The 105,686-nt window shown below is 52.9% G+C and overlaps 2 protein-coding genes across 4 annotated transcripts; both read left to right on the forward strand.

Annotated features, from left to right (window-relative positions):
* The first annotated feature begins 4,879 nt into the window (after window positions 1-4,879).
* On the forward strand, window positions 4,880-26,661 carry LOC116951369 (uncharacterized). Its single transcript, XM_032969900.2, has 7 exons — window positions 4,880-4,991; window positions 9,403-9,564; window positions 11,938-12,193; window positions 13,590-13,653; window positions 15,135-15,345; window positions 16,447-16,605; window positions 17,872-26,661. Exons 2-7 carry the CDS (start codon window positions 9,418-9,420, stop codon window positions 19,201-19,203), a joined length of 2,169 nt encoding a protein of 722 aa, XP_032825791.1. The 5' UTR covers window positions 4,880-4,991; window positions 9,403-9,417; the 3' UTR covers window positions 19,204-26,661.
* A 3,293-nt stretch (window positions 26,662-29,954) lies between these two features.
* ADA (adenosine deaminase) lies at window positions 29,955-85,545 on the forward strand. 3 transcript variants are annotated; one of them, XM_032969906.2, is made up of 11 exons: window positions 29,955-30,717; window positions 67,741-67,802; window positions 68,955-69,077; window positions 70,204-70,347; window positions 71,110-71,225; window positions 74,562-74,686; window positions 79,147-79,218; window positions 80,836-80,937; window positions 82,375-82,457; window positions 83,523-83,652; window positions 85,268-85,545. In XM_032969906.2, the coding sequence occupies exons 1-11, from the start codon at window positions 30,670-30,672 to the stop codon at window positions 85,370-85,372; spliced, it is 1,110 nt and encodes a 369-aa protein (XP_032825797.1). In that variant the 5' UTR covers window positions 29,955-30,669; the 3' UTR covers window positions 85,373-85,545. The 3 variants fall into 3 exon arrangements, with proteins under 3 accessions (XP_032825797.1, XP_075929940.1, XP_075929939.1); XM_076073825.1 differs by lacking the exon at window positions 29,955-30,717 and adding an exon at window positions 34,048-34,066; XM_076073824.1 differs by lacking the exons at window positions 29,955-30,717; window positions 67,741-67,802; window positions 68,955-69,077; window positions 70,204-70,347 and having other exon boundaries at window positions 70,354-71,225.
* The last annotated feature ends 20,141 nt before the right edge of the window (window positions 85,546-105,686 follow it).

Genomic DNA, 105,686 nt, shown 5'->3' on the forward strand with positions numbered 1-105,686 from the left:
GTGGGCACGGGGTCAGAACGCTACAATAACAATACACACAAACACGACAGGAGCGCAAAGTATAGGAAAGGTGACAACACAAAATCACTTAAAAATACAAATAAAACGAAACTATTTTTAAACTTACCAGGTCTAGCCCACTGAGGTATTAAATTATTTTTCAAAGGGACGGGAATGGGGAGGGGTGCGATGGTGATGTCATCGTGGTGGATGTGGTGATGGTGACGTCATTGTTGGTGGTGGTGATGTTGACGGCGTTATTGTTAATAAACCCCATTCGCCAACCTGGTGTCCGTGGGGAGGGGTGGGTGACGGGGAGTGGTGGTGCAGCGGTTAGCGCGCTGCCCTACGGACACGCCGATCCGAGTTCGATTTCCGTTCACAGCCACAAACACCGGTGGCGATTATCTGAACCGACCATGGGCCTCTGCGAGATCTACTCAGCCTCAAATGAGTACCCGGTACGATCTGTAAAACATCGCCACAGGGGAGACAAAGGCGGTCGGGCGTGGCGCTGGCCACCAACCCCCTCGTGTGCCGTGCCGGCCTTCATCGGTGCTACTCGCTAACGGCACTTGTCTCAACAGCCTGTTTAAGCCTATACGGGGGATCTTTGTCTTTGGGTTGGTGACGGTGGTGGTGGCTATGATGATGTTGTAGATGGTGCTGATGGGGACAAGACCTGACCGGTGACATCATCCACTCAGACTCGGGTGGAGGATGGTGGCGCGCTCGCGGCTTGCTGCAAGAGGCTCCCTGTTCGAATTCCGGCGGTCGCCCTGGCAAATGCTGCGGCGTGATCATCCATACAAATGGACGTATTGGCGGTACCACACCGGTGCGTGCAGCGTGACAAACACAGCGGGCTCCTCATTGAATCAGCGGCCTCACGATGATCGCCGTGAGCCGCTGGAACTCTCCATCGCAAGGTGCGCTCAGATTCAGGCGGCCGCTTCGCCGCTGGAACGTGCGACTCGTGGTGACGCCACCACGGGTCGCCGCGATCTTTTGATGCCACCGGGAAAAGTGAAAAAAAAAACCACGAATCGAGGAAGAGTCCCGATCGCGTCTGGGGCTCCCGTCGCCCTTGGGACCACGGGAGCCGAGCCCCATCGTAGTCAGGCCGGGGCGCTGCCGCTCCACGGCAACAGACCGCGGAAGTTTCCCGTGGTCAGCCGCTCGGGTTAAACTTCTCCGTATTGCGACCGCTTCGAGCATCACCGACGAACTGATTTTGACGCGCCACCACTACCACCACCACACCCATCAAACCCGTGAGATGTTGTGACCGCGGCTTTGCGAATCGCGGGGAGGTAAATGATGAATGTCGGGAAGTTCGATCTTAACGCGTTCATTTAGAATATACCGCTCAACACCAATACGTTCAAATGCTTACGACAAGCCCGTCGGTTCAGAGTCGACGATTCGCTTTGGGGCCGTCCATAAATGACGTCACGCACCTGCTGTGGGGGGGGGGACATATGTGACGATGTGTGACGAGGGTGGGTGGGGGGGGTTACAAATGTGACGTCACATCAAAATGCGCAACTTAAAATAAATATAGACAAACACGTTCTACTTAACTAAATAGACTTTTTGATAAATGTTTTCTCTTACAACATCAGAGTCCAGCGCCACATTAAATACGCGATACAATGACGATAGTTTAAAGCGATTTGAAGCATGGTTTATTTTTTTGGGGGGGGGGGGCAGAGCTTTGTGACGTCACATTTGAGGGGGGGTCTGACTTTTTGTGACGCCGCGTGACGAGGGGGGGGGTAAAAAATCGTCCAAAATCGCGTGACGTCATTTATGGACGGCCCCTTCACGTATCCTGGTAAACGTTGACTCTATCCTCTTTGGTTCTGTCGTCCCGACAGTTCTGTTCCTTCACCTGAAGAAGGCCACTTGCGTTGTGGCCGAAACGTCGTGAGAATATTATTGTGTTATTTTATTTTATCAATTTATTATTGTATTCTCATTCTACGTGACTTTACCGAAAGAACCAAAGAAGATGAATCCTTGCAAGTCACGAAAGCTTTAAGTCGTGATTTTTGTTGTTTTATTTTTTTACCTACGTGACTTTACCGAATAGAACCAAAGAGTATATGGATCCTTGCAGTCACGTAAAGCTTCAAATCTAGAAGTCGTTGACTCTCTCGAGTGGTTTGGACGGCAGAGGCAATATGCCTGATCCTCTGCTGCCCTCTATGGCTGTAGCGGCGCATGAAATCGCGTCGCCATCAGTGCAGACACGGAGAACCGCGTGCATTCACTGGCCGTTTCAGAACCACCGGGGACAGGGGCGAAAAATGCAGATTGCAAACGCGGGAGAAGCGTGGACGGACGCGTGCGTGTGAGTGACACGTGGATTAGAGAACACACGCGGATGAATCGCATGGATCTCCATCCAGCAGTGGATAGACCGTGATGATGATGATGAAAGCATAGTGGGGTGCTTGGAATTGCGCTGAGAGGCAGGGAGAGAGGAGCGCGTGGTTTAGAGAACACACGCAGCTTCGAGACATCACCACCACATTGATCTTCATCCAGCAGTGGAGAGACCGTGGTGATGATGATGATGAAAGCATAGTGGGGTGCTTGGAATTGCGCTGAGAGGCAGGGAGAGAGGAGCGCGCGGATTAGAGAAGACACGCAGCTTCGAGACATCACCACCACATTGATCTTCATCCAGCAGTGGAGAGACCGTGATGATGATGATGAAAGCATAGTGGAGTGCTTGGAATTGCGCTGAGAGGCAGGGAGAGAGGAGGGCGTGGTTTAGAGAACACACGCGCGGGTTGGAGACACCAATCCGTACCGTTCGGACTCAGAATCTCTTATCTCTCGACTGGAGAAATCCGAGAATCTACAAAGCTCCTTTTCTTTGCACAGGTGTCCGGCTGTGAAGGGGAGTGAGTGTGGCTCGGGCTGAAACGCGCCACGGCCACCATGGGCGATGGCGTCACGTGGTCGAGACTAGTAACGGATTGGCAGCCACGAGGTGCGGGTCCCACAGGATGTCCATCTAAGAACTAAGCAATAGACCACACGAGATTTGAAGCTTTCGTGACTGCAAGAATCCACACTCTTTGGTGCACGCGATTTTGGACGATTTTTGAGCCCCCCCCCCCCTTCGTCAAACGACGTCACAAAAAGTCAGACCCCTCCCCCCCCCCCCCCCGCAAATATGACGTCATGAAGCTCTGCCGCCCTCCCCCCCAAAAATATATAGAAACATGCTTTAAATCGCTTTAAACTATTGTCATTGTGGTGCGTATTTAACGTGGCGCTGCACTCTGATGTTGTAGGAGAAAACATTTATAAAAAAAAAGTATATTTAATTAAGTAGAACGTGTTGTCTATATTTATTTAAAGTTGCGCATTTTGATGTGACGTCATATTTCTCAAACCCCCCCTCCCCTTCCTCGTCACACATCGTCACAAATGTCTGACCCCCACCCACCCCCCCCCCCCACAGGTGCGTGACGTCATTTATGGACGGCCCCAAAGTCACGTAGGTAGAAAAACAATAGATCACGTGACGTTTCGATCGCAACACAAGCAATCGTCATCAGGTGGGACAACCACAGCAGGAAAAAAAACTGCTGAAGTGGGCGAAAGATCTGCCGTGGCACGAGGTTTTATAGTAGGCCTCGGTAGAGGGGAGAGGGGGCATAAAGAACCAACCAGCGTGGATTCCTGCAGTAACAAAAGCTTCAAATAAAAACTATACACTATTTTATTCGTTCTGGTAAGGCCCACTCCGACCTACACTGTTGTAGCTCGTTTTTTTATTTTTAAATAATGAAGCTACCCGGCTCGCACTAAACGATAGCTCAACGAAGTGGCACGTCATCATCATCATCACGTAAGGAATTTATCGTCAGCCCAAATGCTTTGAAGGCGTGATGCTGATTCGAAATGTGGAGGACCCCGAGGAAAAAAAAATCCCTAAACCACGGGGAGGGAGGGATGGAGTGAGTGAGAGGCACGCAGACTGAAAATATACAGCAGCAGCAGCAGGTGTCAGGGTCGGGATCGAACCCACGACCACCTGCACACCGGGCGAGGTAGTTAACATCTCACCACGTGGAGACGGAGCGGGGAAATCAGTCCGCGTGCAGCAGCGATCGTAAAAGGTGGCGATCACCGCTTGGGGAGGGAGGACTTCATCCTGTAGTGGATTGACCGTGGCCGGTGATTGGATGATGACGGCGGCTGGACTCGATTTATTAACCGCTGGCACGTCGACTTTCCACGAAGTAGTACTGCTCGTCACTGTATCGACCCTGGCTGACGACGATGATGATGATGGTAACATTTAGTATTCACGCTATACTTTCACGGGGATGCTGTGTGATGGCCCCGAAGACAGAGATCCCCCGTGTAGCCTTAACAAACTGTTTGGGGCAAGTGCTGTTAGCGAGCAGCACCTACGAAGGCTGGCACTGTGGCACACGGGGAGGGAGTTTGCCAGCACCACGCCTCGGACGCCTTTGTCTCCCTCGTGGCGATGTTTACTACACACCGCACCGGGTACTCAGTTGAGGCTGAGTCAGCCTAGGGGAGGTCAAGGATCGGTTCAGATAATCCTCACTGGTTTTGGTTGGCGTGAGCGGGAATCAAGGTAACGCAGAGCGCGCTAACCACAGCGCCACCGCTCCCCTTATGTTATGGCCCCTCCTCACACGCAGACCACTCACACCGAAGCCCCGCCCCCTCACACACAGACCCCTCCCCCCGCACACAGGCCCGCCCCATCCTCACACAAGGCCCTGCCCCCTAACACACAGGCCCCTCCCCCCCACAGCCACCTCAGACGCAAGCTCCCCCCCCTTACATACAGGCCCGCCCCCTCACACAAGCTCCTCCCCCCCCGCCACCTTCCCGGCAAGCTCCTCCCCCGTCTCCACCACCTCCGCGGTTCCACGTGGGCCCAGCTGAAGGGGCAGTGGAGTTAAGCTCGCGGTGAGGCAGCTCCTCACCAGGTGAGTGGCGTGTGGCCGAGCTGTGGGTGGGTGAGTGAGTGTGGGCGAGTGAGGGTGAGCGGTGGCGCAGCGGTTAGCGCGCTGCGCTACGTACCCGGCGACCCGGGTTCGAGTCCCGCTCAGTGGTAGTTGAAGTTGTAGTTGTAGTGTCGGTGATGGTTGTTGGAGTGGTTGTTGATGCTGGTTGTTGTAGTGGCAGTAGTTATTATTGGTGATGGTAGTTGTAGTGGTAGTTGAAGTGTTGGTGATGGTTGTTGTAGTGGTTGTTGTAGTGTCGTTGATGATGGTTGTAGTGGCAGTAGTTATTATTGGTGATGGTAGTTGTAGTGGTAGTTGTCGTGGTAGTTGAAGTGTTGGTGATGGTTGTTGTATTGTCGTTGATGATGGTTGTAGTGGCAGTAGTTATTATTGGTGATGGTAGTTGTAGTGGTAGTTGTAGTGGTAGTTGTAGTGGTAGTTGAAGTGTTGGTGATGGTTGTTGTATTGTCGTTGATGCTGGTTGTTGTAGTGGTAGTAGTTATTATTGGTGATGGTAGTTGTAGTGGTAGTTGAAGTGTTGGTGATGGTTGTTGTAGTGGTTGTTGTAGTGTCGTTGATGCTGGTTGTTGTATTGGTAGTAGTTATTATTGGTGATGGTTGTTGTTGTGGTGATTGTTACTGGTAGTACAGTATTCGTGATGGTTGCTGTAGTGGTAAATATTATTTGGTTGTTGATGGTTGTCGTGTGAGTGATGGTCAGTATTAGTTGACAGCATACCACTCAGCACGCACGATTAACACCGCAACTAATTAACAATAAGGACAATTATTATGTCACAATTACCACCATCGCCAACGTAACCGATATTTTTGCCAGTCACGTACCGACTTTAATGACTGACTCTGTTATTTAATACACATTTTGTGAGGGAAATAAACTATTAAATCGATAAAAAATGTAACTAAAATCGCAAGGGTAAAAAAAAATAATTGTTAAAAAAAATAAACGGTTTGCTTGAGGTAAAGTCGAGTTCCCTCCAAAACGAATGATCCGCTGATGCCACTACCACTGCTGCATTTGGGAGTGTCGCACAAACCACATCACGTGAATAAGGACCATTGACCTGAAACGTCGTCTACTTTATATTTGTGCTATGAAGGAGGTCCGTTGCCTGAAACGTTGCCTACAGCGCAAACACACATGTATATGGGACCTTTTTGCCAGTATCAAAGTATGAAAAAAATATGAATGAGGGTTTTTTACCCCTTCTGTCAATAAAAACAGGAGGAGGTGTTAAGATATTCAAACACCAAACATAAACCTTTTGCAAGGGATCAAGTGCTGTAATGAACAACGCATACTCGTGTTGAACATGCAAACAAATATTCTCTGATATCAGTTCACTACAAATACTTTGTGTGTGGTTATTGGAGACTTGATACCTTGCGAAAGGCTTCTGTTTTTGGTGTTCGAACATCTCAACACCTAAATTTTGATTTAAAGCTTTCGTGACTGCAGTAATTCATATTCTTAGTTTTTTCGGTAAAGTCACGTGACTTTACCGAAAAAACTAAGAATATATCTCAACACCTGTTTTATTGCCAGAAGGGGTAGAGAACCCTAATTCTTATTTTTTCATACTTTGATCCTGGCCAAAAAAAGGTCCCGTTTTGTAGCTGCTTACCCCGAGCTCAAAGTGTCCCCGATACGTGTGGTGGCATTGTCCTTGTACTGTTCGCCTGTTTCGATTTAAAGCTTTCGTGACTGCAGGGATTCATCTTCTTGGTTCTTTCGGTAAAGTCACCACGTAGAAGGGAAACAATTAAACAATAAAACTAAAACATAAAATAAAATTCTCACGACGTTTCGGCTGCTTGTGTTGTGGCCGAAACGTCGCGAGATATTCATTTTATTATGTTGGTTCTTTCGGTAAAGTCACGTAGAAGGGAAACAATAAAACAATAAAACTAAAACATAAAATAAAATTCTCACGACGTTTCGGCTGCTTGTGTTGTGGCCGAAACGTCGCGAGATATTTATTTTATTATGTTGGTTCTTTCGGTAAAGTCACGTAGAAGGGAAACAACAAAATAATAAAACTGTAAAACAATAAAATTCTCACGACGTTTCGACAGCAACACAAGCAATCATCATCAGGTGTGAAACCACAGCAAGAAAAATATTGTTTTATATTTTTAACATTTTATTGTTTCCCTTCTACATGACTTTACCGAAAGGAACCAAGAATATGAATTCCTGCAGTCACGAAAGCTTTAAATCAAAACCAAGAAGATGTTCGCCTGTTGTTGCGTTCTCTGCTCTCTCACACTGGCGGTGAGACTGGGCCATGACCAGGGCAGCTGGGTCTGGTGTAGACCAATCATTTTCAAAGACAATGCCATCTATTATCACCAGAGCATGTTTGTTTGCATGTTCAACGCAAGTACTGTGTGTGTGTGTGGTTAATGGAGTACTTGATTCCTCGCAAAATGTTTCTGTTGGGTGTTTGGACATCTTAAACACCTCCTGTTTTATTGCCAGAAAGGGTAAAACCCACATTCTTATTTTTTTCGTACATATATTTTGACCGGTCTGCTCTGTACTCTACCCGTACATTTGCAATCCGCTGGCGAATGAAGTTGGCTAACTTATGCGGTTGTGGTTCGTCAATTGCACAGCCGTCAACCCAGACGGTTTACCCCGTCTTCTTGTACAGGGAAATTGAGTTTGCAGGTCCATACGGCGTACGGCCGTTACCAATACGGGCAACAAAACAAGTTTATTTTTTGCGTCTATTTGTGTTTCTCCCTTGTTATTGGACTTTGTAGGATGGACGTTGAGATTGGTAAGGGGCACAGGTTGACCAATAAGGTCTGAATTGGTCTGTATTAAGGTAGGGGGCACTGTTAAGGGATTGACAGGTGTGTCAATGTTCAACCCGAAGCTGGGGTCAACCCTCAACCTTGAACCTGATTTGACCTCTTCCCACGCAGAAGTTGAAATCCGTGGAGGCTGCCATTTCCCCCCCCCCCCCATTCGCTGGGACCTCTGTACGGTTAATAAGAACAATAATTAAAATGTATAAAGCACCCGTGAAGAAATCGTTCTCAGTGGCGCTGTGCGTGGCAAGGCGGAAAATAGTTTTAACAACAACCAAGTAAAGAAGAAAGGAGAAATGCGGTTTTAAAATAACTAAAGAGAGAAAGCAGCTAGCCCGTTACCCCATCTTTCTATATCTCCTGCTTTTCATAACCGGTTCGGCTTATGTTGACAGTGCGTGCGTCACAGCATGATGATGTATCGGGGCCCGCACATTGCCTAAAAAAAAAAATCCATGGAAGCGCTCACAGTTTCTCGGTCATCACTGGGTCTATCAACACACGATACCGGTTACCAGACCTGGGTAACCGGGCAATTCCTGCCACCTGGCAAACCGATGCCAATTCCCGGACAGGTTCCAAGCCTAATGGGTGGGTGAGTGGCTGAGTCGGAGGATGGGTGAGTGGCTGAGTCGGAGAGTGGCTGAGTGAGTGACCGAGTGAGTGAGTGGCTGGGTGAATAACTTGAGTGAGTGTCTGAGTGAGTGGCTGGGTGAGTGAGTGGCTCGGTGAGTGAGTGACTCAATGAGTGACTCGGCAAATGAAGGAATTGATGAATAAGTGAGTGAATGAATGGGTATGGTTGCCACCATATTCCATAGACCAAACCCACTACAGATCCCAATCCTCTGGGACTGTCCTGGTCTGACCTGCACAGATGGCAACTATAGCCCCCCCCCCACCAATTTGCTCTAATAATAACACTGAGGAGTTGTTGTGCGTAACAGTCAGTGACTTATTTAGTACAAGCGAGCCAGCTCTGCTGACATTGAAATTATGCAGTCCCAGAAGAGGGCCCTTTGGGCTGATGGGATGTGTAAAATGACACTTTGTTTATGTGGAGGGACCGCCATGTGAAGGAGGCACGTCTATTTGGTTATTTTAATTCACAACGATGTGAATTATTGTTTTAGGTCGAATGTAACCTAACCCTCACCCCCCGTCTCCACTCACCCCCGTGTGGCCCCACGTCTCCACTTACACCCACGTGATCCCACGTGGCCTCACGTCTCCCCTCACCCCCACGTGACCCCACGTCTCCACTCATCCCCACGTGACCCCACGTCTCCACTCACCCCCACGTGACCCCACGTCTCCACTCACCCCCACGTGACCCCACGTCTCCACTCACGCCCACGTGGCCCCACGTCTCCACTCACCCCCACGTGACCCCACGTCTCCACTCACCACCCGTGTCTCCACTCACCCCCACGTGTCCCCGTGTCTCCACTCGCCCCCACGTGACCCCGTGTCTCCACTCACCCCCACGTGTCCCCGTGTCTCCACTCACCCCCACGTGTCCCCGTGTCTCCACTCGTGCCCCCCGCTGCAGGTGTATAGTGAGGCCATGCCGTGGCGCGCCCTCCTGCTGTGGCCGGCCGTGCTGCTGCTGTCCCTGCTGCTGCGGCTCCTGCGGGGGCCCCTCCCCCCGGGGCTGGAGTCCCCCCGCCGGCTCCGTCTCCTGGAGGCGGCAAACCTGCTGCTCGCCAGCCTGGTGTGGCCTGCTGCCTCCCCTGCTGTCTCTCTCTCTCTCTCCCCTGCTGCCTCCCCTGCTGTCTCTCTCTCCCCTGCTGTCTCCCCTGCTGTCTCCCTCTCTCTCTCTCCTGCTGTCTCCTGCTGCTGTCCCCCACCCCTGCTGTCCCCCCTGCTGCCCCCCACCCCTGCTGTCCCCCACCCCTGCTGTCCCCCACCCCTGCTGTCCCCCACCCCTGCTGTCCCCCACCCCTGCTATCTCCCCCTTGCTGTCGCCCCCTGCTGCCCCCCCCATGCTGTCTCCCCCTGCCCCCCCCCGCTGCCCCCCTTGCTGTCCCCCACCCCTGCTATCTCCCCCTTGCTGCCTCCCCCTGCTCTCTCCCCCATGCTGTCTCTCCTGCTGTCTCCCCCTGACCCCCCCCCCGCTGTCCCCCTTGCTGTCCCCCACCCCTGCTCTCTCCCCCATGCTTGTCCTCCTGCTATCTCCCACCCCTGCTATCCTCCCCTGCTGTCCCCCCCTGATGCCCCCCCTGCTATCCCCCTCCTGCTGTCCCCCCTGTTGTCCCCCCCTGCTGTTTGCCCTGCTATCTACCCCCCTGCTGTCCCCCACCCCTGCTGTCCCCCCCCCCATGCTGTCTCCCCCTGCCCCCCCCCCCCCAGCTGTCCCCCTTCTGTCTCCCACCCCTGCTCTCTCCCTCATGCTTGTCCTCCTGCTGTCTCCCCCTGCCCCTCCTGCTGTCTCCCACCCCTGCTATCCTCCCCTGCTGTCCCTCCTGCTGTCCCCCCCCCCCCCCCGCTGTCTCCCATGGTCCTTTTGCGATTGAGTGGCGACTGCTCACGATGATCTTTCTCGGAGCATTCCATCTGCGGCTTAACAAGACAAACAAACCACGCAACACGCTCCATTTCAGTAACCACACCGCGTGGTCTTAATACTAGAAATACAACAGGCGACGTTTCGGGCAGCGACCCTTCTTCACAAGCAGGGGAACGTCGCGAACACAACCCACGGCTGACGGGGCATTGATGACGGCGTGATTCGCATTCGCACGCTCCCTCTTCTAGAAGTTTCATTGTCGCGGTCGCGGTCACACTCGGCTTTGCTCACGGCATTTTATTCCCTCCCACCCTCCCCCCCACCTCCCTCTCTCCCACCGTGACCCACCGTGACCCACCGTGACCCACCGTGACCCACCGTGACACGGCGATCGGAGTTTGCGCCCGATGGGCGCCGCGGCGTCTCACGGACTTGGGCCCCGTCCGGCGTAACGACGGACATCGCGTTCCGTCACCTTCGCCCTGACCCTCTGCACCCCACACCCACCCCACCCCCACCCCACCCCCACCCCACCCACACCCACACCCACCCACCCCCACCCCACCCACCCCCACCCCACCCACCCCCACACTCTCGCGCAGCGCTATCAGGAATAACAGATTATAACTCGACGCATTCCTTGCCGAGAACTGTGTGGCCTTAGAGAAAAAAGCATAGAATAGGCGACGTTTCTGGGGAAGCGTCACTTAATCATGGCACATCAAAGACTGTCGCCGGGCTGCCGTACAAAATCAAAACTGTGCTCACTCACTCACACTCGCTCACTCACACTCACTCACACTCACTCATCCATACAACGTCCTCACTGCCCCACTCACACTCGCTCACACTCACACTCACTCATCCATACAACGTCCTCACTGCCCCACTCGCTCACACTCGCTCACACTCACACTCACTCATCCATACAACGTCCTCACTGCCCCACTCACTCACACTCACTCACACTCACTCACACTCATCCATACAACGTCCTCACTGCCCCACTCACTCACTCACTCACACTCACTCACACTCGCTCACACTCACTCACTCACACTCACTCACACTCACTCACACTCACTCATCCATACAACGTCCTCACTGCCCCACTCACTTACTCACTCACTCACACTCGCTCACACTCACTCATCCATACAACGTCCTCACTGCCCCACTCACTCACTCAATCACACGCACTCACTCACACTCACTCACTCACCCAAACAAAGACCCCCCCGGTTCAGCCTTCAACAGACTGTAAGAGCAAGTGCTGTTAGCGAGTAGCACCTATGAAGGCCAGCACAGCACGGCACATGAGGGGGTGGGTGGCCACCACCACGCCTGGCCGCCTTTGTCTCCCGAGGGGCCATGTTTACGCACCTCACTAGGTACCCTATTTGAGGCTGAGTCGACCTCGGGGAGGCCCAGGACCGGTTCAGATAACCGTCACTGTTGTTGGCCGTGAGCGGGAATCTAACCCGGGGTCGCCGGGTTCGTAGCGCAGCGTAGCGGTTAACCACTGCGCCACCGCTCCCACACACACACACGCACACACGCACACGCGCTCGCACGCAGGCATGGCTGGGCTCCAGGCTGGGCTTGGGGAGCCAGGTGCTGCTCATGCGGCGTCTGCGGGAATCCGTGCTCCGCCCGTCGCACGCACGCCCAGACGACCCCGCGGTGGCCGTGCGCAACACGCGCATCGACGGGGTCCCCGTGCGCATCTACACCCCCCGGCGAGTGGCGGGGGGGGAGACGGCGGCAGGGACGCACCGACCGCGACCCACCATCATCTTCTTCCACGGCGGCGGATGGATGTTCGGCAGCGTGGGTGCGTGCACGCGGGCAGGGAGCTGCAGTGTAGCGGTTAGCGCGCTGCACTGCGAATCCGGCGAGCCGAGTTCGATCGCCGCTCACAGCCACCAACACCACGGTGGCGATTATCTGAACCGGGCCTTGGGTCTCCCCTAGATCGACTCGGCCTAAGATGAGTACCCGGTGCGATGTGTAAAACATCGCCTCTGGGGATGCAAAGGTGGTCGGGTGTGGTGTTGGCCACCACCAACCAGCTCGTGTGCCGTGCCGGCCTTTATAGGTGCTCGCTCACAGCGCTTGCCCCAACGGTCTCTTAAAGGCTATACGGGGGATCCTTGTGTGCTGTGTGTGTCTGGCTAAACACCCTTCACCTCTCCCCACTGGTGTCAGACTGCGTTGTGGTGAGTGACACCGTTGTGTGTTTTGAGCAATGCCATGGGGGGGGGGCAGGCTGTAGGCCGTTGGCAATCGGTCGATAACCCTCATGGTGCTCGCAGCCACCACAGCTGTTAACGGGGATCCGGGGAGGGGAGGTGGTGGGGGCTGGATGGCTGCAAGGGGTTGGTAACCCCCTCCACTAGGAATGTATTCAACAGACCCACAAAGAAAGAATGTGCCAGAGGCACCCGGGGGAGAGACCGGGGTCTGTAACATCTCCTCGCCACATTGTGTTTGGTGGAGCCAGGAGACTCGGAATCTTAATTTAGAATGGAGGAATCCGATGAGCTATTAAGCTCTTTTTCACAGATGTGCAGTATGAACCCCCCATCCCTCCTCGGGGTTCTTACAGAAACAACAACAGCAAATCACTGTTTGTGGCCGTATGGAACGTCCCAACTTTGTTGATGGAGGGGATGAGAGGCTGCCATCCCTCTGTCGGGAGCTGGACTGGTGACGCCTGGACCTTTGTGGACTACCGGAGATCCAGTAGATTGGTTCTGGCTCTAGCCACGGAGGATGAGCAGTTTGTACTTATCCAAAATAGAGATTTTTGTTTTGGTTAGATCGCGTAAATATAAATGTGTCGTGTAACCTGCCACCATCTGATACAGCCAATTAGTAATGTGACAAACTTTAACAATTAGCTGTGTCAGGTGGTGGCGGGTTTAACAATACATTTATATTTACGCGATCTAACCCATAAAAAAACAATTTTATGGAAAATATTGGTCTCGAAAGCCCAGTTTGTATTACGTTCTCAATTCAATCCTCTACTCGGAACAGTAGAACTTCAAACAACAGCGAGTAGCTCTTCTGAATAAAATAAACGAAGGGGGCGTGGGAGCCTGGTGGCAAGGTGTGGGAATCTGCGAGTCCCAGTCTGCTGTGGCCTAGCATGCCTCTTTAGTGGGGTCGACGATGATGATTATAATGATGATGGTGATGATAACATGAGCTTGTATGAATTGCAGACAGCTACGACCACGTGACAAAGTTTCTGGTGAAGCGCACAGGAGCTGAGCTGATATCCGTGGAGTGAGTACCTACAAAGACAAAGACACAGATCCCCAGTGTAGCCTTTGTGCGTGTGCAGTCATCGGCGGCTGGGCTGACATCACCGACACTGGCTACACTCAGTAACTCGGTTTAATCGAAACAAAGATCCCCCGTATAGCCTTTTCAGACCTTTTGGGGCAAGTGCTGTTAGCGAGCAGCACTCTGTGAAGGACGGCATGCCACACCGATAAAGAGGTGGGTGGCCAGGACCACGCCTGGCCGCCTTTGCTTCCCAAGTGCCGATGTTTTACACATCAAGCACTCATTTGAGGTTGAGTCGACCTAGGGGAGGCTCAGGACCGGTTCATATATTTGTCACTGGTGGTGACCGTGAGCGGGAATCAAACTCGGGCCGCCGGTTTGTTGCGCAGCGTGTTAACTGCTACACTCATACACGCGCACGCATGTACGTGCGTTCAGATGTATACGCACACATTAGCGTTCGGACACGCAGACACGCACGCACAAAGCACACGCATCATCACGTGTCTCCGTGCAAGACTCCACTTCTGACCTGTACTTTGTTTCTTCGTGCAGTCTCATATCGATGATGATGATAATGATGATAGCGATGATGGTGATTCCGTGTTATCTAAGCTAATCGATAATCCCAGTCTCACTTGTCTCACTTGCTCTGCTCTGGCCTCTCATCACTTCCTGTTTCATCTCATCCGGTATCGATTAAACACCAAAATGCTGAATATATGACCTGACAATCACTCAGTAGGGATCGCGCTCAGCAACAACACCGCCCTCCTACCGTGAACACTTGGCAGGACCCTCCTGCAAAAAGAGTCCTGAGACTCAGTGAGGCTTTTCCTGGGTAAACTAGCATGACAATAATATAATATGGTTCAACCTGGTCTCGTATTGTCCCAGACTTATCTGGTCTACTCTGGTCTCATCTTGTCCGGTGCCCATCTGGATTATTCATGTCATATGTGGTGGCGTAATGTGGTCCATCTGGTTTAAACTTCTCTTAGATTAATCTAATATGGTCTGATCTGGTGAAAGCTGGTGACATCTGGTCCCAGACTGATCTAATCTGGTCTCATCTGGTCCCGGACTTATCTTATCTGGTCTCATCTGGTCCTGGACTGATCTAATCTGGTCTCATCTGGTCCTGGACGTATATCTAATCCGATCTAATCTGCTCCCAGACTTACTTAATCTATCCCAGTCTGATCTAATCTGGCATCATCTGGTTCCCGGACTTATCTGACCTGGTCTCATCTGGTCCCGGACTGATCTAATCTGGTCTCATCTGGTCCTGGACGTATATCTAATCCGATCTAATCTGCTCCCAGACTTACTTAATCTGTCCCAGTCTGATCTAATCTGGCATCATCTGGTTCCCGGACTTATCTCATCTGGTCTCATCTGGTCCCGGACTTATCTGACCTGGTCCCATACTGATGTAATCCGGTTTCCTTCGGTCTCTTGCGATCCCCCTCTGGCAGGTACCGGCTGGCCCCGGAGCACCCGTTCCCGGTGCCGCTGGGCGACTGCGTGCGCGTGGCGCGCTCTGTACTGGGTGGCGGAACCGTGGGGGCGGCAGCGGCGGCTGGGCCGGTGGCGCTGTGCGGAGACAGCGCGGGGGGAAACCTCGCCACCGCCGTGGCGCTCACACTCGCCAGGGACGCCCGCACGGGACGGCGGGGCTTAGTGAAGGTGAAAGATGGCGTGAGTGCGAGGGTGAGAGGTTAGTGTGATTGAGCAATGGTGAGAGGGTGAGTGAGAGATGGTGTGAGTGAGACAGAAAATGATGATGATGATGTAAATGTAACGACACCGATGAGTTTTAAACAACACGCGCACAGACACGGCGGAGAAAAAGCACTCGGCCCTTTGCGGATTGTGCAAAACCATCGGCAGTTCCTGAAGAACTGCATAGTTGACCTTGTTGTCTTCGGCAATGATGAAAATAAACTTGAGCGACTGTGACCGAGCGAGACAGAGATAGACAACCATAGAACGGGGGTTTCCTCGTCATCAGGACTCATGAGCACAGGAGCAGTGAGTCACCAGAATCTGAATATATATACTGTAGGAATCCGATGAGCTATAAAGCTCGTTTTCACAGATGTCCAGTAAGGGCAGGTCAGAAAGTTACAAAAACAACAAACAACAATACAATAGCACGACATAGGAAAGGTAAGCAAGTCACAGAGAAAAAAAAAAGATATACATCTATGTTTAATTTTACCAGGTTAAAAACCCACTGAGCTATTAGCTTATTTTTCAGAGGACACCTGGCCATCACAAATGATAGCTCCAACGAATTGGCTTATCATCACGTGGACATATACAGCAGCGCTCACTGCTGCAGAGTACGCTTCTGGGAGGCGTCGTACGCTGTGGAGTCACCAGGCCCAAACCGTGGGGCCGACACTTGGCTCATGCCAACAATCATCGCGTCCAACTATACGCACTCCCAGGGGGTGTTAAACCAGTTCAACACCTAGTGTAGTGGGCTTTCACGGCCAATGTTATCCATCGTAGAGGGGTTTTTTTTTTTGGGTTAGATGGAGCAAATATGAATGTGTTATTAAACTAAAAACGTGTCAATTTAGTTACGCGTTCAGCACTAGCCGGTTGCGTGTTGGAGAGTAAACCCACCACGACGGTTTATGGTCCGAGCACCGTGGCGTTTCGCCGTTAATCGCAACAACAACAACAACAACAACCGGGCGCATCCGGCGATTAGCCAGAATTGTGGAGCCGTTTACTCGCTCGCTTGTCTCCTCTCTCTCGCCCCTCCCCCCACCGCAGCCCCTCCCCTCGGCCCAGCCGGTGGCGCTGGCGCTGCTCTACCCGTCGCTGCAGATGATCGACCTGAACCTGGTGTCGCACGCCCAGAGCGACTCGGTGCCGGTGCTGTCGCGCGCACGCACCGCTGCCTTCTGCCTCGCCTACATAGGGGCACCGCAGGTGCGGGGGGCGTTGGTGGGTGGTGGGAGGGGGAGGGGCGTCGCCGGTGTAGGGAGGGGGGCGCCGCAGGAGCGGGGGGCAGTAGGTGCGGGGGCGGGGGGGGGGCGCCGTGGGGTGGGGGGCGGGGGCCGTGGCGGGGGGCCGTGGCGGGGGCAATGGAGGTGGTGGGAGGCGGTGCCGATGTGAGTAGGGGCGGTGGAGGTGGTGATGGCGGTGGTGGTGGTGGAGGTGGTGTTGATGGTGGTGGTCGTGGTGGTGGCGGTGGTGGTGGAGGTGGTGTTGATGGTGGTGGTCGTGGTGGTGGCGATGGTGGTGGAGGTGGTGATGGCGGTGTGGTGGTGGAGGTGGTGTTGATGGTGGTGGTGGAGGTGGTGATGGCGGTGGTGGTGGAGGAGTCGGCGTTTCCCTTGGTACCACACACATCGTCGCACGCACCAGATCTGGCGATGGCCTTTGCGACGACCAAGATGGTGGTCGCACTGCTAGCCACCACATCCCTGATGATAACACAAACGGTGCTGCTGATGAATCAACTGGTGATGACGCTGCTGCTGCCGACGCTGCTGCCGCCGACGTTGCTGCTGATGACGCTGCTGCTGATGACGCTGCTGGTGATGACGCTGCTTCTGCTGGTGACGCTGCTGCTGGTGACACTGCTTCTGCTGGTGACACTGCTGCTGGTGACACTGCTGCTGTTGATGACACTGCTGCTGCTGGTGACACTGCTGCTGGTGATGACGCTGCTGCCGCTGTTGATGACGCTGCTGCTGGTGACACTGCTGCTGGTGATGACGCTGCTGGTGATGACGCTGCTGCTGGTGATGACGCTGCTGTTGATGACGCTGCTGCCGCTGTTGGTGACGCTGCTGCTGGTGATGATGCTGCTGTTGATGACGCTGCTGCCGCTGTTGGTGACGCTGCTGCTGGTGACACTGCTGCTGGTGATGACGCTGCTGCTGGTGACACTGCTGCTGGTGATGATGCTGCTGGTGATGACGCTGCTGCTGGTGACACTGCTGCTGCTGATGACGCTGCTTCTGCTGGTGACACTGCTGCTGGTGATGACGCTGCTGCCGCTGTTGATGACGCTGCTGCTGGTGACACTGCTGCTGGTGATGACGCTGCTGCTGGTGACACTGATGCTGGTGACACTGCTGCTGGTAACGAGGGCTGAGCGGCACTCACCGTTGCGCCCCTCCCCGGTAACCGCTCCTCGTCACGTGCCACCTAGCCCAGTCTTAACAGCGCCTCCCGCTGCTCCCGCAGGAGCTCGTGCCGGCCGTGCTGAAGGGGCTCCACAGCTCCCCGCGTCACCGCGCCGGCCTCCGGGCCCTCGTGCAGGAGGAGGAGGAGGAGGCGGCGGTGGCGGCGCAAGAGGGTGGAGAGGAGGGAGCGGCCCACGGGTTCACAGCCTCCACGCGCGAGGATCCCAGCGTGGGAAGGATGAGGAGGAGGATGAGGAAGATGAGAAGGTCTCAGCCGGGAGGCGTCACGCCGTGTCGGGTGCCCGGCGCCACCCACGGCGCCGTGGGTGACGCTGGCGGGAAGGCGTCGGAATATTACGCTGATGGAGGAGGTGTCGGTGGAGGAGGTGTCGGTGGAGGAGGTGTCGGTGGAGGAGGTACCGAGCGTGGCTTTGCCGGCTTCGCTAGTGGCATCGGCGAAGGCGGCTACGGTGTGTACGACACCCGTGATGATGATCGTGGTGTCGGTGGCGGCGGCGGCGGCAACACCACCAGTCTCGCCGCGGCCGACAGCGGCGCGGAGCGGCGGCCTCCCCCGGGCCTCTCCTCGGTGGCGCGCGCCTGCTTGGACCCCCTGCTGTGCCCGCTGGCGGTGGGCGACGGGTGGTTGCGCCGCCTCCCGCGCCGCCTCTTGGTGCTGAGCTGCGAGCACGACGTGCTGCGCGACGAGGCCCGGGCCCTGGCGGCACGCGCCCGCCGCTGCGGCCTGCACGTGACGCGGCACCACGCGGCCCACGGCTTCCACGGCGTCCTCAACTTCTACGGGAGGGACGAGCGGGGCGTGGCCGCGGGGTGGCCCGGCGGCGATGGCGGCGATGGCGGCGGAGTTGATGGAGGTCCCGTTCGTGACGGCGGCGATGGCGGCGGAGTTGATGGAGGTCCCGTTCGTGGCGGCGGCGATGGCGGAGCCGATGGCCGTGTTCGGGGTGGCGGAGTCGGTGCGGTTGATGTTCACGGCGACGACGACGATGGCAGCGGTGGCGGCGGACGCACTCGCACCCGTCACGTCGCTGCCACCAATGACAACAACCCTGCTGCTGCTGCTGCTGATGATGATGATGCCGACGACGACGACGATGACGATGAATCCTCCGACCGTGCTGCTGATGACGACGATGACAGTGACGACGACGACGACGACGACGACGGAGGAGGTGGCGGCGGCGACGGTGCCGAGCGGCCTCCGAGCAGCGGGCCGTGCTGGCTGTGCGCGTGGTTTTGGCCAAGTCCCGTGTGCTGGCTCTGCTCGCGGCCCATCATCGCCTTCCGCTGCGGCGAGGAGGCCCTGGAGGCCACGGCCGCGTTCTTGCGACGCAGCCTGGCGGCCGCGGTCAGGCACAAAAAGACAAAGTGAACGGTGGCGGCAGCGGGGAGGAGTGGGGGGGTTGGGGGGGCCACGATCGACCTCGACCCTTGCATCGATCCCGGACGACGCCGGTGCTGACGGCGGTGGAACAGTTGCGACGCACGGGCCGTCTGGCAGGGTCATCATGATGATGATGATGATTCAAGCACCGCTACCAACGATCACAACACCCTCGTTGATCTCCGACTCAAGTTGGTTTGATGGACACAAAGTGAACGGAATGTGTTCTGCTCCTGCGCACGGCGGCGTTCGGCAGCATCGGCAGCATCGGCGTTGGTGTGGTTCAGGAGCTCCACGGCCAATCTCGAGGCCTGCTGCTGCTGCTGCTGCTGGTCAACGACGAGAGAGCTTCAAGCAGAGAGAGAGTTTGCGTCGTTTCGCCGTTTCCACTCCTCCTCCTCCTCCTCCTCCGTCTTTGAAGGAGTGCAGACCCACGGTGCTGGGTGCTGTTGCTGCACGGGCTGTGGCTTTCATTTTTTGCCTTCTTGAAGGAGGCGTGGAGCAGCATCGGCCTGCTGCGCCGGGCGAACGAATCAAATTTCCAGCGATTGCAACACTGGTGCCTTGCCTTGACTGTGACGTCATTGCATTTATTTTGACGTCGTTGCCTTGATGTTGACGTCGACACTTTGCGACGTCGTCGTCTTAATTGTGACGTTGCATTGTCACGTCGTCGCGTTGGTTGTGACGTCATCACCTTGATTGTGATGTCGCCTTGATCTTGACGTCGCGTTCATTTTGCCGTCGTCGCGTTGATTGTGACGTCATCGCCTTGATTGTGATGTCGCCTTGATCTTGACGTCGCGTTCATTTTGCCGTCGTCGCGTTGATTGTGACGTCATCGCCTTGATTGTGACATCACTTTGATTGTGACGTCATTGGATTCATCGTGACATCGCGCTGATCTTGACGTCGCCTCGTCGATCTTGACGTCGTCTCGTTGATTGTGACGTCATTGGCTTCATCGTGACATCGCGCTGATCTTGACGTCGCCTCGTCGATCTTGACGTCGTCTCGTTGATTGTGACGTCATTGGCTTCATCGTGACATCGCGCTGATCTTGACGTCGCCTCGTTGATCTTGACGTCGTCTTCGTCGATTGTGACGTCGTCTCGTACGTTGAACTTCTTTGGCACCGTACGTTGGCCAATCACGCTCATGAGATTGTGACGTGGGCGTGGCCCGGCGGCGGTGACCCCGTCGATGTGGGGTTCGCGATTCCACGATGCCACGATGCAAGCACCACGATGACCGCATCGTCAATCGGCCGCGTAGAATATTCGCGACCGTTATAAATGAATTTGTATTCCCGGACGGCATACGCGGTACGCAGAAACTTAATCGAATGATCGAGACTTACGAATCGACGTCCCCCGCCCCCCCCCCCCCCCCCCGATTCACCTTCACATTATGTGACCTCGTACTGTATAGTAAAGTCACGTAGATAGTTACATTTCGATTTAAAGCTTTCGTGACTGCAGGGATTCATCTTCTGGGTTCTTTCGGTAAGGTCACGTAGAATGGAGATAAAATAATAATAAAAAAATAATAACAATAAAATTCTCACACAAGTCCTGTTTCTTCACCTGAGGAAGGCTACTTGTGTTGTGGCCGAAACGTCGTGAGACTTTTATTCTGTTATTATTATTTTTTTAAATTTTATCTCCATTCTACGTGACTTTATAGAAAGAACCCAGAAGGTTATTTTTTTGTTATTTTCTTTGAACCTATCTACGTGACTTTACCGAAAGAGCCAAACAATCTGAATTCCTGCAGTCACGAAAGCTTTAAGTCGAGATTTAAACACCCCCAGATTACGCGAATTTGCGTTTACGCGGGTGGAGGGGGGGGGGGTACACGGAACCTAACCCCCACCACGTACTCCGAGACCTCACCGTGATCTACGCCGATATCGCGATAATCGTCACGCCGGGCGTTTGACGCGTGTTGTGAACAGAAATTACATCCACCATAGTTACCGCACGTCCGTGATTCCGGGGCCTGTGGGTTCATCATCATCATCATCAGCAGCAGCAGCCATGATCAATCCACTGCTGAATGAAGGCCTTTCTTTCCCTACAGTCACCGTCGCCTCTCACCTTCCTGGGCTGTTACGGTCTGCCCAGTAGATGCGTTTAGTCTCGTTTGTGTGTTGCTTAAACGTTTGTTATTATTGTTGTTATTGTTGTTTTTATTTGTTAGTCAAATCTGTAAAATTGGGGGGGGTGGGGTGGTTGGAAAGAATCCCCGTCACAACAGAAACGTGTGTGTGGTGTGTTGCTTTAGTTGCTATTGTGTTCATATTCTTGGTTCTTTCGGCAAAGCCACGTACATAGAAAACAAAAAAATAAAGGCAAAAAATCCACGACGTTTCGATCGCAACACAAAGCGGTCTTCATCGCCTGATGAAGACTGCTTTGTGTTGCCATCGAAACGTCGTGGGTTTTTTGCCTTTATTTTTTGTTTTCTATGTACGTGGCTTTTACCGAAAGAACCAAGAATATGATTTCCTGCATGCACGAAAGTTTTAAGTCTAAAAATGTTATTGCGTTGTTATTGTGTCGTTCACACCCCCCATTTAGACTGAAAGCCGAGGGGGCCGGGTGGTGGCGCAGAGGTCAGGGACGCGGAGCCGGCTCCGCTGGGATCCTGGGTTACAGTCCGGGTTTCCGCCCCAACCACAGCGATCACACGGGGTATCTCAAGTGCAGTGACTTGATGGTCTCAGCCCGGTCGCCAATGACTTTCACAGAGACCCATAGACTCGCATAGAGAACCATAGACGCACATAGCGAGCCATAGACCTGTACAATCACATAGACTCGCATAGAGACCCATAGACTTACACAGAGACCCATCGACTCGCATAGAGACCCATATACTTACACAAAGACCCATCGACTCGCATAGAGACCCATCGACTCCCATAGAGACCCATAGATTCACAAAGAGACCAATAGACTTGTACAGAGACCCACAGACTAGCATAGAGACCCATAGACTCGCATAGAGACCCATAGACTCCCAAAGAGACCCATAGACTCGCATATAGACCCATAGAGTTGTATAGAGACCCATAGACTCGCATAGAGACACATCGACGTGAGTTGTGATTAAACCGGGTTCTCAAGAGTTGTATAGAGACCCATAGACTGAGACCCGTAGACTTGCATAGAGACCCATAGACTCGCATCGAGACACATAGACGTGAGTTGTGATTAAAACGGGTTCTCAAGTACAGTGAGTTTATCGTCTCGGCCTGGTAACCAATGACTGCACACACAAAAATATACATCTCGGAAGAGGTTGGAGCTACCCACACTTTACCCTACAGCACGCGACACGGGGGGGTGGTGGGCTGATTCAAGAGGCTCGCCCCAGTGTTTCGGCTACCGCGACGGGAGGAGAGGATAGGAATCGTCCCCCTAACCATTATCTAGCCGGCCGTTTGTAACCTCCACGCCTCACCCTCGGTTACAAATGGGGGGGGGGGGGGGGGTAGAAATGCCCCTTTGAATCCTCCCTAACACTAGCAGCAGCAGCCTGGATGTCTTATTTAGCCGTTGGAGGTTTTATTTACGATTATTTACCCGGGGAAAACCTCGCCGAGTCTCAAGACTCCTTTTTTTTATCGGGAGGATCCTGTCAAGTTTTCGCAGCGGGGAGGGGGGTGGGGGCGGCGGACGGGATATTGGCCATGTGTAATCCCAATCGGGTAATTTGCCAACAAAAACTAAATTGGAAAAATTAAGAGCCGGTGGCGATGCCGTCGCACCGCGGCCCGACTCTTGGGAGCGTCGTCGCGGGCTCTCCAATCGTCCACGGTTTGTCAGTACCGCAGTATTAATCCAGGGCGGCCCCTGGATTCCAACCGCGAACCTCTGCGATAAACGAGAGTGGGGGCGAGCGAGCGAGCGAGCGCTCTCCGGCTGGGTCAGTAGAGGGCAGCAACTTCTGAACCAAGCCGCCGCTGACTCGAGTGAGAAGAGTTGGCACGCGAGAATTTCAGCTTTAACACCGATTAAGCAGTAGGCTTTCGCGAACAATATTATCCGCAATAGAGGGTTGTTTTTTTTTGGTTAGATGGCGTGAATTTACAATGTGTCGAGTTGTAAATGTTGTGGTGTGTTTACTCTACAACCCACAACCGGCTGTTTGCTGTGCTCGTGACGAATTGGCACCTTTTTGTTTACGTGACAAACCTTAACAAATTGGCTGTATCGGGTGGTGGCGGGCTTAACGACACATTGCATATTTACGCGATTTAACCGATCCATCGTCTTGTCCTCCTCGTGCGGAGGGGAAATTGGTGCGGTTCAGGACTGAGGCGAATGCCGCTGCTATGGCCTTGCCCGGTATCCGGGGCGAATGTCAATTTAACACCAGTGCTCTGTTCATAATAAAGGCGTTACGGGTTAGATCTCACGTGAATATAAATGTGTCGTTAACCCGCCACCACCACCACCACCCAGCACGGCCAATTAGTCGGAATTGTCGCGTAAACAAATTGTGCCAATGAGTTACGACTCCAACACACCGGCTGTGTGTTGGAGAGTAAACACGCCACAACATTTACTATGTGAGTACAACGTCTACATAATTACATTCTGGCAAATCGCCTGATGAAGCTGGTTGTAATCACCAGCGAGTATTCAATTCTGGAAAATCGCCTGATGAAGTTGGTTGTAATCACCAGCAATTATTCCATTATGGAAAATCGCCTTATGAAGCTGGTTGTAATCGCCACCGAATATTCAATTATGGAAAATCGCCTGATGAAGCTGGTTGTAATTACCAGGGATTATTCAATTCTGGAAAATCGCCTGATGAAGTTGGTTGTAATCACCAGCGAGTATTCAATGATGGGAAATCGCCTGATGAAGCTGGTTGTAATCACCAGCGAATATTCAATTCTGGGAAATCGCCTGATGTAGCTGGTTGTAATCACCAGCGAAACGTCGTACTCAAATTATAAATGTGAGGTTTACTCTCTTTTTAACACACTGGTGTGCTGAAGTAGCAACTAATTGGCACGTTTTGTTTACGTGACAAACCCTACTAATTTGCTCTGTCGGGTAGTAGTGTGTTAACGACACAGTTATACTTCCACGCTCTAACCCAACAAGAAAAACTTTATTATGAACGGGGCAGAACTGCCCAGAAACCCTGGCTGACGGGAAGGAGGCGTTCAAGGCGAGGTGAGAGAAAGCGGCAGTACCACTCTTCACCGTTTACAACATCCCACGTCCGAGACTAATGGGGCCCCGAAGTGACGAGATGTTAACCCCCCTCTCGACCTGGCATGTCGGAGTGCGGTGGGTTCTACCCCAACGCCTGTATAGTTGGAGTTTGCATGCTTTCTCTCCGTGGTCGCGTGGATTTTTCTCCGGGTCCTTCCGGTTTTTTTCCCCCCCTCCGCATTTAGAATCAACATCACGCGTTTAGAGTAATTGGCTACTATGCATCTCCACGTGATGACGAGCCACTTTGTTGAGGCTATCATTTGTGATAGCCAGGTCACTTCTGCCATAGAGCTACGTAGCTCAGTGGGCCTTACCTAGTAAAATGAAATAAAGTAAAAGTTTAGTTCACAATAGTACCGGAATGTCAACAGGTAAACACCACTGCTTGCGCCGCATGGCATCGCTGTCGTAGAGAGACAGAGCAGACGACTCAGAGGCTCCAGGAGGAGGTGGATGAACCACAGACGAGAGAGAGAGACAGAGTAGACAACTCAGAGGCGCCAGGAAGAACCACGGACGAGCAAGGAAGGCAGCAGCGGCAGCAGCCACGCGTTGAGCTGGTGCCAACAGTTGCTTAAGCTCTGCGGTCCCCTCTATATACGAAGGTATTGCGGGCCAATTGCTGAGTGTGTATTATACACGTGGGAGGAAACCTGAGTGTCCGGAGACACGTGTTCGAGCGAGGGGGAAACGCTGTATCCCACACACGGAAGAGGTGGGAAGCCCGCGTCGTTGCTCTGCCGTCTTCGCATGGCGAGTCGGGGTACGGCTCCTCGACTTCCTCGGTGCTCACGGGAAGAAGGGAGCTTAGCACCATCGGTGCGGTGATCCACCAACCCCTCGTTGCTCATGCCTCCACGCGGTGCAGGACTACAGGCAGCCACGTGCATCACACAGCCATCACCACCGCCCGAACTTTTTTCCAAGGGTTCGGGAACCGTGAGGCGTGGCATGGGTGAGTGGTGGTGTCGTGTTTTAACACCCAGTCGTCGGATTTCACGACCAATATTCATAATGAATGGATCGTTTTGGGGTTGGATCGCGTTAACATATACAATGTGTCGTGAACCCGCCACCACCCGACAGTCAATATGTAAGGTTTGTCACGTGAACAAAACGTGCCAATGAGTTACAACTTCAGCACACTTGGTTGTGCTGCAGAGTAAACCCACAACACGCCTCGACACGACGCTCGCCAGCGCATTTGTCAGTGACATGTGTGTGACCTTAAAAAGAACAACAATATAATAGGCGACGTTTCGGGTAACGGCCCAATTGCGATGAATAAGGGTAATTTACTCTCGTACACATCAACAGTTTTCTCCCACACCCAGTTCTATCCGACTCAAAAAGGACCATTGCCTGAAACGTCGCCCGACTATATCGTTTTCCTTAATGAAGGCCGCTCACGCACCACACGCACGCACGCGCGCTTTGCCTGTTAATTGGGCGCGCGCACCACCGCCCAACGCTGCATCGCCCCATAATAATGTGTTTACATAAAGAGAGTCGCGGTTTGGACTCCTGCCTGGATGTTGAAACCTGCTTCACGCAGCAGTAGGGGGCAGCCCTCTCCCAGCTGCCCCGCCCCCTAGTTAGTAGTCCACTCCCAGCTGCCCCGCCCCCTAGTTAGCAGCCCTCCCAGCTGCCCTGCCCCCTAATTAGTAGTCCCCTCCCAGCTGCCCCGCCCCCTAATTAGCAGCCCTCCCAGCTGCCCCGCCCCCTCCCCCCGTTACTCCGCGCTCGAGCCGGGATATATTTTTGTTTGTAATTCTCATGGCTGGAATTTGGCTTCCTTCCGTCGCGGAATCGAACTCGAGCCACGGGCCTCATCGTGCGCCCGCAGTCATCGGTGGCTGTGCTGACATCAGCGACACTCGGTTAGCCCGGTTCAATCTGAACCGAATATCCCCCGTGTAGCCGTGAGCGAGCATCACCTGTGGGAGGTGGGTTTGGGTGGCCACAGCACCACGCCCAACCCTCGTGGCGATGTTCACACGCCGCACCAGGTTACTCATTTGAAGATAATCGTCACCTGACGTTGACCGTGAGCGGTGAATCGAACTCGGGTCTCTGTCGGATTCGTGGTGCAGGGCAGCGCGCTAACCGCTGCGCCACCGCTCCCCGCGGCCAGGGTGACGTCACCAGTGCTGTTAGCGAGCACCTATTAAGGCCAAATAATAAATTACTATTTAAAAATGAAGCTCAACGCATTCGTCAGTAACAGTGTGTGTGTGGCCTGAAACGGAATAAATATAAAATAGGTGACGTTTCGGGCAATGGTCCTTTTTCATGGCACAACAAGAAGCTGTTGGTAGCACCTGATGAGAATTACATTGTAAATGTTTCTTTGATGTACAGATATTAATTTAAGGCCGACACGGCACACAAATGGAGCGGGGGTGGCCAGCACCACGCCGAGCCGCCTTTGTCTCCCCCGTGCCGATGCTGTTTACACATCAGCACCGGGTACGCATTCATTTCTGGCCGAGTCGACCTTGGCGAGGGCCCAGGGCCGGTTAAGATACTCGTCGCCGATGTTGGCCGTGAGCCTGAATCGAACTCGGATCGTCGGGATGGAGGCCCAGTGTGCTCACCACTGCGCCACCGCTAACCCGGCTTCACGGTGCCAGGCTAGGTACACTTTGAGGCCGTCAAGGGAAGCGTGGAAGTCTCGCCGCTGGCAAGGAGGTCAAGGGGCAGACCCAGGTGCCACGGGTCGACTGACTGAGACGACTGGCTGATGCGAATCTCCTGTGTGCCCCCTACTGTGCCAACTTGCTGTGCTGTGCTTTAGCCACCCGGCGCTCCACAGAGACGCACACACACACACGGACACCCTCACAGATGTACAGCGACACAGGAAGACAACAACACAGAGAGACACAACAGCGTGTGCCGTGGAAGGCTCCCTGCTGGCAGGAGGTCACGGGACACACCCGGGTGAACTTACTGAGATGCCTAGCAAATGTCACGCCTCTATCACATCCCCCCCGCCCCCCACTGAGCCAACTCGCTGTGTGTCTTAGCCACTCTCACGCAGTTAGACAGACACAATGCTCCCAACCCACCGTGCAGCCTTAACAAGACTGTCGGGGCAAGTTGCTGTTAGCGAGCAGCACCGATGAAGGCCGGCACGGCACGCGAGGGGGTGGGTGGCCAGCAAACCACGCCCGGCCGCCTTTGTCGCGATGTTTTCACACCGCACCAGGTGCTCATTTGAGGCTGAGTGGACCTAGGGGGAGGCCCAGAAGCGGATGAAATAATCGTCACCGGTGTTGGCCGTGAGCAGGGAATCGAACTCGGGTCGCCGGGTTCGTAGCGCAGCAGTAGCGCTAACCGCTACACTACCGCTCCCCTCTCACACACACACACATCATGTACACACCCACAACCAACCCTCTCCTGCACACACACACACACAGCACGTATACATATTATTGGTTCTTTCGGTAAAGTCACGTAGAAGGGAAACAATAAAATAATAAATAAAAATATAAAATATTATTGTTTTATAATTTTATTACCGAAAGAACCAAGAATATGAATCCCTGCAGTCACGAAAGCTTGAAACCAATATTTAGCACGTATACAGTTACACAGAGAGAGAGGGGTGGTGGTGGTGGTGGGGGGGTGCTCGACACTCATCTACAACAGAGCTCTACGGAGAGCCCTCTGTCACACACACAAATAGCCCTCCCTCTCTCGCACAAAGACAACTATCTCTCTCCCCACCTCCTCCTCCCCAACGCCGTACAGCCCTTCAACAGAATGTTGAGCCCGAAAGTGCTGTTAGCGAGCACCTATGTGGGTCCGGCAACGCAACGCGATTGCCGGGGTTGTGTGGAGCAAGGCACATTTGCCGTTTTACACACTCGGCTATTGAGGCTGAGTCGACCTAGAGGAGGTTCGGAAAACCTCTTCAGAGATATATATATTTTACGCACAGCTCCCCCTCCTCCTCCTCCCCGCTCTCCATCTCTCACGCACGCGCAGCCACAGGTTTGCCTCGCTTTATGCGGTAGTAGATGCGTTACAAAAACACAGGGGCGCACAAAGCGAAACCGCGTGGCGTGCGGCTCGGACCACCGTCACCCGACCCGCACTTGGCGACCACCGCACGAGGTTGACTGTTGTCGTGCAGTTTGCCCAAGTTGAACTTCTTTAGCGCCGTACTAAGCCAACCGTGCTAGTCGGAGGTGCGGTACACACGCTGCGCACACACAGATCCCCCCGTGTAGCCTTAACAGACTGTAGGGGCAAGTGCTGTTGCTGGCCACCCACCCCTTCGGCACACGAAGGGGTGGGTGGCCAGCAACACGAACGACCGCCTTTGTCTCCCCAGTGGAGATGTTTACACACCGCACCAGGTACTCGTTTGAGGCTGAGTCGACCTAGGGGAGGCCCAGGACCGGTTCAGATAATCGTCACCGGTGTTTGTGACCGTGAGCGGGAATCGAACTCGGGAATCCGGGTTCGTATCTCAGCGCGCTGACTGCTACACCACCGTTCCCCACACAAACACAGACATCTCTCTCACACACACAGAGACATCTCACACACAGACATCACACACACACAGACATCTCACACACACAGACATCTCTCACACACACACACAGACATCTCTCACACACAGAGACATCTCTCACACACAGACATCTCACACACACACAGAGACATCACACACACAGACATCTCACACACACAGACATCACACACACACATCTCTCACACACATAGATACATCTCTCACACACATACATCTCTCACACACACAGAAACATCACACACACAGACATCTCACACACACACAGACATCACACACACACAGACATCTCTCACACACATAGAGACATCTCTCACACACAGAGACATCACACACACAGACATCTCACACACACACACAGACATCTCACACACACAAACATCTCACACACACACAGACATCTCACACACACAGACATCTCTCACACACACAGACATCACACACACACAGATATCTCACACACAGACATCTCACACACAGACATCTCACACACACACAGACATCTCACACACACAAACATCTCACACACACACAGACATCTCACACACACACAGACATCTCACACACACAGACATCTCTCACACACAGACATCACACACACAGACATCTCACACACACAGACATCTCTCACACACACAGACATCTCACACACACACACAGACATCTCACACACACAGACATCACACACACACACAGACATCTCACACACACGCAGAGACATCTCTCACACACACATCTCTCTCACACACACACACGCCTCTCTCACACACACACGCCTCTCTCACACACACACTCAGCTATCTCTCTCACACACACACACGCCTCTCTCACACACACACACGCCTCTCTCACACACACACGCCTCTCTCACACACACTCAGCTATCTCTCTCACACACACACACGCCTCTCTCACACGCACACACGCGCACAGCAAGCCCACTCTCACACACACACTCAGCTCTCCACCGTACACACACACAGCTCTCTCACACATTCAGAGCTCACACAGCTCTCTCTTGCAGCAACAGCTCCCTCACACACAACTTTCTCGCTCTCACACACAGCACTCACACATTCAGTACTCACACAGCTCACACAGCTCTCTCTTGCAGCAACAGCTCTCTCACAGCGCTCTCACAACTTTCTCACACACACACACAGCTCTCACACACACACACAGCTCTCTCACACACACACACAGCACTCACTCACACACAGCTCTCACTCACACACACCTCTCACACACACACAGCACTCACACACACACAGCTCTCACTCACACACACCTCTCACACACACACAGCTCTCACACACACACACAGCTCTCACACACACACCTCTCACACACACACACACAGCTCTCACACACACACAGCTCTCACACACACACAGCTCTCACACACACACACCTCTGACACACACACAGCACTCCCTCACACACACAGCACTCTGACACACACACAGCACTCACTCACACACACAGCACTCTCTCACACACACAGCACTCCCTCACACACACAGCACTCTCTCACACACACAGCACTCACTCACACACGCAGCACACACACACACACACCTCTGACACACACAGCACACACACACAGCACTCACCCCCCACGCCCCGCTCCACTCTGCGTGTTGCCGCTCCAGAGTCGGGCCCATGGCCTCCAAGTTCGTGAACGGAGTCAGCGACTTCGCGAAATCCCGGGTGAGGCGGCCGCACTCACCACCCACTCACCACCCACTCACCACTCACTCACCACCCACTCACTCACTCACCACTCACTCACTCACCACCCACTCACCACTCACTCACTCACCCACCCACTCACTCACCACCCACTCACCACCCACTCACTCACTCACCCACTCACTCACTCACCACCCACTCACCACTCACCACCCACTCACTCACCACCCACTCACTCACCACCCACACACTCACTCACCACCCACTCACTCACCACCCACTCACTCACTCACTCACCCACTCACTCACCACCCACTCACTCACTCACCACTCACTCACCACCCACTCACTCACCACCCACTCACTCACCACCCACTCACTCACCACCCACACACTCACTCACCACCCACTCACTCACTCACCACCCACTCACCACCCACTCACTCACTCCCCACCCACTCACCACCCACTCACTCACCACCCAATCACTCACCACCCACTCACTCACCACCCACTCACTCACCACTCACTACCCACTGGTGTATTGGTGGTGTAGTAGTAGTGGTGATGGTGTATTGGTGGCGGTGTAGTAGTAGTAGTGGTGATGGTGTATTGGTGGTGGCGGTGTAGTAGTAGTGATGGTGTATTGGTGGTGGCGGTGTAGTAGTAGTGGTGATGGTGTATTGGTGGTGGTGTAGTAGTAGTGGTGATGGTGTGTGTGTGTGAGATGTCTGTGTGTGTGTGATGTGTGAGAAGTCTGTGTGTGTGTAAGATGTCTGTGTGTGTGAGATGTCTGTGTGTGTGAGATGTCTGTGTGTGTGTGAGATGTCTGGTGGTGGTGATGTTTGTGATGCATTGGTGTACTGTAGTGGTGTACTGTAGTGGTGTACTGTATTGGTGGTGGTGGTGATAAGTGGGTTGGGAGCGGTAATGTAGCGGTTATCGCGCGGCACTATCCAAGCACACACACAGATGTCTGTGTGTGATGTCTGTGTGTGTGATGTCTGTGTGTGATGTCTGTGTGTGTGATGTCTGTGTGTGATGTCTGTGTGTGATGTCTGTGTGTGTGTGAGATGTGTGTGTGTGTGATGTGTGTGTGTGATGTCTGTGTGTGTGTGATGTGTGTGTTATGTCTGTGTGTGTGTGATGTCTGTGTGTGTGATGTCTGTGTGTGATGTCTGTGTGTGTGTGATGTGTGTGTGTGTGATGTCTGTGTGTGTGATGTCTGTGTGTGTGTGTGATGTCTGTGTGTGTGATTGTGTGTGTGATGTCTGTGTGTGTGTGATGTCTGTGTGTGTGATGTCTGTGTGTGTGATGTCTGTGTGTGTGTGATGTCTGTGTGTGTGTGATGTCTGTGTGTGTGTGATGTGTGTGTGTGATGTCTGTGTGTGTGTGTGATGTCTGTGTGTGTGATGTCTGTGTGTGTGTGATTGTGTGTGATGTCTGTGTGTGTGATGTCTGTGTGTGTGTGATGTCTGTGTGTGTGATGTCTGTGTGTGTGTGATGTCTGTGTGTGTGTGATGTCTGTGTGTGATGTCTGTGTGTGTGTGATGTCTGTGTGTGTGATGTATATGTGTGATGTGTGTGTGTGATGTCTGTGTGATGTGTGTGTGTGATGTGTGTGTGTGATGTCTGTGTGTGTGTGAGATGTCTGTGTGTGTGTGATGTCTGTGTGTGTGATGTCTGTGTGTGATGTCTGTGTGTGTGTGTGATGTTTGTCTGTGTGTGTGTGATGTCTGTGTGTGTGTGATGTCTGTGTGTGTGTGATGTGTGTGTGTGATGTGTGTGTGTGATGTGTGTGTGAGATGTCTGTGTGTGTGATGTCTGTGTGTGTGAGATGTCTGTGTGTGTGTGAGATGTCTGTGTGAGATGTCTGTGTGTATGAGATGTCTGTGTGTGTGAGATATCTATGTGTGTGAGATGTCTCTGTGAGATGTCTGTGTGAGATGTCTGTGTGAGATGTCTGTGTGTGTGTGAGATGTCTGTGTGTGTGTGAGATGTCTGTGTGTGTGTGAGATGTCTGTGTGTGAGATATCTGTGTGTGTGATGTCTGTGTGTGTGTGAGATGTCTGTGTGAGATGTGTGTGTGTGAGATGTCTGTGTGTGTGTGAGATGTCTGTGTGTGTGTGAGATGTCTGTGTGAGATGTCTGTGTGAGATGTCTGTGTGTGTGTGAGATGTCTGTGTGTGTATGAGATGTCTGTGTGTGTGTGAGATGTCTGTGTCTGTGTGAGATGTCTGTGTGAGATGTCTGTGTGAGATGTCTGTGTGTGTGTGAGATGTCTGTGTGTGTGTGAGATGTCTGTGTGTGTGTGAGATGTCTGTGTGTGTGTGAGATGTCTGTGTGTGTGAGATATCTGTGTGTGTGATGTCTGTGTGTGTGAGAGATGTCTGTGTGAGATGTGTGTGTGTGAGATGTCTGTGTGTGTGTGAGATGTCTGTGTGAGATGTCTGTGTGTGTGAGATGTCTGTGTGTGTGAGATGTCTGTGTGTGTATGAGATGTCTGTGTGTGTGAGATGTCTGTGTCTGTGTGAGATGTCTGTGTGTGTGAGATGTCTGTGTGTGTGTGAGATGTCTGTGTGTGTGAGATGTCTGTGTGTGAGATGTCTGTGTGTGTGAGATGTCTGTGTGTGTGTGAGATGTCTGTGTGTGTGATGTCTGTGTGTGTGTGAGATGTCTGTGTGAGATGTGTGTGTGTGAGATGTCTGTGTGTGTGTGAGATGTCTGTGTGTGTGTGAGATGTCTGTGTGTGTGAGATGTCTGTGTGTGTGTGAGATGTCTGTGTGTGTGTGTGAGATGTTTGTGTGTGTGAGATGTCTGTGTGTGTGTGATAGATATCTGTGTGTGAGATATCTCTGTGTGTGAGATGTCTGTGTGTGTGTGAGATGTCTGTGTGAGATGTCTGTGTGAGATGTCTGTGTGAGATGTCTGTGTGTGTGTGTGAGATGTCTGTGTGTGTGTGAGATGTCTGTGTGTGTGAGATGTCTGTGTGTGTGATGTCTGTGTGTGTGTGAGATGTCTGTGTGTGAGATGTGTGTGTGTGAGATGTCTGTGTGTGTGAGATGTCTGTGTGAGATGTCTGTGTGAGATGTCTGTGTGTGTGAGATGTCTGTGTGTGAGATGTCTGTGTGAGATGTCTGTGTGAGATGTCTGTGTGTGTGAGATGTCTGTGTGTGTGATAGATATCTGTGTGTGAGATATCTCTGTGTGTGAGATGTCTGTGTGTGTATGGGGACCGGTGGTGTAGCGGTTAGCGCGCTGAGATTCGAACCCGGATACCCGATTTCGAATCCCGCTCACGGCCACCAACATCTGCGACGATGATCTAAATCGGCACTGGGCCTCTCCTAGGTAGACTCAGCCTCAAGTGAGTACCGGTTGCGCTGCGTTAAACTTCGTTCCAGGGAGACAAAGACGGGTCCGGTCGTGGTTTGCTGGCCACCCACCCCCCTCGTGTGCCACAGTGCCGGCAGCCTTCACAGGCGCTGCTGCTGCCTGTTCATCTTGCCCCAACAAGGCTGCACGTGGAATATTTTGTCTTGGCGTGTAGTGGTGGTGGAAGTGATGATGTGTTGATGAACGTGGCGTTGGGGTAGTGCGGTGGTGGTGCAATGGTGGTGCTCGTTGTAAGGCACTCGGACGCCCTTGTATCTCCTCGCGGAGCCGGACAAAAACCGCTCTCGTGCATGCAGATTGCAAAAGTTTATACTCCGTGTACACTGCCGATGCACTTATGCGCATTGCAAAATCAAATGGAGTTGGGCGCGCGTCACAAGGCGTTTGCATTTCGCAGTGCAGTAGAAATATGGGCAGAATTGTGGTGAGTAGTGAGTGGTGTCTGGTGAGTGGTGGTGAGTACCTGGTGATGGTGTATCAGGTGCAGAGTAGTGGCAGGTGGTGAGTGGTGGTGAGTATCTGGTGATGGTGTATCAGGTGGTGAGTAGTGGCAGGTGGTGAGTGGTAAGTATCTGGTGATGGTGTATCAGATGGTGAGTAGTCGCAGGTGGTGAGTGGTGAGTATCTGGTGATGGTGTATCAGGTGGTGAGTAGTGGCAGGTGGTGAGTGGTGACTGGTGAGTATCTGATGATGGTGTATCAGGTGGTGAGTAGTGGCAGGTGGTGAGTGGTGAGTATCTGGTGATGGTGTATCAGGTGGTGAGTAGTGGCAGGTGGTGAGTGGTGAGTGGTGAGTATCTGGTGATGGTGTATCAGGTGGTGAGTAGTCGCAGGTGGTGAGTGGTGAGTATCTAGAGATGGTGTATCAGGTGGTGAGTAGTGGCAGGTGGTGAGTGGTGAGTATCTGGTAATGGTGTATCAGGTGGTGAGTAGTGGCAGGTGGTGAGTGGTGAGTATCTGGTGATGGTGTATCAGGTGGTGAGTAGTGGCAGGTGGTGAGTAGTGGCAGGTGGTGAGTGGTGGTGAGTATCTGGTGATGGTGTATCAGGTGGTGACTAGTGGCAGGTGGTGAGTGGTGAGTATCTGGTGATGGTGTATCAGGTGGTGAGTAGTGGCAGGTGGTGAGTGGTGAGTGGTATCTGGTGATGGTGTATCAGGTGGTGAGTAGTGGCAGGTGGTGAGTAGTGGCAGGTGGTGAGTGGTGGTGAGTATCTGGTGATGGTGTATCAGGTGGTGAGTAGTGGCAGGTGGTGAGTGGTGAGTATCTGGTGATGGTGTATCAGGTGGTGAGTAGTGGCAGGTGGTGAGTGGTGAGTATCTGGTGATGGTGTATCAGGTGGTGAGTAGTGGCAGGTGGTGAGTGGTGAGTGGTGAGTAACTGGTGATGGTGTATCAGGTGGTGAGTAGTGGCAGGTGGTGAGTGGTGGTGAGTATCTGGTGATGGTGTATCAGGTGGTGAGTAGTGGCAGGTGGTGAGTGGTGAGTGGTGAGTATCTGGTGATGGTGTATCAGGTGGTGAGTAGTGGCAGGTGGTGAGTGGTGAGTGGTGAGTATCTGGTGATGGTGTATCAGGTGGTGAGTAGTGGCAGGTGGTGAGTGGTGGTGAGTATCTGGTGATGGTGTATCAGGTGGTGAGTAGTGGCAGGTGGTGAGTGGTGAGTATCTGGTGATGGTGTATCAGGTGGTGAGTAGTGGCAGGTGGTGAGTGGTGGTGAGTATCTGGTGATGGTGTATCAGGTGGTGAGTAGTGGCAGGTGGTGAGTGGTGAGTATCTGGTGATGGTGTATCAGGTGGTGAGTAGTGGCAGGTGGTGAGTGGTGAGTATCTGGTGATGGTGTATCAGGTGGTGAGTAGTGGCAGGTGGTGAGTGGTGAGTGGTGAGTATCTGGTGATGGTGTATCAGGTGGTGAGTAGTGGCAGGTGGTGAGTGGTGGTGAGTATCTGGTGATGGTGTATCAGGTGGTGACTAGTGGCAGGTGGTGAGTGGTGAGTATCTGGTGATGGTGTATCAGGTGGTGAGTAGTGGCAGGTGGTGAGTGGTGAGTGGTATCTGGTGATGGTGTATCAGGTGGTGAGTAGTGGCAGGTGGTGAGTAGTGAGTGGTGAGTGGTATCTGGTGATGGTGTATCAGGTGGTGAGTAGTGGCAGGTGGTGAGTGGTGAGTATCTGGTGATGGTGTATCAGGTGGTGAGTAGTGGCAGGTGGTGAGTGGTGGTGAGTATCTGGTGATGGTGTATCAGGTGGTGAGTAGTGGCAGGTGGTGAGTGGTGGTGAGTATCTGGTGATGGTGTATCAGGTGGTGAGTAGTGGCAGGTGGTGAGTGGTGAGTATCTGGTGATGGTGTATCAGGTGGTGAGTAGTGGCAGGTGGTGAGTGGTGGTGAGTATCTGGTGATGGTGTATCAGGTGGTGAGTAGTGGCAGGTGGTGAGTGGTGAGTATCTGGTGATGGTGTATCAGGTGGTGAGTAGTGGCAGGTGGTGAGTATCTGGTGATGGTGTATCAGGTGGTGAGTAGTGGCAGGTGGTGAGTGGTGAGTATCTGGTGATGGTGTATCAGGTGGTGAGTAGTGGCAGGTGGTGAGTGGTGAGTATCTGGTGATGGTGTATCAGGTGGTGAGTAGTGGCAGGTGGTGAGTGGTGAGTATCTGGTGATGGTGTATCAGGTGGTGAGTAGTGGCAGGTGGTGAGTGGTGGGTATCTGGTGATGGTGTATCAGGTGGTGAGTAGTGGCAGGTGGTGAGTGGTGAGTATCTGGTGATGGTGTATCAGGTGGTGAGTAGTGGCAGGTGGTGAGTGGTGAGTATCTGGTGATGGTGTATCAGGTGGTGAGTAGTGGCAGGTGGTGAGTGGTGGTGAGTATCTGGTGATGGTGTATCAGGTGGTGAGTAGTGGCAGGTGGTGAGTGGTGAGTATCTGGTGATGGTGTATCAGGTGGTGAGTAGTGGCAGGTGGTGAGTGGTGGTGAGTATCTGGTGATGGTGTATCAGGTGGTGAGTAGTGGCAGGTGGTGAGTGGTGAGTATCTGGTGATGGTGTATCAGGTGGTGAGTAGTGGCAGGTGGTGAGTGGTGGGTATCTGGTGATGGTGTATCAGGTGGTGAGTAGTGGCAGGTGGTGAGTGGTGAGTATCTGGTGATGGTGTATCAGGTGGTGAGTAGTGGCAGGTGGTGAGTGGTGAGTATCTGGTGATGGTGTATCAGGTGGTGAGTAGTGGCAGGTGGTGAGTGGTGAGTATCTGGTGATGGTGTATCAGGTGGTGAGTAGTGGCAGGTGGTGAGTGGTGAGTGGTGAGTATCTGGTGATGGTGTATCAGGTGGTGAGTAGTGGCAGGTGGTGAGTGGTGGTGAGTATCTGGTGATGGTGTATCAGGTGGTGACTAGTGGCAGGTGGTGAGTGGTGAGTATCTGGTGATGGTGTATCAGGTGGTGAGTAGTGGCAGGTGGTGAGTGGTGAGTGGTATCTGGTGATGGTGTATCAGGTGGTGAGTAGTGGCAGGTGGTGAGTAGTGAGTGGTGAGTGGTATCTGGTGATGGTGTATCAGGTGGTGAGTAGTGGCAGGTGGTGAGTGGTGAGTATCTGGTGATGGTGTATCAGGTGGTGAGTAGTGGCAGGTGGTGAGTAGTGAGTGGTGAGTATCTGGTGATGGTGTATCAGGTGGTGAGTAGTGGCAGGTGGTGAGTGGTGGTGAGTATCTGGTGATGGTGTATCAGGTGGTGACTAGTGGCAGGTGGTGAGTGGTGAGTATCTGGTGATGGTGTATCAGGTGGTGAGTAGTGGCAGGTGGTGAGTGGTGAGTGGTATCTGGTGATGGTGTATCAGGTGGTGAGTAGTGGCAGGTGGTGAGTAGTGAGTGGTGAGTGGTATCTGGTGATGGTGTATCAGGTGGTGAGTAGTGGCAGGTGGTGAGTGGTGAGTATCTGGTGATGGTGTATCAGGTGGTGAGTAGTGGCAGGTGGTGAGTATCTGGTGATGGTGTATCAGGTGGTGAGTAGTGGCAGGTGGTGAGTGGTGGTGAGTATCTGGTGATGGTGTATCAGGTGGTGAGTAGTGGCAGGTGGTGAGTGGTGAGTATCTGGTGATGGTGTATCAGGTGGTGAGTAGTGGCAGGTGGTGAGTGGTGGTGAGTATCTGGTGATGGTGTATCAGGTGGTGAGTAGTGGCAGGTGGTGAGTGGTGAGTATCTGGTGATGGTGTATCAGGTGGTGAGTAGTGGCAGGTGGTGAGTATCTGGTGATGGTGTATCAGGTGGTGAGTAGTGGCAGGTGGTGAGTGGTGAGTATCTGGTGATGGTGTATCAGGTGGTGAGTAGTGGCAGGTGGTGAGTGGTGAGTATCTGGTGATGGTGTATCAGGTGGTGAGTAGTGGCAGGTGGTGAGTGGTGAGTATCTGGTGATGGTGTATCAGGTGGTGAGTAGTGGCAGGTGGTGAGTGGTGGGTATCTGGTGATGGTGTATCAGGTGGTGAGTAGTGGCAGGTGGTGAGTGGTGAGTATCTGGTGATGGTGTATCAGGTGGTGAGTAGTGGCAGGTGGTGAGTGGTGAGTATCTGGTGATGGTGTATCAGGTGGTGAGTAGTGGCAGGTGGTGAGTGGTGGTGAGTATCTGGTGATGGTGTATCAGGTGGTGAGTAGTGGCAGGTGGTGAGTGGTGAGTATCTGGTGATGGTGTATCAGGTGGTGAGTAGTGGCAGGTGGTGAGTGGTGAGTATCTGGTGATGGTGTATCAGGTGGTGAGTAGTGGCAGGTGGTGAGTGGTGGGTATCTGGTGATGGTGTATCAGGTGGTGAGTAGTGGCAGGTGGTGAGTGGTGAGTATCTGGTGATGGTGTATCAGGTGGTGAGTAGTGGCAGGTGGTGAGTGGTGAGTATCTGGTGATGGTGTATCAGGTGGTGAGTAGTGGCAGGTGGTGAGTGGTGAGTATCTGGTGATGGTGTATCAGGTGGTGAGTAGTGGCAGGTGGTGAGTGGTGAGTATCTGGTGATGGTGTATCAGGTGGTGAGTAGTGGCAGGTGGTGAGTGGTGAGTATCTGGTGATGGTGTATCAGGTGGTGAGTAGTCGCAGGTGGTGAGTGGTGAGTGGTGAGTATCTGGTGATGGTGTATCAGGTGGTGAGTAGTGGCAGGTGGTGAGTGGTGAGTGGTGAGTATCTGGTGATGGTGTATCAGGTAGTGAGTAATGGCAGGTGGTGAGTGGTGAGTATCTGGTGATGGTGTATCAGGTGGTGAGTAGTGGCAGGTGGTGAGTGGTGAGTATCTGGTGATGGTGTATCAGGTGGTGAGTAGTGGCAGGTGGTGAGTGGTGAGTATCTGGTGATGGTGTGTCAGGTGGTGAGTAGTGGCAGGTGGTGAGTGGTGAGTATCTGGTGATGGTGTATCAGGTGGTGAGTAGTCACAACCAGCGACTCCTCCACCTGCGCGTTCCTTCAACGGCCCCCTGCGACCCGCCGATGTCAGAATCCTCCTCCTCAAACTTGATTTGGAGCTTTCGCGACTGCAGGAATTACTCTTTGCGTATTTCGGTAAAGTCACGTAGAATGAGAAAAGAATACATTAAATAATATAATACGACGTTTCGATTGCAACACAAGCAATCATCATCAGGTACAAATGAATGAGAAAACAGTCCTTGTAAACTTAGAAATATAAGATTGATTTGAAGCTTTCGTGATTACAGGAATCCATGCTCTTTCGGTAAAGTCACGTAGGTATAAAATAAAATAGTGATTTATATTATTTTATACCTACGTGACTTTACCGTTAGAAATGTAATGCAATACAACACAGAGAGGCGGCTAACACAACAGTCAAAACCCTACCTGGTTGATTGCGTTCTTCCAAAGATTGCTAAATTTGAGAGAGGGAGAGACAAAACACAGACACGGGGACACGCAGACGGACACACAAGCAGAGAGAGAGAGACAACACAGAGACACCCAGACAGACACACAAGCAGAGAGAGAGAGAGAGAGACAACACAGAGACACCCAGACAGACACACAAGCAGAGAGAGACAACACAGAGACACCCAGACAGACACACAAGCAGAGAGAGAGAGAGACAACACAGAGACACCCAGACGGACACACAAGCAGAGAGAGAGACAACACAGAGACACCCAGACAGACACACAAGCAGAGAGAGAGACAACACAGAGACACCCAGACAGACACACAAGCAGAGAGAGACAACACAGAGACACCCAGACAGACACACAAGCAGAGAGAGAGAGAGACAACACAGAGACACCCAGACGGACACACAAGCAGAGAGAGAGAGACAACACAAGGACACGCAGACGGACACACAGGCAGAGAGAGACAACACAGAGACACCCAGACGGACACACAAGCAGAGAGAGAGAGAGACAACACAGAGACACCCAGACGGACACACAAGCAGAGAGAGAGACAACACAGAGACACCCAGACAGACACACAAGCAGAGAGAGACAACACAGAGACACCCAGACGGACACACAAGCAGAGAGAGAGACAACACAGAGACACCCAGACAGACACACAAGCAGAGAGAGAGAGACAACACAGAGACACCCAGACAGACACACAAGCAGAGAGAGAGAGAGAGACAACACAGAGACACCCAGACGGACACACAAGCAGAGAGAGAAACAACACAGAGACACCCAGACGGACACACAAGCAGAGAGAGAGACAACACAGAGACACCCAGACAGACACACAGGCAGAGAGAGAGAGACTCACACAGACATTCTCCTCCACGTGCTCGCAGAGGTCGACTTTCCTGCGCCGAGACCACGGGGTTCGCCCTTCCCACCGGTGTTCTGAGACAGGCCGTGGTATCGCGTCGAACCGAAGGACCATGCCACCAAAGGGGCTGGGCATGGTCCTTCGCGTGAACAAAACGTGCCAATTTAGTCGACTCGTTCGAGCGCACGCCGGTTGTGTGGTGTGGGCGGAGAGTTCAAGCCACCGCCGCTACGTTGGCAGTATCCGAGTGGCGATTGTACGACAGCCATCCTCGTCAGGCGACGGGCTAGAATTGTGGAGAAATCCTTCCTTTCTCGGTCCTCTCTAAAGACTCGCCCCTCTTTGCCTGCAGGCCTACACTTCACACGTGTGACCCAGTGGAGTTCTGGAGGACTTTGCAGTATTCATAAATATACACACACACACCCTAACCTCGTGCATGGATTGCACTGCGATCACCTGGCATGATACATTGTAAATGATTATTATTTTTTTATTCTGAGTGGCGGGTGTCTTGGCGAGCGGTGAGAGTGGCCAACAGATTTTTGGGGGGGAGGTCAAGAACCTGGGGCAGGGGAGAACGCCTCAGAGGAGAGGGGAGGAGGAGTGAGGCCCACCGAGAAGATGAATCGCCGTCTGTAGGAGGGGCTGCTCTCTTGTCCAGTTCTCTTGGCCCATTTCACTCCACGGCAGCGCGCTCACTCTCCAGCTCGCTCCAGCTTCGGTGCCGCGCAGAACTGAACACTCACTGCGGGCCCCGGCTGGCTGGGTGGGGCGACTGGCTGGGTTGGGTGGCCGAATTGGGTGAGGTGGCTGGCTGGGTGAGGTGGCTGGCTGGGTTGGGTGGATGGCTTGGTGAGTGGGTGGATGGATGGATGGCTGACTGGCTGAGTGGCTGGCTGGGTGGGTGTGGGGTGGCCGGGTAGGTGGGTGGGGTGGCTGACGGGGTGGGTGGCTGGCTGGCTGGGTGGATGGATGGCTGACTGGCTGAGTGGCTGGCTGGGTAGGTGTGGTGGTGTGGGGTAGCCGGGTGGGTGGCTTGGGGTGGCTGGCGGGGTGGGTGGGTGGCTGGCTGGCTGAGAGGCTGGCTGGGTGGGTATGGTGGTGTGGGGTGGCCAGGTAGGTGAGTGGGGTGGCCAGGTAGGTGAGTGGGGTGGCTGGCGGGGTGGGTGGGTGGCTGGCTGGCTGAGTGACTGGCTGGGTGGGTGTGGTGGTGTGGGGTGGCCGGGTAGGTGAGTGGGGTGGCTGGCGGGGTGGGTGGGTGGCTGTCTGGCTGAGTGACTGGCTGGGTGGGTGTGGTGGTGTGGGGTGGCCGGGTAGGTGAGTGGGGTGGCTGGCGGGGTGGGTGGCTGGCTGGCTGGGTGTAGTGGGTGACTTGATGGCTTCTGGTGGCTGGGTGGGTGGGGTGGCTGGTTGGGAATGCGTTGTAGCTGAGTGAGATTTCCCCCCGTCGGTTATGATCTCATCAATCAGTGGCGCTGGCAACATTCACGACAAAAATTTGCCCAACTGCGTGTCTCCGTGTCTGCGTGTCCCCGTGTCTCTGCGCGAGTGTCTCCGTGTCCGCGTGTCCCTCCGTGTCCCTCCGTGTCTGCTTGGCCCGCCTGCACACGCACGACCGAGGGAGTTGAGAGGGCTGGAGGTGGTGGCTGGCGTACCTGGCAATACGCGACCAAAGGGAGAGGGCGAGCGGGGGCCCGGTGGGTGGGGGCCCGGGTGGGGGGGGGGCCGGGCGGGGTCGGTGGAGGTGCCGGGTGGGGGGGGGGCAGGTTGGGGGGCCGGGTGGAGGGGCTGGGTGGGGGGGCGTGAGTTTCTTTGCTGTAGTTCCGACAGCCCCCGCCGCTACAGGACACCTCGCGAGGAGTCCGCGAGGCGGTGCACGGGTCGCCCCATCGCTGCTGCAGGGCAGTGATTCGCCACCCAGGTGTGGGCACGCGGCCCCCCGGGGGTTGCCGCGTGCCAATGTCCCATGGGAAGTTACATCGCACGTGAGAGTCGTCGGTGAGAAGTCATCACGTGCTTACCCGTCAACCCCTTGTCAGTGCCCTACCTTATTACAGACCAATTGAGACCTTGTTATTAATCTCAGCGTTCATCCTACAAAGTCCCATCACGAAGGGGAGAAAGACAAACACAATTGTTTTGAATCAAGCTTACTCTTGGGTTCTTTCGGTAAAGTCACGTAGGTAGAAATTAAATAAAATAAATCACGACGTTTCGATCACAACACAAGCGATCGAAACGTCGTGATTTATTTGATTTTATTTCTAACTACGTGACTTTACCGAAAAAACGAATCGTTTTTGCCCGTATTGAAACGGCTGTACTCCGTACGAACCTGAAAACTCAATTCCCCTTGACAGGAATGCGGGGTAAACCGTGTGGGGTGACAGGTAGGAACGTGTGAATGTGCCAATGTAAAATCACTACGATACCAATGTAAACGTATACGGTAGCCGAGAACGATTTAAGAGACCTTTATTAAACTCACCGATCGTAAACAATGCGGGTTTCCAAAAGTCGCCAGCGAGCGCATCACTCGCAGACAGTGCCGGATGATCCTAGTAGCACGAGTAGCTGCTACACGTATGTGTAGCTACTACTACTACACGCGTGTAGTAGCTACACGCGTGTAGTAGCTACGTGTGTAGTAGCTACGTGTGTAGTAGCTACTACACACGTAGTAGCTACTACACGTGTAGCTACACGTATGTAGTAGCTACTACTACTACACGTGTGTAGTACCTACGTGTTTAGTAGCTACTACACACGTGTAGTAGCTACTACTACTACTACACGAGTATAGTAGCTACTACACGTGTAGTAGTAGTAGTAGTGTAGTAGCTACTACACGTGTAGTAGCTAAGCGTGTAGTAGCTACACATGTAGTAGTAGCTACTACACGTGTAGTAGCTACGGGCCCCGCACTTTCAAGGGCCCCGAACGCTAAATGCTTTCAAGCTGTCAATTCCGGTTCAGTGATTCTGCACTTGCTCTATTACTATAGTACTATACCGCCTTCAACTTTTCATGAACTACTGGGTGTTTAAGGTTAGCGATTTTTCGTATTATCTGGCTATATAGCAAATGAAAAAAATACATTTACTTTACCGTGCAAGTAAAAAAGTGTACGTGTTTTAATATTTATCTTTTATTTAGAGCCCCTTTATAACAACTACACCAGTGGTTCTTAACCTGGGTTCGATTGAACCCCAGGGGTTCGGTGAGTCGATCTCAGGGGTTCGGCAGAGCCCCCGCCACGGAGGTCCGGACACACTTGAATTATTGTGTAAATTTGTGATGACACACACGGCCCGCTTGGCCATCACTGGCTGCAGATGATCATGCTACACTGCTTGGCCAATCAGCGCTGCGGGGAATTTAGTGCGTACTCAGTAGTCAACGTGTGACTGTTGTTGTCGTACGTCGTGTGATTTCTTTAATATTTTATCCATACTAACTATGTCGGGCAAAAGAAGAAAGTGGTCGGACGAATATGTACAACATGGATTCTCATGTATCACGGAACGTGATGGGAGTGAGCGTCCTATCTGCATGATTTGCAACGCCAAGTTGAGCAACTCTAGTCTTGCACCGGCAAAACTAAAGGAACACTTCTTGAAGCTGCATGGAGACGGGGAATACAAGAACACAACACTTGCTGAATTCAGGGTGAAGAGAGCCAGATTCGATGAAAGGGCCACTCTGCCTGCTCTTGGATTTGTACCTGTTAACAAACCGATCCTGACAGCATCGTACGAAGTTGCTTACCTGATCGCAAAGCAGGGCAAGCCACACACCATTGGTGAAACACTTGTGAAACCAGCTGCATTAAAGATGGCGAATCTGATACTCGGAACAGCGGCCGAAGGTAAATTATCCCAAATTCCCCTTTCAAATGACACCGTCAGTGACAGAATAGAAGACATGAGTAAAGACATCTTGGCTCAAGTAGTCGCGGATCTGATTTCAAGCCCAGCAAAATTCAGCCTTCAACTCGACGAAACCACAGACGTTTCTGATCTAAGCCAGCTTGCTGTTTTTGTACGCTATGTGAAAGACGACATGATAAAAGAAGAGTTTTTATTTTGTAAGCCTCTTACAACAACGAAGGCAGCCGATGTGAAGAAGCTTGTGGATGACTTCTTCAGAGACAACAATCTTTCATGGGATATGGTTTCTGCAGTTTGTACGGACGGAGCTCCAGTCATGCTGGGAAGAAAGTCTGGTTTTGGTGCGCTAGTAAAGGCCGATGCACCACACATCATTGTGACGCATTGTATTCTGCACAGGCATGCGTTGGCAACAAAAACCTTACCTCCAAAAATGGCAGAAGTATTAAAAACTGTGGTGGAATGTGTGAACTATGTGTGAAAAAGTGCTCTGAGGCACCGCATCTTCAGTGAGCTGTGTAAAGAAATGGGCTCTGAATTTGAGGTACTTCTGCTCCATTCTAATATTCGGTGGTTATCCCGGGGACAGGTGCTGAATCGTGTTTTTGCCATGCGTGTGGAATTAGCCCTGTTTTTGCAAGAGCACCAACACTGACATACAGATTGCTTCAAAAACCCTGAGTTCATTCTCATTTTAGCATACATGGCTGATATATTCGCAGCTCTCAATCATCTCAATCAGCAGATGCAGGGTGGTGGAGTCAATATCATGGAAGCGGAAGAACACCTGAAGGCTTTTCAAAAAAGCTACCGTTATGGAAACGACGAACAGAGAACAATAACTTCGCAAACTTCCCGCTTCTGGACGACTGTGCAAGTAAGATCGAAGATGTGTCTGGAATCGGAGATATTTCTGCATCCACGGAACTGAAGCAAACAATTGCCACGCACTTAGATGAGCTTGCAAAGTCTCTCGACAGATATTTCCCTACAAGAGAGTCATATCCAGCATGGGTGAGACAGCCGTTCACGTTTGCTGTTGAAACAGCAGATGTCAATGATGAATTCCTCGACGAAATCATTGAAATTTAGCAGAGCCAGGTTCAACAGCAACTCTTCAGAACAACAACGCTCTCAACGTTTTGGTGTCGACAAATGAACAAGTATCCAGTTATTGCTAAGAAAGCCCTGGATTTTTTTATACCATTTGTTACAACATATCTTTGTGAGCAATCCTTTTCGAGGATGCTGGACATAAAAACGAAGAAAAGGAACAGACTTTGCTGTGAAAATGACATGAGAGTGGCACTTGCCAAGGTGAAGCCACGCATATCTGAACTGATCTCTCAAAGGCAACAGCAGAAGTCACATTGATTTCCAGGTATGTAATTTGTTGTGAGTTTATGCATTGTGTTGGTTTTATTCTTTGAACAAGGTAATGTTCATGCATGGCTCATTTTGTGTACCAGTAAAAAACATATCTATGTCTTGAATTTGAAAAAAATCACATTTTATTTTTCACTAAAGAGGGGTTCGGTGAATGCGCATATGAAACTGGTGGGGTTCGGTACCTCCAACAAGGTTAAGAACCACTGAACTACACGCTTACAGGCCCCGCACTAGCTTAGTCAGCCACTGATTGCAGAGCGTCCGTTGAAGTTTGATTTATATTCGCAGTTACTTCGCTAAGTTAGGGATGAACCTCACAAAATGTGCAATTTGTTCAAATGTTGATGATCATTATTCATGCATTGCTCAGAATAATGGTTGGTACTCGGTTGAAACTAAAGTCAACAGCGTGGCAGGGTGTGTGTGGGGGTCATAGCCATCAAAAAGTTTTAAAAAACAGGTCCCTGCAGGGTGGGCTGGTAGAAGTTCGCAAATGAGATAATGTGACTTCCAAATGTTGGGTGCAATAAGGCATATCAAGTCTCTGCGCTGTCTATTGCTGATTTTACACCCCGACAGCACGAGATTTCACTTCGTTAAAAAGTATTGAAAGGGGACGGACGAACGGACACATTAATCTATTGCAGGCTGGTACACTCAGTTTACAATCTTCGTTCCTACCAGTATAACCGCTGTCTCTAGTCCATGCATGCAACAATCATCATCTCTCCACTGCTGGATTGCATCTCTCTCTCTCTCTCCTTCCACCTCACACGCTGTGGCCGTCCCTCAGGGCCGGCCGAACCAATACTTGTTGCAGTGGCAGGAGTCCATCTTGCAAATGATACGATTAATCCGTCGCTTCGTCTCCACGGCTGTCGTTCATCGAGGGAGTCTCGTTCATTGTCTCTGTTGTCCCACGTGGTGGTGGGTTGGGGAGTGGTGGTGACGGGGTGCGGTCTATCCACTGCTGGATGGACGACCGCCTGGAGGAGATGGAGCGATGAAATCAGCTCGCGTGTGTGTTGCTGCTGGCTGGAGTGGATTCAATTTGGTGGACCGTGAGAGGAGGCTATGGTGGTGTCGTAGGGGGAGCGGTAGAGTAGTGGTTAGCACGCTGCCCACGCTCGTTCATGGGCTGTAGCAGCAACACGTGTCTGTCCCACACTCGTTAATGGGCTGTAACAACAACACGTGTTAGTCCCACACTCGTTCATGGGCTGTAGCAGCAACACGTGTCTGTCCCACACTCGTTAATGGGCTGTAACAACAACACGTGTCTGCCCACACTCGTTAATGGGCTGTAGCAACAACTCGTGCCTGTCCCACACTCGTTCATGGGCTGTAACAACAACACGTGTCTGTTCACACTCGTTCATGGGCTCTAGCAGCAACACGTGTCTGTTCACACTCGTAAATGGGGTGTAGCAGCAACACGTGTCTGTCCACACTCGTTCATGGGCATTAACAACAACACCTGTCTGTCCACACTCGTTCATGGGCTCTAGCAGCAACACGTGTCTGTCCCACACTCGTTCATGGGCTGTAGCAACACGTGTCTGTCCCACACTCGTTAATGGGCTATAGCAACAACACGTGTCTGTCCACACTCGTTCATGGGCTCTAGCAACAACACGTGTCTGTCCCACACTCGTTAATGGGCTGTAACAACAACACGTGTTAGTCCCACACTCGTTCATGGGCTGTAACAACAACACGTGTCTGCCCACACTCGTTAATGGGCTCTAGCAACAACTCGTGTCTGTTCCACACTCGTTAATGGGCTGTAGCAACAACACGTGTCTGTCCACACTCGTTCATGGGCTGTAACAACAACACGTGTCTGTCCACACTCGTTCATGGGCTGTAACAACAACACGTGTCTGTCCCACACTCGTTAATGGGCTGTAGCAGCAACACGTGTCTGTCCACACTCGTTCATGGGCTGTAACAACACGTGTATGTTCACACTCGTTCATGGGCTCTAGCAACAACACGTGTCTGTCCCACACTCGTTCATGGGCTGTAACAACAACACGTGTCTGTCCCACACTCGTTCATGGGCATTAACAACAACACGTGTCTGTCCCACACTCGTTAATGGGCTGTAGCAGCAACACGTGTCTGTCCCACACTCGTTCATGGGCTGTAACAACAACACGTGTCTGTTCACACTCGTTCATGGGTTGTAGCAGCAACACTTGTCTGTCCACACTCGTTAATGGGCTCTAGCAACAACACGTGTCTGTCCACACTCGTTCATGGGCTGTAGCAACAACACGTGTCTGTCCACACTCGTTCATGGGCTGTAACAACAACACGTGTCTGTCCCACACTCGTTCATGGGCATTAACAACAACACGTGTCTGTCCCACACTCGTTCATGGGCATTAACAACAACACGTGTCTGTCCCACACTCGTTCATGGGCTGTAACAAGCACGCGTTACGAGCCGTCGCTGCTGCTGTCGATGCCGAGTCGACCTAGTGGGGGGGACGATGCCAGATGTTGCTCACAATTTTACGAAAACAAACACGTGCGTGTTTGGTGGAGGGGAGTTGCGGTGTGGGGTGAGTGCTATGTTTGTGTATGTGGGAGTGTTCCGTGTGCTGTGGGGAGCGGCATTGTAGCGGTGAGCGCGCCGCGCTACGAACTCGGCCAACAGAGTTCGACTCCCGCTCACGGCCAACGCCGGTGAAAAGTTTCTGAACCAGTCCTGGGCCACCTCGAGGTCGACTCAGCCTCAAACGAGCGCCGCGGTGCGGTGTGAAGACATCTCCACTCGGAAGACAAAGGCGGCCGGGCGTGGTGCTGGCCAAACTCGTGTGCCGCGCCGGCCTTCGTAGGCGTTAAAACAGCACTTGCCCCAAAAGTCTGTTAAGGCTACACGGGGCACCTTTGTCGTTGTGTTACGCGTGCATTGCAGCGGTTTAGCGCTCCGCGCTGCGAAGCCGGCCAACCGAGTTCGATTCCCGCTCACGGCCGTCAACACCAGCGGCGAATGTCCGAACCGGTTCTGGGCCTCCCCTGGGTCGGCTCAGCCTGAAATGAGTACATGCGGTGTGTCGTAAACATCGCCACTGCGGAGAGACAAAGGCGGCCGGGGCGGGGTGCTGGCCACCCACCCACCCACCCCCTCGTGTGCCGTTCGGTGCTCGCTAACAACGCTTGCCCCGGCAGTCTGGTGAAGTGCTTTCTCTCTCTCTGTGTGTGTATGGTGGGGGGGGGAGCGGTGGCGCAGTGGTTAGCGCGCTGTGTGCTTTGGGTGAGATACGAGGCCAACAAAAAAACAATTGGTCAGGTGCTCTTAAACTTCCCGCTGCCGATATCGTGACCCAAACCCCCACGCTCATGTCAACGTACCGGTTCGGCCAGACTTCACACACACACACAAACAAAGACGCCTCCCCGTATAGCCTGTAACAGGCTGTTTGGGGCAAGTGCTGTTAGCGAGCACCTATGAAGGCCGGCACGGCACACGAAGGGGGGTGGGTGGTGGCCAGCAACCACGCCCTGGCCGCCTTTGTCTCCCTCGTGGCGATGTTTACTACACATCGCACCAGGTACACATTTGAGGCTGAGTCGACCTAGGGGATGCCCAGGACCCGCGAGCGGGTATCGAACTCGGGTCGCCGGGTTCGTAGCTACCGCTAGTCGCCGGGTTCGTAGCTACCGCTCCCCACACACACACACACAGTGAACACTATGGGGAGACAAAGGCGGCCGGGCGTGGTGCCGGCCACCCCACAACCTGTGCCGTGGCCACGACCTTCACATAGGGCGCTGTTACTCGCTCACGGCACTTGCCCCAACAGTCCGTTGAGGCTACACGGGGGTGGTGGTGGTGGATCTTTGTCTCTGTGTGTTGTTTGTGACCTGAAGTGCGTGGAAGAGTCCCCGTGAAGGAGTACGCGGGTCCCCGTTCCACAGGGTGAGTAGCGATAGCGGCGTGATTCAGGAGGCGATAGCCCGCCAGTATGGGAACTTAATGCCGACGGACAATCGGTCCCGGATGAAGTTAGTGCGGGGCCTCTAGCATTATGTTATAAAGGGGCCCTAAATTAAAAACAAAACGTTAATATTAAAACGAATGTTAAATTTTCATAGTCAAGTAAATGTGTTTTTTTTTTCCTGCCATTTGCTATACAGCCAGTTAATACGACAAATCGCTAATCTTAAACACCCAGCCGTTGAAGGCGGTATAGTACTGTAGTAATAGGGCAAGTGCAGAATCACCGAACCGGAATTGATAGCTTGAAAGCATTTAGCGCGGGGCCCTTGAAAGTGCGGGGCCCGTAGCTGCTACACATATGTAGCTACTACTAATAGCTACTACACGTGTAGTATATGTAGTAGCTACTAAACGTGTAGTAGCTACAACATATACTACACGTGTAGTACTCGCCGTTGGACGAGTAGGCGAGTGGTGAGGAGGGGATGGTGAGTGTGTAGTGGTGAGTGAGCCGATGGTGGAAATATGTAGGGGGGGTGGGAACAGAGAGGAAGTGCGAAACTGTTGGGGTTGCTCTCGAGGGAGAGGAAGTGATTATGGTGAACTCACACACAAGGACGTACATACACATACACACATACACACACACATACATACACACATACATACACACATACATACACACATACATACACACATACATACACACATACATACACACATACATACACACATACATACACACATACATACACACATACATACACACATACATACACACATACATACACACATACATACACACATACATACACACATACATACACACATACATACACACATACATACATACACACACAACAAAGATCCCCCATATAGCCTTAACAGACTGTAGGGGCAAGTGCTGTTAGCGAGCACCTATGAAGGACGGTAACGGTACACGAGGGGGTGGGTGGCCAGCACCACGCCAGACCGCCTTTGTCTCCCTAGTGGCAATGTTTACACACCGCACCAGGTACTCATTTGAGGCTGAGTCGACCTAGGGGAGGCCCAGAACCGGTTCACATAATCGACACTGATGTTGGCCGTGAGCGGGAATCGAATTCGGGTCGCTGGCTTTATAACAGCGCGCTAACCGCTACACCACCGCTCCCACCTACACGCATACACGCCGATTCCCTGACACACAACAAAGACAAAGATCCCCCTTATAGCCTTAACACTGATGTTGGCCGTGAGCGGGAATCGAACCTGGGTCGCCAGGTTCATAGCGCAGCGCGCTAACCGCTACACTATCGCTCCCCACAACACACACACACATACACACACACACCTATTCTCTGACACTCACACCGATTCTCTGACACACACACATACGCACACACACACCTACCTATTCTCTGACACACACACATACCGATGCTCTGACACACACACACACGCACCCCCAGTCTCAGGCCCAGGGGTTGATTAAGTTCAGATTCCAAACCTCCTCCCGCTGTCTTCCGCTCTCTCTCTCTCTCAACTCCCTTTCAACTCTCTCTGAACTCTCTCTGAACTCTCTCTCTCTCTCTGAACTCTATGGAGACTTAGGGGTTTTATTTGTTTAACAACAGACCGATGTCATTCTCTCCACACCGTCAGCAGCAGTAGCAGCAGCCATGGTCAATCCACTGCTGGATGAAGCCCTCTCCCCCCCCCGGCCACAGCCTCTAACCTCTTGCTGATCCTGCGATGCAACATTCCGCACGGACGGATTTCATTGCACCATCTCCCAAGTCACGAATTGACTTTGTGTTTTTTTGTCAAATCAACCTCCACCGTCAGCGGTGTGGTGTGTGGAGCGGGGTGCAGGGATTTCTTGGCGGCCCTTTGCTGCATTGTGACATTGCTGCTGCATTGTGGCATTGTTGCTGCATTGGCATTGTTGCTGCATTGCTGCTACATTGGCATTGTTGCTGCATTGGCATTGTTGCTGCATTGGCATTGTTGCTGCATTGGCATTGCTGCTACATTGGCATTATTGCTGCATTGGCATTGTTGCTGCATTGGCATTGTTGCTGCATTGTGGCATTGTTGCTGCATTGGCATTGTTGCTGCATTGTTGCTGCATTGGCATTGCTGCTACATTGACATTGTTGCTGTATTGACATTGTTGCTGCATTGGCATTGTTGCTGCATTGTGGCATTGCTGCTGCATTGGCATTGCTGCTACGTTGGCATTGTTGCTGCATTGGCATTGCTGCTGCATTGACATTGCTGCTGCATTGACATTGTTGCTACATTGGCATTGCTGCTACATAGTGGCATTGCTGCTACATTGGCATTGTTGCTGTATTGGCATTGCTGCTGCATTGGCATTGCTGCTGCATTGTGGCATTGTTGCTGTATTGGCATTGTTGCTGTATTGGCATTGCTGCTGTATTGGCATTGCTGCTGTATTGGCATTGCTGCTGCATTGGCATTGCTGCTGCATTGTGGCATTGCTGCTGCATTGACATTGCTGCTGCAATGACATTGTTGCTGGATTGGCATTGTTGCTGTATTGGCATTGTTGCTGCATTGGCATTGTTGCTGCATTGACATTGTTGCTACATTGGCATTGCTGCTGCATTGTGGCATTGCTGCTACATTGGCATTGCTGCTACATTGGCATTGCTGCTGCATTGTGGCATTGCTGCTACATTGGCATTGTTGCTACATTGGCATTGCTGCTGCATTGTGGCATTGTTGCTGCATTGTTGCTGCATTGGCATTGTTGCTACATTGGCATTGTTGCTGCATTGGCATTGTTGCTACATTGGCATTGTTGCTGCATTGGCATTGTTGCTGCATTGTTGTTACATTGGCATTGTTGCTACATTGGCATTGTTGCTACATTGGCATTGTTGCTGCATTGGCATTGTTGCTGCATTGGCATTGTTGCTGCATTGTTGTTACATTGGCATTGTTGTTACATTGGCATTGTTGCTACATTGGCATTGTTGCTACATTGGCATTGTTGCTGCATTGGCATTGTTGCTGCATTGGAATTGTTGCTGCATTGTTGTTACATTGGCATTGTTGTTACATTGGCATTGTTGCTACATTGGCATTGTTGCTACATTGGCATTGCTGCTACATTGGCATTGTTGCTGCATTGGCATTGTTGCTGCATTGGCATTGCTGCTGCATTGGCATTGTTGCTGCATTGGCATTGTTGCTGCATTGGCATTGTTGCTGCATTGACATTGTTGCTGCATTGGCATTGTTGCTGCATTGGCATTGTTGCTGCATTGACATTGTTGCTGCATTGGCATTGTTGCTGCATTGACATTGTTGCTACATTGGCATTGTTGCTGCATTGGCATTGTTGCTGCATTGACATTGTTGCTACATTGGCATTGTTGCTACATTGGCGTTGTTGTTGCATTGGCATTGTTGCTGCATTGACATTGTTGCTGCATTGACATTGTTGCTACATTGGCATTGTTGCTACATTGGCATTGTTGCTGCATTGGCATTGTTGCTGCATTGGCATTGTTGCTGCATTGACATTGTTGCTGCATTGGCATTGTTGCTGCATTGACATTGTTGCTACATTGGCATTGTTGCTGCATTGGCATTGTTGCTGCATTGCCATTGTTGCTACATTGGCATTGTTGCTACATTGGCATTGTTGCTGCATTGGCATTGTTGCTGCATTGACATTGTTGCTGCATTGACATTGTTGCTGCATTGGCATTGTTGCTGCATTGGCATTGTTGCTGCATTGGCATTGTTGCTGCATTGACATTGTTGCTGCATTGACATTGTTGCTACATTGACATTGTTGCTGCATTGGCATTGTTGCTGCATTGGCATTGTTGCTGCATTGACATTGTTGCTGCATTGACATTGTTGCTGCATTGACATTGTTGCTACATTGACATTGTTGCTACGTTGGCATTGCTGCTGTATTGGCATTGCTACTACATTGACATTGTTGCTGCATTGGCATTGCTGCTACGCCCATCTCCAAACCTTTATAAACAGTTTACCTTTAGAGGCTAACCCCCTTTTCCTGATGACGACCACTTGTGTTGCGATCGAAACGTCGTGATATTTGTATTCACTTTATTTTCATTATAATTTTTTCTACCCACGTGACTTCACCGAAAGAACCAAATACTATGGATTCCTGCAGTCACGAAAGATTCAACTCAAAATTGTGTTGTTGTTATTCTTGGTTCTTTCGGTAAAGTCGCGTAGAAGGGAAACAGTAAAATAATAAAAAACAATTTTAGAAACAATAAAATAATTAGTATTATTTTATTGTAATTTTTATTATTTTATTGTTTCCCTTCTACGTGACTTTACCGAAAGAACCAAGAATATGAATTCCTGCAGTCACGAAAGCTTTAAATCAAAATTCGTGTTGTTGTTGTAACGTTCTGACCACGTGCCCCTACTGGACATCTGTAAAAAAAGCGCTTTATAGCTCATCGGATTCCTCCTGCAATCCAAATGAATATTCTGATATTCTCGACCTTACGCCCATCGGCGTCCCATCCTGGCCGTGACGCGCGTCCTGCACCAACCCCGGGTGTCGATGATCGGCAGCTCCTCGAACAATCACATTACATCACAATAGGAATCGGATTGCTTGATTGACCGGATAACTCGACTAATCGTAATCGGATTACGTGAGTGATCAGACTAATTGACGAATCGGATTACATTACAACAGTGTTTGGATTGATTGAGTAATCGGATTACATCGCCATGGTAATCTGATTACCTGAGTGATCGGGCTACATTACTTGAGTAATGGTGTTACATTACAATAGTGATCATATTACTTGGGTAATCAGATTACTTTCGCCAAGATACAGAGTGATGTATTGGGGTAGCTGAGTGGAGTAGTCCACTCGTTCCACCGGGATACAGAGTGGTGTGTTGTGGTAGCTGAGTGGAGTAGTCCACTCGCTCCACCAGGATACAGAGTGGTGTGTTGTGGTAGCTGAGTGGAGTAGTCCACTCGCTCCACCATGATACAGAGTGGTGTGTTGTGGTAGCTGAGTGGAGTAGTCCACTCGCTCCACCATGATACAGAGTGGTGTGTTGGGGTAGCTGAGTGGAGTAGTCCACTCGCTCCACCAGAATACAGCTGTTGGGCACGGGCGTCCGACGTTTCGCGCCGCGTGCTGGGAGCTGCTCGGTTTATCTCGAGATTATCTCGGGCTGACTGCTGCTGCTGGTGGTGGTGGCAGCGGTGGCGTTTGCTGGTTGTTGTCGTTCATGTGAATCCATCGCCGTGCGGGGAGCGGTGGTGCAGCGGTTAGCGCCACTGCGCTGTGAACCCGGCGTCCCGAGTTCGGCCAACTCCGGTGACGGCGAATATTTTAAACCGGTCCTGAGCGTCCCTGAGGTCAATGGAGCCTCAAATGAGTACCTGATGTGGGGGCGTGTGAACATCGGCACTGGGGGGGGGGGGGGGGGGAGGCAAAGGCGGCCCGGACCTTTGTGATGGTCACACCACCTCCTCGTGATGGTCACACCACCTCCTCGTGATGGTCACACCACCTCCTCGTGATGGTCACACCACCTCCTCGTGATGGTCACACCACCTCCACGTGATGATCACACCACCTCCTCGTGATGGTCACACCACCTCCTCGTGATGGTCACACCACCTCCTCGTGCCCCATATCGGCCTCTTGCGCACGCTGAAAGCTCTTGCCCCAACAGGCTGTTGGAGGCTATACGGGGGATCTTTGTCTTCGCCCGTTGCTGTGTAACAGGATAATTCGTATTCTCTCGTTATTCAACGGGGGATACGTTCCGGAGATGATTGCGTTATTAGGACATTTCGCGGATAGTGACAATGGTCTACGAGAACCCAACCTTTTAAATCAATTACCGTAAATAAATACGTAAATAAGCTATTATATACGTGAACATCGTGACTTTATCTGATCGCTCTATCTCATCACTTGCTTCCTCTCTCGACGCGGCAGTCGTGCAGAGTTGCAGGGGGGCGATTCGCGGACAGCCACCGCGACAAGTTCGTGAATAACGAGGGATGAGTGTCCCGGCGATCCTTGGGCTGCCCCGACCCACTCGAACCCACTGTCCCCTTTCCGCGTAACAGTGACACGCGCGGCACCGGGGACACGCGCGGCACCGGGGACACGCGCGGCACCGGGGACACGCGCGGCACCGGGGACACGCGCGGCACCGGGGACACGCGCGGCACCGGGGACACGCGCGGCACCGGGGACACGCGTGGCACCGGGGACACGCGCGGCACCGGGGACACGCGCGGCACCGGGGACACGCGCGGCACCGGGGACACGCGCGGCACCGGGGACACGCGCGGCACCGGGGACACGCGTGGCACCGGGGATACGCGTGGCACCGGTGACACGCGTGGCACCAGGGACACGCGTGGCACCAGGGACACGCGTGGCACCAGGGACACGCGTGGCACCAGGGACACGCGCGGCACCAGTGACACGCGTGGCACCAGGGACACGCGCGGCACCAGTGACACGCGTGGCACCAGTGACACGCGGAACAGATCATCCCCGACGGCTTAGGGAAACGGGCGTGCACACTTGGACCGCGGCATCGCGTCGCCAGCGAACGATCGTGAAGCGGGCATTTGGGCGGGCCGCGTCGCGGATAGAAGAGGTGCCGACTTTCATGCGTGTACGCGGAACTTCTATCGCGCCGTGCGGAGCCAACCGTGCTAATGACGGCCGGTGGTCGAGGCAGAGGGCGGAGCGGCAGCCCAGGGGGGTTAAAAACCAGCACAGCAGGGGGGCGGCCCCGTCGAGAGCAGCGAGCGCCGTCGTGGGAGATGGAGCGACGGAATCGGCACGCGCGCCGGAGCCACGGCGGGCGTGGCAGTCGGGAGAACCGCGAGACGTGGCTGACGGATTTTGGGGACGCAGTCAGCCGGCAGTTGATAGATTGTGGCTGAAGGTTACGATGATTGGGGTGCCACGGTGGCTATGAGATGTTGACTACCTCGCCCGGTATACAGGAGGTGGTGGGTTCGATCCCGACCCTGACGGCTGCTGTATATTTGGAATTTGCATCTCTCTCTCTATCATCATCATCACGGTGGCTAGGAGATGTTAACTACCTTGACCGCTATACAGGAGGTGGTGGGTTCGATCCCGACCCTGACGGCTGCTGTGTATTTGGAATTTGCATCTCTCTCTCTATCATCATCATCATCACGGTGGCTAGGAGATGTTAACTACCTTGACCGCTTTACAGGAGGTGGTGGGTTCGATCCCGACCCTGACACCTGCTCTATATTTAGAGTTTGTGTGTGTGTCTCTCTATCCCTGTGGTCGTGTGGATTTTTCTCCGGGGTCCTCGGGGTTTTCCCATTTTCAATCGACATCACGCCATTAGAGTGTTTGGCTGCTAAACATGTCCACGTGATGAGACTGCCTCGTTGGACCTATCATCTGTGGCCAGGTCGCTTCTGAAAAACAGCTACACAGCTCAGTGGGCCTTACCTGCTAAAACAAAAAAAATATATAAACATAGTAAAAGAGTCATCGGCCATGGTCAGTCCACTGCTGGATGAAGGCCTCCACATTCTCCTCTAGCGAAGCTACCGCCACAAACTCGCTCCGTCTCCTCCGTGGAGACGCGTCCCCTCGCGTTTCCTTTCCTTGGCTTCCACTCCGTGGCAATGGGGGGGTTGAGGCGTGGGGGGCTGTCAGAGGAATGTGGAATTTGCTCGTGAGGCTGCCCGATGGTTGTAAGAGGCAAGGGCCTCTCTGTGTGCGTGTTTCGCCGTTGTTCAAGATCGCATTGACGTCATCCGCAGTGGTGCTTGGCCTGCTGCTATAAATGTCCCCGCGATGATGTCGATAGGCCACCACTTCGCTGAGCTGTCGTTTGTGATGATGGCCAGGTCGCTTTTGGGAAAAAAGAGCGACGTAGCTCAGTGGGGGGGGGGGGGGGGGGGGGCTTATCTGGTGAAATAAAAAAAATTGAGCTTTTTTAGTTGAGATGATCAAGCAGCCCCTTACGATCCCAGAAACCCCGGGTTCTAGGTTCTATTCCTGTCCACAGGAACGGGAACCAGAAACAAAACGAACCGAGACGATGGGTTTCCACGGTGGCCGTGGTGGGGGACACTGGGGTCTCAACTCCCACCCCCCCCCCCCCACCGGCACTCTCAAATTTGAGGTGGACCTTTTTATACAAACAAACTAAAATTGTTCATGGCACCTTTTTTTTCGATGTCAAAATATTAAAAATAAGCGGAGGTTTGTTTTTACCCTCTCACTAGCTGCTCACCCCGAGCGATAAATGTTCCGATACGCGTGGCATTATTTTTTTGGCGTCGTTCTCTGGTCTGACACTGGTGGTAGTGAGACTAGACCATGAAGAAGGATGTCTGTCCCTGGTGTAGGCCAATCAGTTTCAAGGACAATACGTGCGTTAATGATCAAAGCATGTCTGCATATTCACCACAAGTATGTGTGGTTGATGCAGTACTTGATTACTTGCAAAATGTATCCGTTTCATGTTTGAACATCTTAACACCTCCTGATTTATGTTACCAGGTAAGGCCCACTGACCTGGCTATCACAAATGATAGCTCAACGAAGTGGCTTATCATAACGTGGAAGACGTATAACAGCATTCCTCCAAAACTGGAGGAATCCAGAGAAAAATCCACGCGACCACTGGATGAGAAAGAGAGAGATATGCAGACTCCATATATACAGCAGCAGGCGTCAGCCCACGACCTATTGCAGACCAGGCGAGGTAGTTAACATCTCCTAGCCACCGTGATGATGATGAGAGAGAGAGACACGCAAACTCCAAATATAGAGCAGGCGTCAGGGTCGAGATCGAACCCACGTGCTCCTGTAGACCAGGCGAGGTAGTTAACATTTCCTAGCCACCGTGATGATGATTATGAGAGAGAGACACGCAAACTCCAAATATACAGCAGGCGTCAGGGTCGAGATCGAACCCACGTGCTCCTGTAGACCAGGCGAGGTAGTTAACATCTCCTAGCCACCGTGATGATGATGAGAGAGAGAGACACGCAAACTCCAAATATAGAGCAGGTGTCAGGGTCGAGATCGAACCCACGTGCTCCTGTAGACCAGGCGAGGAAGTTAACATCTCGCACACGGTGGCGCCCCGGACCTGCATGGCACCGGCCACACCTCCACCACCAGGAGGCATTAATAGGTGCTCGCAAACAAGCACGTGCATTAAGTGTGTAGGCGTTGCGTCAACATGCTGTGTGGGAACTAGCGGAGAGGAAGTGGATGTCCATATATATGTTTTTCGTTTCTCTCAAAAGCCACAATTCCACGACCGTTATCAGATTGGAAAGAGTACAGTGGATACTGTACGGAGGTCGAAGCAAACAAAACTAAATTCGTGATCACAATATTTACACTCGCAGGTTTGACACATTGAGCCCTGATGAGGTCCCCAGAGAATGATAGACTGACAGACCCAGTCTCTGATGGGGGTCTCTAGACAATAGAGTGACAGACCCAGTCGCTGATGGGAGTCTCTAGACAATAGAGTGACAGACCGAGTCTCTGATGGGGGTCTCTAGACAATAGAGTGACAGACCGAGTCTCTGATGGGGGTCTCTAGACAATAAAGTGACAGACCGAGTCTCTGATGGGGGTCTCTAGACAATAGAGTGACAGACCGAGTCTCTGATGGGGGTCTCTAGACAATAGAGTGACAGACCCAGTCTCTGATGGGGGTCTCTAGACAATAAAGTGACAGACCGAGTCTCTGATGGGGGTCTCTAGACAATAGAGTGACAGACCCAGTCTCTGATGAGGTTACCGGACAGTAATAGACTGGCAGATATACCGAATGAAGTAGTGCATCTGTTTGTGTGTGGATGTGAGTGTGTGTACAGCGAATGTGTGTGTGTGTGGATGTGAGTGTGTGTACAGCGAATGTTTGCGTGTGGATGTGAGTGTGTGTACAGCGAATGTTTGTGTGTGGATGTGAGTGTGTGTACAGCGAATGTTTGTGTGTGTCTACGTGTGAGTGGGTGGGTCTGTTTCATGTCTGTATAGAGTGTAGCGGTTCGCGCGCTGAGCTACGAACCCGGCCACACGAGTTCGATTCCCTGCTCACGACCAACACCAGTGACGATTATTTGAACCGGTCATGGGCCTTCCCCCAGGTCGACTCAGCCTCAAATAAGTACCTGGTGCGATGTGTTAATATCGCCACTGGGGAAACAAAGGCGGCTGGGCGAGGAGCTGCCCACACCTCCTCGTTTACTGTAGCTCGTTAACAGCGCTTGCCCCAGCAGTACCTTAAGGCTATATGGGGGATCTTTGGATGTATGTATGTCTCTGTCTTGCGTGTGTGTGTGTGTGTTTATACGTGGGGACCGGCAGTGTAGCACTTAATACACTGGCCTACAGAACCTAGCCGCACGAGTTCGATTCCCGCTCACGGCCAACACCGGTGACGATTATCTGAACCGGTCCTGGGCCTCCCCTAGGTCGACTCAGCCTCAAATGAGCACCTGGTGCGGTGTGTAAGCATCGCTACTTGTGAGACAAAGGCGGCCGGGCGTGGTTGCTGGCCGCAGCTCGCTAACAGCACTTGCCCCAACAGTTTGTTGAGGCTACACGGGGTGGCGGCGAGGTCTTTGTGTCTCTGTGTTGTATAACTAGGAATGCGTGCGTGTCTGTGATCGTCCGTGTGTACGTGTGTACGTGTGTGTGTGTTTGTGCTTGCCTAGCGGTGTGGCAATGTGCCGGATTGACAACAGCTCTGGGTTGTGAAAATCCCTTTTTCGCAATCTCTCAAAAAAGCGCTGGCACAAACACATCGCCGTCCACAGTTTCACTTTACAGAGGTCTCCCCCGAACACCGAGGGACACGACAGCTGCTGCAAAGCAACCAGACGCATGTTTGCCATGCTGCATGCTGCAAAGCGTGAATGCACAGCCCGCGATTCAACCGCCGTATACTGAAGTCTCGCCGAACACCAGGAGACACGACAGCCGCCCCCAAAGAACCTCGACATGCGTTTCCGTACTGCACGCTGCAAAGCACTGCTTTTCAAAATACCCGTGCATCGAAACTCCCCTTTGTTTTTTTCATCCTGTCCTCCCTGTGCCGCTCTACGCTTCTCCCCGAGATTGCTCTGTTATTCGCGATCCGGTAATTGCCGTGGTTAGGACTGATTTTTGCACCACGACACAATCTCTCGCTTATCATTTTTTTTATTGTACCAGGAAAGGCTACACCGAGCTACGTAGGCCGATTATCAGAAGCGATCTGGCTGTCACACATGATAGCCCCATGAAGTGGCTTATCGTGATCACGGAGAAATGTACAGCAGCCCAAATACTTGGAAACGCGTGACGATGTTGATTCTAAATGCGGAGGGGTAGAACCGGAGAACCCGGAGAAAAATCCACGCGACCACGGGGAGAGAGAGAGAGAGACACACCGAAAACTCCAAATATACAGCATGCGTCAGGGTCGGGTTCCACGACCTCCTGCGTACCAGGCGAGGTAGTTAACATCTCCTAGCCACCGCGGAGCCCCTCCCAAGTGGAGGCCCCCATCCGCCAGCAGTGACAATGGCCACGCAGTCGCAGGCCTGCGACCTTTTGCCCCCTGCATCGATGCGGATTAGATCGCTTCAACTCCCGATCCTCCCTCATCCGTCTCAGCCCAGCAAGCAGCCCCTGGCAGGGAGAGTTAGTATAGCTCCCGGGTCCGTTAAGACGGCTCAACACGCACAAGGACAAATAACCCCCGTATAGCCTGCAACAGACTGTTGGGGCAAGTGCTGTTAGCGAGCAGCACCTATTGAAGGCCGGCACGGCACGCGAGGGGGTGGGTGGCCAGCACCACGCCCGGCCGCCTTTGTCTCACCCCAGTGGCGATGTTTACACACCGCACCAGGGTGCTCGTTTGAGGCTGAGTCGAACTCGGGCCGCCGGGTTCGTAGTGCAGCGCGCTAACCCCTACACTACCGCTCCTCACAACACGCACACACACTGACACACGCGGGCAGTAGAGCTATAGCAGAGTCAACCTGGGTGTTTGCTCACAGCCACGGTGGCTAGGAGATGTTAACTACCTCGCCTTACTCTGTGGTTCTTTCGGTAACGTCACGTAGGTATTAAATAAAAGAAATAACGACGTTTCGATTGCAACACAAGCAATCATCATCAGGTGGGGAAATCACAGCAATTAAATTTCGCCTTGTATACAGGAGGTTGTTGGTTCGATCCCGACCCTGACTCTTGCTATATATATTTGGGGTTTGCATGTTCTCACTCCCCGTGAGCACGTGGATTGGTTTTCTCCGGGTCCTCCGGTTTTCCCCACACTTAGAAACGTGCATTTAGACTTTAGAGTTTTTGGCCGCTGTACATTTGATGATGAGCCGCTTCGTGGGGCTATCACTTGTGATGGCCAGGTCGCTTCTGGGAAAAAGAGCTGCGTCGCGCAGTGGAGCCTTATCTGTTAAAATAACAACAACAAAATTTAAATTCATGACTTGCCCTAAACACTATGTGAAGGTTATACGGGGGACCTTTGGTTTGTTCCACGGGAAAGGTGGTGGGGGGGGGGGTTTCTCTGTGGGCGTTCGCTATCAGCGCTTGGTCCAACAAACTGCAAAGGTTATACGGTGGGGGGGGTCTTTGTTTAGTTCCACGGGAGGTGGTGGCCGGGACGCGTTGGGGATATCTCTGTGCGTGTTGTTTGCACCTTTGCTCGCGAGCCTCGTAAAAGGGCGAGATTACAGCTCCGACGTTCCGCTGTGCTGGAGCAGTAAGTCGGTGGCTGAGATCGTCAATAACAACGGCAACAACCACACTAAGAGTGAGCGTGCGTGCGGCGTTAGCAGCAAGAATTACATTCTACAATCGGTGACGTTTTTGGGGCAATGGGCCCTCCTTCATGGCGCGTAACCCATCTCTTGCACGGTTGTTGGGGGTTTTGCTTTTGACCGTCGACCGGTCACGTCCCTGCCACTTGCTGCCGGCGGAGCGAGATCGCCTCCGCGCGGCGCCTTACAGCGGGTCAGAGGTCAAGGGCGGCCGAGTTCAAGCCGGGGTCAGGGCGCAACCCAGCGACCTCCCACGCCCATCACCCCACTCACGACCCCCCCCCATCCCCAAAGCCCCAAGCCCTCTCAGCCCTTGATTCAGCCTCATCAGCGAAACGGCACGAGTGTGTGGTGGGGACTCCGGTCCACGTGGCACCACCGGTCTGTTCTCTCGGGGTGCCAGAACCAATTCCCAGCGGGAGTCTCTCACTCACTCTCTCACTCTCCTCTGCTTCGCCGCTTCGCTTTTCACAGCTGTGTTCGCTTTGTAGGCACGAGAGTGAGTGCGTGCGTGTGTGTGTGTTGAACTTCTTTCGCGCCGTACGTAGCCGACCGTGCTCATCGGATGTGCGGGGGGAAGGACAACAAACACTAAACACAACCAAAATAATTTCTCGAGAATTCAGTTTGAAATTTAGCATGGTGGTGCGGCGTATAGTCGCGTAGCGCGTAGTGTATAGTTCAGTGTGTGTTGTGGTGTGCAGCATGGTGTGTAGTGTATTATGTGGTGTGCAGTGTAGTGCGTAGCATCGTGTGTAGCGTAGTGTATACTGTAGTATGTAGCGTAGCGTGTACAGCGTAGCGTAGTGTGTGTACGTTGAACTTCTTTCGCGCCGCACGTAGCCGACCGTGCTCATCGGAGGTGCGGTTTTCCGACGATCGCACGCCGCCGCTTGTAAAAGTGACGTTTGCAGAAAGACTGGCGGCGTTCCCGCTCATCGTCATTCTCAAAGTCCACGCAGGCCACCCTCGGACGCTTCCCTTTCTTGATTCCACCGTCGTTTTCTTTGGTTCTTTCGGTAAAGTCACGTAGAATGAGAATAAAATGATAAATTGATAAAATAAAATAGCGCAATAAAATTCTCACGACGCTTATTCTCGTTCTACGTGACTTTACCGAAAGAACCAAAGAAGATGAATCCTTGCAAGTCACGAAAGTTTTAAAGCGAAATCCACCGTCGTTGTTTTTTTCTTTTTTCAAACGAAACAATTTTTTTAAATGTTGTAATTTTACAAGGTAAGGCACCACTGAGAGGTTTATCGTCATCATGTGGACGTTTATCGCAGCCAAATACAAGGACTCCTCTACTTACGAACGAGTCAGGTTCCAGAGGTCTTGTTCGTAAGTCGGTTTGTTCGTAAATCCCAACTTTACTCCTGTAGATTCCACACGTGCTGTACGGCGTGTACACTAAACACGGGGTAATGGCTTTAAAAGTTGCATAATATCCTGTAGATGCCACTGGTTCTTCACGTTCTGTAGATGTAGATGCCACTGGTTCTTCACGTTCTGCAGATGTAGATGCCACTGATTCTTCACGTTCTGTAGATTTAGATGCCACTAGTTCTTCACGTTCTGCAGATGCCACTGGTTCTTCACGTTCTGCAGATGTAGATGCCACTGGTTCTTCAGGTTCTGCAGATGTAGATGCCACTGGTTCTTCACGTTCTGCAGATGTAGATGCCACTGGTTCTTCACGCTCTGCAGATGTAGATGACACTGGTTCTTCACGTTCTGCAGATGTAGATGCCACTGGTTCTTCACGTTCTGCAGATGTAGATGCCACTGGTTCTTCACGTTCTGTAGATGTAGATGCCACTGGTTCTTCACCTTCTGTAGATGTAGATGCCACTGGTTCTTCACGTTCTGCAGATGTAGATGCCACTGGTTCTTCACGTTCTGCAGATGTAGATGCCACTGGTTCTTCACGCTCTGCAGATGTAGATGCCACTGGTTCATCACGTTTTGCAGATGTAGATGCCACTGGTTCTTCACGCTCTGCAGATGTAGATGCCACTGGTTCTTCACGTTCTGTAGATGTAGATGCCACTGGTTCTTCACGCCCTGCAGATGTAGATGCCACCACTGCCATCTATTGCACGGCAGTTGAACTTACGACTCTCAGTCCGAATAGGCAACTGGACATACAACAGGCATGATGTTGATTCTAAATGTGGAGGGAAAAACTGGGGGACCTGGAGAAAAATCCACGCGATCACGGGGAGAGAGGGGGACGGGTGAGAGACCACAAACTTCAAATATACGTCACGCCGAGGCATTAGGACTCTACGACTCAGTGCTGCATTGGGGTTTTTACATTCGAATTGTGTAGTGACTTAACTCGGAGACAGTAATAACTGGAGGCCCTTCTTTTATTTCACAAGCACCATCGGGGTAACACACACAAACACCCTACGTGGGTGCACACTATTATAATTATTATTAAGACCGTCTATCGTCGGCGGCACTACTTAGAACAGTTGCTAGGCTGTCTGACCAGCGGCGCCCCGGGATGGTGACGACGATGGACTTGAGTGGGCATGACGGGCATCCCGCTTCCAGCAGCAGCCACGAGGTCCCGCTCAGGGGCCCCTCTGATACTCCCAGCGCGGCTTCGCTCCGCCCCCTTTCTGGAACCTACTCGCGGGTTCCCGGGGCTTCCCGATGGGCCCCCTTCTGTGACCTTTCCCCCCGAGATGTCCCCCCCCCTCGTGTCTATCGTGGCCTGCTGACGCGAGTGCCGCCGTACACCGGAGTTACTCTTTTCCGCCAGCAGCCGGCGCTATTTCAGTACAATTGTACGACTTTATTCGTATTTTATTTTAAAGATGTTTAAAGCCAATTACTGATGACGATGTCGATGCGGAGTCGTGTTTATTATTCACGTGGGGGAGGGGGGAGGAGCAACAACCGGGGCGGCTGGAGAAAGGTGCATGCCTCAAGCGAGGGAGCAACGCTCGATCTCCCCCCCCCCGTACAGATTGATTAGAAGAGATGGCGATTTAGTGCCAAACACTTCGCTGTAGCACCGCCTTCTCCTGGCAGAGCCACGGTGGTGCGGCCACCTCCTCGACGCCCACCCACGGGTAGAAGGAAGTTCCAAACCATCCGTGTGCAATCCACCAACCCCTCGCTGCTCCCTCCGCGCACAGCGTTCATTGTGTTTCCTCCCGGGGCCGCCTTCAACCATCGTCCCCCAGGCACACGAGCGCTGCTGTCAACCCCTCGGCAGTGCCCCCCTACCTTATTACACACCAATTCAGACCTCATTGGTCACCCCGTGCACCTTATAAATCTCAACGTTCATCCTACAAAGTCCCATCGCAAGGGAGAACACACAAATAGACAATCACCACCACTACACTCACCACTAGTACACTCACCACTACAAACCTGTCAATCCCTTGGCAGTGCCCTACCTTATTACAGACCAATTCACACCTCATTGGTCACTTCGTACACCTTATAAATCTCAACGTTCATCCTACAAAGTCCCATGGCAAGGGAGAAACACAAACATAGACAATCACCACCACTACACTCACCACTAGTACACTCACCACTACAAACCTGTCAACCCCTTGGCAGTGCCCCCCCTACCTTATTACAGACCAATTCAGACCTCATTGGTCACTTCGTACACCTTATAAATCTCAACGTTCATCCTACAAAGTCCCATGGCAAGGGAGAAACACAAACATAGACACAAACACGATTTTTTTTTATTGCCCGTATTGAAACGGTTCGAATGCCGTATGGACCTGAAACACTCAATTTCCCTGTACAAGAATACGGGGTGAACCGTGATGGATTGACAGCTAGGCCCGTGACGTCCGCGCTACGTTGTGTGGTTTAGCGACCCGGTCGATTTGCTGATAAATATTAAGTGGGGGGGGGGGGGGGGACATAATTAGCCAATAATGTTGACTTTGTGTGTAACGTGGAATGTGTCAAGAGTGTGTTGTTAGGGGTGAGAGGGTGGTGGTGAGGGTGGTGGCAAGGGGAGGGATAAGGGTGTACCCACACCCTGACTGACCCTTAGTACCCCAGACCAAGGGTCACTGAGAGAGACAAGCCGGGTAACAAGAATACTCACAACCTTATCTACACACGCACACGCGGAGACAAAGATCCCCCGTATAGCCTTGAACAGGCTGTTGGGGCAAGTGCTGTTAGCGAGCAGCTATGAAGGCCGACACGGCACACGAGGGGGTGGGTGGCCAACACCACGCCCGGCCGCCTTTGTCTCCCCAGTGGCGATGTTTACACACCGCACCAGGTACTCATTGAGGTTGAGTCGACCGGTGTTGGCCGTGAACGGAAATCGAACTCGGGTTGCCGGGTTCGTAGTGCAGCGCGGTGACCTACTACTCTACCGCTCCCCACCTATCAACACACGCACGGAGACACAGATCCCCCGTATAGCCTTGAACAGGCGGAAAGGGCAAGTGCTGTTAGCAAGCAGAATAGCCGCTCGTGGCCAACACCGGTTACGATTACCTGAACCGGTCTTGGGCCTTCCCTAGGTCGACTCAGCCTTGAATGAGTACCTGGTGCGGTGTGTAAACATCGCCACTGGGGGAGACAAAGGCGGTCGGGCGTGGTGCTGGCCACCCACCCCTCGTGTGCCGTTCTGGCCTTCGTAGGTGCTCGCTAACAGCACTTGCCCCTACAGTCTGTTAAGGCTATATGGGGGATCTCTGTCTTTGTCTTCCCTGCGTGGACACGTGGAGTGATGATTGGGTCCCAGGGGTGGTTGAGCAATCGTTTGGCTGAATATGTTTTTTTTTAAATATCCTCTTCTGTCTCTCCGCCACCTCATCACCCCCATCCCAGGTTGAACTTCACATCCATTTGGATGGAGCTATTCGACCCTCAACCATCCTGGAATTCGCCAAGTGAGTAAAAATCATTATCATCATCCTCACCTTCATCGCCATCATCAACATCAAAATCATCATCATAATCATCGCCATCATAGTTATCATCATCGTCATCATCATAATCTTTACCATCCATTGTAATCATCATTTATTGTAATCATCATCACCACCACCATCGTTGTCATCAACATCAAAATCATGATCACAGCCATCATAGTTATCACCATCATCATCTTCACCATCATCATCATCATTTTAATCAACATCATCATCATCACCGTCATCATTTTCATCATCACCGTCACCACGAGGCAATCGAATGGGTACCACTTAAACCTTACAAAAATTAGTCACGCATTTAAAAACTCGTAAATGTATATACATGCCCCATACGCAATGCTGCCGCGGAGTTGTGTCTCAGCGGTTAGCGCGCTGCACTACGAACCCGGCGTCCCGAGTTCTGTTCCCGCTCATGACCAATAAGAGTGACAGCGAACATATTAGAACTGCTCTTGGGGTACCCCTAGGTCGACTCAGCCACCCCCTCGTGTGCAGTGCCGGCCTTCATAGGTGCTACTTGCCAACAGCACTTGCCCCAACAGTCTATGAAGGCTATACGGGGGATCTTTGTCTTTGGTCACAGCGAATCAAGGGGCGATGATATGAACAAGCAGACAGTCTCATTCATAAATCCGCCTCTCTCCACTGGACAATTCACAAATCGGCCTCTCTCCACTGGACCAGTGGTCCACACACAAGCAAAACTCTGGACCGGTTTCAACATTCAGTGTCTCGTCAGCAGCCGAGTCAGGCTTACGTGCGGACCAAAGCGTGCCGCTGTATGCATGTCGAACTTCTTTCGCGCCGTACGTAGCCGACCGTGCTAATCGGGAGGCGTGCGGGGGAAATGCCAGCAAACTAAAACACAAGAGGCACTTGTAAAGAAACGAGTTTGCACAGCTCGCAGTGGCTTCTTCATCACACCGCAAGGAAGAGAGCGTTCCAGACGGCCGCGGAAGCGCCGCTCACGATGCGGCGACCGCCGCCCTCGTTCGACGGCGGCGGCAGCGCCGACGGCCGCTGCCGCCGCCGTCGCCGCTGCGAGGATGAGGCGGAGGGTTGGCGCGGGACGCGTTGGACTGCCTCTCCCCGTGGCGGTGTGCGCAGGAAGCGCGGCGTGAGGCTGCCGGCGGACACGGAGAGGGAGCTCCACGGCTGCCTGAGCTACGGGGAGCCCTCATCGCTCACCAAGTTCCTCGAGTACTTCTCCCTCTACATGCCGGCCATCGCGTGAGCAGTCTCGCACGCGCACACGCGCACACACACACGACACACGGCACACAACAACAACAAGCGCCATTCACCACTAAGTGGCGGTGACGTCACCACGACGCTTGTGCCAGGCCATGTGCACCCTGAGGCCACGCGAAGTGTCGAACGCCCGCTGGCAGGAGGTCACGGGGCAGACCCGGGTGCCACGGGTCGATTGACTAAGATGCCTGGCTGATGCACCACCTGTGCCACCTACTGTGCCAACCTGCTGTGCTTTAGCCACCCGGCGCTCCACTCGTTGTTGTGAGCGTCGCTCCTCCGCCCTCCGTTGTTGTTGGAGGGCGACTACCTCCAACTGCCCAGTAGCGTCCTTCACGAGCCTCCTCCACAGAGGCCGATCTTGACACCGCTGGTACCAGTCATCGGCAAGTCCACTCAGCTCCACGTCCTCCTGTACCACATCACTCCATCTCTTCTCTAGCCCGTGCCGCGCCCGTTTAGCCCCCTCGATCCGGCCGAACAAAAGCTGTTTCGGCATGCGGTGGCTGGGCATGCGGGCTACATGACCCAGCCAACGCAGCCTTGCCCGCCGGAGGAGCTCACCAATGGGACCTTGCCCAGATCTTTCAAGGATTTGTGAGCTCCTCACACAATCCAGTCTGGTTAAACCCAGGATGGATCGTAGGCAGGCCAGCACACACGCACACACGCACGCACACGCACGCGCGCACACACATGCACATGCACGCAGCGCCAGTGGATGGAAGAGGGGGCAGGGGGCTAAAATGAGAGGGGGGGGGGCAGAAGTTATTGTTCGTGGTCAAACACACACACCGGATTATAAGACGCACCCCCCCCTACACCGCTCACCAACTCTTCCATCCCCCCCCCCCACGCGTCTCTCTCCGTGTTTCTCCTCCAACCTCTTCCCCCCCCCCCCACCCACCCACGTGTCTCTCCCCATTTTCCACACCCCTCCACCTGTATCCCTCTACCCCTACCCCCCCTCCACCCCCATCTCTACCCCCTCTCCTCCCCCATCCCTACCGCGTCTCCTCTCCGTGTCTCCCCACCACCACCACCACCGTCTCTCTCTCCTGCCCCCCACCCCCCTGCCTTCCCCCCCCTTTCCCACCTTTGGCAGTGGGGACCGGAACGCGATCCGCCGCGTGGCGTACGAGCTGGTGGCGGACAAGGTTCAGCAGGGCGTCGTCTACCTGGAGGCTCGCTACAGCCCCCAGCTGCTCGCCAACGCCGAAGTGACGCCCGTGCCCTGGGGGCAGCGGGGGTAGGCTTTGCCTCGAGGGCTTCGTCGCTTCCCCAGGGAGGTCGGCGTTCGTGTGCAACGCCCGGTGGGCGGCTTGCGCTGACCGGGACGTGAGCCACGGCGGAGGTGCTTTGGGCTAGGTCGCGTGATGCGTCGCCTCGAGGAGGACCCGAAACGGGGAGGATGGTGACCTCCCACAAGTGGTCTGCCGCTGTCCGAACTGATGATGCTGGCTGGCTGCGATGACGATGGTGGCGACGGTGTCAGCGATGGTGTTAGTGATGACGGTGGTGGTGGTGGTGGTGGTGACGATGGTGACAGCGATGACGATGGTGGCGATGACGACGACAATGACGATGGTGTTAGTGATGACGATGGTGTTGGTGATAACGATGATGACAGTAGTGACGGTGATGACGATGGTGATGACGATGGTGATGACGATGATGACGATAGCGATGACGATGGTGGTGATGACGATGATAACAGTAGCGACGGTGACGGTGATGACGATGGTGATGACGATGGTGATGACGATGATGACGATAGCGATGACGATGGTGGTGATAACGATGATGACAGTAGTGACGGTGATGACGATAGTGATGACGATGGTGCTGGTAATGACGATGATGACGACAATGACGATGGTGTTAGTGATGACGATGGTGTTGGTGATAACGATGATGACAGTAGTGACGGTGACGACGATAGCGATGACGATGGTGGTGACAGTGATGACGACGATGACGACAATGACGATGGCTGTGCCTTGTCGCCCAGCGGGGACCTCACGCCGGACGAGGTGGTGTCGCTGGTGAACCAGGGCTTCCGCGAGGGCGAGAAGGAGTTCGGCATCACAGTGCGCTCCATCCTGTGCTGCATGCGGCACATGCCCGGTACGCGCCGTACATGCACACAGTACATACAGTGCATACAGTACACACACAGTACACACAGTACATACAGTACACACACAGTACATACACAGTACACACGGTACATACACACAGTACACACAGTACACACAGTACATGCACACAGTACATACAGTACATACAGTATATGCACACAGTACATACAGTACACACACAGTACACACAGTACATACACACAGTACATACAGTACACACAGTACATACACACAGTACATACACACAGTACATACAGTACATACAGTGCACACACAGTACACACAGTACATACACACAGTACACACAGTACATACACACAGTACACACAGTACACACAGTACACACAGTACATACACACAGTACACACAGTACACACAGTACATACACACAGTACATACAGTACATACAGTATATACACACAGTACATACAGTACACACACAGTACACACAGTACATACACACAGTACATACAGTACACACAGTACATACACACAGTACATACACACAGTACATACAGTACATACAGTGCACACACAGTACACACAGTACATACACACAGTACACACAGTACATACACACAGTACACACAGTACATACACACAGTACACACAGTACACACAGTACATACACACAGTACATACAGTACACACAGTACACACAGTACATACACACAGTACATACAGTACATACACACAGTACACACGGTACACACAGTACATACACACAGTACATATAGTACACACAGTACATACACACAGCACATACAGTACACACACAGTACACACAGTACACACACAGTACACACAGTACATACACACAGTACACACGGTACATACACACAGTACATACACACAGTACATACAGTACACACAGTACATACAATACACACAGTACACACAGTACATACACAGTACATACACACAGTACACACAGTACATACACAGTACATACACACAGTACACACGAAACACACACAGCACACACGGTACATACACACAGTACACACTATACACACAGTACATACACACAGTACACACGGTACATACACACAGTACACACAGTACATACACACACAGTACACACTATACACACAGTACACACAGTACACACACAGTACACACGGTACATACACACAGTACACACAGTACATACACACAGTACACATAGTACATACACACAGTACACACGGTACATACACACAGTACACACGGTACATACACACAGTACACACGGTACATACACACAGTACACACAGTACACACGGTACATACACACAGTACGCACGGTACATACACACAGTACACACAGTACACACACAGTACGCACGGTACATACACACAGTACACACGGTACATACACACAGTACACACTATACACACATAGTACGCACGGTACATACACACAGTACACACGGTACATACACACAGTACACACGGTGCATACACACAGTACGCACGGTACATACACACAGTACACACGGTACATACACACAGTACACACTATACACACACAGTACACACGGTACATACACACAGTACACACGGTACATACACACAGTACACACGGTACATACACACAGTACATACACACAGTACACACGGCACATACACACAGTACACACTATGCACACAGTACACACTATACACACACAGTACATACACACAGTACACACGGTACATACACACAGTACACACAGTACATACACACAGTACACACTATACACACACAGTACACACGGTACATACACACAGTACACACAGTACATACACACAGTACACACAGTACATACACACAGTACACACAGTACATACACACAATACACACTATACACACACAGTACACACGGTACATGCACACAGTCCACACGGTACATACACTCAGTACACACTATACACACGCACAGTACACACGGTACATACACACGGTACATACACAGTACACACGGTACACACACAGTACACACAGTACACACACAGTACACACAATACACATATGCACGGAACACATGGGACACACGCAGAGTACACACGCAGTACACTTGCAGCAGACACATGCAGTACGCACAGTACAAGCGCAGTACACACGCCTGGTAAAAAGACAAAGATCCCCCAGAAAGCCTTTAAAATACTATTGGGGCAAGTGCTGTTAGCGAGCACCTATGAAGGCCGGCACGGCACACGAGGGGGTGGGTGGTCAGCACCACGCCCAGCCGCCTTTGTCTCCTCGCTGCTGTTTATACACACCGCACCAGGTACTCGAATGGGGGATATGTGTGTGTGTCTATGTGTATAGGAGCACTTTAAAGTGCACGTAGCCTGGCACAAGCGCCGTGGTGACGTCACCGCCACTTCGTGACAAATGGCAGGTTGTTGTTGTTGTAAAGGAGCTCACAGCACTTGCCCCAAAAAGTATGCTGAGGCTACACGGGGGATCTTTGTCTTTGTATGCGGGGAGCGGTGGCGTGGCAGTCGGCCCACTGTGCTACAAAACGACGAGCTCCGATTCCCACTCACGGCCAACATCGGTGACGGAATATCTGAACCAGCCCGGGCCCTCCCCTAGGTCGACTCAGCCTTAAGCGAGTACCTGATGCAGTGGGTAAATCAGCGTCAGCACTGGGGAGACAAAGGCGGCCGGGCGTGGTGCCCACCCCCCCCCCCTACCATCGTGTGCCGTGCCGGGCCCTACGCAGGTGCTTGCCAGTGCCGGGCCGAGCCAAGTGAGGGGTCTGTAGCATGATGTTATAAAGGGGCCCTAAATTAAAAAAAAACACGTAAATATTAAAACACAATTTTTTTATTTGCATAGTAAATTGTATTTTTTCATTTGCTACGCAGCCAGATAATACGACAAATCGCTAACCTTAAACACCCGGTCGTTCATACAAGTTGAAGGCGGTATAGTACTGTAGTGATAGAGCAAGTGCAGAATCACTGAACCGGAATTGATAGCTTGAAAGCGTTTAGCGCGGGGCCCTTGAAAGTGCGGGGCACGTAGCTACTACACATATGTAGCTACTACTACACGTGTAGTAGTAGCTACTACACGTGTAGTAGTAGCTACTACTACTCGTGTAGTAGCTACTACTACACGTGTAGTAACAGCTACTACACGTGTAGTAGCAGCTACTACACTAGTAGTACTACACTAGTAGCTGCTACTACACATATGTAGCTACATATGTGTAGTAGCTACTACACGTGTAGTAGCTACTTGTGCTGCTAGGATAATCCGGCACTGGCGCTTGCTAGTGGGCACTTGCCCCAACAGCCTGCCGAGGCTACACGGGCGACCTTTATCTGTGTGTGTGTGTGTGGCTAGACTGGTCGCCGGAGGTGCTGAGGCTGTGCCTCAAGTACAGGGACGCCGGGGTGGTGGCGATCGACCTGGCGGGGGACGAGTCCCTGGTGGCCGAGGCCGGGGGCCCCCACCGCACCGCCTTCCTGGTGAGCGCCACGCCGCACTCGGCATTCAACCTCACCACCCACACCGATATCACACTACAGCACCCACACCACCCACACCGCCCACACCGATATCACACTACAGCACCCACACCACCCACACCGCCCACACCACTCACACCACCCACACCGCCCACACCACTCACACCACCCACACCACCCACACCACCCACATCACCCACACCACTCACACCACCCACAGCACCCACACCACTCACACCACCCACACCACCCACACCACCCACACCACCCACACCACCCACACCACTCACACCACCCACACCACCCATACCACCCACACCACTCACACCACCCACACCACCCACACCACCCACACCACTCACACCACCCACACCACCCACACCACCCACACCACCCACACCACTCACACCGCCCACACCGCCCACATCGCCCACACCATCCACAGCACCCACACCACTCACACCACCCACACCACCCACACCGCCCACATCGCCCACACCACCCACACCACCCACACCACTCACACCACCCACACCACCCACAGCACCCACACCACTTACAGCACCCACACCACCCACACCGCCCACACCACCCACACCACCCACAGCACCCACACCGCCCACACCACCCACACCACCCACACCACCCACACCACCCACACCACCCACACCACCCACAGCACCCACACCACCCACAGCACCCACACCACCCACACCGCCCACACCACCCACACCACCCACACCACCCACACCACCCACACAACTCACACCACCCACACCACCCACACCACCCACACCACCCACAGCACCCACACCACCCATCCACCCACACCACTCACACCACCCACACCACCCACACCACCCACACCACCCACACCACCCACAGCACCCACACCACCCACACCGCCCACACCACCCACACCACCCACAGCACCCACACCGCCCACACCACCCACACCACCCACACCACCCACACCACCCACACCACCCACACCACCCACAGCACCCACACCACCCACAGCACCCACACCACCCACACCGCCCACACCACCCACACCACCCACACCACCCACAGCACCCACACCACCCACACAACTCACACCACCCACACCACCCACACCACCCACACCACCCACAGCACCCACACCACCCACACCACCCACAGCACCCACACCACCCACACCACCCACACCACCCACACCACCCACACCACCCACACCACCCACACCGCCCACACCACCCACACCACCCACAGCACCCACACCGCCCACACCACCCACACCACCCACACCACCCACACCACCCACACCACCCACAGCACCCACACCACCCACAGCACCCACACCACCCACACCGCCCACACCACCCACACCACCCACACCACCCACAGCACCCACACCACCCACACAACTCACACCACCCACACCACCCACACCACCCACACCACCCACAGCACCCACACCACCCACCCACCCACACCACCCACACCACCCACACCACCCACACCACCCACAGCACCCACACCACCCACACCACCCACACCACCCACACCACCCACAGCACCCACACCACCCACAGCACCCACACCACCCACACCGCCCACACCACCCACACCACCCACAGCACCCACACCGCCCACACCACCCACACCACCCACACCACCCACACCACCCACACCACCCACAGCACCCACACCACCCACAGCACCCACACCACCCACACCGCCCACACCACCCACACCACCCACACCACCCACAGCACCCACACCACCCACACCACCCACACCACCCACCCACCCACACCACTCACACCACCCACACCACCCACACCACCCACACCACCCACACCACCCACACCACCCACACCACCCACACCACCCACAGCACCCACAGCACTCACACCACCCACACCACCCACACCACCCAAGCCACTCACGCCACCCACACCACCCACACCACTCAAGCCACCCACAACACCCACGACACCCACAGCACCCACCCACCCACACTACCCACTCCACCCACACCACCTACACCACCCACACCACCCACACCACCTACACCACCCACACCACCCACACCACCCACAGCACCCACACCGCCCACACCAATATCGCACCACAGCACCCACACCACCCACACCACGCACACCGCCCACAGCACTCACAGCACCCACACCACCCAAGCCACCCAAACCACTCAAGCCACCCACGCCACCCACACCACCCACAGCACTCACACCACCCACAGCACCCACGCCACCCACGCCACCCCCAGCACCCACGCCACCCACGCCACTCAAGCTACCCACGCCACCCACACCACCCACGCCACCCACGCCACTCAAGCCACCCACACCACCGACGCCACCCACGCCACCCACACCACCCGCAGCACCCACAGCACCCACGCCACCCACGCCACCCACGCCACCCATGCCACCTACACCACCCACACCACCCAAGCCACCCACACCACCCACGCCATCCACGCCACCCACGCCACCCACGCCACCCATGCCACCTACACCACCCACACCACCCACGCCACCCACACCACCCAAGCCACCTACACCACCCACGCCACTCAAGCCACCCACACCACCCACACCACCCACGCCATCCACGCCACCCACACCACCGACACCACCCACACCACCCACGCCACTCAAGCCACCCACACCACCCACGCCACTCAAGCCACCCACACCACTCAAGCCACCCACACCACCCAAGCCACCCACACCACCCACGCCACCCACACCACCCACGCCACCCAAGCGACGCACACCACCCACAGCACCCACACCACTCACACCACCCAAGTCACCCACACCTCACACTGAGCGAATGTAGCTGGGTGCACCACACCAACCCACTACACTCGAAGGACACCCCCGACACACCCCAACACACACACCCCGACACACACGCCCCGACACACCCCGACACACCCCAACACACACACCCCGACACACACGCCCCGACACACCCCGACACACCCCAACACACACACCCCGACACACCCCGACACACACACCCCGACACACCCCGACACACACACCCTGACACACACACCCCGACACACACACCCCGACACACACACCCCGACACACCCCGACACACCCCGACACACACACCCCAACACACACACCCCAACACACACACCCCAACACACACTCCGACACACACACCCCGACACACCCCGACACACCCCGACACACCCCGACACACACACCCCGACACACACGCCCCGACACACCCCGACACACCCCAACACACACACCCCGACACACACGCCCCGACACACCCCGACACACCCCAACACACACACCCCGATACACCCCGACACACACACCCCGACACACCGCGACACACCCCGACACACACACCCCAACACACACACCCCGACACACCCTGACACACACACCCCGACACACACACCCCAACACACACACCCCGACACACACACCCCGACACACACACCCCAACACACACACCCCGACACACCCCGACACACCCCGACATACACACCCCGACACACACGCCCCGACACACCCCGACACACCCCAACACACACACCCCGACACACACGCCCCGACACACCCCGACACACCCCAACACACACACCTCGACACACCCCGACACACACACCCCGACACACACACCCCGACACACCCCGACACACCCCGACACACACACCCCAACACACACACCCCGACACACCCCGACACACACACCCCGACACACACACCCCGACACACACACCCCAACACACACACCCCGACACACACACCCCGACACACACACCCCAACACACACACTCCGACACACACACCCCGACACACCCCGACACACCCCGACACACACACCCCGACACACACACCCCGACACACACACCCCGACACACCCCGACACACACACCCCGACACACACACCCCGACACACCCCGACACACCCCGACACACACACCCCGATACACACACCCCGACACACACACCCCGACACACCCCGAAACACACACCCCGACACACACACCCCGACACACCCCGACACACCCCGACACACACACCCCGATACACACACCCCGACACACACACCCCGACACACCCCGACACACCCCGACACACCCCGACACACCCCGACACACACACCCCGACACACACACCCCGACACACACACCCCGACACACCCCGACACACACACCCCGACACACACACCCCGACACACCCCGACACACCCCGACACACACACCCCGATACACACCCCCCGACACACACACCCCGACACACCCCGACACACACACCCCGACACACACACCCCGACACACCCCGACCGATGTGTAATTTTCCGGGAGCGGTGGGTGCAGCTCACTGCACTTGCCTCTACAGCCGTCGCAGGCTACACGGCGGTATGGCGGGGTGGACCTGTACTTTGTCGTTCCTTGTTGCCGGTGTCACCAGGAGGCGGTGAGGGACGGCGTTCACCGCACGGTCCACGCCGGGGAGGTGGGTTCATCAAAGGTCGTCGAGGAGGTGAGGGGGGGGGGTGAGAAGGTGGAGGGGGGGGGTGGAGAAGGAACACACCTTCCTCCTCACTTGAAACTTTCGTGACTGCAGGAATTCATACTCTCGGTTCCTTCGGTAAAGTCACGTAGATTGAAAAAAAAAAAATTGCGAAATAAAAATTTCAAAATGAAAATTTATTGAAAATAATGAAGGCAAAAAACCCACGACGTTTCGATCGCAACGCAACGTTGTGGTTTTTATTTCATATTTTTTTCGGCTAATTATTTAATTATTTACATTTTCTATCTACGTGACTTTACCGAGAGAACCAAGAAAACACCTCCTCCTGATGGTTTGATACATGCCGATAGACACCTCCTCCTCTTCACATCTGTCCTGGTAAAGAAATAAATGCTTTCCTCTACGCATCCCATCAGCCCCACGGCCCTTCCTTGTGGGAGTCTCCCGTGACTCGGCAGCATCGGTTCAACGCTGGGGACACACACTCCGGACCGGTTTGGACATGCAGTGTCTCATAATCTTCACCAGCATCAACAACAACAGCAGCAGCAGTAGAGTCAGGGCCTTGCTTGAACCAAAGCTGGCGGTCTGCCAGATGTTAATAGACAGGGGCCTGTGTCTGCGTGACGCATGGCCCCCACTCCACCCCACCCCCCAGAGTCTGATGCACAAAACGTCGTTGTGGAGAACGTAGCAAAGGTGCCCGATGGTGATCGTGATTTTTATGCTGTTATAAATCGATTTAAAAAATACGAATTGCTATTTGCGTAGCAACTCGACGCGGTGCAGACACCGCGGGTGTGTTTATTTGAGCGAGAGGCAGTCATGAATAGGCCTCTGTTGGGAAACTGTGGATTTCTGTGAGCCTATGGACTTCTATGTGATTGGTCTGTGTGTGATGAGCCTATGGGCGTCTCTGTGTGAGCCTATGGATGCGAGTCTATGGGTCTTTGTGTGATCATGTGGATATTTGTGTGAGTCTGTGGCTCTATGAGAGGGGAGAGGCAGGAGAGAGCGTGGAGGGGAGTAGTGTGAGATGGGATGGGAGAGGTAGGAGAGAGCGTGGAGGGGAGTGGAGTGAGATAAGAGGGGAGAGTAGGAGAGTGCGTGGAGGGGAGTAGAGTGAGATGAGAGGTAGGAGAGTGTGCGGTGGGGAGTGAGATGAGAGGGGAGAGGTATGAGAGTGCGTAGTGGGTAATGACGCGGGTGGTGATGATGACAATGAGCGTCCAGCCCTGTGATTGCCCCATGATTAACGGGGACACTGATTCGCTGATGACATCATTCATCATTACCGGGCGTGCGTGCGCGCGTCCAGCGTAGCGGTCAGCGCTACGAACCCGGCGACCCGAGTTCGATTCCCGCTCACGGCCAACACCGTTGACGATGATCTAAACCCGTCCGGGGTCGACTCAACCTCAAATGAGCGCTCGGTGCGATGCATAAAACATCGCCACCGGCGGAGACAAAGGCGGCCGGGCGTGGCGCTGCCCGCTCACCTCGTGTACCGCCATGCCGGGCCTTCACAGGCACCCGCTCCTCGCTGACAGCGCTTGCCCCGACGGTCTGTCAAGGCTACACGGTGGGTGGGTGGGGGGGGGTAATCTTTGTCTTTGGTGGCAGGCGGTGGACGTGTTGCGGGCGGAGAGGATCGGCCACGGCTACCACACCCTGGAGGACCCGGAGCTCTACGCGCGCCTGCTCAAGGCCAACATGCACTTCGAGGTAGCGCGGGGCCATCAAAGACAGAGCGAAAGCTCCCCCGCGTAGTCACTGTCAAGGCGACGGGGCGAGGGCGGCGCGGTGCGGCCAGATCCGCGCCCGGCCGCCTTTGTCTCCCCCAGTGGCGATGTTTGCCACACACCGCGCCAGGTACTCGTTTGAGGCCGAGTCGACCTAGGGGGAGGCCCACGGTCCGGCTCGGATAATAGCCGCTGGTGTTGGTTGCCGTGAGCGGGATTCGAACCCGGGCTGCCGGGTTCGTAGCTGGCGCTTCGCACGAACACACAAAGACAAAGTTCCCCCGTGTAGCCTTAACAGACCGTTAGGGCAAGAGCCCGTTAGCGAGCAGCACCTGCGAAGGGTGGCACTGCACGAGGGGGTGGGTGGCCAGCACCACGCCCGGCCGCCTTTGTCTCCTTCGTGACAAATGCTTTTGTAAATCACGCCAGGTACTCATTTGAGACCGAGTCGACCTAGGGGAGGCCCAGGTACCTATTCAGGTAATCGTTATCGGTGTTGGCCACGAGCGGGAATCGAACCCGGGTTGCCGGGTTCATAGCCTCAGCGATCGCTAACCACTGGGTGAGGGCCTCCCCTCACGCTGTCGTGCAGGGGGGGGGGGGAGGGGGGGGTTATTTGACCATACTTCACCACGCCGGCTATCAGTGCGGGATTGGTGAGGGTGGGGGGGGGTGGGGTGTGCCTCGGTGCGGGAGCATAGAGGTAGAACAAGCCGACGACAACGGCCGCTTTTAACGCTACACTCACCGCTCTGTCAGCAGCAGCGGCGGCAGCAACACCTGGGACCCTCTAGATCAGGGGTGGGGAACCTTTTTTTTTTTTCTGCCAAGGGCCGATTTGGATATTTATGTAACATCATTCGCGGGCCATACAAAATGATCAACTAAAAAAAATTAGCCCGTTTATATTTGTGTCAAACATTTCATTAACTCGCCCCCAATGTGATGGGAAGGAACTAATTCTCTTTGGTGATGTGATGTTAGCCGGTATTGACGATGTTGCTGCTACTCGCAACTGCTTTTCCTACTCCTAGATTTATTGAATTTCGAGTCCCGCCTGCGTTTGCCTTGGCGGGGCCACACCAAATGATTTTGCGGTGCCTTATACGGCCCGCGGGCCTTATACGGCCCGCGGGCCTTATACGGCCCGCGGGCCGTACGTTCCCCACCCCTGCTCGAGACTCTTAGAGCAGGGGTCGGCAACCTGTGGCTCGCGAGCCAGATGTGGCTCTTTTGATGACTGCACCTGGCTCGCAAATAAATCTTAGCTGACATTTCTTCACGCGATAAGACTTATGATGAGCCTTATCATGGTCTAGAGTCTCCCCCGAGTGGTCGGGGACTCCTTGTGGCGGAAGCGGGGAGAGCGAACAACCCGCTGTGTTGCTCCCCTCCCTCCCCCCACTCCCACGCTTTGCAGATCTGCCCCTGGTCCAGCTACCTGACGGGAGCCTGCCTCTCCGGCGAGAAGGAGGCAGACTTCTCGAAACACCCCGTCGTGAGGTGGGTCCTCGCATCGTCGTCGTCGTCGCGATCACCACCGCCGCCATCATTATATTAGACTTGTTATTGTTATCTTACCAGGTAAGGCCCACTGAGCTGCATAGACATTTTCTTCGGAGAATGCAACCTTGGCCCGTCACACAGGAATCATCATCATCATCATCATTGCTGAGGCCAAATGACTCTGAAGGGGCTTGGATGCTGATTCTAAATGTGGAGGGGGGGGGTGACTCCCCGGACATTGGGGAGTCACCCCCCCCCCCCAAACCTCATTCCGTTCCTCTCTTAAAGCCTCGCCTCCTCCCCATCGCCCCTCCACTCCGTCCCATCGCTCCCCTACCCTTCCGTGACCCCTACGAGCAAATCTATCGCTGTCATTCATTTAAACTCAAACTATTGTTTTTGTTTTTATACATAACCTATTTTTTATTGGAACAGGTAAGGCCCACTGAGATGTCCAGCAATTTTGTTGAGAATGCGATCTTGGACGCACACAAATGATAGCCCAACGAAGTGGTTCATCATCATCGCGTGAACATTTGCAGCGGTCAAATTACTCTAAAAGGCGTGACGTGACGTTGATTCTAAATGTGCTGGTGGAAAAACCGGAGGACCCGGAGAAAAATTCGACGCTTGCACGGAGAGAGAGAGAGACACGCAAACTCCAAATATACAGCAGCAGGCGTCAGGGGTCAGGGATCGAACCCACGACCTCCTGCATACCAGGCGAGGTTGTTAACATCTCCAAGCCACGGTGCTGCCCATTCATCAACCCTTGCACTGCCCCTTGCATCTCAACTATTCCATTCTGTCACTGCTTTGTCTGCCAAGCGCCTTGAGCGGAGGAGACGCTCTACGTGAACATAACATTAGATTAGCTGTAACAGGCGGCGTTCCGGGAAATGACCCTTCTTCAGAGCGTTTGATTCTGACGGCCGGACCGCGACGTGAACGAGAGACGCCGGGGGGTGGGGGGGGGGAGGGGGGGGCGGGGCGCAGGAGGTGGAGGCCTTCGTCCAGCAGTGGATTGAGCATGGTCCTGCGACGAACGCGCACCGCACGCAGGTTCCACAAGGACAAGGCCAACTTCTCGATCAACACCGACGACCCGTTGATCTTCGACTCCACGCTCGCCACCGACTACAAAATCCTGCGGAAGTACGGAGGGTTCACGGACTCGGACTTCATGGAGCTGGTGAGTGGACGGTGACAGCGACAACAACAACAACGACAACAACAGCTGTCTCTGAGCAGCAGCTCCAGAGGAAGTTCACAACAGGGGTGTTTTTTGGGTTAGATCGCAACAATATATACATGTGTCGTTAAAACCCATCGCCGCCCGGCACAGCCAGCTAGTAAGGGTTGTCACGTGAACAGAACGTGGCCAATTCGTCACAAGTGCAGCACATTTGAGCCCCAGGTGTCTTTGAGAAGGGATGCCAGGAACTGTGCGGCAAGAAACGAGGAACGCAGGCAGACGTCCCGTCGAGAAGATGGGAGAAGCACGTGGTGGAGCCATGTGGCTGTGACTGGGCGGCGTGGGGGGAGGATGGGGTAAGCGACTTGGGAGGTTGGAGACGCGGCAGGTGAGTGATGTAGCCCGTGACTGGGCAGGGTGGAGGAGGAGGGCCGATTGCAGAGACCAGTATTGGGAGTGGTCCCCGTGAGTCCGGCGACCAGGGGGAAGAGAAGGCCTCAGGCCAGGTGGTGGGAGACTGCTAGGGCAGATCTATGGGCTTCTGTGAGTCTATGGATTTCTACGTGAGTCTACGGGTCTCTGCATGAGTCTACAGGTCTCTGAGTATATAGGTCTCTGCGTGAGTCTGTGGCTCTTTGCGTGAGTCTGTGGGTCTCTGCGTGAGTCTGTGGGTCTCTGCGTGAGTCTGTGGCTCTTTGCGTGAGTCTGTGGGTCTCTGCGTGAGTCTGTGGGTCTCTGTGTGAGTCTGTGGGTCTGCATGAGTCTGTGGGTCTCTGCGTGAGTCTGTGGGTCTATGCGTGAGTCTGTGGCTCTCTGCGTGAGTCTGTGGGTCTCTGTGTGAGTCTCTGGGTCTGCACGAGTCTGTGGCTCTCTGTGTGAGTCTGTGGGTCTATGCGTGAGTCTGTGGCTCTCTGCGTGAGTCTGTGGGTCTCTGCGTGAGTCTGTGGGTCAGCATAAGTCTGTGGCCCTCTGCGTGAGTCTGTGGGTCTATGCATGAGTCTGTGGCTCTCTGTGTGAGTCTGTGGCTCTCTGCGCGAGTCTGTGGCTCTCTGCGTGAGTCTGTGGGTCTATGCGTGAGTCTGTGGGTCTATGCGTGAGTCTGTGGCTCTCTGTGTGAGTCTGTGGTTCTATGCGTGAGTCTGTGCGTCTCTGTGTGAGTCTGTGGCTCTCTGCGCGAGTCTGTGGCTCTCTGCGTGAGTCTGTGGCTCTGTGTGAGTCTGTGGGTCTCTGCGTGAGTCTGTGGCTCTCTGCGTGAGTCTGTGGCTCTCTGCGTGAGTCTGTGGCTTTCTGCGTGAGTCTGTGGGTCTACGCGTTAGTCTGTGGGTCTATGCGTGAGTCTGTGGCTCTCTGCGTGAGTCTGTGGCTCTGCGTGAGTCTGTGGATCTACGCGTGAGTCTGTGGCTCTCTGCGTGAGTCTGTGGCTCTCTGCGTGAGTCTGTGGCTCTGCGTGAGTCTGTGGGTCTATGCGTGAGTCTGTGGGTCTCTGCGTGAGTCTGTGGGTCTATGCGTGAGTCTGTGGGTCTCTGCGTGAGTCTGTGGGTCTACGCGTGAGTCTGTGGCTCTCTGCGTGAGTCTGTGGCTCTGTGTTCATGTTTCTCCCGTTCCCGTGTAGAACCTGAACGCGGCACGTGCGGGGTTCCTGGCGGAGCCCGACAAGAAGCAGCTCCTGCAGAGACTCTACAAGGAGTACGGCATGGAGCAAGACACCATCCTGTGAGAGGCTGCATCTCCACTCCGCAGCTCGTGTCTCCACTCTGTAGCCCGTGTCTCCACTCCGCAGCCCGTGTCTCCACTCCGCAGCCCGTGTCTCCACTCCGCAGCCCGTGTCTCCACTCCGCAGCTCGTGTCTCCACTCCGCAGCCCGTGTCTCCACTCCGCAGCTCGTGTCTCTCTCCAGCCTGCGTCTTCACTCTGCAGCCTATCTCTCTCCAGTCTGTCTCTCTCCAGTCTGTCTCTGCTCTGCAGCCTGTGTCTCTACTCCCCAGCCTGTGTCTCTACTCCCCAGCCTGTGTCTCTACTCCCCAGCCTGTGTCTCTACTCCCCAGCCTGTGTCTCTACTCCCCAGCCTGTGTCTCTACTCCCCAGCCTGTGTCTCTACTCCACAGCCTGTGTCTCTACTCCACAGCCTGTGTCTCTACTCCACAGCCGTGTCTCTCTCCAGCCTGCATATCCACTCTTCAACCTGCGTCTTCACTCTGCAGCCTGTCTCTCTCCAGCCTGTCTCTCTCCAGCATGTCTCTGCTCTGCAGCCTGTGCCTCTACTCCCCAGCCTGTGTCTCTACTCCCCAGCCTGTGTCTCTACCCTGCAGCCTGTGTCTCTACTCCACAGCCGTGTGTCTCTACTCCACAGCCGTGTCTCTACCCTGCAGCCTGTGTCTCTACCCTGCAGCCTGCATCTCTACTCTACCCTCCTGAGGATCATGGGGCCACAATGTATTGAAACACGTAAAACTTCATACGCACATGTGCATGTATACACACACACGTATATGCAGATAGGTGTACGCACTAGCCGCTGTGTGTACGAGTTTATGAACAGTACGCCTACGTGAAAAGGCTCGGCCAATAACATCGATATACATTCGATATTTTTTTTTAAACAACACTACTGCGTAGATTTTCTGCGGTTGTGGCTCTCTGATGCGATTCCAGGCTGCGCACCAGCGTGCCCGATGTCCGACGTTTCGCTTCACGTGCCCTACGATCTTCTTCAGGAACGGGGGGGGGGGGGGGGGGTGGGCGCAACGCACAGCGAGGCGTGTTTTAAAATCGATTTACTCCCCCCCCCACCCCGCGTGACCGCCCCGTTGATATTACCGCGATATTACTGCCGTGACCGCTCACCATTCGTGGAGTGTCCACGACAGCTCGCCGCCCCTTGCTAAAGCGTGCCAACGCTGGGCCACCGTCAGTGTGTGGTTTGGAACCGTTGGCCCAACATTTCGTGTTTATTGGCTCGGTCCCGTACCAGGAAGCACGCCCACGTTGGAGCAACGTTGGCGTGTTGCTGGAAACGTTGGCCCAACGTTGGCCCAACATTGGCCCAACATTGGCCCAACGTTGGCCCAACGTTGGCCCAACGTTGGCCCAACGTTGGGCCAACGTTGGGCCAATGTTGGGCCAATGTTGGCGTGTTGTTAGAACCGTTGGCGTGTTGTTGGGAACGTTGGGCCAACGTTGGTGTGTTGTTGGGAACGTTGGGCCAACGTTGGGAGTGTTTTTGGGAACGTTGGGCAACGTTGGGCCAACGTTGGGAGTGTTTTTGGAACCGTTGGCGTGTTGTTGGGAACGTTGGCCCAACATTGGACCAATATGGCATGTTGTTGTTAAGAACCTTGGTCCAACGTTGGTGTGTTGTTGGAAACGTTGGGCCAACGTTGGCTTTTTGTTGTTGTTGTTGTTGTTGTTAATGTTGGCCCAACGTTGGGCCAACTTTGGGCCAATTTTGGCGATCCTGCGTGTGTAATAGCGCTTAATTAATAGCACTTGATATGCAACAAAAAAATCAATGTTTTAAACAAATTGTAACAATTAAATTGCAAATGTTGCTTTTTTAAATGTAATGTACAGTAAATCCACTGCTGGATGAATGCCCTCTCCATGCTGTGCCGGTTATGGAGGTCATTAAGCATACTTCGCCATTCTGGTCGGTGCAGGTTGGTGCAGCAAATTGGTGATGGGGGGTGGGTGGTGAGTGTAAGTGGTGATGAGCGTAAGTGGTGATGTTGCTCAGGACTGGATGGGCTATCACTCCGAGCCACCGATATTGTCCGTGGCCCGGAATCGAACTCGTCAGGTGGCTGAGTTCGTAGCAAAGTGAACTCACCACAGCTCCACCCCCAGCGCTCCATCCCCACTGCTCCACCACTGCACCATCCAACCACACCGCTCCACCCCCACCTGCTCCACCATCCGCCTCTACTGCTCCACCATCCACCCCCACCGCTCCACCCCAACCATCCATCCCCACCACTCTATTCCTGTGCTCTGACCACAGCTGTACAAGCAAGGTAGACGTTTGACGGTATTCAATGTGTAATTAAACGCTGACCATAAGCGGAATGTTGCGATTGTTAACACGACGCGATGTACATGCTTATACTACTACATGCTTATACTACTACGCTGGTTAGCGCATCCTGGAGCTGATCCGATGCTCCGTTTCTGATTGTTGTAGCCATTTAACAGGGTGATCTCAGTCTTTAATAAATTTAAAAGTGATTTTCTTAAAAAAGAAAATATCTGTATGTAGTTGTTGTTGCTGTTGTGGTGGTGGTGGTGGTTTTGTCAGCCACATTTTCTCTTTTAATCGACTCAACGAGATTCGCAGACCCACACAGAGGCCCATAGACTTGCACAATTTTGAGCCACAGATTCTCCCAGAGATTCGTAGACTCAAACGTTGGCCCGCGGATTCGCAGAGCCCCACAGAATCGCTGAGAGGCTCGCACAGAGACCGACAGACTCCCAACAGCGAAACGAGACCCATCGGTTCACGCAAAGATATCCAGACTCACACTGAGACCCCCAAACTCACAGAGACCCACAGACTCACACAGAGACCCAACAAATTCACACTGAGACCCACACTCACAGAGACCCACAGACTCACACAGAGACCTACACACTCAAACTGAGACCCCAAACTCACAGAGACCCACAGACTCACACAGAGACCTACAAACTCAAACTGAGACCCACACTCACAGAGACCCACAGACTCACACAGACCCACAAACTCACACAGAGACCTATAGGCTCACACGAAGACCCACAGACTCACATACCCAGACTCACACATACCCACAAACTCACACTGAGACCCACACTCACAGAGATCCACAGCCTCACACAGATACCCACAAACTCACACAGACCCACAGACTCACACAGAGACCCACAAACTCACACAGAGACCTATAGGCTCACACGAAGACCCACAAACTCACAGAGACCCACAGACTCACATACCCACAAACTCACACATACCCACAAACTCACACTGAGACCCACAGATTTACACAGAGACCCAGAGACTATTTTCGGTGTTGTCAGTCTTAAACTTGCCACTGCCGAGAAAAGGCCTCCGTCATTATTTCTCCATCCCATCCTTTCCCCGGTCGCTCCCGTGCAGTCGCGTGGCCTCTTGAGCTCGGCCATCTCGCCCCTTTGCCACCGACCAAATATACCGGAGACCTCGTTCCAGACCTCTCCCCTGGCGGAGGCCCCTTCCCCTGTGCAGCGGCGCGAGCGAGCAGGTGCAGCGAGCAGTTCCTCGTTTAACGCGGCAGATGGCGTTCCGGAGAAGTGCCGCTTTAAAGCAAGGGATTAATTGCGCTGTGCACGCATTGGTTTCGTCTTTACATGTTTAACTTTGACAACACGGTTTCCCCTAAGCTCCAGTTCCCCCCCCCCCGCCCGCTCCCCACCACGTGCTTTCCGTGTTTAACCCGTTTACTCCAACGCGTTTCAATACAGGTCAACGCGTCGTTGCACGCTGCACGCGCCCGATGATTGTCGAGCACGTCTCACGTGGCCGCGCGAAACAAAGCTTCACACGATGGCCAGACAATAATTATGTTTTTAGCCGAGACTCTTCTTAGGAGGGATCCCGCTACATCGGGATGTTTGGTTGACACCACTGACATTGTGTGTGTTTTATAAGCTGTGGGAGGAAACCTGAGAACCCGGCAGAAAACACATACAGAGCAGAGGGAGATCATACAAACTCCACTCACTCACTCTGTAGAACAGGGGGAGATCATACAAACTCCACTCACTCACTCTGTAGAACAGGGGGAGATCACACAAACTCCACTCACTCACTATGTAGAACAGGGGGAGATCATACAAACTCCACTCACTCTCTACAGAACAGGGGGAGATCACACAAACTCCACTCACTCTGTAGAACAGGGGGAGATCATACAAACTCCACTCACTCTGTAGAACAGGGTGAGATCATACAAACTCCACCACTCACTGTAGAACAGGGGGAGATCATACAAACTCCACTCACTCTCTACAGAACAGGGGGAGATCACACAAACTCCACTCACTCTCTACAGAACAGGGGGAGATCACACAAACTCCACTCACTCTCTACAGAACAGGGGAGATCACACAAACTCCACACAAAGGCGGCGCCCGAGACGGGAATCAAACTCAGGTCCTCTTCGCTGTTACACACGAGTGTCACCGCTGTAAATAACATTTTACAAATTAGACTTTTGCAATTTGGTGACAATCGAGGTCATTCGAGCAAAGCGCTCCACGACCACTCCTTCTTAGATACACACAAGGTATAGGGTCACTCGGGGATAGAATGTGAAACACACAGAGAGATGTGGGAATACAGAGTGACAGACCCACACATGGACAGGCCACACACGTGGAAAGACATGTAGATGGAGACACACATATGGAAGCATATACAGTGAAACCTTGGATTGCGAGTAACTTGGTCTGCGAGTGTTTTGCAAGACGAGCAAAAATTGTAAGTAAATATTCATTTGATAAGCGAGCGAGGGTCTTGCAATACGAGCAGTACGTATGCGCTTTGTCTGCCGAGCGTCACGTGATCAGAACTGATATACGAGTGCTTTGATATACGAGTGCTTTGGATAACAAACACGTTTCCGGAACGAATTATGCTCGCGATCCAAGGTTTTACTGAAAAAGACAAATGGGGAGGCGTGGGGTCAGAGACACATGGCGACACAAACAGGAGTACATTGTGAAGCTAAATCAACTTTGAAACTCGACGGTAAGGACACGGGTACAAATTCAAAACGTCAGCATCACATGTTCTTTATTAAATTCACGTTCAGTAACGTTATTGCTTACAAGACACATGCAAAGGGTAAACACGAGCTAGCAGAGAGCCCCCATTCGATTAGGCCAAGCAGGCGCCAAGGGGGCAAATAGTTCCCGGCGGTTGCTGGGTAGACGACAGAGAGGGTCGGTAGAGTTCACCAACCACCCCCCCCCCCCCAAATCCGTCGTGTCTCTTAGCCACATCTACATCTGCTGTGTATCCTAGCCACGTCTAAACCAGTCGTGTCTCTCAGCCACATCTATATCTGTTGTGTATCCTAGCCACGTCTAAACCCGTCGTGTCTCTTAGCCACATCTATATCTGTTGTGACACCTAGCCACGTCTAAACCAGTCGTGTCTCTTAGCCACATCTATATCTGTTGTGTCTCCTAGCCACGTCTAAACCAGTCGTGTCTCTCAGCCACATCTACATCTGCTGTGTATCCTAGCCACGTCTAAACCAGTCGTGTCTCTGTGCCACATCTACATCTGCTGTGTATCCTAGCTACGTCTAAACCCGTTGTGTCTCTTAGCCACATCTACATCTGTTGTGTCACCTAGCCACGTCTAAACCAGTCGTGTCTCTCAGCCACATCTACATCTGCTGTGTATCCTAGCCACGTCTAAACCAGTCGTGTCTCTCAGCCACATCTACATCTGTTGTGACACTTAGCCACGTCTAAACCAGTCGTGTCTGTTAGCCACATCTATATCTGTTGTGACACCTAGCCACGTCAAAACCAGTCGTGTCTCTTAGCCACATCTATATCTGTTGTGACACCTAGTTACGTCTAAACCAGTCGTGTCTCTCAGCCACATCTACATCTGCTGTGTATCCTAGCTACGTCTAAACCCGTCGTGTCTCTTAGCCACATCTATATCTGTTGTGACACCTAGTTACGTTTAAACCAGTCGTGTCTCTCAGCCAAATCTACATCTGCTGTGTATCCTAGCTACGTCTAAACCCATCGTGTCTCTTAGCCACATCTATATCTGTTGTGACACCTAGCCACATCTAAACCAGTCGTGTCTCTCAGCCACATCTACATTTGTTGTGACACCTAGCCACGTCTAAACCAGTCGTGTCTCTCAGCCACATCTACATCTGTTGTGACACCTAGCCACGTCTAAACCAGTCGTGTCTCTTAGCCACATCTACATCTGTTGTGACACCTAGCCACGTCTAAACCAGTCGTGTCTCTTAGCCACATCTACATCTGTTGTGACACCTAGCTACGTCTAAACCAGTCGTGTCTCTTAGCCACATCTACATCTATTGTGACACCTAGCCACGTCTAAACCAGTCGTGTCTCTTATACACATCTACATCTGCTGTGTATCATAGCCACGTCTAAACCAGTCGTGTCTCTTAGCCACATCTACATTTGTTGTGTATCCTAGCCACGTCTAAACCAGTCATGTCTCTTAGCCACATCTATCTGCTGTGTATCCTAGCCACGTCTAAACCAGTCGTGTCTCTGTGCCACATCTACATCTGCTGTGTATCCTAGCCACGTCTAAACCAGTCGTGTCTCTTAGCCACATCTACATCTGCTGTGTCTCCTAGCTACGTCTAAACCAGTCGTGTCTCTGTGCCACATCTACATTTGTTGTGACACCTAGCCACGTCTAAACCAGTCGTGTCTCTCAGCCACATCTACATCTGCTGTGTATCCTAGCTGCGTCTAAACCAGTCGTGTCTCTCAGCCACATCTATATCTGCTGTGTATCCTAGCCACGTCTAAACCAGCCGTGTCTCTCAGCCACATCTATATCTGTTGTGACACCTAGCCACGTCTAAACCAGTCGTGTCTCTTAGCCACATCTACATCTGCTGTGTATCCTAGCTACGTCTAAACCAGCCGTGTCTTTCAGCCACATCTACATCTGTTGTGACACCTAGCCACGTCTAAACCAGTCGTGTCTCTTAGCCACATCTACATCTGTTGTGACACCTAGCCACGTCTAAACCAGTCGTGTCTCTAAGCCACATCTACATCTGCTGTGTCTCCTAGCCACGTCTAAACCAGTCGTGTCTCTCAGCCACATCTACATCTGTTGTGACACCTAGCCACGTCTAAACCAGCCGTGTCTCTTAGCCACATCTACATCTGCTGTGTATCCTAGCTACGTCTAAACCAGTCGTGTCTCTCAGCCACATCTATATCTGTTGTGTATCTTAGCCACGTCTAAACCAGTCGTGTCTCTCAGCCACATCTACATCTGTTGTGACACCTAGCCACGTCTAAACCAGTCGTGTCTGTTAGCCACATCTATATCTGTTGTGACACCTAGCCACGTCTAAACCAGTCGTGTCTCTTAGCCACATCTATATCTGTTGTGACACCTAGCTACGTCTAAACCAGTCGTGTCTCTTAGCCACATCTATATCTGTTGTGACACCTAGTTACGTCTAAACCAGTCGTGTCTCTCAGCCACATCTACATCTGCTGTGTATCCTAGCTACGTCTAAACCCGTCGTGTCTCTCAGCCACATCTACATCTGCTGTGTATCCTAGCTACGTCTAAACCCATCGTGTCTCTTAGCCACATCTATATCTGTTGTGACACCTAGCCACATCTAAACCAGTCGTGTCTCTCAGCCACATCTACATCTGTTGTGACACCTAGCCACGTCTAAACCAGTCGTGTCTCTTAGCCACATCTATATCTGTTGTGACACCTAGCTACGTCTAAACCAGTCGTGTCTCTTAGCCACATCTACATCTATTGTGACACCTAGCCACGTCTAAACTAGTCGTGTTTCTTATACACATCTACATCTGCTGTGTATCATAGCCACGTCTAAACCAGTCGTGTCTCTTAGCCACATCTATCTGCTGTGTATCCTAGCCACGTCTAAACCAGTCGTGTCTCTGTGCCACATCTACATCTGCTGTGTATCCTAGCCACGTCTAAACCAGTCGTGTCTCTTAGCCACATCTACATCTGCTGTGTCTCCTAGCTACGTCTAAACCAGTCGTGTCTCTGTGCCACATCTACATTTGTTGTGACACCTAGCCACGTCTAAACCAGTCGTGTCTCTCAGCCACATCTACATCTGCTGTGTATCCTAGCTACGTCTAAACCAGTCGTGTCTCTCAGCCACATCTATATCTGCTGTGTATCCTAGCCACGTCTAAACCAGCCGTGTCTCTCAGCCACATCTATATCTGTTGTGACACCTAGCCACGTCTAAACCAGTCGTGTCTCTTAGCCACATCTACATCTGCTGTGTATCCTAGCTACGTCTAAACCAGCCGTGTCTTTCAGCCACATCTACATCTGTTGTGACACCTAGCCACGTCTAAACCCGTCGTGTCTCTCAGCCACATCTACATCTGCTGTGTATCCTAGCTACGTCTAAACCCATCGTGTCTCTTAGCCACATCTATATCTGTTGTGACACCTAGCCACATCTAAACCAGTCGTGTCTCTCAGCCACATCTACATTTGTTGTGACACCTAGCCACGTCTAAACCAGTCGTGTCTCTCAGCCACATCTACATCTGTTGTGACACCTAGCCACGTCTAAACCAGTCGTGTCTCTTAGCCACATCTATATCTGTTGTGACACCTAGCTACGTCTAAACCAGTCGTGTCTCTTAGCCACATCTACATCTATTGTGACACCTAGCCACGTCTAAACCAGTCGTGTCTCTTATACACATCTACATCTGCTGTGTATCATAACCACGTCTAAACCAGTCGTGTCTCTTAGCCACATCTACATTTGTTGTGTATCCTAGCCACGTCTAAACCAGTCGTGTCTCTCAGCCACATCTACATCTGCTGTGTCTCCTAGCCACGTCTAAACCAGTCGTGTCTCTTAGCCACATCTATATCTGTTGTGACACCTAGCCACGTCTAAACCAGTCGTGTCTCTTAGCCACATCTATATCTGCTGTGTATCCTAGCCACGTCTAAACCAGTCGTGTCTCTTAGCCACATCTATATCTGTTGTGACACCTAGCCACGTCTAAACCCGTTGTGTCTCTCAGCCACATCTGCTGTGTATCCTAGCCACATCTAAACCAGTCGTGTCTGTTAGCCACATCTACATCTGCTGTGTATCCTAGCCACGTCTAAACCAGTCGTGTCTCTCAGCCACATCTATATCTGTTGTGACACCTAGCTACGTCTAAACCAGTCGTGTCTCTTAGCCACATCTACAACTGTTGTGACACCTAGCCACGTCTAAACCAGTCGTGTCTCTCAGCCACATCTACATTTCTTGTGACACCTAGCCACGTCTAAACCAGTCGTGTCTCTTAGCCACATCTATATCTGTTGTGACACCTAGCCACGTCTAAACCTGTCGTGTCTCTTAGCCACATCTACATCTGCTGTGTATCCTAGCCACGTCTAAACCAGTCGTGTCTCTCAGCCACATCTATATCTGTTGTGACACCTAGCCACGTCTAAACCAGTTGTGTCTCTTAGCCACATCTGTATCTGTTGTGACACCTAGCCACGTCTAAACCAGTCGTGTCTCTTAGCCACATCTATATCTGCTGTGTATCCTAGCCACGTCTAAACCAGTCGTGTCTCTTAGCCACATCTATATCTGTTGTGACACCTAGCCACGTCTAAACCAGTCGTGTCTCTCAGCCACATCTACATCTGCTGTGACACCTAGCTACGTCTAAACCAGTCGTGTCTCTTAGCCACATCTACATCTGCTGTCTATCCTAGCCACGTCTAAACCAGCCGTGTCTCTGTGCCACGTCTAAATCTGTTGTGTCTCCTAGCTACGTCTAAACCAGTCGTGTCTCAGACACATCTACATCTGTTGTGACACCTAGCCACGTCTAAACCAGTCGTGTCTCTCAGCCACATCTACATCTGTTGTGACACCTAGCCACGTCTAAACCCGCCGTGTCTCTGTGCCACATCTGGAACATGTTGGGTGTATCTGGAACCCCGACGACGCCTGCCGGTGGCTGCGCCCCTGCTAAACGCTCGGAGCGTCGGTGTGCCCCCCTCGCCTGACGACCGCATGGGAGGGCTCTCCCTTACCACCAGCGGCACCGCCATTCAAGTGGACGGGTGGCCACTCCGCGTCCCGTATCCGCAAACAACTCCCTCCCAAGCCGTGCTCGACCGAACTCGAAGCAAAAAAAGCAAAAGCGTCCTCCGTCGTCTACACGGGGGGAAGCGTTCGTTTGTAAATAAATATTCGTCGTCGACAAGAGGCCGCTCGGACCGGGACCGGGCCCCCCCCCCCCCACCGCGGCCCTCGCCGGTTCCGGCACGGCCACCACGAGCCTCGAGCCACGGCCGTCGAGAAACCGATCGGTGCGGGGTTTTCGCCGAGCGGGAACAATAATGGCATGGGGACGCAAGCCGCCCAGCGGGGGGGGGGGGGGGGGGGGGGGGGGGGATGTCCCCGTTTCCTCGTATCGCGGGTTCGCATCGCTCGCTCGCTCACGGCGATGCCTCTCGCTCGAATGAAGGTTGGAGGAGTTGGTGGCCATCTCGGTTTTTTTTGCACACACAGCCATGAGCCTGCGGTTGGAAGTTCCACATTGCTATGGTGGGGGCGAGTGTATCCAGAGGACAACGAAGCCGCTGCCCTGGCCGCTGCCCCCCCCCCCCCCCCTCCTCAGCGCCCCTGCCAACCGCTCCCCACAGCCCCTGCCCCTACTCCCTACAACCCTTGCCTTTCCTCCCCACAGCCGCTGCCCCCACTTCTCACAGCCCTTGCCCCCACTACCCACAGCCCCTGCCCTCCCTGCCCACAGATGCTGCTCCCGCTCCCCACAGCCCCTGACCCTGCTACCCACAACCGCTGCCCTCCCTCCCCACAGCCCCTGCCCCCCATTTCACAGCCCCTGCTCCCACTCCCCACAGCCCCTGGGAGCATGTGCGTGCGATGCATGGTCGGTGCTTTGAAGTTGGTGCAACAAGCATCCATAGCCTCTGCTTGAGCCTCTCTAATGCGGGAGATCACTCGGCACTGCCAACGTTCACCACAAGCTCGCAAAACCGCGCCATCACCAGTCGCCGGAGGTCCGTGGCTCAAGCCCAGCGGCTGCCCTGGTCAATACCGCTGGTGTGACTAACCGTTAAATACTACGCCGAGTTATCCTTCACGATGGACACTTAAGAGATCATATTTTCCGAGTTTGAAAAAGATTCGCCCAGGAGCGTAAACGCCACATCGCAAACATCACACCCCCTGTACTAGCCGACTATATCAATCCGTGACTTTACACGACTATATTTTGTGAGGCGCCAACACGTCACGTAACCCAAACGCCTCACCTTCGCGATAGCCTCGCGTTGCCATGACGACAGAAATACCAAGCGAACAATTTTTTTTTTTTAAAAAGCATTTAACATCAGAAGCTAAGCGGGGGTTTGAGCCTGGACAGTGATTGGATGGGCGACCCCCGCGCACCAAAACAAGTTGCTATAGGCTCTTACGGGTGGGAAATGGAAGAAAAACGCCGGCAAAAGTCAATCGCTGCGCAGTGCTTCTGTGCTCCCATCACCCGCGGGTGCTCCCCGACCCCCCCCCACCCCCTCAGCCTCCACCAGCCGCACACACCGACCCAGGGTGGTGAAGTATGGTCAGACAACCCGCACGAGTTGTGCGGCAGGCAGTGGGGGGGGGGGGCGAGAACCCCAACCCCCAGCAGCGAATTGACTAAGTGGCTGCGACGGTAAATTTCCGAGGCAGAGCACAAGGCGAGAGAATCGATCGCAGTAGCCTCTACTGCTCGTTGGAAAATGTTGCCAAAACGTTATCTCCGATCGGCAAACAAAATAAATATTTGCAGAGGCCGCGAGACAAAAGGCGAAACTATGGCCCCTGTTCTGTTGTTCCCTTCCAGTTAGCGCGTGTCACGTGTGCAGCTACGTGCTTGTGTGTTATTCGTCCAGTTAAGAGCTGTGTGCAGATGCGCGTACCTTCTACGCATGAGATGAGCACGTGCTATTGTGCGTACGCGAGGCGCGTTGTGCGCGTGCGCGTGTTAAGCTGAGGTGCTCGCTAACGGCACTTTCCCCAAAGTCTGCTCAGGCTACAAGGGGAATATTTGTCTGCGTTAAGCCCGGGGAGCGGTGGCATAGTGGCAAGCGTGCTACGCGATGAACCCAGCGAACCCGCGTTTGATTCGTGCTCACAGCCAACACCGGTCACGATAATTATCTGAAAACGTTTCTGGGCCTCCCCAAGGTCGACTCAACCTCAAATGGGGACCTGGTGCGGTGTGTCAAGATCGCCACTAGGGAGACGTGGTGCTGGCTACTCACCCCCTGGTGTGCAATGCCGGCCACCATGGGTACTCGCGAACAGCACTTGCCCCAAATGCCTGTTAAGGCTATACGGGGGTCTTTGTCTTAAGCTGTAGGGCAGTGGGTTTCACGCTGCGCTGCATTTTCCCAGCGACCCGGGTTTGATTCCTGGCCGTGGCAAACATCACCGGCAAGCTATTTTGGGCCTCCCCTAGGTGGACCTAGCCTTAAATGCTGGCGCCCTCGCGTGCCATTCCGGCTTTGAAAGGTGCTCGCTAACAATGCCGTCGATCCCGTACGAAAGATCAATCGTAGGGTCTCTCTGTGCGCGGGAGAGGTTCGACCGGAGCTCTGTGCAAGTTTTGCTCCCGTGAATGACCGCCCAAAACAACAGTGGCTCCTGCGCTGTTTTACCCAGCAAAAGCCTCACCAAGTCTCGAGGCTCGGGATTTTTGGCCAATTCCCAACCGAAAGTGTGCGCTGGACAAGCGTTCAGCATGACTAGTGGTGGTCAGCATGCACTTAACTAGTGGTCACTGTGCACTTGGCTAGTTGACTAGTGTTCAATATGGCTTTTGTGTGCCATGTGATTAGTGTTCAATCAGCAACTGCATAGTGCTCAGCATGCTATTGAATAGAGTTCCGTATACGCCAGTTTGATTGTTCCGTTTGCCAGTGAGTAGTGTTCGGTATCATTTGTGTTAAGTACACACCTGCATAATGTTGATTATAGGTAGTGTTCAGTTTGCATTAGTTCAGTATGCTTATGCAACCGAAGTGTTCAGTAAGCTCATGAACACTGTTCAATATGCCATGTGAACGCTGTTCAGTATGCTGTTGAATAGTGTTATGTATGCACAGTTTGACCAGTGTGCAGTATACATCTGCATAGTGTTCAGCATTGTTCAATGTGTAGCTGAATAGCATTCATTTTGACTCGTGGTCAGTAAGAACTTGAATAGTTTTCTAAAGACACTTGGGTAAGTGTTCAGTATTACATTGCCTAGTGTTAATTGTGTACCTGCATCGTGGTCAATGTGCTATCGAGTCGTGTCCAGTATGCCTGTGACGAGTGTGTGCATTTTATGTTCGATTGAGTGTTCTGTGTGACTGGTGTGACGAGTGTGACTAGTGTTCAGTGTGACTAGTGTTCAGTGTAACTAGTGTTCAGTGTGACTAGTGTTCAGTGTGACTGGTGTTCAGTGTGACTCGTGTTCAGTGTGACTGGTGTTCAGTGTGACTGGTGTTCAGTGTAACTAGTGTGACTTGTGTTCAGTGTGACTAGTGTTCAGTGTGACTAGTGTTCAGTGTGACTAGTGTTCAGTGTGACTAGTGTGACTAGTGTTCAGTGTGAATAGTGTGACTAGTGTTCAGTGTGACTAGTGTGCAGTGTAACTAGTGTTCAGTGTGACTAGTGTGACTAGTGTTCAGTGTGACTAGTGTTCAGTGTGACTAGTGTTCAGTGTGACTGGTGTTCAGTGTGACTAGTGTGACTAGTGTTCAGTGTGACTAGTGTGCAGTGTAACTAGTGTGCAGTGTAACTAGTGTTCAGTGTGACTGGTGTTCAGTGTGACTCGTGTTCAGTGTGACTGGTGTTCAGTGTGACTGGTGTTCAGTGTAACTAGTGTTCAGTGTGACTGGTGTTCAGTGTAACTAGTGTTCAGTGTGACTGGTGTTCAGTGTGACTCGTGTTCAGTGTGACTGGTGTTCAGTGTGACTGGTGTTCAGTGTAACTAGTGTTCAGTGTGACTGGTGTTCAGTGTGACTAGTGTTCAGTGTGACTAGTGTTCAGTGTGACTAGTGTTCAGTGTGACTAGTGTTCAGTGTGACTAGTGTGACTAGTGTTCAGTGTGAATAGTGTGACTAGTGTTCAGTGTGACTAGTGTTCAGTGTGACTAGTGTTCAGTGTGACTTGTGTTCAGTGTGACTAGTGTTCAGTGTGACTAGTGTTCAGTGTGACTTGTGTTCAGTGTGACTTGTGTTCAGTGTGACTAGTGTTCAGTGTGACTTGTGTTCAGTGTGACTAGTGTTCAGTGTGACTAGTGTTCAGTGTGACTTGTGTTCAGTGTGACTAGTGTTCAGTGTTCCCTAGACTTGTGCAAAGGGGCCGGTGGAGAAACCCTCATCGCTTGGGTTCCGTTCCGTCTCCGAGCCTGGCCGCCGAGCCATCGCTCTGAAGACAACCCTGAGTCAGGCCAGTCGGTGGCTCTCCTAGAACAACAAGCACACACCAAGACACATATAGACACACACATGCGAAGACACACATGAAGACATACAACAAAGACAAAAATCCCCCGTATGGCCGAAACAAACTGTTGGGGCAAGTGTTTGGCATGGCACACGACAGGGTTGTGTGGCCAGCACCAGGCCTTGGTCTCCTGAGCGGTGATCTTTACACACTGTACCAACTACTCATTTGAGGCTGAGTCAACCTAGGGGTGGTCCAGGACCAGTTCAGATAAATCGTCACCGATGTCGGCTGCGAGCGGGATTCGAAATGGGGTCGCCAGGTTCGTAGCAGAGTGAGCTCACCGCTACACTACCGATCCCCACGCATGTACACAGACACAAATGCATGCGTACCATGTGGGCCTATCAAAAAGCAAATGTTGAGGCCGACTACGTAACTGTTGGAGCTGCTGTTGCTATGATAAGAGTAAATGGTGCTACCGCTGTTAGCGCTGCTGTGAGTGCGTTACTGCTGGTTTTTTGTTGGCTCTTGCTTGCTAGTACTGCTGTTGCAGTAGGTGCATCCGTTGGGTTAGGTGTGGCTGTCTGGCTGCTGCCGTTGCTATCACTGCAGGCGCAGCCTTCAGTAGGCACTCAAAGTGAGCATTGAGACATCATGGCCCATCTCCCGTGTGCAGCCCTGCAGAGCCAGTCGTGGAAAATTCACGTTCCTGTGGCGGGGGTGAAAGCCTATCCATGGCACGACCATCGCTGGCTTCCCCAAAGAGCAGTACCAATTCTCACGACCCCGGCGGGACGATAAGCCGAGGCCAACCCCAAAACCAGAGTTTGAACTCGCAAACCTTCCCCACGGCGAGTCGCTCGCTCTGTCACCGTGCGCTTTGGAGCGCTGAGCATCCCGCGTCGCCGTTTCGCTCTGGCGCCGGTCGCGCGCGTGCGCTCCCCCGCCTGCGCCCGCCCTGTTGCGGTTGCGCGCGTCCCACGCTCGCCGACGCCGCGGTGCCGAGAGCGTACCGGGCCCCAGCAGCGTGAGGGCGTGCGCCAGCTGCTCCGAGAGGCCCGCCGTGCCCACCGAGGACGGCGCCGCCATGATGTCGGGCAACGCGTTCCGCCGGCCCGAGCGACCGGCGTCCACGAAGCGGCACAGCGAACGCTCGTACGCGCTCATCGGCACCGCGGGGGGCAGAGGAGGGGGGGGGGGGGCAGAGGGGGGGGGGGCCGCTGGGCAGAGGAGGCGGATGGTGAAGTGGAAGAGGAGGAGGATTAGTGGTGACGACGGTGGTGGTGCGCGGGAGGACGACGGGACATCGAGGGAGATGGCAGGATTCGTGGCACGCCCCGGCGTCTCTGTGGAGACACGGTAGGGGTGGTGGTGGTGGTGGTGGTGATGAGAACACAAAAGACAAAGATCCCCCCGTATAGCCTCAACAGACGGTTGGGGCAAGTGATGTTACCGAGTAGCACCTATGAAGGCCGGCACGGCACACAAGGGGGTGGGTGGCCAGCACCACTCCCGGCCTGCTTCGTCTCCCCAGTGTCGATGTCTACACACCGCACCAGGTATTAATTTGAGGCTGAGTCGACCTAGGGGAGGCCCAGGATCGGTTCACATATAATCGTCACTGGTGTTGGCCATGAGCGGGAATCGAACTCGGGTCACCGGGTTCGTATTGCTAGCGAGCAAACCACTAGACTACCGCTCCTCCAAACATACACACAGGATAGAATTTGAAACATATGGACAAAGAGATGTGGGAATACAGAGGGACAGACACACATGGACAGGGACACACACACATGGACACACACACACATGGACAGGCACACACATGGGGAGGCATATAGCTGGAGACACATGGTAGCATATAGGGGCAAAAATAAATGGGGAGGAATGGGGTCAGAGGCAAACAGAGATACATGGGGACACATAAAAGCAGAGACATGTACACTGACAATTGAAGGCATATACACGGAGACACACGAGGACAAATAGCAACAAAGACACAGGGACACATAAATAGGGAGACACATGGAGATACATAAGGATTGATTCACATGACATAAACACACATACATAGGGACATACATAGAGACACGGCAATACATAGAGACATATCGAGACAGACAGACAAGCATATTGGTACACATGATAGTTTCAGATGGGAACACAATGGGACAAACACATTGACACACATAAGGACAGAGAGACTTAGAGATGCATCATGGGGCCAGCGGGAGACAAGAGAGACACATGGACAAACGCATGGACACACGCAGTGACACGGACTTGGAGACACATGGGCCCAGGCGGAGTCAAACAAGGAAGACACACGGGGCGATGGACTTGAGTGGAGGGACGATGTCAAGGGTCGCGACGGGTACTGTAGGGTTCGAACGTGTACCGTCCACTGCTCGCCGAGCTGCATTGGCTTCCGGTTGCCGAACGAATACCTTACAAGGTTCGCACGCATTGCACACACACATAGCGCTTGCCACAAATGAACCACAACACCCTCCCCCCCCTCCCCGATCTCGTCAAGGGGCACAAACCATCACGCGAACTCTGCTCATCCTCGCAGCAGCAGCAGCAGCGGCTGCTAACCATCGCAGAAAGACGGTGGTCACCCCATAGCGCACTTTCGGATGGCGATTCTGCGGCCGTCTGGAACGCTCTTTCCTTCCGATATTAGGAAGACACTGGGAGCTGCGAGACTTTTAAATCGTCATCATCATCTAGATTGACAAACTAATTTCTTTATAACTGCTTGTTGTGTTTAGTCTATTGTCCTTCAGCCGCACCTCCGATGAACGCGATTGGCTACGTACGGTGGCGAAAGAAGCTCAACAAGAGTACGTACGTACATACGTGCCGAAGTTTTAAACACCCGAGTGGTGGTAGCCCGCTAGGGGGCGCCGTTGCATAGCGAATCAATGCAGTTCAAATGGAAGTACACTCTACAATACTACCACTTTTTTAATTTTACCAGGTGAGGCCCACTGAGTTATAACGCTCTTTTATCGGCGCGAAATAAGTTCAACAAACACACATGTGTAACCTTGCTGATCTCGTCCGAGGAGCGTAAACCATCACGCAAACTCCGCTGGTCACGGCATCCCACTGGGAGTTTTTTTGCACACAGCGTTCATGTCCGGTGCTTTTTCTGGAAGACTTTGCTGGGTTTTTTTTATTTCTCCCTGGAAGTCGCTTTAAGATTTCGATTTAAAGCTTTCGTGACCGCAAGGATTCACCTTCTTTGGTTCTTTCGGTAAAGTCACGTAGAATGAGAATAAAATAATAACTTGATAAAATAAAATAACACAATAAAAATTCTCACGACGTTTCGGCCACAAACACAAGCGCTTGCCACAAATGATGGTCGCTTTAAGATGTTTTTCTTGTTCATGTTTTTTTTTGCGGTTGCACACGATTCAAGAGCCGAATGGCTCACAGGGGCTATACCAAATAAATGAAAACTTACAGCATCGCGTTCTTTCAGACGCGCTTCTGCGGGCCGTCTGGAACGCTCTCCCCTTCCGATGTTATAGGAAGCCACCGGGAGCGGGGCAACTTTTAAATCATCCTCGTCTAGATTAACAAACTCTTTAGAACTGTGTTCGTGTTAGTTGTCCTTCCATCCGGCACCACCGATTATCACGGTCGGCGGCTTCGTCAAAGTTCAACACGCAAACACGGTGCAGACGAAACGAAACCACGTTTAAATTTCGATTTAAAGCTTTCGTGACTGCAAGGATTCGTCTTCTTTGGTTCTTTCGGTAAAGTCACGTAGAATGAGAATAAAATAATAAATTGATAAAATAAAATAACACAATAAAAATTCTCACGACGTTTCGGCCACAACACAACCTGATGAAGGCCGCTTGTGTTGTGGCCGCAACGTCGTGAGAATATCATTGTTATTTTATTTTATCAATTTATTATTTTATTCTCATTCTACGTGACTTTACCGAAAGAACCAAAGAAGATGAAACCACGTTTATTTGATCACTTACGGAGCAGAGCGAACGTGCAAATCATAGCAGCAATTCCGTCAAAGCGAGTAAATAGAATCCGAACAAAAGCCATTATTGATACGAACAATATAAAGCTAATGTTAATATGGTACCGCATTAACAATGTTAATGCATTAACAATGTCAATGCGGTACCGTAATCAACATAAACTTAGTCACACCTAGTGAGTAACAACAGCATTCTCGCCAATTATTTAACAATAATAACTATTTTCTTAGCTCTTTCGGTAAAGTCACGTTGAAGGGAAACAATAAAATAATAAAAAATATATAAAACAATAAAAATTCTCACGACGTTTCGACCATAACACAAACTGATGACGACCGTTTGTGTTATGGTCGAAACGTCGTGAGAATTTTTATTGTTTTAGATATATTTTATTATTTTATTGCTTCCCTTCAACGTGACTTTACCGAAAGAGCTAAGAATATAAATTACTGCAGTCACGAAAGCTTTAAATCAAAACAATAATAACTGTTGTGTAAAGTCAGCTGTGATCACATTATAGATACTGTGTAACGCATAATCTTGGTTCTTTCGGTAAAAGGTAACGTAGATAGAAAACAAAAAAATATCTAAATTAAAAGCACAAAAAAACCCCCCCACGACGTTTCGATCGCAACACAAGCGGCCTTCTTCAGGTGGAGAGAAAAGCAGAGACCGCTTGCGTTGCCATCGAAACGTCGTGGGGTTTTATTTTTGCTTTTAATTTCGATTTTTGCTTTCTATCTACGCGACTTTACCGAAAGAACCAAGAATATTAATTCCCTGCAGTCACGCAAGCTTTAAAGTTCTGCGTACGACTCACCGCTCACATACAGGGCCGCCTTTTGGGCTGCGATTGAGGCGAGGGCCTTCGGGTTGAAGCGGCGTCGCTCTCGCTCCCGCCCTCGCTGTTACCGCCGCGATGTGAACTGACGATAACAACGCGATCGACAATTTACTAACGTGACTGACGATACAAGGCGATCGCCGTCACAATGCGAACGAGATCAGTTGCAGGGCAAACCATCACCGCAGCGCGGAGTGACAGCGCGTCCAGCCGCCTCGCAACCCCTGACCTGTTACACAATCGTGCCCCTACCAACTGCGAGCTCAGGAGGGGGGAGGGGGGGCTGGGAGAGGTTTTTGAAACTCAATCTTCTAAATTCACATCGCTTAGGACTAAAATCAGCCATTTGTTACGAAACTATTTTCAGTCTAAGTTATCTGTACAATATAAAAGCGAGCATTCGCGTGGCAAAGATGTTATTTGCAAAAACGTTCATTGAATCTCGGTCAGTTGATGTCCCCTGTTTTTTATTGACAAGGTGGTACAATCGAGGCGTTACCATAGCGGCGCTCGCGCGTGATGACGTCACCGTAGACGTGTAAGCTGGTGTCACAGCGGTGACGTCAACCAACACTATTACGTGACGTGCGACAACAGCAATAAATGCGCGATGACGTCATCGCGTTGTTTACCTCGCTTGCCAATCGCACGTAATTGTGTCACCGTAACCCTTGGGTGGTGAAGGGGGGGGGGAAGACGCCGTGCGTAATGGCGTCACCGTAACTTTACGTATGTAAACAACACCGCCGTGCGTGATGACGTAACAACAACCGCGTACGTGTCTTTGTCGAGAGACGCGGCTGTCCGGGCAAAAGTTTGCGTGCGTCATTACGGTTGCGTACGTCAGTGCGTCAGTCCCGCGCCGTGACACGCACTACCTTCGTATCCGCGGCTCGAGGTCGCGTACGTCATTGC

This window comes from Petromyzon marinus, chromosome 43 (assembly GCF_048934315.1).
Source record: "Petromyzon marinus isolate PM22_M1 ecotype Great Lakes invasive population chromosome 43, UKy_Petmar_22M1.pri1.0, whole genome shotgun sequence".
Lineage (NCBI taxonomy): Eukaryota > Metazoa > Chordata > Hyperoartia > Petromyzontiformes > Petromyzontidae > Petromyzon > Petromyzon marinus.

What these genes read in the sequence shown, in the direction of transcription:
- LOC116951369 (XM_032969900.2), top strand. Translation starts at nt 9,418, where the DNA reads ATGCCGTGGCGCGCCCTCCTGCTGTGGCCGGCCGTGCTGCTGCTGTCC. An exon ending in GCTGAGCTGATATCCGTGGA is followed by an intron (nt 13,654 to 15,134) that starts GTGAGTACCTAC and finishes CCCCTCTGGCAG; the next exon opens with GTACCGGCTGGCCCCGGAGC. An exon ending in CCTACATAGGGGCACCGCAG is followed by an intron (nt 16,606 to 17,871) that starts GTGCGGGGGGCG and finishes CTGCTCCCGCAG; the next exon opens with GAGCTCGTGCCGGCCGTGCT.
- ADA (XM_076073824.1), top strand. Translation starts at nt 70,550, where the DNA reads ATGATGCTGGCTGGCTGCGATGACGATGGTGGCGACGGTGTCAGCGAT. An exon ending in CTGCATGCGGCACATGCCCG is followed by an intron (nt 71,226 to 74,561) that starts GTACGCGCCGTA and finishes GTGTGTGGCTAG; the next exon opens with ACTGGTCGCCGGAGGTGCTG. An exon ending in TCGAAACACCCCGTCGTGAG is followed by an intron (nt 82,458 to 83,522) that starts GTGGGTCCTCGC and finishes CACCGCACGCAG; the next exon opens with GTTCCACAAGGACAAGGCCA.